The 144,179-nt window shown below is 45.6% G+C and overlaps 1 protein-coding gene across 1 annotated transcript; it reads left to right on the top strand.

Annotated features, from left to right (window-relative positions):
- Positions 1-28,711: 28,711 nt before the first annotated feature.
- On the top strand, positions 28,712-126,764 carry PMP22 (peripheral myelin protein 22). The gene is made up of 5 exons (XM_069654551.1): positions 28,712-28,901; positions 38,498-38,598; positions 40,974-41,067; positions 107,188-107,328; positions 124,735-126,764. Exons 2-5 carry the CDS (start codon positions 38,521-38,523, stop codon positions 124,902-124,904), a joined length of 483 nt encoding a protein of 160 aa, XP_069510652.1. The 5' UTR covers positions 28,712-28,901; positions 38,498-38,520; the 3' UTR covers positions 124,905-126,764.
- Positions 126,765-144,179: the final 17,415 nt, after the last annotated feature.

Here is a 144,179-nt window from a genome sequence, read left to right as displayed (position 1 = left end):
ACGTTCAACATGACCTAGGGTTTAGCTTAGGCTCAGAAGATAGCCGCCTTCTGCCGGAAGATAGAGAAGAACCACCTACATTTTCATTTAAACAGGTCACTAATTCTGAGATCAAAAGTATGTTGTACTCCATGCACCCTACCTCATGCCAGGAGAACATCATCCCAGACAAACTAATCATGGATAATAAAAATATCTTCCTTCCATTTCTCACCAGACTTGTTAATGCATCTTTTGACTCTGGCTCAGTTCTAAAAGTTATTAAAGTAGTTACTATTACCCCATTAGCGAGGGAAGCAGGCTCAGACCCTTAGCCAATTACCAACTCCAACTTTTTGCTGAAAGTTCCAGGTAAACTTGCCACTCTCCAATTACAGTCCCACTTAGAATCCTCCTCCCTTGTAAACGATCTGGCTTTAGAGATGCACATAGCATGGAAACTGTGTTGATTGACTTGCATACCAATATGGCAGAGTTGGTAGACCAGGTGAAGTTGGGCCTCCTGGTCCTCCTCGGCCTATGTGCAGAATTTGACTTGCTGGACCACAAGTGTCTGATCCATTCACTTTCTGAGTTGGGATATTGTGCTCACCAATCCACCAGTTGGATTAGATCATTTCTTTTGGATAGACAATCTTTGATTTGTTCGGAGAGTGCCTCATCCACAGGGATGGTGTTCCACAGGGAGCCTTCATTTCACCCACTCTTTTCAAAGTATATGCCAGACCTCTCTGCGACCTGCTAGGGACCCTTGGGTTCTCTTTTACCAACTATGCAGATGACACCCAATCAGAGAGGATTATAACACTGACACAATGAACCTGAATTCCATCTATGGGATCCATTTCAAGATAGCTTTGTTGGGTCACAAATGACTTTACGGGAAGGCACTGGCTTACTGGGAGTGAATATCTCACTGTATGTACCCCATCAACTCGATAAAAACTTCCAAGTATAAAAGGATTAAGGGCCTAGGAAGTGCTTTTCCGATACTTGCAGCTGAGGTCTGGAACTCACTGCCAAGTACTCTACGATTGGGCCAAAACTTGAGGAGTTTTTCGCATAGCCCTGAAAAATTGACTCTTTTTGTAGGCTCTCTGTTAGATGGACTTCTCTGATCTTCTCTCTGGCTTTCGATCTCTTAACTCCCAAATCCCATTGGTAATGCCCCTGCTCTTGTCCTGTTGTATAGGTTATGTCCTTTGTGTTTTTGTGCACCCAGATGCCTGAGGGTTAATAGCATATTACAAATAAATAAATATAAAACTCTCGTACTCGGTTGAAAGTTGTTCTAGTCTAGCCCACTGTGCAACAATCAAGAACTCAGTCTTGGCTCTGTAAAGGACAAGCGAGTTGGAGGCCATCCAGGCCTGAATGACATTAATGGCAAGGTCCCTGACAACTCAAGGACTACCTGAGTGTCATCGGTGTAGTTGGTATATTGGACACCCAGGTTGTCCAAGAGAGTGAACAGGGGAGTGATGTAGAGGTTGAATAAGGACAGAGTGATGCATGAACCCTGGGGCATGCCACAGGTTATGGCAGCTGTGGCAGAGCAGGTGTCATCAGTAGCTACTCTAGCATTCGGGGCCCCAGAAAGGAAGAGATCCACGTTGCTGCCAGGCTGGAGCATGTGGCCTCGACCCTTAATCTAGTCACCAGCAGGGAGTGGTCGAGCAGATCAAAGGCCGCTGAGAGTTCGAGAAGCATGAGTAGAGCTGGTTGACCTCTTTCTACGATGCTGGTGAGGTTGGACTTGTGATCCAGCATGGCAGTCTCAGTGCCATGCCTCACACTAAAATCTTCCACAAGCCAAGGATGTTAAATTCCTTGAGCTGGATATAAGCCATGCAATCCATGATCTTGAGCAGGAAGGACATGTTAGTTATAGGTCACGTGTTTCGGGCAATTGAAGGGTCTAGGTTACTTTTTTTAAGTAAAGGCGTGATCCAAGCTTCCTTTACTAAGAGTGGGACACTACCATCGCTGGATGAGAGATTGACCATTTTGGTGGCCCATGGGATCAGTACATCAAGACAGCATTTGAGAATACTGGATGGACAGCTGTCACCCAGACAGAAGGTGGGCTTCATGTCAGATATTATTTTCCAAATTTCAGATTTAGAGCACTGTTTGAATTCAAATTCTGTGGACACAAGTTGGTCATGGGAGCCGGTGGGGATGTACCCCTGTATTAGAGAGGGTCCCTTGTCGGACACAGATGGCCTGCTAATGTCCTTTGATCTTTAAGTAGAATTTGTCATGAATTTAATGCACCACTCCTAGGGCCCGATTCATGGAATATTCTGCAGGGAACATCGGGGAACTGCGCATCGAAAGCAATGCAAGGGGCTTGACTGGAATCTGCACTGGTCTGCCAGATCACTGAAACTCAACGAAAACGTGAAAAAACATGCAGAAATCCCGGAACACCTACGCCACGTAATAGCAAGAGTAAATGTCAACACCCATTTTAACAATGCATATAAATCACGTGAGCGCAACAAATGCACCGATACAGCCACAATGAATGCACTATTTGTTGCAGCAATCATTCAGGGACTCCGCAGGAGGAGGAGGATGGCCAGGGCCTGGATCTTCCACCCACTGACCAGGTCTATGGCAAGTATAGGTCCCCCTATATCATCCTAGACCTGACCAGGCAGTGGTAAAATGACCTTGCATAACCACCATGTGCTCCCAAGCACTGAGCCCTTGGCAAAAGGTGCTCAGTGCTCTGCATTTTTTGACCACTGGGTCATTCCAGCAGACCACCGCCATAGTAGGAGGCATCTCCCACGCCATGCATTCTTGCTGCCTGCACCAGGTGTTGGCTATCATAACTGCACAACCTTCTGTCCGCCGGCATATCTATATGCCCAGAACACCGGCAGAAAGGCAAGCAGTGGTCCAGGATTTTTATGGGGTGGTGTACTTTCCAAAAGTGCTAGGTGCTATTGCTTGCACCCATGTTGCTCTACGTCCACCTGGAGCAAAAGACCACCTGAGCACATAGATGATGTTGCCCATATACCACCCCAACACACCTGCCGAGGTAAGTTACAACACTGCACATATTGCGACTCAGGGCATAGTGGAGTATACATTCTGAGTGTTCAAGTCACGTTTCCACACCCTGGACAACTATATGCACCACCTGTAGTCTTCAGGATCATTGTGGCAGCATGTGTCCTGCACAATGTTGCAACACAGTGTGGTGTCCGGGTGGATATGTGGTGGCACACCATCCACACCTACAGGCACACTGCTTGTGTATGGCTGGGCAAAGGGAACGTGGAGAGGCTGCACATAAACAGCTTTTTGTTCAATCTTTTTTCACCCGAAATCCTTCCCATGTGAAGTGCACACGCTGCACACATGTCAGGAATGTAAATGTTATGCACAAACCCTATGTCCCTATTGTGGTGCATGGAAAAGCAGTTCAGTAAGGATCCACATATGACATAGATTCTGGCAACATGACCACAATGCACCCCATCCAACACATACCACTGAACAAGAGGTAATTGACAATTGTGATAACGAGGGTGACACACCAGGATGCCCACATCCACACATGCAGCAACTAATGTAGCCATTCCACGTGGATCAAGATAAATGCACATCTTACCTGTCCCCTACCAATGCAGTCGACAGTCAACACACCTTCCATTAAATATACATCATTCCCTAACGCAAAGATCTACAGTCAATGGAAAAAATCAAACTGAGTGCAGCCAACACATCCATGCACCCGAAAGGCACAGACACGCGTGCCCCCCTCAGTGACATGCAACACATGCAAACAACTCATAAGAGAATAACATGTGTCCCAGTGAACATGCAGTAACACCTGCACACTGCATGCCATTTAAAACACATAACACTCACACTGACACAAAACCAGAACCCCAACACTGCCTGACCCCCTGAATGACATGCAGCAAATATGCATGTCACATATCCCCATTTCCAAGCCAATGGCACATGCACAACACACACATCAGTCAACATGTTGCTTGAAAATGAGAAGATATCAGAAATGCAGATAAATGAGCCTCCAAAAAAGCAGGGACCCACCATGGAAGACACGCAATGACATGACAAGGCATGCCATCACCAGCTTAGTAGTGGGACAGTGCAGTGAACAAACTCATGGGAGACCATGATGCAAAGCACAAGAAGGCCAGTAAACGAATACTCACCTCTTACACTCCATACAGGACCATGTTGGTGGCAGCATTTCACAGAGGCCAATTTCAGACTGGAAGGCTGGCCACCGAGGCACCTGCCATGGAAGACATAAGCAGACATGACAAAGCAATGTGCAACTGTCAACAAGAATAAATGCATGCAAAAGGTAGTATGTAAGGGAAAGGTGCAAGGTCAATGCAGTCTCCATTGTGACAGCATACAATTGATTCAATTGTGCATTCAATTGAATGCATCAGCACCATGCACCGAGCTGCAGTCAACTTGAAGCTGCAACCACCATGGTGCAGTATGCATGAGACATGCATGTGAAAACACCAACATCGCACAACATAGTGTACCTGTTCACAACATAGCATCCCAAAAATGTGCATCAATGGTTCCATGTTTGTGGATTGTAACTGGGGCTGCACACCATCAAAGTGGAACCCTGAGCAAGAGAGGCCAAATGTGACATAGAACCATCACCCCACAAACATTGTATGGGATGCAAAGTGTCACTTAGTACACATGTGCAAAATGCAATGAAACACACACCAGCACAACCATCAACACCTTTCACAAGCCACCAGCAGCTGGCCCAGCCACCCAATCCCAACCACCCAAGAAAGGCCCACACAGTTGGAACTCCCACAATTTGGAATCTGCAACCCATTAATCAATAGAAACCACACCATGCCCAGACCTATGACCAGAACCATACCATGTGACACATGCACCTATGAAGTAGTACCGGTGCCCCACAAGACAAGTCAATCCAAAGTGATCACAAACAGTGCGGGACTGCCAGCCAAACACCACACAAGTGTCTGCAAACGCCCTTCACTTACCTGAACAGGGTACCCACCTGCCTTGAATATGATGCAACCCACCAAGAGACACACCAAGAGACACATTCCCCTAAATGCAATGACATGCATAGTAACAACAGAAAAAAACTGCACATCCATGCCAACACATGAATGGAGCATGAAAATGTGCTGAGACCACCCACTGCAGAAGGACCACAGGACCACAGGGTGCAAGAGGGTAACAGGAGGGTAACAGGACATAGATTGTGATCTGCCAATGAGTGCAGCGTAATTAACAGAGGGAGAGAGTGACAGTGAGGGAACGCCAAGTGGAAAACGCCAAGTGGAAAACACATCAACGAGTACACTGTCTAGATTGTAGATGGCCAAGGACATACACTACACCACAGTAGGTGCAGGCATAGCTAAGTTGACAGAAGGAGGAAGACAGTGACATGAGTACCACTTGAAAAACCATCCTGGCATGCTAGCATGCAAAGCACATATAAGGAAACTTCAACATGCAGCAAACACGGGAAACAATAATGCATGCTCAACATGCAAGACAGTGATCATGCTTACCTGCTGACTGGGTCAGCATGTCGTGAATCCCACATCACCTTCACTGGGTACTGTGCCTCCAAATAAGTGACAGGAGGGCCAGTGCCTGGTGGAGTGCATGCAGAGCATGGACGTCAAAGGGTGCAGGGTGTCTTCCTCGGGACAGCAGTCACCGCCTCATTACGGATTACTGAAACAGCATGGGACAAGACATTACAATCGGCAAAGTTAAGTACCATTCAAACCGCACACATATGTCAGGCTACACTGAGCCCATAGTTACCTGCACATGCCATCCTGTGCACCACCATGCAAACATGCAAGCTGACCTCACTCTGCATGCCTGCATGCCCACCACTGCACACGTCATGGCCTTGAGAGGGCAAATGCACAACTCAGGTAAGAAATAAATACCCCCAGTAAAGAATAAACCTGGAAAGGGCAACTAAAAAATAACATGCCAAGATCTGAGCCTGGGGCCTACAAAAGGGGCAGAAATAACAAAATAAATAAAAGATATCTATCATGGACCGGGGGCTCCACCCAGGAGTGGGCAGGGGTGAGATGCACATCAACGTCCACATGGGTGAACGTCCAATTAAATAAAAAGAAAGAAAATAAAAGCCCTGTGGGCTCATGGACTCACGGCTACAGTGAACCCGGAGGCATGTCTCTGCTGGTACCCCCATCCTGTGTTGAATCTGCAGATGGAAGTGGTACTGGAGGCTGACCATGCAGTGCCTTGGTCTGGTCCTCAATGGCAGCCGCCATGCATGACACTGATGAATGCATCAGCAGACTGAGGGCTGTGAGGTCATTATGCATAACCTCACGGGTTGCATGGAGTTCCTCCGAGATTGTCTGCCTCAATGCTAACACATCCTGGTGGAACGGTCTTCTGGTGGCTGCATGTTCCTCATGGATTGCAGCCCTGTGGACCAGTGGGAGAGAGGGGTGATCTCTAAATATTCTGTATCGTCTTTTTATAAATATCAACCAACAATTCTTGTCATTTGTTAAATGAATTAAATTTAATTATATCAAACACATTATAAAATACATTAAAAATACATTTTTACATTCATTACCAATGCCCTATATTCATTCCAGGATTGGTTACAAGACAGACACCAAAGCTCACCTTTCCAATCTTCTACTATTCATTCACTTTCATTCTCCATTATAGTCATACTCCTCATTTCATCTTACTCTAACCACTTTTGTTTAGATGCTACTATTGCACTGTGATAATTGTTGAAGGGGTTCTGATCTATTGCTCAATAAACCAATCTATGTGGATTTTAGTCCCACAAAGTTTAAACGTCTACACATGTTTCGTTTGTCTCTGGACCTCTATTCGGTCCCTTGATGCAGCAACCTTCTTCAGGACGAAAAAGACAACAACCCATCTATGTCCTGTCCCTTTTGGTAGAGTGAGCCAGGATCCCTAGAAAAAATAATTAAAAAACAATCTCAGTGTCTATGTCATCCCTCTCATCATTTCATTATTAAATTAATGTAGTCATGATCTTGCTCACCTCCACTTTTTGCTTGGCGAAGGTGGTTCAGATATAAGGATCAATCCACATTTCGACATAGGTCCTAATGCCCTAAGATGGTCCAACCTGTAGAGTCAAGATACCGATATTATAATTACCAACAGGACATCTTGATCGAAAAAGTTACCCATCAGTGGTAAAATTTGTATTTTTATTTTTGTATATTTACTTACATCGACATTTATGATAATCTATATTCAATTTGTAGCCTCTGTTATCATGTATAACTCACACTGGAAGTTTACTTATGTTTTCGCAGGTTAGTATTTGTTGTTTTCGATCCTTGATGGATCGCGTCCATGGCCCTATGGAAAGATCCAACAGTGTCAGGTCAATAACCTATGTTCAGTGTCCTCATTGCTAATTCTGTATAACTTCTCTTAGGTAGTGCCCAACCAATCTATCTCGCTCGTTACATAGCGTTGAGTAAAGAACCCTTAACCCGATTTGGGATATATTTCAACTGTATTTCTCAGCGTGTTGTCAAGCGGTTATTGCGCGTGTTTACAAGTAACGTTTTCCTTTACAGTTCCGGCATTTATATTCTTTCTTTTTTTGTACCTCAGTCTATTTTGTTTATCGTTTGGATTGTCCGGGGCTCCACCCCTTCGACTCGCTTTTTGTTGGATATTGTATTCTAGACAGATTTTACAGTGGTCTTCCATATGCCTCTATTTCATTTGTTACCAATCATTTAGACAAGACTTGTATTCCTATCTACATGTATGTAGGAGATCACCTGAAATCTCCTTTCCTCTGTGGTTAACGCTCATTCCTTCTTTCCTCTCCCAGTGGCTGAGTTTGACACCCACACTTCCGGATTGATGTATTCATTAGCCCTAACATGGACATAGAGAGGGGACTGCTTAGTATGACGCCTCTATCGTAGGCTTGGTCTGTTCAGAACCACAGATATGGTAATAGAAAGAGGACTACGTGTATTCTCTCCAGCCTTATGTGTCCCTTCTGCGTCATTCTACTCCCGGATTGTCGTATTTACTAGTCCTCCTATGGACATAGAGAGGGAACTAGTTGGAACTTTGCCTCTATCATCAGCTCAACTATAGTCATAGAAAGAGGACTAAATGTGCTCTCTCTGGCCTCATGTGTCCCTTGTGTGTCGATCTCCATTACAGTCAATGCCATAAGTTCACTCTAATTAATTCATTACCTACAATAAGATTGTGAAAATCACAATGCATTCTTTCAATCTTCCACCTTCATTGCGCAACCGCAATTGAATGTGAATCGTATGATAGTATTCGCACGTCCTGTTTCGGTTTAATATCTTTCACTGACGGGCCTGATAAGGTGTGAAAATTCTCCAAATCCTGATGTTTACTAAAACTGTTTATGTGTATGAAATCAAATAATACCGCTCAACTAAGTACCATGCCAACACTATGCTGCACTCTCGGCACGGTCGCACCTGGCCACCCTGTGTCCTTCGGGGCCAGTTATCTGCTCACCCTGCTACCCTCTTGCACTGCCTCCTTGCCACTCCTTGCACATACAGCCCCCCATTCTTCTTCTGCAGTTATCAGATACACCCTATCTGACTAACCTTGCACTTTGCCACTGACAGTCTGCACTACCATTGTTCTTGATCTTATCTTGCAAATAGGATTGGGCAGTTACCCTTTTCTCTCTCCTCCCAGCAACCGCCCATCTCTAAGGATTGGTTTAGGAGTCTGGGCCAGACATACAGCAAATCTCATGTGTAATCGCCATTTGTTTTCATGTCAAATTCTTACCATACATTAATTATGTACCCGCAACTTTGTTATTTACTAGTAACTTCCTTAATATATATATTTGCCAATTCAGCTAACCATGGGGAATTTAATAAAATAGCAGGGTCTGCACCATGTTCCAAAAGGCATTACAGTTAGGAACATGTAATGTATTATCCATATTCCAAATTTTACTCCACCGATTCACCAACTCTCAAATTTGGAACATTTCCAGATCACCCAGAAACCAATTTTAGATGGCCATTACAGTTCCTGAGTCAAGATGGATGAATTTATATCATCAAAATCACCTGGGAATTACCTAAACAATGAAACATACATGTAATCAGTATGATTTATGGTTGCTGAGAAAAGGCCTAAGTTATAATAGTTCTTTTAAATTAATAGTAAATCTTCATGTTGGACCCATGGTAGCTCGCCTGCAGGCCATTTGTTCTCACTGGGCCAGTTTTTTATATTAGTCTCTTTGAAGTTGGTCGTCTGAAGTTGAGTTCAGCTCGTAAATACCTGGGATGCTCCAGCTAGAACATTTGGCCTTCTCAGAACTGTCCTATCAATGACAGCAAGTCTAGAGAAAGTGTGTTTTCAACAACTCTTAGCAGCCACAATTTACTGCAGTTGTAAACAACTGAGGGATGTAAAAGCCAGGTTTACAGTTGGGGTGTTCTTTGAGAAGTTTGCCCGGAGCCCCACCCTTTCTTCTTGGCTGAAATGGAAGTCATGGATTGCAATTTCCAACCTTAGCCTTTATTCTTTGCATTCAGTGTGTTTTACTGCTCAGGGTTCTCTTTGCTTTTGCACTGAAAATGCAGGGCTGTTTCTTTCAATCATTAATAAAATATATGTTTTACTATTTGCTGTTCATTTTTCTTCTGAAAAGTGGGTCTGAGTTGTCACAGTGTACCCCTTTTGCTGGGTGACAGTTTCATTGAAAAATTATGGATTTATTTCTCAGAACACGATGTGGTGTGCTTTTCCAATCTGCACTCGGATTACATTTTTGTTTTTGCTTTCCCTGGATTTCCCTTGCAGAAAGACACCCGGATAGTTTGCCTAAATAGGCTGCCAGGAACTTTTCATGGCAACCAAGCAGGATTTCTTTCCAGATGTTCGCCTGTATTTTGCATGTGATGCATAACATACATTACTTTTTGTCAACACACACACCATCTCTTTTCTCCGACATCTTTATGTTGGCAGGGGAAACTTTTTCTCGTGACTTCCTTTAACTTGCAAACATATATGCAAAGCTGTTTTTGTGTCAGTTTTTAAACATCTTTTTTTTCATGTGAAAGGGACCTTTGAATTTCTTCTTCCTTTGTGAATTACAATTCTGCTTTTCCTTTGGTAATGACAGGTGGGCCTTTTTCACATGGCCCTTCAGTTCCGTTTGGGGCCTTTGATTGCACCGCACACGGGGTGTGAAGGTCCTGGTGATTTAATTTGAATGAATTACATGTTCTATCAGATACATTCTGTAAAATGAAAGATAATGCACTACGTTAGACTAAAACACAAGACTGCTTATATTCTCAAGACACAACACCCTAAATGTAACAATGGACTATATATTTTTGGAGACAGTTTGGAGCAACTGAGATGCATGCAGATGAAATGCAGGTTGAAAACTGATCACAATTGTTTCGTGTATGTCTTTAGTATCTATGTCCCTGCTGCGACATTACTGGAGGGGGAATACACCATTTTCTCTAACAACAGTTTTTTTTCATGTTTTGGTTTCTGTCGGCTGAGGGAGAGGAAACATTGTATTTATTGTTGTATGTAGTCCCCTCATGTGTCCATTCTACTCTCCTTACAAAACTGGTCTATATGGGTGGCTAAAGAGAGCGAGGGGTCAGAAACAGACTATGGCTCATTTCGAGTCTTGCAGTAGCCGTGCCAGTAAAACCGTCAGACTCCCGCCGGCCTCCTAGTGAATTACCGGTGCCGGACTTGCCAGAATTACCAGGGCATTACAGCCCTGGAGGTCTGGTCGATCCGGCAGCAGCAATTCCTTAAATCCCCATTCCCATGAAGTCCCATTGGATTCCATGGGAATGCGGATCGCAGAAACACTGGCACCATGTCATAATGGTGCCGGTGTTTCCATGCATTTGTGCGGGCGGGTGCCATTCCGTCTGCCAGATCAGACCTGGTGGGTGGGACGGCACCCACCCGCAGAACTCTTACTACGGTTCTACTGACACCTTTAATTCCGGACCGGCAAACTTGTAATGAGGACCTATAACTCTAGATTAGTAGCTTTCAACCATGGGTTGTAATCCACCTGAGAGTTCTGAAAGACAGCAATGACATCCCAAGCTGCACTCTCACTGTCACTCAGAAAACTTGAAAGCTCCAAATCTGAATAGGACTAAAGACAGACACAGTGGGCCGGATTCACAACGTGTTTTTAAATTGGAAAATTTCATTGAAAGCGTTTTGGGAATTTGGCGCAGGAAGGCATAATGACTGCTTTTCGAAAATGTGTTGTGTGGAATGCCGACACATATTGTGGAATTAATTAAGTTAATACATATGAGTCGTTTAGCAAACTGAATAGCGTCTAGATCATTGGTTTTCAAATTGTGGGGCTGTTCCTCAAAGGGGGCCGAAGGATGGGGTCGTGGGCAGGGGGCGGAAGCAAGGCTCTACAAAACGGCAGGGACGTCATTTCACCAAAATGCCTGGGGTAGCGGAAGTGACATCACACAACCCTTGACCCCCTGATGACATCACAGGAAGTGATGTCATTTGAACCCACCCCAAAGTGATATCGCGGGAAGCGATGGAACACAACTTTTCACCCATTGACAAAACAGGAAGTGACATTACATAGCATTGCACACTACGCAAAATATAGTTACGATATCACTATAATGTGATGTAAATTTCATGCACGAATGGATCGCCATATTGTAAGAGGATTCAATTCAACACTACAGCTAAGTCAATGCCTAGTCTGGGATACTGAATGGAAACCCTTATGGAAATATCTTTATGTCCAGTTCATGCGTTCTGGATGACTACCCCTATATAACACCCCCCTCTTGGAAGTTTTCCCTGACCCCACTGAGCCAAGGAGTAGTTCTGTTTTGCAAGTTTAAAGGTTTATTTGATAATTTAAACAATATATATATATATATCACGCTTTATAATAAATTAATAATTGAATATCACACTGAATCTGAGCAGTAATCAATAATGGATAGTCTGGCACTAGCACACTTGTGGATAGGAACAGAAGAATAAGGTGGTAGAGAATACTTTATATAAGTTCAGATGGATGTAATGTTGAATGAAAAATGCAATACAGAAAATACTCAATATGATTTCAACAAAACAATGTAATCACTTTTCGCTGGCAATTCACCCCCCTTTATGCAATGCAAGGAAATGGAAGGAAAGCACACAGTTCTCAGAAATGCAATCAAATGTAATTCAGTTCACCCCAGCAAGCTTAGACTACAGAAGTTGGAAACACAGGCCCAAAATGCTTTTATATGTGCTGGCAATGAAGTGAAAAATATGCTAAAATGCTTTTAATTCCCTCTAGAGGTTCAGGGTGAGTGGTATCTAGTTAATATTAGTCCAGGCTCACTCTAGCAATGATACAGGGATGGTTCTTAAGAGGCAAACGAATTTTTAGCAAGGAAAGCAAAGAATCTTCTGTTTTCACACGTGGAGAAATTTGCAAATCGCGGCAAAATTCGCGAGTGCGTTTTTCGCGATTACAGAGGAACACTAGCACTATTGTTTTGGGGTCCTAAAACAGCCTAGGATCTCAGCTTCCAGATGAAAGTTACTGCAAGTCTCTAGGACAAACGGTCACGGAGATATGAGCGATATGGTAAAGGTCGTTTTTCAGATTTGAAATTTTAAAGTTCAAAAAGACAAGTGACAGCTAGCAACTAGAAAATGACAGGTGACAGTTAGGAGGCAGTTCTACTTAGATTAAAATAGATTTAATTATATTATTTTAACTAAGAGATTGGTTCTACACAGTTCTGCTAGGTACTCACAATATATTTTTGAAATAAATGGGCCTCGCCACGGATCTGGTCAGGTTTTAGACTGGACTCTGGTCTGGTCTCGGCACTTCACAGTGATCTGGGTCAGCTCTCTGGTTCTGCTAACAATGGTATGGGGGTCCGGATACAGCGGTCTGGGTCAGCTCTGCTCTGCCTCTGGTTTTGGATACTGCTCTGCTTTCTCTGGACCCAGCGCTGATCTGCACGCTGTTAGGTTTGCTGGATGCTGAGGCCCACTGAGAAGAGTTCTCAGTTTGTGGGTTTAGGCCCTTGCTTTGAGTTCTGAATCAAGTTCTTTGGAATTTTAAAGTCTAAGTGTTGAATCTAGTATCTTCTGGATGTTGTGTGGTCCGGCAGAGCGCGTTGCAGCAAATGGAACTGAATGTCCCTATCTGTCCTGACTGTCTGCTTTTATGTGCTTTGAAAATGGGTGTGTGTGCAGCATCTCTAGGCTCTACCCTTCTCCACTTGTCATTGGCCACTTCAACCTCTTCCACTTGTTTGGGGGAATGAAATGAAGTGTCATCATGATGAGGTCTGTTTATGGTACAGAGAACCCACCCCTGTCAAATTACACACAATCTATATTTTGACCCAAAAGACATATTTGCACAGGTACACATTTGTTTAAAATTACATGCACCCATCACATATCACAGGAGGTATACCCTGTCCAAATCTGCTCTTCCTGGGAGCTTGCATTCAGAAATGGCGACATTTGCACTTTTTAACTGATTTCGCAATATCGGACATTACCCCAAATTTACACACATGTGCGCAAGGAGTATGGACATTAATTGATGAAGTGTCAGATTTTTAAAATGCATACATTTTAAGTAATATCCTCTTAACTGCTAGTTTGCCCCGAGATCATGCCACCGGTTCTAAAAACCTCTTAAAATGTGGGGGGAAAAATCACAAGAATTATGGTATCATTTAAATAATTTTCACAAGTCCGCTCTATGAGTTATTCATCTTTTTCTAAAACTATATTCTGGCTACAGGGGTGTGGTTTCCCCCCAGCACAAGGTTGAATTTCTGGTTTTTCCAGTTCTGCCAAGCCAGCTTGCTCTCACAGGCAGTGCTCCTCCCCTTTTATTCCAGGAGGAAGCCACTTTTTACGGCCCCCATAATAAAACATTTGCCTGAGTCAGGACAGGGCTTTGTTCAATTTCCTGCAGAGCCCAGGTAATTCAATCAGGGAAGTGTCATATCCCTTTTGGTGGGAGTAGCAAAAGGCAGATAGGCCTGGGAACACAGCTGTTGTGCAAGTCTCAACTCCTGTCGGGGGTAGCTGGTGGGCAGAATTCAGGTCCTTAAGCCAGGCCCCAGCTAATGTCACTTTTGTTCCCCAGTTTTCTGCATTCAAATAAAATTAACCATTTTTACATATGCAGCTAGAATGCTGATTCTAAGTTTAAAACTATGACATTTAACAATTGCAACCTATGTGACACTCAAAAGTAGGTCACTCCTTTCTTTTAAACATTTAGGTTTTTAGTGTCTTTCAGTCCAAATTTACTTAAACTGCTGAAATCCACAGCTCAGCCAGTCTTGTTATAAACCTTCAAGTCACTTCAGAATATAACTTTAGATTGTATCCACCTCTCAGTAAGTCTTTCTTTGGCTTGCCTTGGGTTCATTTATTCAGTTTTAAACAAAATCTGGTGGTTTTAAAATGCCGGCTTTCTGTTAGTGGTGAGTACTGGTACTGCACCCCTTTTTGGGATTTAAGAAAATGAATTCCCCACAATTCTAGGTTGCTTTTGGCAGTCAGCATTGCCATTCCCAATGGTTTCAGACTACTGTGTGGGTAGTCCAATGGTGGTTTTAGGCAGTGCCCTTCTCTGCCCATAACATCGGCAAAATGGGTGGCTGCCTATTCTTCATGCACTTCCCTGGGCATTTTCTGGGAAGCTCTGGCCATCATGATGTTTTCAATGCCAGTACTGCACAGTTTTTGAGGTAGGACTTGGATGCATGGGTAAAAACATCCCACAAGCCCCCCTCTTGCGATTGCCATTCTGTTTCAATGATGGAACTCGCAAGACCTGGGATGTTTCCTCATCTTCTTCCAATAGATTGCACAGTTCAGCATCTTTTCCTCCATCCGGTACTGATCGATCGGTTCTCCTCGCCGGTCCAGATGGGAATATTGGGCGGTACCCCGGGCCCCTCGCATCTCTGCTCCCGGTCTCCAGATCGTCCTCCTTGGCCCGTCTCCAGGTTTTCTTTCTCCTAGGACGACAAAGGAAGAGCGGCAATACCTATTCATAGACATTTTTCCCCCACCATTGATATAGTGGGGTGGCATATAAATTTATAGTCAAAACATATGAACATGCACATTCTTTTTGCATTCAAAAACGAAAACACCCACATTGAGAAACTCAGAATTTGATAGGCGATATGTAGGATATTTTAAGTTAGAACTGAATTAATCTGAGACAGTACCCTCTAGGATTCCAGAGGATTCCTCCAGTTGTTGCAGAGTGTGCCTGGGATGGCAACACTTCAACTGGTTTATGTGGACCCACTTGTCTTCCCCCTCTGCCAAACCGCCTTTGGGGATGCGGATCTTGTAGGCCACAGGGGAGATTTTGTCTATAATCTCAAAGGGTCCCTTCCATGTAGGCAAGAATTTTCGTTTTTTGGCCTGGTTCCTTTGGAAATTGTATAGATAGACCCGGTCCCCCACCTGATATTCCTTCCTGGAAGTCTTCAGGTCATAGTGGGTCTTCATGCTATCAGCTGATCTTTCTAGATTCCGCTGAGCATAAGCAAAAGCATGTTGAAGGTGTTTCCTTAAATTCTCCACATACTCATGAGTTGTGGAGGCATTTATCAGTGTCTGCTCTTGGGTCCTGTAGAGCAAATGCTGAGGAAGCACCATCTTGCGCCCAGTCATCAACTCAAATGGTGACATTTTGGTTGCAGATGAAGGGGTAGATCTGATGGCCATTAGGACCAGAGGTAATCGGATATCCCAACTTGGCCCAGAATCTGCCACAAACTTCTTTAATATGCTCACAATGGTTCGGTCATATCTCTCTACTGCCCCAGAAGAAGCTGGCCGGTAAGCAATATGCAACTTCCTTTTGACCCCCAGTATCTACCACATCTTTGTCATTACTTCACTGGTGAAGTGGCTACCCCTGTCTGACTCAATCCTTTGAGGTAGACCGAAACGGGAAAAGATGTGGTTAATCATCAGGGCAGCTGCGGTTTCTGCCTTGCAATTTGGGGCTGGGAGACATTCCACCCACTTGGTAAACAAGCATGTCACAGTCAACATGTACTTATTGCCCCTAGCAGAGCGAATCATGGGGCCTACAAAGTCAATTTGCAAATCTGACCATGGCAGTGTCATCCCCCTCTTTTGGAGAGGCGCACGGTGCGTGAGGGATGATGGCTGAAATTGTGCACACACAAGACACCCCTTCAAGTATTGGTCGAGGTCCTGCCCCATGTGTGGCCAGTATGCAACCTCTCTTAAGATTTCCAATGTTGTGTGAAACCCCCGATGACCGGCGGTGGCCGCATCATGGGCGTGACTTAACATCAGGCTTCGGAATGAGGTAGGAACCACCCACTGATCGTGGCCAGCTTTGGATTTCCTTACCAGCAAACCGTCTTGGATCCGGAACATTTTTGGACATTTCATCAACACCCTTAGGTCCTCTTTCCCAATGTAATCGGTATCCGTCAGGGGAAAGTTCTCAGGGTGCTCAAGGTGCTGGTAAAATTTACCAATTATTGGATCCCCCTTCTGAGCGGTAATCAAATCAGCATCAGGGGTCTCCTTACTCCATTGTGCAATTGAAAGGTCGTTGTGAGCATTTGACTGGGACCTAGTGATAGCAGTGACCTGGATTTCCCCCAACAGGGACTCAATCTCAATTAGATCCCCTTGGATGGCCCCGGTTTTGGCCAGCTGATCAGCTGGATTTCCAGTTTTGTCTGGTCCCTCTACTTTGGAATGACCCTTGATCTTTTTCCAATAGATGGTCATCTCATTCGAGGTGACCAGATCATCAATGTTTTGGATCAACTTCCCATGTTTCAAGGGTTTGTTGTTAGCACATAACATGCCTCTGGTTTTCCAATTAACCAGGTGCTCCACGACCCTGTTCCGTACATAATCCGAATCTGTGATTATGACCAGTTCGCGGAGTTGATGCTGGACAGCAGTGAGGATGGCCTGATGCACAGCCATCAATTCTGCCACCTGACTACTTCGGGGACCAATTTTGTATCCAGCGGAGGGTTCTGGGGACTCATTCACCCATGCATTCCCTACGCCGGCCACCAGTTCTTTCTCCCCGTCGTTGTCAACATGGTAAGAGCATCCATCCACATAGACAGTGGGCATTCCCTCACACTTGTCTTCTTCAAAGACTTTGTGTGGGGAATTAAGGTATGCCTCTGTGTTGTCCTTGATTTTTAGACTTTCGTCCTCGAGACAGTTTTCTCTGGCACAATCATGCAAGTCAGCCAGACCTTGCGCGAGGGGACTCTTCTTGTTTTGGCCATATCTGACCTCCACAGGAAAGCCTTGCATTGACAGAATCCAGGAAGTAATTCGGGAATTACTCACATTTCCGGCCCGGATTCTATCACTTTGGAGATATTGCAAAGGCTGGTGTGGAGTCTCCACTATGATGTGTTCCCCATGGATAAACGGGCGGTAATTCTTCAATGCCCACACCGTTGCCAGGAGTGCCTTCTCACAATCGTTGAATTTTTCCTCCACAGAGGATAAAGTTTTGCTCGCATAGGAGATTACTTTATTGACCTTGTCATGCTTTTGGTATAATACTGCCGTCAAGCACGTATTAGAGAACCCCGTCTCCAGGAAGAACTCCTTGTTTCTGACAGGGTAAGCTAGGCAGGGCGCTTGTGAGAGGCTTCTTTTGAGTTGTCTTACTGCCTCGGCTTGTTCTGGACCCCATTCCCACTTGACCCCCCCCTTCAGGAGATGAATCAAGGGTCTGGTGATCTCTGCGTAGCCCTCAATGAACTTTCTGCTGTAATTAGTCAGTCCAAGGAGGCTCCTTAGTTCCCGCAGAGTTGTGGGGTCTTTCAGTTTCTGAAGTGCTTCCACTTTCTTTTCCTGGGGACAGAGACCCTGAGGAGTAATCTCATGCCCCAAGAAATTAACACAGGTTCTACACCACTGTGCTTTCTTGAAAGGAAAGTTTTGCTCCGGCGGCCCTCAACTGCGTCAGAACATAACGGATCTCCGCTATGTGTTCCCCCACAGATGAACTTTTGATGAGGACATCATCTACATAAGCCAGGTTACCCCTCGCACCCAGGTCGGGCATGGCCTTATGTAGGAAAATGTTGAATTCATTGCCGGAGTTAAGGTATCCGAAGGGAGTCCGGGTCCATGTGTATTGCTGGCCCCCAAAGGTAAAAGCCAGCTTGTATTGGTCCTCCCTACTGACAGGCACAGTCCAGTATCCATTGGTCAGGTCTATTGCAGTGAATACCTGTGACCCCTGGATCTGGGCCAGCCCTTGGTCAATGTAGGGCAGAGGCCATTGGGAAGTATGGACCCGTTTGTTGAGCTCCCTGAGGTCGGCGCAGAGTCTCCACTGGCCGTTTGGCTTCAATATTCCCAGCACCGGATTATTGAAGGTGCTGTGGACTGGGCGGATTATTCCCCGGGACTCCAGGTTCTTAATTATTTCAGTAAGGGACTCCATGGATGCGAGAGGCAAGCGATATTGCTTCACAAACACAGGAGTCATGCCAGGGTCCGTGGGGATTGTTGTTGTGTGGATGTCAGTGCGACCACAGTCATATGAGTCTACCGCAAAGAGATCTTGGAAATCCAAGAAAAATTGTTTCAACTTTTGCTTCTGTTCCAGAGTCACACAGGCGTCAGCTAGGTTGACTCTCTCTTCCACCATCTGCCTGAAGCCTGGAAAGAATTCTGGTTTGGCTATTTCAGCGGCCTCCTCCAGCTGGGTGGATAGGTCCCTGGTCAGAGTGCTGATTTGGACTGGGGGCTTCAGGTGGGAAAGGCAGCCCTCATGGACTTGGAAAATCACCTCATCCATCCTGAAGTCACAAGTCACATCTTCCTTACCATAGGGGCAAGAAGTGTACACCAGGAAGTTCCCCCCATGCCGGGTAATAATCCTGTCTGGTGTTGTATTGTCGTCACTGTCACTGTCAAAGCAGTCCTTGGGGATTGGCCCTAACAGTTCATTACCTAAATCTATGGAAAAATGTCGGTCATCAACCGCCATTCCAATAATGGTGCCTGCGGCTAGAGTAATACTCTTTAAGTCGCTGTTATCCACCTCTATTGGAATGGTGTCATGTTCTATGTTGACTAATGGTGTTGGGTTTACCCCTAACCCTTGCTGTTGGAGAGAAGTGTTTAGATGTATGTAAGCATCAGGGTTTTGCAAATATTGTCCTCTTTTAACTTTCACTTCCAGGGAGAATTGTCGGGTCCTTTCTGGGATGGTGACTTCCTCTTTGATCTGAATTTCAACTGCATAAGGTAGCAATTGAGCTGACCTAAATGCTTTTTCTGGATCCTCAAAGCCCATGGGATTATCGGCTAATCGGGACCAAGCTTTGAAGTTTATTAGGTCCAAACTAATGGCAAAGCGATTGAGAATGTCACTGCCTAAGTAAAAGGTGGCAGTGACGTCTCGCACGACCCAACAATTATGAACTATGCTCTTGTTGCCAATGGAGATTTTGAGCATACACCTGCTTGGCAGGAGATGTTTGGAATTGGGTGCTTCCAGGTCCATTTCCCATTTGTCTATCAGTTTGAATGTGGGAATGGCTGGATCTTTTGGGAGTTGGCGGAACATGGCTTCGCTGATGAAGCTCTTACCGTTGTTCACACACACTCGAGCGAGAACAGAGTCCTTCCCACCATTTAACTGAACAGGGATGAACAACTGCTCTCCAATTTGCTGAATATCAGCCAGGCTCTGAGCTGATTTCACATCTTTCTGGACTATAGGAGTGGGAGTTTCTGATTGTGGATTAGTAAAGAATTTCAGGGTGTTTCCTTCCAGCGTGGAGTACCACCTTAAACTGGAAGGAAGGTTGATTTTCAGAAATAGAGAGGACCCCCCATCACCAGTCTGTTGTCCTACTGCTATTACTGTCACATCTGGAATTTGGTTGTTCTGGAAGTGAAATTCTACTTGGTCAGGTTTTTGTTCAACCATGTGGCAGGTACCGTTTAAACTAACATGGTTGACACTCTGTTTTAATTTTATTGGTCGGCTAGTCTGGGTCCAGAGGACCTTGTTTACACAATCTATTAGGGGTGACAATCTTCTCAGGAGGTCATTCCCCAGTAAAGAAGGGGTGCCCTCTGGAGTCACTACTATGACCGGGTGTTTCACCTTGTGTCGCCCGATCTTAATGTCCAAGACTGCAGTCCCCTCAACGGGAATTTCCTTCCCGTCAAAGTTCTGCAGTTGTCCAGGAAGAGGGGTGAGAGGAATTTGGTAATTCCCTCCCCTTCCTGCATTCAGTTCGTCAAAGGCCCTTCTGGATAGAAGGGTAGCTTGAGATCCAGTGTCCACCAGTGCCAAAATTGTACCCTGCCCCTGTACTTGTACCGGGGCATAATATCTTCCCTCCTTCTCCTCAAGGGGGCACAGATAATGCACATTTTTGGACAACTGGTGGGCTAACTTTCTGGTTTTGGACATCGCTAGCGAAGAGATTTGGGCAGAATTCTGTGGAGAGCCTTGGGAATCCGAAAGAAAAAGTTGGCAACTGGAGATCAGAGCCATTGTGGGTTCCCCTGGCTCCGGTTCTGGGCCGCCCCCCCCTTTTTGGAGGCAGTCATCAGGATGGGTTTGAACCAGGGGATTTTCTTGCTGTTGGTTCTGGGATGAGATGGTGGGCGGCGGTAGCTCAGTCTCCACATCTCCCCAGTCTGGATTTACATCCCTAGGGACCCATTTTTCTTTGGGAGGAGTTCCCCCCTCTCTGAAGGAGAAGATCCTTTTCCCAGGATCCTCTGAGGATCCCTCTCCCTCAAATTGGAAAATCTGTACCTCCTCCTCAAACTGAGTCTGTTTGGGTCTTTTGTTTCTCCTACCCCCCCTCTGCTCCTTAGGAGGCAGACTTTCAGGGGCAAGAGATTTTGTTTCCGGTTCCTGGGTTTCCAGGGGCTGTTTACAAGTGAGGAAGGAAGCTGCCTCCAAGGCTTTACACCCCCCTTCCCTTTGTGCCTCCTCCCTGGGAACCGGTGTGTTATCGGGCTGCTGCCCGCGTCATTGTTCTGGAGTACCAGGTCCAGAGTTTGGGGCATTCTGTGCCGGCATGTCCATCTGAGGGTTCTGCTGTGCCCTCAGTATTTGACCCAGATCCCGTGCCATATTTTGGACCTGGCGCTCTAACTGGGAAACCCTCTCAGGCTGATACGGGGCTCTATTTTCTCCCCTGGGCTGATCCCGGGAAGGGTAGCTATCCCTTCTTTGGTAGTACCCCTGGTTGGGAAGATTTGGATACCCCTCCACCCTTGGCCTCCCCTCTCCCGGATTCGGTTGTCTAGGCTCAGGGAATTGGGGAAAGAAGGGTGGAGGATTTTGGGGCTGGAAATTTGGTGGATACCTGGGGAAAAAGTTCTGCCCAGGATTTGGAGAATTTCTGCCCTCCTGTGGGAAGTTAGGAGGGAGGTTCCCTGGGTTAGGTGCTTGGCTGGAACCCCCCCCTTGGGCTGGAGGAGTCCACACATAACCCAGGATGGGTCTGTTTCCCTTGTAACAGGGGCTTACATAATCAGGAGAGCGAGGGACCCCATTTGTGGGGCTGCCTCCCTGGCTCCCTGTCTGTGACTGGCCCGAGGACCTTCTGGGCCTAGCATTATTAGGTGCAGGTAGGTTTTTAGGCCCCCCCATCTCCAAATCTAAGACGGGGGTGACATTTACTTCTGCCACCTTGGCAGCAGCAGGGGTGCTGTTGGTTTTGGGGTTTTTAGGCTGGTTTTTGTTTTCCACCGGTTTCTGCACCTCGTAGATGCGGATGGCTTGTTCAATGACCCATTCTAAAGATCTTTTCTCATAAAAATCTCTCACGAGCTGGGTCATCATGTATTTGGGCAAGGCATGGAAAAACGTATTAATAAATTCTCTGCTATCCGTGCGCACCCTTCTGGTGGTCTGCGCAAAGGCACGCTTTAACTCCTGCACAAATTCTTGTGGGGCCTGATCCTCCCCACATTGTAAATTGTAGGCTGCCTTGCGAGCCTCTTGAGGATTTCTATGAGTAGAAAAATGTTTCAAGATGGCCGCCTTATAGGTGGACCATCTTAAATGATTTTGGTCTTCCAGCCCCGCAAAGAAACTGGAGTATTCCGGGGAGAAGGTCCACTTTACATATTGAATACAGCTTTGGCTGTCTTTCAAATGGAAAGTCTCCATCATTTGCTCAAACAACTCTAAGTGCTCCCAAACAGAATACTTGGCGTTCTTATGATAAGGCGTGATGACGCTCCTGATTACCTTAATCTGCTTTAAGGGGTCCTTAAGCAAGGCCCTTTTTGTCTTATTGGCCCTTTTGGTCCGGGTAACCCTGGTCCATTCATCTTCTGACTCAGAGGCACTGCTCCCAGAGGTTCCTGTCTGATCTTCCAGGCTTTCCCGGATTCTGCGAGCCTGGGAATGGCTGGCAGAATGTGGTGACCTGGTCTCCTGTGTCCTGTACCGTTCAGAGGAGTCTTCAGATTCCTCTTTGCTGCCAGGATTTGATGGGTACCCCCCCACTGACCTAACTGGGCAGAGGTTTTCAGGATGCCCTTAATGGGCCTACTCTCCTGGGGTTCCCCATTAAATTGCCCTGTGCTTGGGTGCCCATACCCGGATGCCCGCCCCTCCATTCCTGGTTGGTACTGGCCTATGAGCCCCATGCTTCTGGCTGGATAGTAATCTGCCATCCATGTGGCCCTGTGCTCATGTGCGCCAGGGGACATGGGGGTGGCAGAGTCCAGGGACTGAGAGAGATAAAGGCCTCTGGTACTAGGGCTCCTGAGGTTATGCTCAGGAGTTTCCCTTTCCCAGCGAACTTGGTCTCTATCCGCCCCTGCTCCCTGTTGCAATGCAAGAGCCTGCACCTTCAGTTCCTCAGTTAAGGCCTTACTAGACTCTATCAGTCTCTCCTGCATCGCTACCTGTTGTTGGAGCCTATCATTGTGCTGGCAGAGAGCCTCATTCTCTCTCTGCGTTTCCTGATTGGTCCTGGAGCACTGGACCAGTCTTTGCTGCAGGAGGGTTACCTTCTGAGCTGTGTCCCTATTGGCCTGCTCCTTTCTTGCCAGAGCATCCTCCACCTTCCTGGTGTGCTCTAACAAGTTCTGGTGTTCTTTTTGGAGGTCACCCAGTCCCTGGTGGGCCAGGTGATTTTCTTCCATTTTTCTTTTTAAGTGGCAGACTTCCTGGCCTAAGGTGTCACTTTCCTGACTAAGAGTCTGCATCTGTACCTCCAGGTCGTCCCTTTGCCTTTGGAAGGCACCAGCTTTCTGGCGCTCCTGGTCAAACTCTGCCTGGGTATCCAGGTCTTTCAAAATCAGTTTATTGCTCTCTGCCTTCTCCCTATCTAGGTGGCTTTGCAGGGTGACTACCTGCTCAGCACATACCCTATTGAAGTCTAACTGTTGCTCCAGCTTTTTCTGGCTCTGCAGTAGGGAGTCCAAACCTTCTTGGTACTCCTTCTGCAAGGCCAGAAATCTGGTATCCTGGTCAGCCTTTTCCTGTTGCAGGATGTCCATATCCTTCTTTATTTTAATGATGTGCTGTCTACTCTCATTTTCTGACTCCTGGCTCCCCTGCAGCCTCTGCTCAGAAGAGACCAGGTCAGATTGGACCTTCTCTAACGCCATCTGTCGCTTATTCACCAGATCTTGGCTTTCAGTACATTTATCCTGCATGTCTCCCATATATAGGTACAGGTATGCCGCTATCCTAACCATCTTGTCTTGTTCATCCTTAGCTTTAGAGGACATATATAATTCACTCAGGGCCACATGTAAGGGACCCTGGTCTCTCCATGTATCTGACCCTGTTTCCGTGATCTGGGGTGCGATTCCTTGCAACCAGACCGTCTGGTCCTGGTGAGTCCACTCACCTCTCACAAATAACTTATGTAAGAAGTACTCTCTGGCTATTGTCATGTCTACTAAGGTCGTCATTCTGGAATTTGAGTTCCTTCCTGACTTACAGAAGTTTGTATTTTATTTTTGCAAAACAGACCTTTTCCTTAGAGCGTTCCTTTGAGGAGTGCTTTACATCGTAACACAGCGTGGTGATCCGACCGGATATGTGTATCTGGTCAGCTGGCACACTGTATTAATCTGCACAAGTGATAGATCTAACCCAAACGTCCGGCCCGAGCCCCCCAATTTGTAAGAGGATTCAATTCAACACTACAGCTAAGTCAATGCCTAGTCTGGGATACTGAATGGAAACCCTTATGGAAATATCTTTATGTCCAGTTCATGCGTTCTGGATGACTACCCCTATATAACACCCCCCTCTTGGAAGTTTTCCCTGACCCCACTGAGCCAAGGAGTAGTTCTGTTTTGCAAGTTTAAAGGTTTATTTGATAATTTAAACAATATATATATATATCACGCTTTATAATAAATTAATAATTGAATATCACACTGAATCTGAGCAGTAATCAATAATGGATAGTCTGGCACTAGCACACTTGTGGATAGGAACAGAAGAATAAGGTGGTAGAGAATACTTTATATAAGTTCAGATGGATGTAATGTTGAATGAAAAATGCAATACAGAAAATACTCAATATGATTTCAACAAAACAATGTAATCACTTTTCTCTGGCAATTCACCCCCCTTTATGCAATGCAAGGAAATGGAAGGAAAGCACACAGTTCTCAGAAATGCAATCAAATGTAATTCAGTTCACCCCAGCAAGCTTAGACTACAGAAGTTGGAAACACAGGCCCAAAATGCTTTTATATGTGCTGGCAATGAAGTGAAAAATATGCTAAAATGCTTGTAATTCCCTCTAGAGGTTCAGGGTGAGTGGTATCTAGTTAATATTAGTCCAGGCTCACTCTAGCAATGATACAGGGATGGTTCTTAAGAGGCAAACGAATTTTTAGCAAGGAAAGCAAAGAATCTTCTGTTTTCACACGTGGAGAAATTTGCAAATCGCGGCAAAATTCGCGAGTGCGTTTTTCGCGATTACAGAGGAACTACAAGGACTAGCACTATCGTTTTGGGGTCCTAGGACAGCCTAGGATCTCAGCTTCCAGATGAAAGTTACTGCAAGTCTCTAGGACAAACAGTCACGGAGATATGAGTGATATGGTAAAGGTCGTTTTTCAGATTTGAAATTTTAACGTTCAAAAAGACAAGTGACAGCTAGCAACTAGAAAATGACAGGTGACAGTTAGGAGGCAGTTCTACTTAGATTAAAATAGATTGAATTATATTATTTTAACTAAGAGATTGGTTCTACACAGTTCTGCTAGGTACTCACAATATATTTTTGAAATAAATGGGCCTCGCCACGGATCTGGTCAGGTTTTAGACTGGACTCTGGTCTCGGCACTTCACAGTGATCTGGGTCAGCTCTCTGGTTCTGCTAACAGTGGTCTGGGGGTCCGGATACAGCGGTCTGGGTCAGCTCTGCTCTGCCTCTGGTTTTGGATACTGCTCTGCTTTCTCTGGACCCAGCGCTGATCTGCACGCTGTTAGGTTTGCTGGATGCTGAGGCCCACTGAGAAGAGTTCTCAGTTTGTGGGTTTAGGCCCTTGCTTTGAGTTCTGAATCAAGTTCTTTGGAGTTTTAAAGTCTAAGTGTTTAATCTAGTATCTTCTGGATGTTGTGTGGTCCGGCAGAGCGCGTTGCAGCAAATGGAATTGAATGTCCCTATCTGTCCTGACTGTCTGCTTTTATGTGTTTTGAAAATGGGTGTGTGTGCAGCATCACTAGGCTCTACCTCTCTCCACTTGTCATTGGCCACTTCATCCTCTTCCACTTGATTGGGGGAATGAAATGAAGTGTCATCATGATGAGGTCTGTTTATGGTACAGAGAACCCACCCCTGTCAAATTACACACAATCTATATTTTGACCCAAAAGACATATTTGCACAGGTACACATTTGTTTAAAATTACATGCACCCATCACATATCACAGGAGGTATACCCTGTCCAAATCTGCTCTTCCTGGGAGCTTGCATTCAGAAATGGCGACATTTGCACTTTTTAACTGATTTCGCAATATCGGACATTACCCCAAATTTACACACATGTGCGCAAGGAGTATGGACATTAATTGATGAAGTGTCAGATTTTTAACATGCATACATTTTAAGTAATACCCTCTTAACTGCTAGTTTGCCCCCAGATCATGCCACCGGTTCTAAAAACCTCTTAAAATGTGGGCAGAAAAATCACAAGAATTATGGTATCATTTAAATAATTTTCACAAGTCCGCTCTATGAGTTATTCATCTTTTTCTAAAACCATATTCTGGCTACAGGGGTGTGGTTTCCCCCCAGCACAAGGTTGAATTTCTGGTTTTTCCAGTTCTGCCAAGCCACCTTGCTCTCACAGGCAGTGCTCCTCCCCTTTACTTCCAGGAGGAAGCCACTTTTTACGGCCCCCATAATAAAACATTTGCCTGAGTCAGGACAGGGCTTTGTTCAATTTCCTGCAGAGCCCAGGTAATTCAATCAGGGAAGTGTCATATCCCTTTTGGTGGGAGCAGCAAAAGGCAGATAGGCCTGGGAACACAGCTGTTGTGCAAGTCTCAACTCCTGTCGGGGGTAGCTGGTGGGCAGAATTCAGTTCCTTAAGCCAGGCCCCAGCTAATGTCACTTTTGTTCCCCAGTTTTCTGCATTCAAATAAAATTAACCATTTTTACATATGCAGCTAGAATGCTGATTCTAAGTTTAAAACTATGACATTTAACAATTGCAACCTATGTGACACTCAAAAGTAGGTCACTCCTTTCTTTTAAACATTTAGGTTTTTATTGTCTTTCAGTCCAAATGTACTTAAACTGCTGAAATCCACAGCTCAGCCAGTCTTGTTATAAACCTTCAAGTCACTTCAGAATATAACTTTAGATTATATCCACCTCTCAGTAAGTCTTTCTTTGGCTTGCCTTGGGTTCATTTATTCAGTTTTAAACAAAATCTGGTGGTTTTAAAACGCCGGCTTTCTGATAGTGGTGAGTACTGGTACTGCACCCCTTTTAGGGATTTAAGAAAATGAATTCCCCACAATTCTAGGTTGCTTTTGGCAGTCAGCATTGCCATTCCCAATGGTTTCAGACTACTGTGTGGGTAGTCCAATGGTGGTTTTAGGCAGTGCCCTTCTGTGCCCATAACATCGGCAAAATGGGTGGCAGCCTATTCTTCATGCACTTCCCTGGGCATTTTCTGGGAAGCTCTGGCCATCATGATGTTTTCAATGCCAGTACTGCACAGTTTTTGAGGTAGGGCTTGGATGCATGGGTAAAAACATCCCACAATATGTAGCGTTAAGATCAGTGTGTATAGGCCCATATTATCAAATTAATGTGAATGCATGCAGACGTCCATGACCAAATGGTAATGATGTGGTATTATATAGCACTTACGCTTAAGCGCTTTATATAGAAAAAATATACACCCTATATTGTCCAACCTGTGTCGGTACTCATTTATCGACCTCAGAAGGATGAAAGGCTGTGTTGAGGCGTTGTAAGAACAGACTAAATCAGTGACTCACCCCCTGAAGTGTGCCTGAAATAAACCTTTAATGAGTCTAGCAATTATTGTATGGAATTTCAGAAAGACACATTATTTGGTATTCCTATTCTTTCTCATTTAGTGTCAGTGCTGAAAGTGCTAGACTTGTGGCACTCCTCTTCTTATTTTTCTTCTTCTTTTTTAAAGGGCCTGAACATGAAAGCCCGCCACTCCAGGAGCTTGCATTACAAAAAACGAAGAAAAAAAAAGAAAGTTTTTTTTTTTGTTTACAGAAGTCGCAAGGGAGACCACAGAGGTCACAAGGGAGACCTCAGAAGTCGCAGTTGTGACCTCTGGCGCCCCCCAAATGACGTCCCTGCAAAAAGGGAGTATGTTGAATATTTTTAATAGGAAACATAAGCAATTTCGCATTTGGTGGGGCCTAGCAATAATAGTTTTATCCAGGACGGGGCTCCGCATACTTCTCGAACGCCTTTCATTTGTTTTTCTAGTTCTTTCCATAAGCTAACCAAGTACAGCCGCAGTGCGTCCGCACAATCGCTGTGCGTGATCTCGAGGAGTTGTCGTGTACTGTTTGTATCATACGAATGATTGTGTGGCGCGCGTGCGAGAAGTGGACCCGGAATGGTTTGGGCAGGACACTGGTGAGTGCGACAAGGCATCGTGGGAGGATGTGAACCCAGGGCAGTCCCGCAGTTAGATGTCCGCGAACACAGTGTACAGTTTGCAAGCAGCATGGGTCACACCCACGTGGGCCGGGATGGAAACACACCACCACTACCGTCCACACTGTTTGTGTGTGTCACCTTCTGGTTGCCATGCACGCAGCCTGGCAGGGATTGGGCTCAAGGAGGCACATTCCAGCCCGTGAGTTCATGCGGCTAGTGAGTCAAACAGAAGAGTGAGGAATAAGCCGCTGCGGGCTGCTCTGCGCTGAGTGCTTTTTTTTCCCTGCGGTTATTTATAGCAGCCTAGTGTGTCCCCGGGCCTCCCCTCTTATACAGGCGACACACCCAGCTGGAGCCGGCGTCATCTGGGCGTTGGTTCGCCTCTCTCATAGGGAAACCTTATAACTCTGCCGTCTGCGCACAGCCCCAGGGAGCTCACTTTTGGATTGGCCACGGGACAGCGCGCAGCTTGCTTGGATCTAGCGACATTTTGGGGTTCATCTCTTCTGCTTTCAGAGTCTCGGTGTGATCTGCTGCACATTTTTGGGTGGAATAGGAGGACACTGGTCGTCTTTGGAGGAATCTTGAAGTGCACAGTAAGTCGTGTTTTTCGCCGTCTCCTCCTCCTTTCTTGGGGTAGTCAGTTTCAGGGCAGAGGAAATGTCAAGGGCTTGCATCTGAAAATGAACAGCTCTGTTCTACTTATTGGCATGTACTGTCAGGCTCCAGGTACTAGCATGGCACTCAATAAAGGGACGGCGTGTGCACTCCTCATCCGGACTTTAGCGCAATGGCACTTCTTAGCAGAGCTGCGGGGTCCGGGCTTATCAGCAGCACTGCAGGGCTGTTAATGGGAGAGTGCTTGGCTGACACTGCTCGCCAGGACAAGAGAGCTTGCAACGGTGCAGCACCTCACTTCAGTAGGACTTCTCAGCAGGACTGCAATGCTATTAACGAAACGGCACTGCACAGCGAATTCTATGGCACTTCTTAGCGGCGATGCAGTACTATTAACATGGCCGTAATTTGCTGGCATATTTTAGCAATGCTGCAGAACTACCAACAGAACAGTACTAAGCTGGCACTTCTCGCCGCAGTGCTGCGGTACTACTAGGGGACACTCTTTCACTGGTATGCACTGGCACTTTTCAACAAGATTGCCGTGCTATCAATGGGACAATACTTGGCTGGCACTTCTCATCGGTGTCAGAGTAATTCTAAAGGACAGCACTTCACTGACGCTCCCCAGTGGAACAGCAGTCGTATTAATGGGGCAGCACTTGCCGGGCACTTCTCACCAGGTGACAGTACTTGGCTGGCACGCCTGATCAGTGTAAGAGTAATTCTAAAGGACAGCACATCACTGACGCTTCCCAGTGGAACAGCAGTCATATTTTGGGGCAGCGCTTGCCTCACACGTCGGAGCAGGACCGAAGTACTCTTAATGGAGCAGTGCTTGCCTGACACTTCTCAGCAGAAACAAAGTACTCTTCATGGGGCAGCACTTGGCACTTCTCAGCAGGACTGAAGTACTATTAAAGCAGCAGTACTTGGTTGGCTTTTCTCTGCAGGACTGAAGTACTATAAATGGGGCAGCACTTGCTTGGCACTTTTTCGCAGTATTGCAGTACAATTAATGGAGTAGTACTTGGCTAGCTTTTCTCAGCAGGACGGAAGTACTATGAATGGGGTAGCACTTAGCTCGCACTTCTCAGCAGGACGGAAGTACTATTAATGTAACAATACTTGGCTGGCATTCAGCAGGGCTACAGTGCACTTAGTACTTCACTGGCACTTCTCATGAGGCTTGAAGTGCTATACATGAGGCAGTATTGCCTAGTACCTCTTTGCAGGGCACAGTGGTCCTCGCGGAACAGCACTTTGTCATCCCCTCTTAAGAGCACGTGAGCAATTGCGATGGGCCACTGCACTGGCACTTCTGAGCGGGGATGCAGTGCTTTGAAAGGATGCCTCCTCTCAGCAGGCTACACTGTCAGGCAGTGCTTTCCTGGCAGGCCATACGGTCTCTCGTGGCAGACGGCGCTATACATTGCTTTAGAATACATTGCATTCCTTGCAATGGCAGATCAGTTGGCCGGAGTGTTGCAGGCCCACAGTACCTTTACTTGGAGAGAACTGGCTCTCCGCGGCAGGGCTGAGCTGCTTTTACTTTCCCCCCACTAGCACTTTTTCCAAAGTTCAGTTCATCTGGACATGGAAGACATTTCTTAGGGAAATACTGCACTTGTATATGACCAGTACTGTTTCTCTTTAGCAATGACTTACTCGTTTCTTTTGGGCAAACCGGGCACTTTCAAGCAGGACCGCAGTGTTTTCCTTTGGTTGGCAGTGCATGAACCATTCTCTCTAGTACTCGGGTACTTTGGTCAGACATTCCGGGCATCCCTTGCCATAAATGCACCGGACATAATATGACAGTACCCGGACTCCCACCGAAAAGGCATTTCTTGGAGCCCCAGTGACTCCATGTCACCGAGACATCACTTTCCCAAAGCATTGCTTTAATGTAATCAATCAGTGTGCATTCTGGGAGATATAGTTTTGCTTCCCTTTAATGGAATGCATTGGTTGCAATCACCAGCCAGGATTGATTTTCAAACATTTAGTAAAGCACTTGGGGAAAGTTAGGTTGGGGACAGGAGGCGTATGGTCACCCTACAATGGGTAGGCCTCCTGCAGCAAGACTACTGTGCTTTCGCAAGACCTGCTTTGTGAAGCATGGACATTTCAGAGTAGGGGCGCAGTTACTTCAGCGGGTCATTACAGCTGGGCTCTCTTTCAATGGACGTTCAGACACAGTCCATCCTTCGGGGACACAGCCGCGTATGGGGCTTACCGATTACTATGCACGGTAGACAAACGTGTCGTTAATTGCAAAAGCGCTGGAATATAGGTCACCTTGCAGCACCCTTTGCTTTATCCATTCGTCAAAATAAGAAGATTTGTAATTGACAATATACACTGCGAATCGGGTTTTCAGTACCGTTTTGCTAATCAGAAAACGTTTGCCATGTTACTCGGTTAACGCAAACTCTGTTTACTGGGCATTGTAAGGTTGTGTCTGGTTGTTTGAAGGTGTCAGTTTCATGTTGGCCCACTTAGCGTGGCTTTTGACTCGGTGTCTAGAGTCATAGAGAACAAAGCAGCGGCAACCTGCCATCGTTGCTCACATATACACGACGAGCAGCGCCCCTCCCGGCCAAAGCCTCTTACTGCACGGGAGTATTGGGTGTGGTTATGACTTCTCCTCGCAGCTCCTACGCCACAGCGGGAAGAGTTTCTCTTGGAAAGAGGGAAGTTCATGTTGACCCTCACAAAATGTATTAACCCTTTGAGAGGACCGGGGAGGCTGATGATCGCTAGAAAGGTCCACCCAGTGGACAGCTCCACAACGTAGATTTGCTCCGCCCTAACCGTGCAAAAACATCGACATACACCGGAGATTCTGGTGATTAATTCGAAGTCTTCCAGGGACCCATTAAAGGGACACCGACTTCTGGTTTCCCCAGGGCGGGCGTTTGAGGGGGCGGCCCCACCCCCACATAAAAGTCCCATTGAAAGTATAGAGACTCTTATGGAGATGGCCTTCCCGTAGGCAGATGGCCTTTCCTGGAGCTGAGTTTTGGGGCATGGGGGGCAGAGCACCATTGTACTCGGCGCCGCTGGGACCCACCAGTCACTGCATTGCCACGGCCTCCATGTGGGGTACATGGAAAATAAAAACAGGAGGCAGGCAGCCATCACATGCCACCCCTCCTCAGAAGCCTGGCATCACAGGGATTCCAATGCGAAGGATGGTTCCTGCAGTCACCAAACCACAGAGGGATGCCCTGTCCGCCCACTAACATTCTGAGCCCATGGAGTGATCACGCGGATCCACTGGATTACCAGGACATGTTGTTCTTGCATGAGGTCAAACGGGGTTAAATGCATGACACAAGACGAGTGTTGCTTGTCCCACAGGGAAACAAATACAATAATAGTGTTACATGAAATGGGATGTCGGATTCGCCCCACAACACAGTGTTAAACTCAATTATATTAAGCAGGACACGTATCCCCAAAAAGAACCACACGCCCCCGGTGAGTACAGGGCGGTGGAAATATTGGCCTTACAGAAGTTGTTGCAAAGAGCATCCAATGAGCATCAACACAGATCACATGGACCCAGCTTTGGAGGAGTTGTGATCTACGTTTTCCAGATGTGGGAACTTAAGTCCCGGATCATCTAACCAACCTCCCCACTTGAGCAAATTGTGTGATCCGTGGCAGGTAACATAAGCAGCTGACCGTCCCCTTGACTCTACTTCCATACCAGAGAACATGGCAGTGCTTGGAAATGAACAGAGTCAAGTTTCAAGTGCAGATGTGTTGAACGCCCAAGTGTCCAGTGCATGCCAACATTCCAATGCGGTCGGCGCCCTTTGATAGTGAATGCCATTCTGTGAGAGGGACTCCAAGTAGGAGTGCCACCCTAGAGAGATCAGGCTGTCTGCCAAAAGTCCTGATCTACCACCGGGACATCAGTGCATTGCTTCAGGGGAACCTCTTAGTGAAGAACCTGGCAGGTCACGTGTCATCTACATTTCTAAATTCCTATTGTGTCATGTTTTCGATCTCCTATTCATGCGTTTAGTTACTACGTGTTTGATTAAGGCCCTCAACAGCAGAATTTTTCAAATAACACTTAAACCACTTCATTGCAGATGTTTCTGTTGCAAATAGTCTTTTTGACTCGGTATGCTTTGGCACATTTTTGTGCGGGGGGGTTATTACATGAACACAATGCTTTTTTAGGGTATTTTTTTTACTTGACTGAGATGAAATAAAGTAATCCCCCGATGCTCCTATAGAGTAGGTTCAGACCTCAGTGGTAACTAGGGGAACCATGCAAGGTTGTGGACAAATAGAGCTGCCAGGTAAACAAGCTGTTTGGGTGCGCTGGCTGGTCCTTATTTGCAGTCCGATGCTCCTACAGGTCAGCCTTCATTGACTTGAGATGGTTTCTGGCCTTATAAAGTCTCTGTTACCAGTTGCCTTCTACACTCTCTCCAGCTGTTCACTCTGGTGAGGCCAGCTCGTCATCATATCGTGTTGGCATTATATCTTGTTGGCTGCCTGGTCTGTCTTAAATGAGATCCTCCAACCTCCTGAAGCTCGTGTCTTCTATGCACTCTTCCTTGTCTACGGATTCCCTTTGCTAGTTTTTTTTTCTCCTCAACCCACTGGGCCACACACCCAACACACCATCCGCTTTGCGCATTTGAGTGGCGGATTTCCACTTCGAATGCCAGACTCAAATGTGATTAATTTGGCCCTGGACTTTCAGCCAACTGTAGCAGCCCAGCACGAGTAGGCCAATTTATTCTTGCACGGAAGATCCCTGGTCTTGCTATAATTAGGCCCTGCCCAGTGTTTGAGGACTGTTGTTGGAATATACTGTACACTGATTGAGAGAAAGAAATCAAGGGCAACTGTATGAAGGAACATCTATCGCTCGGGTCCTGTCATAGCAACAGGCTTTGTGTCTAAATACCCAGGATCTCCAAATGTACTCATTGATTTCAAGCTGTGTTGTTCCTGCAGAAAGTCACCCTGGCTTACTTAATCACTGTCGCCTGGAGACTCTTCGCAGAAGACCAATAGTGATTCAATGGGGATCTCCGTGAAAATATATGATGAGCTACAAGCCGCATGGTCTGCATCGGGGCACCATGAGCGTGGATGCAAGGGGGCGGACCATGAAAGAAGCTCACTTGGTGCTCAAGGGCCATAGGCTGCTGGAACACAGGAGCATCTTCAGAACGTTCCTCAAGCACAAGTGATCAGAGTCGAGGTGGAATGCAGATATATGGGGAAAAAGCCTTGATGGCTTAGTGGATTGATCCACCCGCAAACAGTGTGATCCTTGGCTGACTCCAGATCTGTCGGTGTTGGGATGCTGACCTTAGGCAATCGGTGGTCTGATAGAGGGGAAATAATGTTGTGAGGTTAGTTGGTGCCCAGTCATAGGATGTTTTTCATACTAGCCATAAAGTTTTGAAGTAAAGTGACTGTTTCACCTATAGTGAGTGCAGGGGCTCCAAAGACTGAGTGACCTGACCCCAGCATTTCAGGCTTAAGATGAGCCGGGCGCTCAATATCTCTGCATCACCTGTAGGGAATGAAGGGGCTCTAGAGACTGAGTGACTTGACCCCAGAATTTCAGGCTAAAGATGAGCCTGGCGCTCAATATCTCTGCATCACCTGTAGCCAACGAAGGGGCTCCAGAGACTAGGTGACCTGACTCCAGCATTTCAGGCTAAAGATGAGCCGGGCGCTCAATATCTCTGCGTCACCTGTAGGGAATGAAGGGGCTCCAGAGACTGAGTGACCTGACCCCAGCATTTCAGGCTAAAGATGAGCCGGGCGCTCAATATCTCTGCACCACCTGTAGGGAATGAAGGGGCTCCAGAGACTGAGTGACCGGACCCCAGCATTTCAGGCTAAAGACGAGCCTGGCGCTCAAGATCTCTGCATCACCTGTAGCCAATGAAGGGGCTCCAGAGACTGAGTGACCTGACCCCAGCATTTCAGGCTAAAGATGAGTCTGGCGCTGTGTTCTGTGCCTCGTTGGAAGAACCGCTTTTTTTCTGGAATTTCCACCGAGATAATGTTAGAGTTATCAACCTGGGGCATGACTGCTTCTAAAATAACCCCATTTCTGTAAGAACACTTGCAACCTGGACAAACCGGATGCAGCCAACGCCCCTCAAGACCACTATTTGTCCCGCTGAAAAATGCCTCCAAAGAGCCTCTGAAGACCAGGCACAGGCCATAGCAGTACTAGCTGATGGGCGCACCTGCTGCTCTTGGGATGTTGCACATGCATGAGCTGTCTGGGTCCCTAGACATGATTGTCCCACTTCAGAACAATGACCCACTCGTTAGGCGTGCATGACGCTCCTTGGAGCACAGGCTCACACGCTGGAGCGCTGTCTCGTTCAGTAGTTGCACTTACCACACGCACAGGCTCACGCGCTAGGCGTGAGTCAGTCATGTGTTTTGCACCTCAAAGCATGGGCGCCATGCCACACCCTGGAGTAGAGTCCAACACGGCGATTGCACATCTCACAGCTCGGTGGCAAACCTCACATCTTCAGCAGAATCGTACTCATGTGGTGCGCGCCCTCTACCACGGGCACGGTGGACAGCCACAATGGGTGCGCGAGTCCCGCCCCTGGGTGCACAGTCACGCCTGGTGGATGCAATTTGCACACTTTGGAGGAGCACAGCCCGGCGGGAATATTGGCCATTAACAGTGGTCTCGGCGACTTTGTGTCTGACATGTGGAAACGCATCACACGACCTTTGAACCTTCGAACGGGGCACTCGGGGCCGAGATGGGTGTGTTTGGCGCGAGGCAGTGGAACGGAAGCAGAGCAGCAGGTCTAGGGACTGAGCGCCGCGATCTGTGCGTTTGGCTGCGTGATGCGTGTGCACGAGTGTGTACCCCGCCTGCAGCTCTGATGCAGGCTCTGCTGAATCACCCACTCGGGCTTACCATGCCACTCGGGGCACTGCCACCCGCTCCTGTTTTTCTTTGCATTCCTAATAGTTTTTATTTTCCAATTAATTCAGGACTGCACTTCCCATAATTCGATGAAAACAATTCGGACCAGGCTGTGTTTTCCCACAGGACACGGGCATGCTGGCATGTGTGTGGGTATGGCCACATGTATGTAGTACGGGCCGTTGCCTTGTGGCGATGCGAGTAGCGGTGCTTAGACTTACAGTGCAGTCAGTGGGTGGCCTGTGCGTGCAGATACACCTCGTGTTGTGCTCTGCATTGCGGTGCTTTAGGCCCTTGCTCTTAATGTCCTATACAGGCGCGCCCCGCCCTGTGGCCCCATGGTGTTGTGGGCAGGGTCCGAGGGGTGGTGAGCAGGCCCCCCGCCCCCCTCCACGCCCCACCCGCCCCTTCCGCGCATGTGAAACCAGCCGCCTCAGCTGCCTAATGTAAACCAAATGTGGCGGGCTGATTAGATCTGCGGTTGTGAAGGGGGTGGGGAGTGGCAGGGGGAGGGGCAGAGGCTCGAGCCGCGCCCGGTTTCTCTTCTGCTCTGTGGACAGAAGACATACCTGCGCTGTTGCTCATCTTCACATGATGTGTTTTTAGTTGGCATGTTGGATGCAGGGCACCGCTTCCTAACTGTTAGAGGCGAGCCCAGGCGGATGACAACTCTGGCAAAGAGAGAGATTCAGCAACAACTCTCGCCACCTAATACAGTTATTATTATTGTATAGAGCGCTTCATGCGGGATTCCTCTCGCTTCTAAGCTCTAGAAGAAAAGTGCTCTGTGTATTTGCCCTTGGTTGGTGGTGTGAGTAAAACATATTTTCTAAAACCCGTATTTTAGGAAAGGTGCCAACCAGGGGCGTTGCTGGGGGGGGGGCTAAGGGGGTTATAGCCCCTGATCTTTTGGTTGTAGCCCTGGATAGAATCTCAGGAGCTACAACCAAAAGGCCAGCTAGCCCCCAGTCCCGACAGTTTCAACATCAGCGTAGCCCCGGGTCTTTTCCAGACCTACCAACTCCCCTGGTGCCAACTGTAATCACAATAATCAAAGCAGGCATCAAGGGCAATCAATACAAGCGTTGCACAGCATGTACAAAGCAGTGCGCCCCTACATATCTGATCCTATAGATGCATTTTTGTGTGGTATTTCCAGCTGGTTGGGGTCTATTTCACCTAAAACATTTGACCTAATCACATTTGATCTAATTTATTTGACCTTTTGTCTGACTAAAATGAAGGGGGAGACCCCCGCATCACCCCCCACACTTCCCCTCAACCTAATATATACCCTTATCCACCCTATATATATATTTAATTCAATTTAACCAAAAAAAAGGTCAAACATATGTGATCAAATGTTTTAGGTCACATGTGTTTAGGTCAATTATGCTAATATCATGAAAATGACACTAATGACACAGGGCAAGTGCGGAGTCTGAATGGAGAACTCGCATGGCAAATGCCCTTAGCTAACAGTGAAAGAGGTGTCACACGCAAACAACTTTCTGGATGTCTGTATTGTGTTTATTTGTGTAGTTTAGACCTGCATTCCGGTAAACAGTGGCCGGCAATGCTGAACTAGGGGGTTCGGGGAGGGGGGCAGGACGGACACAGTGCATCTAGATGAAATGCGGAGTAATTGGACTGGGGTAGGGATGGGGTCTGGGCTGTGAGTTTGATCGGACGCCACAGATCAGGGGAGCCCAGCCCACGTGTCCTTGGGTATATGCACCTTGAGTTGATTACATATGTCTGCATTACTCTATTAAATGCAACAAAAGACCAGGGGTGTGATTCAGCATTCTACAGTGATGCTGCCCCCCACCCCCGCCCGTGATCCTGCTTGCCAGGTCTCTAGGTCATTGGGGGACGGGGGGTGGTAATGTGTCCAGAATCACAACTTTTGATCCAGTGGTGAAGCTGGGATTAGAGCCTAGGTTTTATTTAATATTAGGTCCTATTGCATTGCAATCCCCACACCTGGGTCTCTCAAAAGACATGTCCGAAACACACTTGGATAAGAATGACAGGTAAAAAAGAGGGCCTGATGCATGACATTTTTTGCGCGGTGCAAAGTGACTTTGCACTGCCAACAAGCACCCTGAGTCACAGAGCGGTGCAAAGAGTACTTTTGCAATGCAAAGTACTCTTTTCACTGCTCTAAATGGGCCTAATTCACAGTGCAAAGTGTACTTTTGCAGTGCAGAGTGACTTTGCACCACTCTATGAATCAGGGTGATTGTTGGCAGTGCAAAGTCACTTTGCACTGTGCTAAACATTCCAAAGTCAGGCCAAGGATCCCTTTTTCAGAAGTGCGCCTGATCCACTGGGCGTTTTTCAATGGGATTCTCCCATCGGAACCTCTGTGAATCAGGCCCAATGTGAAATCCAGTGGGATGAACGTGTCTGCAGTTCTGTTCTGCATTCCTCTTCGTGTCTGCCTACACAGCGCCCTCTGGTGTCCATGTGACTTATGACAGCCAGAGTCCTTAGACACACCCCACTGTTAATAGGACCCAGCCCAGCACTCCCTGTTCTAGTTACTCCACTGCCGGGACTGCTGCGGAAAGTGTCTGCCTTTTTACCCACCTTTCTGCGTCTGCTTGTTCGTAGATCGTCGCAAATCCTCGCCGAAGATGCTGTTCCTGCTGTTGGGCATCGTCGTCCTGCACGTGGCGGTCCTGGTGCTGCTGTTCGTCTCCACGATAGTCAGTGTAAGTATAGAACAGCCCTCGTTCGGGGTTCTCCTCTCCTGGGGTCGGGGTGCGGGTACAGGACGCGCGGGAGGTGGTCCATGGGCACGCTCTCTGAGTGTCGCAGCTTTCCTATAAAGCGCTTGTTACTGGTGTGTGTCTGAGTCTAAATAAGGCGCTCCAGTTGATACTGGGGCATCGGGAGATGGAGGGAGCTGCCAAGGACCACACAGTGTAGAAAAGTGAATAGAACGCACGTGTGGGGGTACCCATCACCCCATTCCCCCCCTTCGGGGCCCCAGTCCTTCCCTGCTGGGGTGAAAGCTCCTCGCTGTGACGGGAGAGAGGCGCTGTGACGGGGGAGAGGCGGATTAGGCGGAATGCGCCGTCGCCCTAAGTGTCCGATGCAATAATGTAGTCATTAGACCACATGCAGGCTATGGCAAGTCACTGCAAAGCCTAAAATAAACCCGGGAGCGATTTGACTGGTTTCAGACACGATGAATTCAGAGTTTTACTTTTTAAAAAAATGTTATTTAATTTGTTGTGTATTAGGCATGTGTGTGATATAAAGATGTTATGTAGCGCCAACATATACGCCTTCGCGGCATTTTAAGAGCTGCTTATACGGGCTCTAATGTGGGCGTGGCCGCCACAGCATTCCTCGTGTTGCTATGAATTGTATCCGCTCGGGCCAGGCCCATCTCCCTGCAAGGTCCCTAGAGGGAGGGTGGCACAGGGGGCATAATATACCTCCTTTGGTCCCCGTGTGCTTCCATGTTCCCAGTTCTGCTTCCAGCATTAACGTGTTGCACTGCAGGATATAAGCGATCAGTGTACTTCTGCACCCAATGCATTTCAGTCATGGCCGCCTGGCTGCGTGCTGTTCAAATCACCAATACAATCATTAATGGGTCCGATTCATGGAACGTTTTCCTATGGGATTGCGCCATTATGAACCACTTCCATGAATCAGGCCTATAATGTATCTGTCTTACTCATCAATTCACGAACACTAGTCCACAAAAAGAGAATCAGGCAACATTAGGCGCATTGCAGGAACTCCCCTCCCCACACTCACATATATGTATATTCTCGTGGGTAGTCAGTGGAACACACAGATACATTCGAGTAGAGAACGCCTACAGAGAGCTAGAAAGCCAGGTATATGCATGTGTTTATACGGGGAAGGGTCACTAGCATAGCTGCCAAGTTTCCCTGTCCCATGTGGATTCTTTGAGCCAGTCCTGTTTTGTTTCCACATTGCATTCTGGGATTTGTAGGCCCACCCTGGCAATGGGAAAAACAAAACGTCAAGTCCCAGGATGCAATTGGAAGCAAAGAAATGGATGTATACTAATTGACCTTTTCACAACTGACCTCGGAAGAACTGACCCAACTTAAAAGTTCAATTAGGACATCTATGCCTGAAAAACCCCTGCAACACCCCTCTCAATCCAAAAACCCCCACAACCCACCACCCAATCCCCTTATATTATTTATAATCCAAAACCAACCCAATACATATATAAAATAACTAAAATGATATGAAGGTCAATTGTGCACAAGGTCATTTAGGACCACTATAATTAGGTCAATTAGGACAAAAGGTCAATTGTGAAAGGTCAATTTGGGTAATACCAAAATAACAGGACTGGCTCGTGGTATATCGCACATAGTGGAACTTGACAGGGAGATACTGGATACACTCGGGCACATATGTTGATCCGCGCGTGCTGTAGGCACAATCATACACAACCAGATTGGAAGACACATGTGATATGATGTGGCTTTTATTTACATATAGGTACGTTTCCGGGCAACTCAAAACACAGCTGCACACGCATCCTTGCACACATGCGGTTGGAATACTACATGCTTACATAGATATGCACATCCACTCAACCCCACATGCAAATATCTCGGACTGTGCACATGCTGGTTTGCGAGGATGCAGAAGGGGCGTGGTCAGCTACCGGTCCAAAAGGACATCCGCAATCTGTTTTTGCTAGCATTATTGACTTCAGGTTAGACGCGGCCCAGGCCGCGCGCTGTGCATTCTTCCCTTAATGAAAGATCTGAATGCAGGCTTTGTTCTGCCTGCTTAGACTGGGCAGAGGGGGCTCCGGTGCACGAGGCTGCCTTTCCCGGCAGAAGGAGATGTCCTAACATGGTGCACACTGGGTCTGATTGCTCCCTCAGTTAATTAAAGGTCTCGAGAGAAGAACAAGCGGGAGCCTGCAGCCGGGGTCCAGTGTGCCTGGCTTCAGTCTCCCGAGTGCTGTCTCTCTCCAGCTGCAGGATTGGCCTCGCTTTCCCAGACCACCACCGCCCCCCCTTACTCGGGTCTTCTTGGGCCTCTGCTTACTTGTTCCTTTTCTCCCCCCCCCCCACAGAAATGGCTAGTCAACGACACGTTTTCGGCAGACCTTTGGCAGAACTGCAGCAACGCCGACGCCTCCTTGATATGCCAGCACTCCTCGACCAATGGTGAGATTCCCTGCCCGGCCCGGGCATAGAAAGACATGTAACTGTGTGTTCCTTTATCAAGCTTCCAAAGAACTTCCCCGCGTGTATCGCGATGCACATGGGGTCACAGATGTCACTATCTGGGCTGGGGGCCACGCCCACGCCCATGATGGCGGCAGACAGGGCACGTGTTGACGGCATTGCTAGAGCGCCTGCGACAGGAAGAGAACGAGGTGCCTGTTCTTGTAGATTAGGAGATGTGTATCTCAAAGATACGATGGTTATGGGCGCAGCAGGGTACTTTTGTAAACACCATATGGGGTACACGGACAGTTTACAGGTGTAGCACACATGTTAACAATGTGAGGTTGACGTGATCAGGTTACAGACGGCTCCTAGCGCAGGTTTGCTCATCTGTTAACAATGGAAGGTTTACAGGAGCTCTTTGCCAGCGTGTAGCACAGAGTATGTTTGGTAAACGTCTCAAGTTGACAGAGCTCGTTTGAAACACATAGCAGTCGGTTTATTCGTGAGAGCTCAGGCGTGTAGGAGAACTTAGCAGGCTGGTAGTGCAAGGTGCTTTTGTTAACAAAAGGGGATTTCCAATAGGGGTGCACAGACAACTTGAGTAGTGTTAACAATAATAACCTTACAGCCCCCCTCAATGCACAGTGCATGCCAGGGAGCTTACAGAATCACTTGGCGTGCCTTTGGCAACAGTAGATGGCTTGAAGGAACACTTGGCAGTGTGTATAAAACGGTGCATTTCAAGAGGGGCGTGGGATGCTTCACATGCATGACATGACAGATACCTGGTTTGATAGCAGTCCGAGGTTTACACTTTACAGGTGCCCGTTGCAGACATGTGACCTACAGTAAACAGGAAGTTTACAGGAGCCTATTCGAGACATGAGCTGTACAGAACATTAGAGGGGGCTTGCGGGCACTGTTTACATACATGTTCATTTTGGTAACAGTCACTCTTTTATAGATGCTCGTTGTGGACACTTACCAGGCAATACACTTGTTAACAGTTATTTACAGACATAGGGCCTGATTTACAAGGCATCGTTCAATGGGACTTTCCTATTGAAAAACTCGTTTCTAAATCGTGCCCATAAAGTGCAGCGTGCCTTTCAAGGGGGCTCGCAGAAGCGCTTTACAGACCTGAGAGATGTGCTTAAAGTATTTTCTTTACAGGAGCGATTTACAGCCGGAGTGCAGAACACGTTTGTTAACAGCAGGGCGTTTACAGGCCTGCTTTACAAACATCGTATGCAAAGTACATTTTCTAACAACATGCGGTTTCCAGGACGGGTTTGTGAACGTGCAAATACATACCAGCAGGAGGTTTACGCCTTGCAAACATGTATTGACCAATCTATTTTTAAACAGTAACACGTTTGCAGAAACACTTGGCACGAACATATTTACAAGCCCGGCAAAGGGCCTGATTTACACACATGTTTGTAAATCAGGACACACGTGTATTTCTAATCCCAAGACGGGCGAATTTTCCTCAGCATTGCCTATTGAGCAATAGTAAAAAGCAGAGGGGGAGGGCAACCACAGTTTTTGTCTTTTTACAAACCTCGAGTAAACACAGCTGTTAAATTCTGATTGGCCGCTCAGTAGCCTCTGGTGGCTATTTCGGATGCACGCTCGGCGGGTCACATCATGCCCCCTTTTAGTGGCCACCAGTTGCCATTGTAACTAACGACGTTAAAAATAGTGGTCAAGACCCCTCTCTTCACTGGCAGGGTCTCGGGTTTCTACGAGGGCCCGCTCGATGTTCCCTAAGGGCACGATTGACTCTCCACTGCCACCTATTGGCCACTCGCTGCCCCGCATCCCTCCCCTCACGGTTGCGTTACAGCGATTTACCCCCCACACGAGAGTCTGATGCACGCAGCGTTTCGTGAATCATGTCCGAGTCTCTGTACTGGCGTGTGCCATGACGCATTCTGGGCAAAGCATTGCAACTTCCCTTGTGGGCAGAGAGCACAGATCAGTAATACCCCTGCCTTTGCTCTGAATTCTTTAGTCACTCCCATCTGCCCCTCACAGGCCTATGTCCCCAGGACGCCTGCATTCACCATTCAGCCGGCGCGTGCTAACCCGCTAGTCGGTGCCCGGTTCATGGCTTAGTATGTGCGATGCAATTGGCTCTTTTGACCAATGTTTACCAGCACAGTGTGCTTTGAAATACACCATTTGCAATTTGAAGGGCCCCAAAATGCACCCACGGGTTCTACTCAGTTTGTCACAGTAGAAAGGAATGTGTGATTTGTGAACGTGGGCCAGGTTTTGTTGGCGACGAACCCTATTGTATGTCCCATTCTGACCCTGCCACTCTTGGTGTGAAGAAGAGGTCCTATGTTAGTTTTCATTACCCGGCCCCACGCCCCTAACGTCAAGTCCTAACCAACCATCAACATTCTGCCCATCTCCCCCCTACCCGTCACCCACGATGCTTGATGGCTCCCCTCTAAGGAAGGGGCAGCTGCACTGTGTGTCATAATAAACACGCGCCAGCCCGCTGGCAGCATCCAAGGGGACCGAGCGACAGTCACAGCCAGGGGAAACCGTATTGAGGATGCGGAATAGACATAGTAGTTTGGATAAACTTGGCTGTCAATGGTAAAACACAAACAAAAAAGTGTAAGGGCTGGGAAAAGCGCAAACCAGCAGCTGGGATCACGAGAAGGAGAATGTCGTATTAATTGGCGCAGGTCCATATTTCATATTTTAACGCTTCGCGCAGATACGGATGTTATTTTACCGATGTTTTTTTAACGATTACTTTGAACTGGGGATAGTGCTTGCGTTTTTTTTAATATATGACAGCCTCGCAGGGTATTGAGGGATCCAATACCACCTGTAAAACCAATGAAATGAGAAACTTGGAAGGCCTCTTTGCCCCCAACCCGATGACTCACCTCTGGGAAGAAAGTTGTAAAGAAGGACCCTTTTATATATCTTAGGAGACCCTGTTATATATGCTTCCCACCAGAGGAGTGTCCAACATTACAAGAGTGGGGAGGGTGAGCCACGAAAAAAGTCCTGCTACTCCCCCCCCCAAACACAGTGCACACAATTCCATACAGTCTCATATGCGCCCCCAAACCGCCCACCCCCGCCCCAATCTACGTTTTTGGTAACATTAGCAGCAGGTGGCATTTTAACACATACAAAATCAAATAAAACTGCAGCATCATTACAGATGCAGGAAACCCATCTATGAGAACTCTGCCCAGGCGCTCTGGGGCAAAATACATGAAAATCTCCTAATTTGCATATGGATTGCACCAATAGCAATGACTTCACAGAAAAGGACATCCCAAGGAGCATCATCATTCTTTGATACTTGGAGGCTCCATGGCAGTGTCTTGAGAATACGTTGCTATAAGTAAGTCAAGTGGCAAATAACGGGCTGGTGCAAAATACCTACATTGCACTATTATTATATATGCAGCAACTCTATAGTGATTAGGCTTTAAAAAAAAAATAACAGCATGATATATTAACACAAGCTATGAAGTGAATCACTTCCACCTGCAGAAGATAAGACACAGCTCTATTCAATGATTTGCCCAGGATTTTATAAAGCATGCAGAATTATGCACCCTTCTGACTTCAGATCACTCCCGCCCATTCATATTTCTAAAGGGACAAAAGCCCCTGCTAATAGTCCCCCCCCTACATCCCATCAGTGCCTCATGGCTCAAATTGAAATGCTCTGTTGACACAGAGAAAAGCGAGAGCCCGTCTGATGCCCGGAGCTCCTTGGGACATTGTCTTGGCAGCAGAACACCTCTACCCTTCACGAAGAATAAGGTGTCCTGCGACCAGGATAATGAGGGTGCAGAGCAGGAATTGCTCCTCACATATTGTCCTGCCAGCAGGAGATTTTTCCTGTTGGGCACCCTCACTGAGGTGACCAAACTGGGGAGGTGTCCAACTGACAATTGGCCCGGTCTGTCTCTCAAAAGAGCCTCGGGGGGAAGCTTGCCTCCTCTGCTCACCTGCTCAGTACGCCACTGCTCCCCACAGTTAGACGTTCCCTTTAAATGACGGCTCGTTATTCAATTTTAACCCCTGCATTGTTTGAGTGGGAGGTGCGGGCAGGTGTTATGAATAAACATACACTTCTTGGGAGTAACTGCAGTCTTTATTCTTTGCACAGAGCACTATATACAGGAATTGCTCCTTACACATTTTCCTGCCCGCGGGAGACCTTTGCCGTTGGGCACCCTCATTGAGGTGACCGAACCAAAGAGGTGTCCAACTGACAAATGTCCCGGTCTGGCTCTCCAAAGAGCCTCTAGAGGGCACAGCTTGCCTCCTCTGCTCCCCCGCTCAGTATGCCACTGCTCCCCACAGTTAAAATTTCCCTTAAATGATGGCTTGTTATTCCATTTTAACCCCTGCATTGTTTAAGTGGGAGGTGGGGGTGGGTGTTATGGATAAACATACACTTCTTGGGGAGATCCTGCAGTCTTTAATCTTTGCACACAGCAACTATATACAATTAGCAAGTTGACACACTGCTGCTTCAAGCTAAAATGTCTCTTAATGTTGAACATAGGATCTCTTGTGCTGGTGGGACGAAGTTCCACTTTAACGGGAGGTGTGCCTGGAGATGACTGCTCTCCTTGACGCGTGCATCACATTGTGCTTTCCCGTTCATCCCCTTAATCTCATCCTCTCGTGAGAGCTCTGTGCTCGCGGGTGTCATGATCTTTGGCTCTACATACCTCGTTTGATGATCAAATAAGCATTAGCCCATCACAAAGTCAGTATACTTCACCGGTCTTCTCCACTCTCTCCGAGGCCGGGGTAACCTTGTCTTCCTCATCTGCTGCCCTGCTTTCCCCTTCGTGTCCTTGGTTGAACTGCTCTCTCTCAATACTGGGTACTGGGAATGGTACAGGGGCGGGTTCTCTTGCGGTAGCCTGTTCGAACTCCTCCGCTGTGGTGGTATAAGGTCTGGTATGGACACGCAGTTCCTGTCCCGAATACTGAGTCTCTGCTGGATCGTCTCTCGAACATGGCCACTCTTTCCATGTTCCATTTGTGGCCATCTTGTGTGCACACGTGGTAGGTACCTCTTGGTACTACCTTGATAGGTTAACTGAATGTGGACCCTGTGAATTGCTCTTTGTGTGGCAACAAGATTTTGACCCAATCGGCTTCATTGACTTTTTGGATCTGAGCTGCCCTGTGTCAGTCATTCCATATCTTCATCTGATTCTTGCAATTTTTGATTCTCCACAGCATATCCTCCATATCTACATCATCGTCTTTCCTTACCTTTGACACCCATAAAGGTACTAATGCGTACTCTGCTCTTCTTCACCATAGCATATGCAATGACAACATGTTGGTGATGCCGTTAGGGGTCAAGCGGTGTACGGCAGTTGCCTCCTTGTCAGTCTTGAATGGGTTCATGCCCGATGCAGTGGCCAGTTGGAGTACCTCTTTGATAAATATGTTAAACCTTTCAACTAGCTCATTGGCTTGTGGGTGATAAAATGCTGCTTTGATCTGTCAAATGTTGTTTCTTTTCATAAAGCTCTCCATTTCACGGGACATCAATTGAACCCTGTTGTTCATCATTTCTTTTGGCAACCCCTCTCTTTGGAACACAGCTGTTATAACCTTGAAAACTTTTGCTTTGGTGATGTTCGGTACAAACTCAGCCTCCACCCACTTTGATAGTCAACCATGACCACTCTGTATCGATGTTCTGGCAACATTGCTTCCAGTTGGCCTATAAAGTCCAAGCCTAGTTTTTGCCACACTCCCTCCGGGACCTCCGTGGGTACCAGCTGTGCCTTCCTTGTTTTCAATCTTTTTTCACTGTGTAAGCATTTGTGGCATCTTTCTATCATCTCACAGATATCCTGATCCATTTCAGGCTACCAGTATGCTTCTCTCACACGGTGCCTTGTCATGGTGCCTCCTACATATCCCGAACGGCCCAGCACAATATTATTGTTCTCCTGCCTAGTGGTGGAATTACTTGATCACCCTTATTTAATAGGCTTCCTGCCTCGAAAACGTCTTCAGCCACCTTCTAGTACAGCCTCATTCTTCCAGGGATGGACCTTTCCTCTGGCCACCCTCTCTTGACCCACTCAATGAGCCTCACCATGTTGGATCCTTGGAGGTTTCTTCATCCCACCAGGGGCCCTCACTAATTTCTAAGAAGTCCTTGCTCTTTAGATCCTGTATGGATGCTACCACACACTTGACCTTGAGGAAAGTGTTGGCATTCTCTCTGTTTGAGAATCTTTTGACAATTCTCCCTGCCGCTTTTTTATACATGTCATCTGTGTCATCCGCAATCACCTCGGCTGTCAAACTGGTGAATACCCGATGGCCTTCTACTCCCAATGCATTGAAGAGCATTGCTCTCTTCCTCGCAGCCGTAAAGTCCACACTGCGCACTGCTTCAACATACGTGATGAGCAGGAACTCCCACCAAGGCTATGGTATTGTGGGCCTACCTGGACATTGCAAGAACGGTGGGGGTGAGGTCGCACCTTGCATCTTATCTGTCATGGGTTCTTGTCTACTTCCTCATCGCCATTTATGATATGAATAAACACATACTTCTTGGGAGTAACTGCTGCTTTTTTCTTTGCACACAGCAACTATATACAATTAGCAAGTCGGCACACTGCTGCTTCAAGCTAAAGAGTCTTTTAATGTTGAGCACAGGATCTCTTGTGCAGGTGGGACGTAATTCCACTTTAACGGGAGGAGCGCCGGGACATGACTTCTCTCATTGGTGTGCGCTTTCCTTCTCGTTTCGCGTTTTCCTGTTCGTCCCCTTGGCTGCCTCCTCTTGCGAGAGCTCCGCGCTCTTGGGTGTCGCAAGCTATTGCTCTGCAGTGGGGAAGGGCAAAGGGCCTGCAATGCAATTCTCTATGTATTTAGTTTTGGAGATGTTGCGCAATAACTCCAGTATGCAGAGGACACCAAACATATGAAGGGCCGTACCAGCTGCAGATCATTCGGTCTGCTGTAGTATGTACTGGATAGGAACATTCAAAGATGACCTAGCCAGCACTGCAGGGGGCCCTTTATTGCTGCATGGTACCTCAGAATCATGCAATCTATCGTGGAACGCTATCGTGGATCGCTATGTTTTTGTTTTCAACGAATCCAAGAAGAAACAAAATGATGCCAGAGTCTGAAAGTAACGTAACCTTATTTGAGACTTTCTCAGCCAAACACTGAAGTTCTCAGAGACAGTGAACAATCACAGACATGCATTGCCCTGTTATTGCAACATAGCGCCTGATTTATTAAAATGTGTAACAATGGCCCCATCCCATTGGAAAACATTTTGTAAATCAGGCCCATAGTGTTCTAGCCTCAGCAGAAAGAACCCATTTTGCTAGAAATGCGTAGAATAATTCAGTTGCCTAAAGGTAATAATTTCAAAGCTTTTTGAATTGTTTTTAAGAAACACAAGGAATCGTTAATTTTCCCGACAAAAGTCACTTAGTTTCTGAAGTGTCTAATGCGAAATAAACAGCCTCTTTCAATATTACACAAAGCCCGGCCGGAGTGTGATGAAAAAATGAGAACGCCCCATGTCTGTATGTTTCCCACAGAAGTTATGCGGAGTCATGAACTGTGCAAGGGAAACATGCACAGTTTCATGTCTCCAGAGTGAACGTGCAGAATGCAGCAACGTTCCTGGCAAAGCTGCACGGAAACCGGACCCCATATATGTGCACTAGTCCTTGCTAAGAGCACACAGCATTCTCACAGGGGCGATTAGAGTCAGAGTCCATGCTGTCACATAGGCCAAGGGTCGAGGGCCGCATCCCCAGAGTACCCATTTCGGATGATGTGGACATGCTTGAACAATGGGGCGGTGTAACTCACGACACGAACTCAAGCACATTCTTTAATTGAGAAAAGTACTTTTAAGGGCAATTGCAACCTCAACAAGGTGGTATTAAGACCACTACCCGAACCATGAGGATATACTTTACTCGATACCATGAACCACCATCTTGAGCAATGTGCGAAGAGGGGAGGGGGGGCTCTATGTAAGGTAGCCCCAGGTGAAATAGGTTGCTGGGTGCCAATCCTGACTGGAGTAGAATTAATGGTGAATATGGGGGCACATGGGTGGCAAGCAAAGACCATGGGCCTCATTACGAGTCCGGCGGTAACCGTGCCTGAAATTCCGGCAGGTTACCGCCGGACTCGTATTACCATTCCGCCTCTGTGATTCCCGGAATTACTGGGGCATTACAACCCCAGTGACCCGGGAATTCCGGAGGCGGAATTTGGTAAATCCCCATTCCCATTGAGTCCCATGGGACTCAATGGGAATGGGGAAGTGGAAACACCGGCACCATCTCGTGATAGTGCCGGTGTTTCCACGTCCGCCTGCAGGCGGGTGGTGTTAAACCTGCCAGGTCAGACTTGGCGGGAATGACACCTCCGCCTGCAGGACTCGAGATCACCCGGCATGGAAACAACGGTGGCGGTGGATTTACCGCCACCGTTATTTCCATACCGGGTGACTCATAATGAGGTCCTATGTCATACAAGAGGTTTCAGATGAGAAATATGGCACAGACCACAAAGGGCTTACTTCATGTGTCTGTATATCACTGATGGCAGCACCAGGATGGGAAGAACACCCCAAGATGTTTAGCTGAGGCTTTGACAGTCATTTATATCTGCTCAAGATAGTGACACCCTGGACAGGTAGACTGAATCCAATAACCCACCAAAGCTGAAATATATGGGATTTGCTGATCCCTGCCTGGCTAGCCGACTCTATGACACACCGGAAGTCACATCTGCTAAAAAGAGTTGGAGAAGGACCGCGACACTTAGGATGGCGGATTCCTAAATAGCAAGTTGAGGCCAAATCATACAGGAAGTCAGAGGTACCCACGCCAGTAAAGATGACAGGCTGGCAAGCAAATGCTATGGCAGCAAATCCCATCTCCCTAATATGTTGGCATCTAGTATGGCAGGGGGCAAGTTTCAAGCTACTTACCAGTCATTAAAAGCTACTTTCCACCTCAGTTCTCCACATATACACAGCACACCATTTCCTGCTCTCCAATAATCTATTATCACTAGCCAATGGTTAATGGTTAGTGCATATTTTGAGACCTGCAATGTGGGCAGATGGTCCTGCTCTGTTAAACTGGGGATACGTTGTATAGCCAATGTGGGGGCAGTCATTACAAGGGGCAACATACTCATCTTGGAAACAAGACCGCGCCGGGTACGATACCTGGTACCGCGCTTAGACTCTGGTGTTCGGAATTCCCACTTGGCTACGGCAGTGGCATCTGGGATATCATGAATCCTGGTGGGTGCCTATTATGCATGATACTCAACGTCTTGGAGTAGTTACACAGAACATTTGAAGTGCTTTTTAAGCCTTCACAGACTTGCAAAAAGAAAGCTCCCACCCTTGCCCCAGGGAAACTATGTTATTTTAGGTTTTATCTTTTGTAAAGAATGTGTCTACATGGCTTATAACTTTATGGAACTACCTACGTCTCCGACAATTAGGGAGGAAGAGAAACTAAGAGAAGAACCGGATTTAAAGTGCTTCTTGACGCAAACAATAAGACGTGACCTCGATCAGGAATGGTGGACAGATGGAAACAGCCCCGTCCAGGCTGTGAGAGATATGTGTCCATATTCCAGCAGGACTCAGCACTTAGGCACCCGCATGCTTGTTGACTTTCTGTTTCGGAATAAAGGAAAAAAGCGCCAAGAAGCGACTGTGTTCGCAGTTGTATTCTTACAGAACTCCAGTAAAAAAGTGGACGTGACCAAGCACAAACTGTTCCCAGATACATTTCGGCCTCCACCCTGGTGTCAACAACAGAGAGTTTGTGGGCAGGAAAGGTAAGGGGGTGGGAGTTTCTTTCACACATTCAGCGGAAATCAGCAGGGGTGAGATGCTGATTGCTCGTGTCCTTAGGATGATTAGGCAGTGTGTCAGGTCAGAATCAGAGACGGGCACAGAGGCATGCTTTTAACTCTTTTATTCTTTACAAAAGGCCTTCTCTCCTTATTCCTGGGGGACTCTAAACCCGATTCTAATCAGAAACAGAATAAAGGGTACTTGCCAGGGTGTCAGGAGGTCTTCACATAAATACAGGCCTCTGTCCAGAAATCCAATTCTAGCCGAGTTTCTTTCCCTATCTCTAGAAAGGAAAAAAAACAACACTAAAAACAACTAATACGTATTTTGGGGAATTTCCCAATGTGATCGATGGCGGATCGGTACTAAACCCCGCCCCTTTTTGAAATCGTTACCATAGGCTCTTGCATAGGTTCACAGTTCTAGTTTGTACAGTTCAAGTACTGGTTAAATGCTATCCCAGGCGCCAGCCAGATATGCCTCTTGATTGTCAAAAGTATAACTCTCATATTATTTCCCCCTTTAGGGAGAGGGGGAAGGAGACTGTCGCCTTTTCTTGCTTCCACAGTCTGTGGTTCTCTCAAACTCTTCCTCCCCATGGTGGTGTTCTCCTCCTTCTTGTACACCACTCTGCGGTTCTTTCCTATTTTACCCACTCTATGGCTCTCCTCTTTCCCACTACTCACTGAGGGTTTTCGTTTTTCTTTCCCCACTCTGGGGCTTATTTTTTCTCCTCCTCCACACGGGCGTTCTCTATTGTTCCTTCACTCCACGGCAGGTTTCCTTCACTCTTGCCTCTCTTGGGCTTCTGACTGTTCTCCCCTCTCTGGGGTCAGTCTCTTTCTCTCTCTCCACTCTAGCACTTCTCTGCTATATCCTCTTCCTTTTTTTACCACCCACCTTCTGGTTCCCTGGAGCAGGTATGCTTCTGTCGTGCAGTGCTCCTCGGAGGGGCATCGAGCCGGTCTTGCACGGAGCTGCTTCCGCGACTCATCAGCTGGGTTTGCGTCAGTCGCTATCGCTTCTTGTCTGTCGCCTGCTTCACACAGAAATACTACCATGGCTTCCCCTTGGGCCTGTGCCTCAGCCCTCGTTTACTTCCACTTCGTCAAGCTGGACCCTTCTGGTCACTCGTTCGGTATGCGCTGCTGCCTTCCTGCAGCGCAGCCCGCAGGATCTCTCTCTGCCCGGCCACACCTCCTCCAGGCCTTTTAGCTGATTGGACCTCCGTGGGTTCTCCCAGCAGCGCTTATTATTGGTACTTTAAAGGAGGATTCACCAGGGGCTGGTCTACTCGCCACTTCACTGTCTCCCGGGTGGACTGACGAAAGTTAAAGCTAGAAGCTAAATCAGCCATTACAAAAGGGGATTTAGGATTATCGTACATCTCAATTCCCACGGATCCACCAAAGGTTTTATTGGTTGTGGGAAGGGATGGTGACTTGTGCCCCTCTCAGGGATTTCCCTGTCACCTAAGCCTAAGGGGGTACTAGGGGGAGTCACCTTTAAAGGAATCCCGCTTTCCCTGGCCCCTAGGGCTCACCTCCCTAGTATTAAAGGTGGTTGCTCCACCCTGGGAAGAGGTGAGGATCCCAGGGTTTCTGACAGCCGACATGGATCTAGGGCATAGTCTAAAATTCTCTTGGCAGTTTTTCTGGGAAAAGTACTCCCCATCATCCCCCAAAATATGGCCCTGGGTCTTAGAGAGGTTCAATTTAAGCCATTGCCACCGTATCCTTTCCCCGGTAATCATGAGTAAGGAATTGAACCGGCGCCCATGGTTTGGGTGTGTTTGACCAAATTGTTTTTGACTGCGGCAAACTGACCGCAATTAATCTGCTCACGGCCCAATTTAAACGCACAATTAATTTTTGTCCCCAACTCCAATTTTAAGGAAGAAGGGGACACCCTCACACTCACGAGATTGCAAAATATCAATAATGGGGACCAGGGGACAACCCCACAACCCTCGCTCTCCAGGGTTGGTATTTTGCAGTATATGCAACCAAATTGCCCAGGAAGCCAAATCACCCAATCAAAATTCTATTAAATAGGTCATTAGGTCAATTGTTTTAGGTCAAATAGGCTAATGCCAGCGCCCATGGAACAGAATATGTTTGTCATCGGACTGAGATTACAGTAAGAATTCAAAAAATGAATAATGCAGCAAGAGGTTGTAGATGAATACTAAAGACTACTCAGAGGTCCTCATTATGAAGTTGGCTTTTAAAGCAGTGGTAAATTTGCTGATTCACTGCCAAACTCATTTATTGTTACCACCACTCTGTCCCATGGCTTTACCACAGGATTACGAGTGGTGGTCTGACAGTGTAGAGCCCCATTTTTGGAGTCGATAGGACACCATGGGGATTTTGGGTGGGTTTATCGTGAGCGGCAATACTGTGCTGTAAATCTTCCAAGTTTTGGAGGACAAATGGTGTCTTTTGTCCATTATTTTACTGGCGGGTAATCCTCCACTTTAACTCCAAACTCGGAATTTGGCAGTGCAGTGAACGCGGCAGAAATTCTGTAAGCACCAAAAAATGGAGAGATAACAGAATGACCACCACTTTTATACTGCACCGTTAAACTCGTAATGAGGCGCTAAGAGTAAAAATGAGAGGGAAGGGATATGGGTTCAAGGCCCCACAGATGGTGGAGTTAGGCTTAGAATAATACACAGGACTCCTGTGTGTAAAACAAGATAACACTCATTTGAAGGCCCAGTCGCCCAAGTTAATCCTCAACCACCATCTGTCTTCATGCAAAGATCCTCCTAAAGAGAAACCAGCATGTAATTGGTGCCTCTGAGTGGTGAAAAACGGACTTGAATTGAATCCAGAAACTTCCTAGACTCCCCATGGCTTTGCACCTGTTCAGTCAACCCTTTCCAGCAGTTTAGAAACCTATGCAATTTAGGAATTTTGGCAGTAAATAGCTGTAACACTTACAGTCAGAGATCTCATATTGAATAGTGGTCACATGACTGACTGTTTAAATTGTTCAGGGAACGAAAGTGAACGTTACAAATAAAAAATAAAAAAATCATAACGTCACGCACATAGGCTCTGACTGTAGTTGCCAGAACATAAGAAAGTCTCAGTGGGTAAGCCATCATTCAGTGGGTGCGAGTCCCTCATCTGCTAGTCCTAAGCAGGTCTACCAGTTGTGCAATAGGCCGTATGTACCATCATAGGAATTGCGGTAACCCCTTTTGAGGCTACCACCTCAAGGCTTCCACTTGGAGATGGCGTTTTCATATTGGCCTTACTCATGCTGATTAAGTTTGCAACTACAGAGCTATCATATGTGATGTCTTCAAGCTTCAGTACTGTGACGCAAGCAAAGGATCAAAACACACAAGGCTGGCCCAGCACCAGTGCAAAGATTTGCTCTTAAGGGTTGTATCGCATGCAGATTTACTCTGCCATCAGTACATCTTGTCCAAGCACCTACATTTCACCCATCACATCTCAGGCAGCACATCCCCTCTCATCCTGCTACCCCACCAGCCTGAGGGGCATGTGGTGGTAGCTAGCACTAGCGTTCACAAACCATATGATGCGATTTGTAACCACATTGTTCTCCCAAATCCACCAGCCATTGTCTTTTTCTGTCAAATTGAAAGCCACACGTCTAAGTACTTGAGGGCTCAGATGTTTAGGAAAAATCCTGCTCTCTTCCGCCAAACTAAATCTTCCAGTGAAAAGATAACACCTGTGGTAAGAGGCTGATTTCTCACTTCCACAAATCTTGCAAAGGAAGGATAGCAGTGAGCCAATATGTCATCCATGCCATCCCTGGAAGTTCCCAGCTATTTCACTTAAAAAGGGGAAATGATTTGGGAGCATATTCGCAATGCTGCAGATTCCCACTAAACCCCTAAAACCTTTATTGCCACTAGACCTTTCAATGTCGCTGCCCGACGGTGACTCCTACCATGCTGTATTTTTTGAACTATTTGACCTAGTTCCCGCCAACTATTTCTACTCCAAGACCAATATCCATATACCCCCTCATTTAGTTTAGGAAATCCACCACCTGATCAGCCTTGCCCTTCAAAACCTGTCAATGTCCTTTCTCTCCTGTGGTCATATGTACAGCCCTTAAATGCCCAGTTGTTCAATTATTAATAATTATTGAATTATTGAAAATGTCTCTTCTGGACCCATTTCACTTGGCCAACTACGTCCCTACATCACAGTTACCTTTTCCAAGGTAACTGATTGGCACCATGTAGCTGCAAACTTCCATCAAGACAAGTCACTTAGTTGCCAGTGCCCAGAAGGGCTTCCGATATTGTAGTGGAACCGATTGTGATCAAATCACTTGTCTTTGAGATCTTGCTCACATCAGATGGAGGCAGCGTTGGGATGCTAATCCTCGAAGATTTTGATATAGCATTACCCTCCTTTCAGCTGCACAGGCTGATACACCACTTCTGCACCGCGGGCAAAGATTTAGATAGGATCTTTCATTCCTTGTCAACAGAGGCCAACGCATGTGCCTCTTCTATATATTTATGATGTTTCTATACAGCCTGCAGCTACACTTAGGCATAACCATTGCTATTGTTTTTGGTTTCTGTGCGCGGTCACCCTGTTCCGGCGCTGACTATGACTTAAGATGGGTAAACCAGCTAGAGCACTGACTCATCCAAATTAAACATTGGAGGTCAGCCAGCGTTTTTCAGCTTCGCTTCATCAAGAAAGGGATTCTTATCCGATACTCATCAGACAGAACAATAATAGTATCTGGATTGCTGCTTTCTGGCTGAAGAATCTATGGCCCTGCCCATCCTATGTGTAAGTTAGAATCGCCATAAACCCTCATTTGTATAATCAAATTAGTTCAGTTCCTATCTTCTGCTTGTTCCAGTTGAAGGCACTCTATCACTGGCTCCACAACTGCCAGTGCCCACACTAGTTAAAAATGGTTGAAGCCTGCATCCTCAACTTTATAGCCAGACTCCAGAAAGTCCATAATGCAGCTGCAGCACTCAGATTCAGAGAGTTTAAATATGTCTCCCCGGCACTGTGTTTCCATTGTTGGCTTTGGGCGAAGCATCAATTTTCATCCAAGGATCTTTGTTTGCCAAAAACGGCTTTCTACCTGCCAGGTCCATAGTTCATTGCAGGAAAATTCTCTCGCTAATGCCCTTGAGCATTGTTTCCATGCCACGAGCCAATGCCTTCTTCAAATGTTTCTTATGTGTAGGTCAGCCTCAGAGGTCAAGCCTTACCCATGATGGCTGCCAGTCTCTGGAAGTCACGTCCAATCACCCAACACAAAAACACCAGGCAGATTCCACTCTGCACACATTTAAAGTCATGGCCCTTCACCCAGCAATAAACGCTAACAAAACTCTCCTATGCCTGTTCTACTCAAACAGCACCAAGATATCCATCACAGGGTGAAGGTTGCATTTTGTAAATCATTTAGTACAGGGGAATTTTAAGATATTGTCGGGCACAGAAACATGGTTTCCCCACATGCCTGACACCAAAGAAATTATGAGATCCAACATCTCTGTTGCTACCCTCCTCCCTTGTCATAATCACAGCACAATGCTTGATATGCTGGTCTAGTAGAAATCAGTAACGCTATAGCCAGTTAAACCACAAGTGAGGCTTTTTAAACTAAAGCACTCTCAGGGGCTAATTAATACTCACTAATTCACTTCAACATTTCAGTTCCTATTCTCCCCACCACCTGTTCTACCTCTAAACATATATTCTAACCTGTCATTTTTTGACTCCTTTTTGGTCTGTGGTCAGATCTTCCTTTATAGCTCTGTCTTCTCTCCAGGCCTCTTAGATCCCCATTTGTGAACCACTAACCTGCTTCTTCCTTTATTCCCCGTACCCCACACACCCTACATGTTTTGCCCTGGGATCTCATCATTCTAGAGCAACATGCAAGTTCACCTTCATCATTGGCGCACATCCCATATCCCTCCTCTCTGTACGTAACAAATAAAGGCTGTATGCCAACTAGAATGGCTCTGGATGGCACCAAGTCCAACTACTTCGCAAACCTCATTTCCTCTCACCCTGCTCACTCCTGTGAGCCCTCTTTACCCTCCAAACCACTCTCCTCCCTGCAATATATTTCCTCCTCCATATCAGCTATCCCTACTTCTCATCCAGTATCTTTAAGATCTGCAACACCCTGAACAAACTCTTCTCCTTCCCACCTCTAAATGCCTGTGTCTCACCCTTCTGGTAGGTAACCTAGCCTGTCTTTGTCCCTTCTCCCCTATCTCACTCACTGTGATGACACCTATCTTTTGGACAACCAACCATCATGACACCTGGTGGACCCCGTTGCTCCACAAAGTACCCAAGAGCTACTGTACTACCATTAACCCCTTCTAACTCACAACCCTCTTCAACCGCTACCTCTGTAGTGGGATCTTCCCACGAAAAACATCAAAGCAATTACTGTTCTACCTATTATCAGAAAGGCATTGACCAAAACAGCCCTGCCAACTAATACAAAATTAGACAGATTGTCATCTTCAATAGGAACACAAGCAACATTGAAAATAAAAATACATTCTGACCCTCTTCTATCATGAATTTGCAGTCATCACTTAACAAGAAAGTCTCTGATGCATGTCTCAAATGTTCTTACCTCTGCTAATGACCATTAACACACCTTCATCCTGATCCTTCTTGTACTCTCCTTTGCTTCATGCACTATATATCACCCTTCTCTACTTCCGATACTCTCCAAGATTGGGATGCAAGACAACACACCGGCCTGCATCACTGCCTAATCCTCTGATCACTAAAGAAAACCTCTAATCTCACAATTCTCCGCAGGGAGTCCCCAAAGCTTTCTTCTTGGCACTCTACTTTTTACCGTCTACACCTCCTCCCTGGGCAAGTTCCTCTCATCCTTTTGAGTTTCCTATCACCTATTTGCTGACAAAATTCACATTTCTTCTCTTGCCTTGACCCTAATCTGTTCCCTGCCGATCACCAAATGCCCATGAGCCATCCATCACAGGATGGCTCTTCTCTGTCGTATACTCAACTCCTCTAAGATCGAGCCCATACATCTTTCTGCCCATCAGCCAACTTAACCTCCCCATACCAATATCCTGTGCCTCCGACTGCATCAACTCCTCCTCAAGACTCAAAATCAGGGACCCTCTTTGAAAGCAATTTGAAGATCTAGCATTTCATCAACTCTCTGCTCCAGCTCCAGCATTTTATCCCCTCTCTGGCGACTGCTACAACGGTGACATTATTTAACATCAGGGAAATCGGTTTGCTGCTCACTCCTCTAAATCTTTCATCTCCGCTCTGCTACTGAGCCGTTTCTGACTACCTCTCTTGCCTCCTTTTGGCTGCATTGTTTGCTCATTTTCCCCACTAGAAAGCATTCTTAACTTTGACACCATTCCTAGTTCAATCTCATCTCCTCTCCTCTCCTCTCCTCTCCTCTCCTCTCCTCTCCTCTGCTCTCCTCTCCTCTCCTCTCCTCTCCTCTCCTCTCCTCTCCTCTCCTCTCCTCTCCTCTCCTGTCCTCTCCTCTCCTCTCCTCTCCTCTCCTCTCCTCTGCTCTCCTCTCCTCTCCTCTCCTCTCCTGTCCTCTCCTCTCCTCTCCTGTCCTCTCTTTTCCTCTTCTCTCCTCTCCTCTCCTTTTTTCTCCTCTCCTCTCCTCTCTTCTCCTCTCCTCTCCCTGCTCCAACCCTGCCCTATGAGCCATAAACGTACAGTGCTCTTTGGAAGCCATCTTAAGCTCCAGTATTTCATCATCACCATGGCTACAACTGCAAAGATCAACCTATTAAACACCAGAAACATCCATGCTTTCTTTGCCACTCACTCCTCTGAAACTCGCATCTCCACTCTGGTATTCAGTCACTTGTGCTACTGCTCCAGACTCCTCTTAGGCCACCCACTTTACTCCCTTTCCACGCTCGAATCGTACTCTACATAACCTACCTCGCTCATCACCCATCACCCCTAAATGACCACATTGAAGACATCTCGCCATGTGCAACCAGTCCCTTTTCAAATTCCTGCCACTAGTAATTACAACTACTCTTGGACTTTCCCCCACTCTCTACATGGCTTTTTCTATTGCCCACCACTCTCTTCTCTGCATCCTTTGTTCTTGTGCCATTCTCAATTCCTCTACCCTTAACCACCCGCTCTGTGCTTTCTCTCGCTCACACTCCTCCCCTCTCCTCGCCCCCTCCACTGTAACCCTCTGCCACTTGTCATGAAAAACTCAACCAGCATTCATCCTTTCAAGTCAGTCCTCTAGCTCCATCCCCTATATTTTTAAGAGATTCCCACAATGGCTGGCACATTCTTGCACTCCATGAACTCCTCTCCACTAACATCGCCACATATATGCTGAAAAATGCCTGTATATACTTCTCTCTTTTCACGTGTCTGTCTGCTTTTGTCCGCATTACTTGTCCAACCCTAAACCTTTCATTAACTCGTTCATTTGTCCTTTGTTCATAATTCTATAGTAAATCATCCATTTGTGGGTCTGCTTGGGCCACAGAATCTATCTCTGTACATATTTCTCGCACAAATACGTCACAAATAAATATAAAAATACATACTATACGTAGTTTACAATATTCACCTAACGCACCTACTCGTCAAGTTAGTCTCTCTCCATCGGACACTCCTGAAACTCTCAGCCTCTCAAATTCTCCAATGTTGTCATGCAGAACAGATACTCCTCAGTGTTTTTTCGATTTGACCTAATTTCATTAAAACACACATTTCTTCTAAAATACTAATAATTTAGAGATTCCTGGAAACAAATAAAGTGTGTGTACATTACTGTCTGCTTTGAGCAACCTGCAAGAGACGAGGTGTTAGTGGACCTGATGCAGGAGGGAGTATTTATGCAACTTCCTGACCACATGCAACCAACCCATTCACCTCCATAGACTGAAATGACCGCCATCTGTTCAGTGGCCATTTTGATAGCAGTTTGCGGTCTCAATCAATTCGTGATGGCTTGTTTCTAATGACCATAAAGGTAACCAGCTGCAGCCACACATGGAACCCTTTGTCAGCAGTCTAACAGAGAGACTACGGACTTAATGAATCTGGATCACCCACAGGCATCTGGCGTAGGAGGTACAATGTGCTAACGGGTGTGCCTTACTGGCGATTAGCTGCTCACAGGGCTGCCCTACTCATCCTACCCATCGTCTGCATTTCATGCGGCTCATCTAATCATTCCCATTTGGTCTTCTTACCCAAAAGCCAGTCCCCAAACTGGAAATTAGATGAACAACATGAAAGTTTTAACATTGCTAATCCAACTCTTTGATCAAAGGTATTATTCGGTGTGACTCACTAGAAGTTTGTGACTGAAGACACTTCAATTACATGTTACAGACATTATACTAGGCGTCGTTCTAAAGATTCTTAAAAGTCGGCAACTGTGAGTGGTTTCTTTTTTGGATTAGTTAGTAATTTGAATCGCTGATTTACTGGGCCTTTGTGTTCACCCCTCTTCATGTTCCTAGTTTGAAGGACACTACAAGGCTTTCCAGCTCTCTGTCCTTTCAGCAGAAGGCATTGCTGTTGTTCAGCATGCGTGTATTCCCAATCATCTCTTGCTCGTCTGTTGCCATGTATTTGAAGGAATATTGTCTTGGGCTTGTGAATGAAGTTGTGAAGGGCTGCACTCTCAGAATGGGCCTCGTGCACTCCGCCTTTGTTTGGTGAACAGACGTCAGTCTTTTACTCTAGTAGTTAGTTCGTTTCGTTGCATGAGTGCTACTCTTTTTGCATCTTTTTTCACTACTATGCCATGTGCATAAACGTGCCTAGGGTAGCATTCCACTTCACTGTCTCCTGCATCCACTGAAGGGAGTGCTTTAAATATATTATTTAGACATTCTCTGGGGCTCTTCCCTTTACCTGCATGTTAGATTATTATAGTAGGTAAGAGCTCAGATCAGAAATCGTGCCCACTCTGTGTTGCAACGGCTCTCATTCAAATTTTCCCAAAAACTTTTTTCCCCCGCCTTTTGTCCGCCATGGTAAAAGCATATGTTTTACCACGTCTTTTTTCCATTTCCTTTTCGTATTTTACACACGTGTGTGTTTTCTCTCCATGCTGAATCGTGAGATATCGATAAGGGCGTGACACAGGTGTGTTCCGCTTCTGTTTCTCGTTTGTTTTTGGTGTTTTTTTTTTGCATGTGTTGAACACATGCCCCTTGCTATATGCCTTTGCGTGTTTGTGCATGGGTTTTCTATTTGCGTCTGTGTGATTTCCTGCTTCATTGCTCATGGCAGACAATGTAGATACATTTTGAAATCAGGAAAAACAAATAACTCAAAATTCCGATTTCGGACTTGCGAAATTCCTCTTTTGTGTACTGGTTTCACTAAGATCTAGGTGCGTGCCGAAACTCTTGATAATCGAAGCAGACAGGAGGTATTTCCCTTGATTTAAAAAACGAGTTTTACAATGGCTCAATTTCATTGAAAAATGTATTGTAAATTGTGCCTGTTTGTCATGAAAGTATGTTGTTTTGCATCTAACCCCGTGCAAAAAAAAAAAACACTTATTCAATCACATTCGTTTTCAACATAAAAACAATCTTCACATTTAGCAAATTAGACAAGTCTGTTGTGAAGTTGGAAAAAGTTTTTTTGTGTCAATTTCATGGCAACATTCAAAAGGGTTTTCCAATATACAGAGCCATGTAACGTTAACTGTGGTATCGCTACATAGAGTAGATAAGGAAAGTGGTTCTTGGGCAAGGAATTATTGAGGCGCTATGCCCTGAGGTGCGTAACCGCGTTATGCCCACACTATGGGTAATAGCCCACTGCCAAAGTTAAGGGCCTGAGCAAAGTGACAGTCCCTTATAGAGGGAGGTGGGCTGTTTGCCCACAGCATGGGCCCTGCCACCGAGGGTCATATCCCCATTAGCACCCATGTAGGCCACTGCACAGGTGCTAATGGTTTTATTTTATTTTGAAATAATGAAAGAAAAACATACCTTATCCTTGCCGCGCTACACCACGCTGCCTTCAAACCAGGATATCCATCTTCAATGTTGATGACTGATGTCATCAACAGTGAAGAGGGTACTGCCTGGCTCCAGGCAGCGCACCGTAGGGTAGCGAGGAAAAGGTACATTTTTCTTTATTTTTAAAACTTTTATTTTATGGGCATGTAAACAGACATGGGCCTCATTACAAGGGTGGCAGCCACGGTATGACCGGTGCCGGGAAGGCACCGGCACCATTCATAGCGGGCCGCCACATTCCGAGTTCTGCTCGTGGCACCTGAGCAGAACTTGTGATTGCACCGGCACCGGCACCGTTATCAACCATACTCCCCACTCCCATTGGGGGATGCATTCAATTTGGGGTGTTCCCTCACCCCGCTCGGTATACTCCTACCGGGAGCCCACAGGTAGTCCCTGATCTTCAGCGGGGGCACCACTACATCTTCCTGGTAAGACCAATTTGTTCTCTGCTCCTACCTAGAGAGTTCCAAAAGCACCCTTATTTGGGTGACTTTTTAATACAGGAATGGGTCAGGGAAGCCAAAACCCCCCTGTTCTTGTGGGAGTGCGAGAGTGGCCTATTTCACCCTTGGCCTCTTGTTCTGCCATACGAATTTCGATAGCACTCCCAAATCCCTGAAAAAGGAAGTTGGGAGCTTCGTCGGGAGGGCTGAAAATAGGTAGAGCAGGCGGGGGAAGATGTTCATATTTACTGATGTAAAGATGTCATGCTTCCGTACCAAGACAAAGTCAGGGACTGCCACCTCTCAGCATCCTCTTTGATCTTTGCCAGCATTGGATCGAAGTTGGCCTCGGCCAACCCTGCAAGGCCTCTCGGGATGATCACACCTAAGTATTATGTCTGTGTCCGTTCAACCTTCAGCCCTAAGCATTGGGCTTGTGTGGTCAGGGCAGAGTTCTTTGGGCTCATAGGCATAATGCTGGATTTGTCTTTATTCATTTTCAGACCTGACAGGTGTACATAGCTCTCAATTGGTTCCAGGAGTTTGAGGAGAGAGGCATCCACCTCGGACAGGTACCCCAAGATGTCATCAGCAAAGAGGGATAACTTGAACACCACCTTGCCTCTCCTGATGCCCTTAATTTCCCGATTTGCCCTGATAGCTATCGCAAGTAACTCCATGGTAAGGGCATACAATAGTGGTGACAACGGGCAATCCTGCCTTGTGCCCCTCGTCAGGCAGAACAAACCCGACAGGGCATTTTTGACCCAGACTCGTGTCATGGGTTGCATATACAGGGCATCTACCCACTTCAGGAAGTCTGCCCCCAAGCCCATTTTCCATAGCACCTTCTTCATAAATGGCCATTCCACCCTGTCAAATGATTTTTCCGATTCCACCGCGATTAGGCAGGCATTGCTCCCCTGCGTACATCCCTGATACATCAGATTCATGTTCTTCTGAATATCGATGGAGCCTTGTCTCCCTTGGAGGAAACCAACCTGATCCCCATGAACCAGTGACAGGAGCCCAGTATCTTGGCCAGGATTTGAACATCACTGTTTAGCAGTGAGAATGGGTGGTATGACTCGCATCTCGTAGGGTCTCTACTCTCCTTGTGTATTGTCATGACCGTGGACTCGAGCATTGCCTTTGGGAGGAGCCCCCCCCCCACTAGGACCTCATTGAACACTTTGGCTAGGTACGAGGCCAGTGTGGACCTAAACATTTTGTAGACTAGGACAGAGAACCCATCGCTCCTAGGTGCTGTCCCTGTCTTCATCCCCTTAATTGTCTGTGTTATTTCTTCAACAGACATGGGAGCCCCCAACCATTCTGCCTCCACTCGCAGCACGCCTGGTAGGGGCAGGGGATTCAGGAAGGCTGACAGCTGGTCATCCTCTCTCAAGTATTCTGACCTGTAAAGATTTTCATAGAATTTAGCAAATTCCTTCCCTATCTCCACAGGGTCTTGCACCACTGTGTTCCCCTCCCCCTGATGACCCCTATTGCCTTTCTTTTCCTTTCCTCTCTTAGCTTCCAAGCCAGAATCTTTCCACCCTTTTCCCTTTGCTCATGGTATTTCTGTTTTAGGAATAGTAGCTGTTTCTCCGTGACCTGAACCAGCAATACCTTAAGCTTTGCCGTACATAACCACAATTTGGCTGCCCTATTCAGTGTCTGGCTGCAGATCCCTAATCCTCCCCCTTAGTTCCTCTTCTTGGGCCCTACGTTCTTTTTCTGGGATCCTATCCTAATGAGGACCCACCTCAGTGTGGCCATGAAATCTGCACCCCAACCTCCCGGTTGTCATTGAACTCAAAGTAATCTTTGATCTCTGTCAATATCGACAGGGTGATCGCCTCATCCCTCAGCAGGAAGTAATAGCATCGCCACCCACCCAAGGGCCCCTTGTTGAGGACATTCCCCATCACCACTTTGCCCATGTTGTAGTCCGACCAGAGGACCGATGTGACGCTGGAGGACCTGACATGAACGTTTGCCTCAGTATCCACCAGGATCAAGTCGATCCTTGAGAAGGAGTTATGGACCACAGAGAAGAAGGTGAAGGGGCTGTCCCTCCCCTCTCTTTCCCCTAGGGTATCTGTAAGGCCCATATCCTGGTTGATTTCCCTGAACCCTCTGGAGGTTGCCTTGCCGGGAATGCCATCTCTCCCCTCCCCTAATCTCTTGTGATCTCTAGCCAGGTCTAGCACCACCAGTCTGACCTCCACGAAGAGCTTGAATTCATTCTTAACCCCCTTCCAAAATTGCACCTGACCGACATTGGGAGCCCTTAATGAACAGAAACCATCCCCTTGTTCCCTCTGTGTCACATCCATCACCAGACCTAACCGGGGCAAGAGAACTATTGCCACCCCTCCCTTTTACCCTCGCCTGATCCAGCATAGACCACACCTCCCCATCCCTCGCCCATCCGTGGTTCCTTGCCTCTCTGCCAGTGTGTCTCCTGAACCATCAGGAGTTTCAAATTGGCCCTTCTAAACTCCTGCATGGTCACTGAGCTCTTGGCAGGAGAGTTTAGTACCCTCACATTGAGGGAGCCAATCACTAGGTCACTCCTCGAAGCCATGATCTTGTTGCCATTTCTCACTTTGTCTCCATCCCACCCCAATACAGTCTGAACCGTATCGCAGCACACGCACACGTAAAATCTGTTGAAAAACCTTCCCCCCCAGAACCCTGTAACTACACTGGGGGGGCCTTACCCCAACTACCCCCCCTCCACGTCCTCCCTTTGGCACCTAATCACAGTCCACTCCCCACCTACATTCAGGATAGGATCACCAACAGTGTTCAGAGTCAACAGAACTCACATCAGACCAGACTCCTACATCTTCTTGAGCCCCCCCCCTTTGCAATACTCTTCAAAACCACCTCTCCTTCCACCCCTGCACTCAGCAGAAACTTCTCCCTGCCCCCTCCCCCTCATGGAAACCAGGTCATGGGCCTGAGGGGCCTCTCAGTGGCATATTGAGCTTTTTGTATTTACGGGCAACTGCCATCTTGCATCTATTTCTGGCACTAGCAGGCTGAGGTCTTGATCCATTGGTCTCTCCCGGGGCCGTGGCCCAGAACCATAAGTCCCCCATGAATTTGTCCAAAACCCTTCTCATGTCACTATCCATGACCAGTCGGTAGTCCTGGCCTGCATATTCAAAGATGAGGGAAAAGGAGAAGCCCCATCAATATCGCACACCTTATCTGCCGGCCATTTGGTGAGCGTGCCGCACATCCTTCTCTTCACAAGGGTAAATTGTAATTGTTTATTTGTACTAATAAATGCAGAGAGGTCTTGGAAAATATTCACTTGGGCCTCACTGTAGTTGATGGGGCCTGCCCTCCAGGCACGTTCAAAGATCCTTGTCCTTTGTTCGTAGTAGTGGAAGCGTGCTAGCACTGAGCGCAGGCCCCTTCTGCCTCCCCCCACTCTATGGGCCCAGTCAATGGTAGTTCATCCATGGTCTCATCTCCGAAGAGCGTGCAATTCACTTTGCTGATGGGTCTCCTGATGTCGCTCTCCATCTCCCCCACTTTCTCTGGCAAGCCAAAGAAGCGCACGCTGTTGCGGTGCTCCCTTTTTCTATGTCGTCCAGTTTAAGCATGGTCTCCTCTTCCCTCCTCTCCAGTTCTGCCAACCTCACCCTCATCTGTAGCTCAATGGTGTCCAAGGAAGTTTGATTTGCCTCCAAGCCCAGGATTCTGTCTTGCACTAATGCCCCTAATTTCCTCCATAAGAGCAGCCACATCGGACTTCGTGGCAACCAGTCCCCTTCCATGTTGGCACCTGGGGCGGCCAGGCCTTCTCCCCCTCTGTCCCCGCCGTCAAATTGAAACCTCTGTAGGGTGTCTCTCCAGTTCATGGGCTGATGGGGACGACCTGATGGCCAAGGCCTCGTGGGGAGTCACAGGACAATCTCAGGCTCCTTGGTCCTGGGACTCAGGCTGGGCCTCTCCCTGAGCCCGAAGGGCTCCGATGGAGTTGGAGTCTTCCTCCCTCTCATTCTGTTTTATCCCCGTCACAGGGGCAGGGGTTCACACCTCTGGCACGAGCTGGCTTCCTGGGTCCCCTGTTCGGGTCTTCAGGAGGGGGGCCACCGCCCAACACTCTGGGGTAAGCTCTCCTGCCTCCTAATCCCGGTGGCAGGGTACCTCCTAGTGGGCCATGTGTGCTGCTCATTCTCCTATATAGCTAGGGCTGTGTGTCCCTGTGGCCAATGTTCAAGCGGATGACTGGTGAGTGGGGACAGTCAATCATGTAGGACCCCCCGGGACTCCGCTGCAAGCCCGCAGTAACCTCTGCTCCTCCTCTGTGGCCCCTCTTTGGTGTGGAACTAGCCTCTCTCCAGGGCTGGATGACCTTTGGTTGAGGTGGGTTCCCCCTCAGGGCCTCTCCTCAGTTCCCCTGTGGCAGGGCCCAGTCTTCCTGCTTCAGTGCTACAGTTTTTCTGTGAGGGGGGGGTTAAGAATCATGGGTCCCTGCAAATCCTCACTGCCTCTCCTGGGGGGTGGGGGTGGCTCACTGCTCTCCCGGGCCACTCCTCAGGGTTATTCTCATGTCCTTGTGTCCGGGGCACCAAGGCCCGCTTCTTGCACTGGAATCCTAATAGTGATCTGGGGGCTGGCCTGTGGCTGACAACTCTGCTCCTGGCACTCTGCTTTACTTGTGAGCACCGCTGTGGAGCTCTACTCTCCTACTGCTTTAGCCTGGTGGCATTCGAGGTCTCCATGGGTCCCAGCAGGCGGGCCTGACCGCTGCTGGGTACCTTTAAGACTACCCCGGTCTCCTGCCTCAAAGTCCCTCGTGGGGCTGGGACTTGCATATCTTCTCTCCCGGCTCCGTTGTGGCCCGGGATCCTCTGCCTCTACCGACTCTGCTTCCCACTCGGCTATCTCAGCCATTAATGGGTGGATTTACTTCAGACTTGGAGCGAGTGTGCTCGACGAGCTCCACCACCGGGGGAGACTGCCTGTTCCGCTGTTCGGGAAGCAAAGGGTGGGCCCAAGGCCTCTTTACTCCAGTTGAACTCGGAACGCACAGAGAGATCAGCTTTCCTCTATGCACCCCCTGATGGACCCAAAAAGGTATCTGTTTCTTTCATTATTTCGAAAGAAAACAAAACCATTAGCCCCCTTGCAGTGATCTACATGGGTGCTAATGGGAGGGGGAGTGGGGAGCAGGGAAGGGAAGGTCCTGACACTAATGACATTGATCGGAACACTGGCTCACCTTTGTGAATATAGCCTGCGTTCCCAGCATTTTCATTGGCTCCGGGCACCTCCCAGGGTGCTAATGGATAATTCATAATGGGAATGGGGCTGAAGTGTGACATCAGAAATTTCTGGAAAAGCCGGGTTGCAAGTTTATAGAACTACGTTCCTGCTGGATTCCTGAAGTCCAGGGTAACATTAATACCAAAACACCCGGGAAAGACATTAGGGTTTAACCCTAATGTGGCTGCAATGATAATCTTGGCGTCTATGCTATTAAACCTGTCAGTGAACTGGATAGATTGGGTGGGTCCATGGTCATTATCTCTTGCCAATATCTACGCATCGCTGTCTCTTGATCGACTTCTTCCTTTCAGTATTATTGCTGGAGCCCTGTTCCTCTGGATCCTACTTGCAGACATCTACATTATGTATTCATACTCCACATAAAAGGCAGGAAAGAGATGACAGATGAGTCATAGTTGGCTGCACAAATGGCCTGGCAAGAAATGAAAACCAAACAGATGCACAGGAGGCAGAATAATAACCCTGGTAATGTGCGTGCATGCTGGGCTCCAATGTACCTGGCCTTGAAGAAAAGACTGCAAAATGGAGATAGTTCTTACCTTTAATCATACCTGGCTCTGTGCATCCCGTAGTGCAGAAATATTCAGCAAGCAGTCCCTAGACCTGCTCTACTTCCCTTGGAATAGCCCGTCTGATACTTTGAACTGTGGGCAAGCTGATCCCACGCCATTTTGAATGCGTTTCAAGCACTGCACGGTCGTAATGCTTGTTCGAAACCCAGAGTACCGTTCGTTCAACAAATGTGTAGAGTGATTTCCATAAAGCATACCCCCATAAATGGAGTGAGTTCATTTGGACACACCATTTCCAAGTTAGTGTACTACAAGAGATAGTGTAAGGCAATCTAACTGCAACAAAGGTATGTAATGTATTCGTGCACATTTAGCAATTGTCCCAAGTCAGCAGAAAGCAATGACTTCATATAATACACATTTAGACAAGTCATCAGAATCCAACAATGTCCCATATTCGCATAACTCATATTTCATTAAACTGTGAGGCCATCAAAATAAAGCTTTGCCATATGGACGGTAGCATTCCATCCCTCAGAAATAAGGCTCTGTGTCAATCTCATCAGAATCCGTAAGGCTGTAATATACCCACCAAAATGCTGTAAGCTACTTGAAATATAACAATGTGACATTAGTATGCACCCACAAATAATACAGGGATCAACAAATCCAGCTATGCCACAAAATACTAACACAGAAACTCTGCAAGGACGCCATGAAGCGCACACCCAGAAATCTTCAAGATCATAAGAGCCCATCCATTCCATCTAATAAACACCTAGAAATATATGAGGTTTTCGATATCCAAAGATTCTGCATGATAGGTAATCCATTCATATGGTGAGGCCATTAGAATCCAACTACTGCAGGTAACTCGTACATGTACCGTGAGGTTATCTGAATCCAACAGAGCAGCATGCAACGCACACACGCATCCCGTGAGGTCATCAGAACCAGGGATTTCATATAGCTCATACTAAAATGTATCAATGTCCATGCTTGGGACGGAGGCAGCTTTTCTGTGCTGTTGTTAGACTTGATGGTTGCTAGGTTCGTCTCAGACTCAGGTCGGGTTACAGTAATCAGTCTGCAGACAGCCTCACTTACCCAATTTGCTTCAGCGCAGTCATGCCAGCAGACTGTATTCATGTTGCTTCCTTGCATCTGGGCCCAGGCTGAATTAGGGATCACTTTTTTTTCATTACTAACTTTTTTACAGTCAAGAAGTATAACGCTGAATATTTAAAAAAGAAAAGAAAACGAGGAAAGGAGGGGAAAAGGAGAGACAATAAAGACAAAAAAACACAGACGTTAAATATAGAGGATTGGGGGAAAAGGAAGGGATTAAGAAGATACATGACTCCATTTACCAGTTTGGTGAAGGTCAGGATGATATCACAGCTGGTCATTAGGCTTGCATATATGATGATATATGACCAGCTTCTGGACCATCAGTTATGATGATCCAAAAGCTGGCCGCTGTATTAAAGTTGGTGTTTGCTGTGACATCATGGAGCGCAATATTTCTCTGTGTTTACACTGGATGGCGATCATGTGTTCTCATGCCCTCAGCGCATGTTCTTTGCTGAGCAAAACTGCATGCTTTTGTTTCTGTGCTCTGCCCCGCAGTCTTCCTGAATCCACCATATTGACTTTTAATTGCACATTATGGTCTTTACTCCCTGAGGTGGCGGGCTGACTCTGTAAGTAAGGGTCCTCTGCCAAAGTTAAGAGCCCAAGCGCAGTGAGGGTCTTTTAACGAGGATGGTGGTGGTATTATCAGACCGACCTGTGGGCCATATCACCATTAGCATCCATGTAGTTCCCTACACAGGTGCACATTCTTTTTGGGTTGGGGGACAAAAAATGAAGAAATCTACCTTTCCTGAGCGACTGAGGCGCGCAGTGCTGCTGAAAGCCTCCCTCCATTTTCCATGTACTTGAAGCTTCCCCATTTCTGTCTTTACGGGCTGTGCATCCCCACTACCCTTCACTCGCCTTCTCAAATGCCCCACCACACAAACCCCTCCCCCTACCATCATGGTGCTTCTTTCCAGCTGGCAGGTCTGCAGCTGCACTTTAGAAAGCGACATGGATGCCATGACAACTTGCTCACCAACAACACTAGGCCAGACAGCTTCCAGATTGGAAAACTGTCCCTTTCTGGCTGTTCGTTATAATGCCTCCTTTAGAATGGGATTCTGCTTTTTTTGTGGGGGTTCTGCATTCTCCAGGCGTAGAACATATTCCTCTATTTAGGGAAAGTTATTGGGAAGTCCATCAAGATATGAGGCGTTTTCCTCCATATTTCAGACAGCTATTTAAGTTTACAGCTTGAGTTTGATGTGAAAGGAATATTGTGGGTATCCTATAACTTTGGCTCCCGTTTGTACAATACACACAAAACGTGTTATAGTTGTTAAGAAATCTTTGGGACTGTTCTGTGATATTTGTATGTATAAATGAATAGATAAGTGTCCATCCATGTCACATGGGTAGTGTGGACACAAGGTGAAACCATTTTTAAACACTGACAATTACCTTACTTTCATTAATCATCTCTTTGATCAACCATTTTGACTGGATCAAAATCAGAGAACTTCTATCGGTTCAACCAGTTCCTATAAGCATAACCAGATTCATGTATCTCATGGATTTCAAAATCAGAGAATGATTGGTTCCTTGAGCACATTTGGATAATGGATTTTAAAGTATCAACGGATTTGTATTGGTTATGAGACTGGTGGATGGCTATCTTATAACACAGCCAAGATAGTTAACATTTGGCACACACACTACTGAGATCCACACTTTCGGTGCCCCCAAAGTAGACTTGCAGACTAGTTCCAAGCTTTACCTTTTACAGTTTTGCCTAACGATGAAAATCAACCTGAATGGCATTCATGCACTTAGGAGCAGTTTTTCAAAAAAATGTTCTTGCAGAGAAAAAATAAGCCTTTGTGTGTTACACATGTTTTTTTGTGACTCAGGGTCACACTTTTGCGAGTCCTGTGTGGAGAGAGTGTGTGACAGGCACACTTTAAAGCACATCAAGATCCTCATCAGGATGTTATTTGATGTGTGTTAAGTGGTGTACACCACTTTCTCCTCTGACCATGATCCCTTGCCAGAGTGCAGGTGCAGGGCTAAGGGTGGTGGTGCCAGAGATCTGCACCTGATGACTGACACAGCGTTACCCCACCGCCTGAACTCGCGAGTGGAACGCGGAAGGGGAAACCTGCATGTGGGGTGATGGGCCCTTCGCAGTGAACGGGGCTGGAGTCAGGCGAGCAGCGGATTGGTACTTGCATCACTACACCCATGTCAGCAATTAATCATTGATGGCCACGCACCTGTCACTAAAGTATTGAAACATATTCAATGTGGTCCACCAATAATTATCTTCTGTAGAAATCCAACTTGCAAATGAATGGTTGAGTGCAGAGATAAAGGCTTATTTTCTAACTTTCAGCCATCTCTATATGCGCCTGAAAGAAATGCGAACACAGTATTTGTTTCACTAAAGCTTTGGTAAGGTTGTACCAATATCCCTGATGTGTGGTACACATTTTAGGGGGTAAACCCCCTTTCTCTATACACTTCAAGAAGGCGTGCTGTTGAAGAGAAAGCTTTCTAGTCCTCATAACCGGTTTTGACTTGCAACTTTGACAAGTGAACAAGTCTGAAAAAATGTGTTTCACACCCAATTTGAGACACGTTCTTTTAATATGTTAAAAACATTGGCGAGTTTAATTAAGAGTTATGTATGGTCTATGTTTGAGTTAATCTGTATGCTCTATGTATGATTGAAAAGTGCAAAAAACGTGAATTCCCCGTCTGAGCTCCAGAGGCGTAGAGGGGATAGCTCCTGAGCGGGCGAGGCCTACCCTAAATCTGTAAATGCCCACTCAGCGGCACTGTGTGGGCATTTACCGATGAAACTGTCACTGCGGCGGGCCCAACTACTTTAGCTTCAGGCGCCACTTGCAAGACAATCGTGGCTACGCCTCTGCTGAGCGCCATGTTTCACTAAGTGACGTTCTCCAGAGGATTATTTGCGTTTTTAATGGTCACCATCCATGTGCTTAGTTGCAAGTCTAGCCTCTGTGTTATGCTGATGTGGGGGTGTAGGTAGGTAGCTTAGTAGCTCTGGACACACGGCCAGAGAAGGGTCTAAATGGTATCCTATTGTTTAACATTGATAACTTTTATTATTATGGTTTACACGACGATATGAAACCGCTGATTGGCCCAGTCCAATGTGTGTTGCACCTGATCGTGGTGTTTGCCATGTGCATGATTGTGTGGGGGCGGTACCATGAAGGTTTGCCTTTTTTTTGCTGATTGGCATTTTCATCTAATTGCTTTTCGCCAAATTTTCCTTTTTATTTTACCACAAATATCAGGGGGAAACCCCTTTGTATCTCCCACCCTTCAAGCCCCCACTCCTCCCCGTACTATATACCTTACCGAAACTTACATCTGCAATGCTTGGTTAAAAAAAGTGGGGGGACAATGTGGCGAACATGTATTCGTTGACAGTGCCATTGGGCAAAAGTGTGGAATAGCGGTGGGCAGTGCAGCTGAAGAAAGTAGTTAATAAGTGAGCACATGTGGAGATAACGTTGTTCTCCCAGACCCATCTTTCACGCTGGCTGGACGGAGCGTGCCGTGGTTATTTGGATGGCATAACATCATGGAGCGATAATAACCTGGCTATTTATGTGCTCTGACATTGTTCTGCGAAATCACACTGGGAGAAAAAGTTGACAGGAATTTGACAGCCGTCGCCTATTGCATCCCCTGCAATTCAGCATCCATCCAATGGGCGTGCCCGTTAATATCAACTATTTCTCAATTTCAAAGTGATGATGATGGTGGAGTTGATATCGGTGATAGCAGCGATGAGGATAGTGATGATAACTGACTCAAACCTCCATGCTGTGGGATATTTAGGTTGCATAAAACTCCTATTAAAACACATTATCTGGTAGGACAAAAAGTAACTTTATACGCCTGTCACATTGATTTGAGGGCACTGCTATGAAGAGAATTAGGATATCCTGAATGGTGCAAACTTGACTGGTAAGTGGGTGGCATTCTGCCAATTCACATCCAATCAAATGGGATTCTTCAGACTGCTGTCTAGCCTCCAAGGCATGAGTATGTAATCTGCATGTCCGCGAGGCATACGTGAATGAAATGCGACACTGAGGCGTGGTCACGTAATCCAGGCCTCCTGCTCAGTAACATGTCTCTGCCCAGAATCCAGTGTGGAGGAATTCCGAGTTACTTTTCAACCATTTGTGGCATTTGTGAAAGGAGCGCTCCCGGGGAGGCTATGTTAGCCAGATCATGGTTCCTTTATTCTAAATGTGTTTGGTTGGCGTTCTCCTACAATATGACAATGTGAACAAGGGATACCTGCTGCACTGATTTATTGTGCAGATATGAGGTGAAGCTGGCTCATACGCTGCCTCCTTCAGAATACTTGGGGGTGAGTTCATATTCATAGACTCCAATTTATGGATGTTGGGGAATGAGTTCATGTTCTTAGACGTTCCCGTTCAGAAAGCTAGGGGATGAGGTCATGTTCTTAGACTTCAACCTTCAGAATTATGGGGTTATTCATGTTCTTATACTAGGTATTTGTTCATGTTCTTAGGCTGACACCTTCATTAAACAGGTGCTAGGTTCATGTTATTCAATTGCCACCTACAGAGTACATACTACTGAGGGATGGGCTGATGTTCCTAGAGTGCAGCCTTAAGTATTCTCTGGAGGGATGGTCATGTTCTAAGGCTGCTGCCTTCACACTAACGGGGGATGAGTTCATCTTCTTAGGCTGCCACCTTCTGAATAATGGTGGTGTTCATCTTCTTAGGCTGCCACCTTTAGAACACTGGCAGATGAGCTCATGCTCTTGGACCTCCACCTTCAGAATCCCGGGGCATGTGGCCATGGCTCTTAGACTGCTACCTTCAAAATACTAAGGGATGAGTTCATGTTCAAAGGCTGCTTCTTCCATAATACTGGGGCTGTGTTCTTGTTCTTAGACTTCCACCTTCAGGATGTTGGGTCTGTGTTCATATTCTTAGACTGCAACCTTCAGAATACTGAGATGAGGTAATGTTCGTAGCCGGCCACCTTCAGGATGCTGGCGCTGTGTTCATGTTTTTAGGTTCACAATCTACTAACTTCAGAATAATGAGGGGAGGGGGCATTCATGTTCTTAGGCTGCCACCATCACTATAATGGGCCACCATCACTATGCTGGGGGGAAGTGATCATGTTCTTAGGCTGCCACCATCACTATACTGGGGGGAAGTGATCATGTTCTTAGGCTGCCACCATCACTATACTGGGGGGAAGTGATCATGTTCTTAGGCTGCCACCATCACTATACTGGGGGGAAGTGATCATGTTCTTAGGCTGCCACCATCACTATACTGGGGGGAAGTGATCATGTTCTTAGGCTGCCACCTTCAGAGTATAGGGGATGCTCCTATTCCTACGCCATCACCTTCAGAATACGTTCATGTTCTTAGGCTGCCACCTTCAGAATACATGGAATGGGTTCATGTTATTCAATTTCCACCTACAGACTACATACTACTGAGGGATGAGTTGATGTTCTTAGAGTGCAGTCTTAAGTATACTCAGAGAGTTGTTAATGTTCCAAGGCTTTCACCTTCAGAATACTGGGAGATATGTTTATGTTCTTAAGCTGCCACCTTCTGACTATTGGGGAATGAGTTCATGTTGTTAGACTGCCACCTTCAGAATACTGGGAACTGAGGTCATGCTCTTAGACTGCCACCTTCAGAGTACTGGCAGATGAGTTCATGCTCTTATGCTGGCAACCTCAGAATACTAGGGGATTAATCAATGGTGTTAGACTGCCACTTTTTGAATACTGAGGCTTTGTTCATGTTTCCATGTTCAAAGTCTGGCATCTTCAGAATAATAGGGGATTCGTTCATGTTCATGGACTTCCACCTTCAGAATACTGGCGGATGAGGTAATGTTATTAGACTACCACCTACAGAATACTAGTGGATGAGCTCTTGCTCTTAGGCTGCCTCCTTCATAATACTGGGAATGTTTGATGTTCTTAGACTGCCACCTTCAGAGTACTGGCAGATGAGTTCATGCTCTTATGCTGGCAACCTCAGAATACTAGGGGATTAATCAATGGTGTTAGACTGCCACTTTTTGAATACTGAGGCTTTGTTCATGTTTCCATGTTCAAAGTCTGCCATCTTCAGAATAATAGGGGATTCGTTCATGTTCGTGGACTTCCACCTTCAGAATACTGGCGGATGAGATAATGTTATTAGACTACCACCTACAGAATACTAGTGGATGAGCTCTTGCTCTTAGGCTGCCTCCTTCATAATACTGGGAATGTTTCATGTTCTTAGACTGCCACCTTCAGAGTACTGGCAGATGGGTTCATTCTCTTATGATGCCAACCTCAGAACACTGGGGGATTAATCAATGGTGTTAGACTGCCATTTTTAGAATACTGGGGCTTTGTTCATGTATCCATGTTCAAAGTCTGCCATCTTCAGAACAATGGGGAATGTGTTCATGTTCATGGACTTCCACCTTCAGAATACTGGTGGATGAGCTCTGCTCTTAGGCTGCCTCCTTCATAATACTGGAATGCTTCATGTTCTTAGCCTGCCATCTTTAGAACACAGGGGTTCTGTTCATGTTATTAGGCTGCCACCTTCAGTATATTGGGGCTGCGTTCATGTTATTAGATTGCTACCTTGAGAATACTGGAGGATGAGTTGATGTTCTTGGACTGACACCTTCACAATATTAGGAGATGAGATAATGTTTTTAGGCTGCAACATTCAGAATGCTGTGGGAGGTGTTTGTATACTGTGGAGTCCCAAAGTGAAAATGTCCTTAGTCCAAACCTGACACTACCTGACCTACCACTAATATAACTAATTTACGTTCAGCCAAGAGAAGGCCTTTCTTCTCCTGGTCTTCTCTGTGTGGAAGTTGCTCTCTCTCTTGTACTTGAGTTTCTCAATACAATCTTCTTTAGTAAACTCTAGGTATCTGCTCCATGAACTACTGTAGCTCTTGAAACACACATCTGGGTTTGATGCTCTCCTTAGGGATACACATTTTACAACCTGTTTGAAATAATCTTTCACACTCTTTTCTTCTCTTATGATCCTTTCAGAGTCTCTCAATTCATCTTTGACTCTTTTGCATGGGACCTGATCCCTTTTTAGTTCCCCCCATTCCCGGGTTCTTAGTTTTATGCTCTTCCTTCTGTAATCTGTTTCGCTTGATAGTCCTATGTCATATTCCTCAAAAAGCTGTGCTTGGGCCATGCTTTAGCCACTCTTTGCTTCTCTGTTCATAAGATCTGTTCCCTTCTTCCAAGGGTACGTGTCTTCAGTCTCTATTTATTCCCCTCTCCTGGTTATTTGTTACTTGCTTTGAGTCTTTCACATTGGCATTCAAACAACATGATTCCTCGTATCTCAACTGTGTGACTGGGACGAGTTGCACTCTTCATGTACTCTTGCACGGATTGCCTTCCGCTTTTCCCCTTCTCCCCGGTACATAGCATAGGGGAACGTTGCAGGGCTCGGCACACCCTCAAGGTCTTCTTCTCCAGTGCTGGCTTTCCCATTGTGGACTTTTGCCAGCATCCCCTCAGGCTATTGCTGCTTAAGGATGCAGGCGGGAGGGAGCTCCTCATGATCCCAGCTGCAATGGCTGCAATGGAGCAATCACATCAGTGGGCATCCGCTGTGTATCATACTCTCTCCTCCACTTTCCTCCACTCCTCTCCGTTAAATACATGTCCCTTCTTAAAGAGACACCCTATTTTCTTTTGTCTGAAAAATTTGCTTCAGAATTGCCTGCAGCCAAATATAAACATGTTACACTCTTCTTCCCAGCAGGCAGTTCCATGTATGCCGCTCTGTTGGCCAATCCATGGAATTTCTTTTAGGAATAGGAATAGGACAAGGGCTCCCAAGGGACAAGGGCTCCCACTGTAGTCCGATTGCCAACGGAGCACTTTACAGAGGTATACACCAATACAGATACATAACGTAGCGCTTACAGAGGTGTACAGCATTACAGATGCATAATGTAGCACTTTTCATTGGTAGCAACAGAGCAGAAATACAGCGGGGGGTAGGATTCAGAGGGGGACAGAGGAGAGGCACAGCTGTACCGGGTGGCAGGGAGGAGAGTGGCAGGTGGCATCTAGCGGGTCAGGTGGCACCACGAGCGACGTGATGGCCTAGGTGTTGAGGACGAGAGACTCATTGAAGAGGTGGGTCTTAAGTTCTTTTCTGAATTGTCAGAGCATTAGGCGAGTCTGATGCCGATGGAGATGAGGTTCCATAGTCTTGGGGCATAGACAGAGAAGGCTTGTTTTCTGGTCCTTTCCTTTTTGCTGCGGGAGATTTCCAGTCTGCACATGTCTTGGCTTCTGGTGGTGCATTGTCCACCCAAGATGCAGAGGTTCTACGAGAGGTAGCTGGGTGACTTGAGGGCGACTGCCTTATAGATGATGATGCAAGACGAAGGTGATTCATGCATGCAATGGGAGCTAGCGAAGGTTGTTTAGGGCCGGGGTGTTGTGGTCATATCTGCGTAGACCCTTAATGACACGTGCAGCTGCATGTAGAACACTTCTCAGGGGCACAAGTGAGGATGACAGGAGGCCTTCGAGAAGTGCATTGCCTCCATTCATATGGGATAGGACCAGTGCTTGAACAATGGATCTTAAACTGTCTGGAGGGAGGGCTTGACATTTCGCAGGTGGGAGAGCTGATACCAAGCTGTCTCAGTTTTCTTAGCTATGTGTGTCTTCAAGGAGAGGTGTTTGTTGATGTGGAACCTGAGGGACTTGGTGCAGGAGGTTAGCTCGCATGTGAAGCCCTCATAGTTCATGGTTGATAGCAAGGGTGGACTGGGAACCAAAAGAGGCCCTGCTAATAACATTTAAAGTGGCCCATATTACACATTTTCAGTAAGCCCAAACCATTTCCTATGAGAACATTTGGAAATCAAATAGGTTACCACACAAAAGAGGCCAAGAGTGCAGAGGCCTACTAGCAAATCTCCAGAGTTCCCTATAGTCCATTTCACCCCTGGTTGATAGCCAGGTCTGTATGTCTGGGTGTTCAGTGTTGTTGGTGAGGAGTAGGAATTCAGTTTTGGAGGGATTGAGCATCAAGTATGCACTGGACATCCAAGACTGGATCAGCGAGAGTCAGATTCTGAGCCTATGGATGTCCTGAATGGGGCCAATCTTGAAGTATAGCTATCTGTGATCAGCATATTGGTGGATGTGGATGTTGTGTGTGGCTAGGAGGACTCCCAGCGGTTCCATGTGTAGATTGAAGATAACTAGGGAGAGGATGGAACCCTGCAGGACTCCACAGGTGATGGGTAGCACTTGTGATCAGAGGAGTCCATCTGAACAAACTGCTTGCAGTTGGCGAGGTAGTACTTGAACCAGCGTAGGACAAGTTTGCTGATCCCAATGCACTGATGATGGGTGTCCGTAAGTGCTTGGTGGTCTACTGTGCCAAAAGCGGCCGAGAGATCAAGTAGAAATAGGAGGCAGGGGTGCCCATTGCCAAGGATGTTGAGGGCATCATCGACCACCTGTATGGTTGCTGTCTCCATTCTACATCTGGTCTGAATCCGGATTGGTAGGTTTGGAGAGATTGTTGGTGTCAATGAGTTGCTGCAGTTGTGCAGCTATCGCAGCTTTTATTTATTTTTTTATTTGCATTTGTAAAGCGCACTGTAGCCCTCAGGTATTGAGACGCTATGAGAAGGCTTAAGGAGGCTTGATTCAGGGTTACAAGAATGCGGCCCAAGCAGAGGCTTGAAAACAGAAATGAGTTACGGTTAACAAAGGACATTTTCATGACAGTTAGGCAAGGAAGCAGTACATTGTCAGAATCATGTTACAGTATGCATAGCAAAGGTTGTTTAGACAAAGAGTTTAGTTTTGATGGCCTTCCTGAAGATTGCATGGGAGTCAGTCCCCCTGATGGAGAGGAGAAGGAAGTTCCACAGCGTGGCTGCTATGTTGGGGAAGCTTGTACCGCCCGCTTTCACTCTGCAGGTGGAAGGTACAAGGATTCTGTTGGTATAGGCCACTCTGGTGGGCCTAGTAGGAGTGTGCAAGCTGATTCTTTGAGTTAGGTAGGGTGGAGCACGACCGTGCAGCTTAGTTATCTAGGTTGTTGGGATCCATAGTGGCTTTCTTTGGTATAGGTAGGATTTGTCCTGTTTGTAGGGTTGATGGGAAGGTGCCTTGAGTTAGGGAGCTGTTGATTATCTCCAGATAGGGAAGGCAAACCTCTGCAGGGAGGGTCTTGAGGATGGAGGCTGGGAGGATGTCATCTGTATACGATGTGGCTTTGTGGGTGGTGAGGGTTTCTACCAGGTTCTCTGTTGAGAGTGTCTTGAATGTTGTCCAGGGTCTGTAGATTTTGCGAGGAGGGACCTGAGGTGGGTCTGTGGATGCAGAGGATGTGCTGGCGAATCTTGCGGATATTGTCGATGACGAAGGTGTTGATGGCGGTGGATTTTTCGATGGAGTGACAGGGTTGAGTTGCAGGTTGACACACTGCTTGACCGCTTTGTAGAAGAATACTTTTAGGATGAGTTCATGTTCTTAGGCGCCAGCCCTCAGAATACTGAGGATGGCTTAATGGTCTTAGGCTGCCACCTTCAGAACACTGGGGGAAGTGTTGATGCTGTTAAGCTGCTACCATCAGAATAATGGATGTGTCCATGTTCCTAGGCTGTCACCTTCAGAATGATTGAAGGACATGCTCAAGTTCTTAGTTCCTCCGTCAGAGCACTGGGGGATGAGTTCATATTCTTAGGCTGCAAACTTCAGAATACTGGAGGATGAGTTCATGTTCTCAGGGTGCAACCTTCAGCATACTGGTGGGTGTTTTCATATTTGTAGGCTGCAACCTTCAGAGTACTGGGGGATGAGTTCATTTTCTTAGACTGCAAACTTCAGAATACTGGAGGGCGAGTTCATGTTCTCAGAGTGAAAACTTCTGAGTACTGGGGGGTGAGTTCATTTTCTTAGGCTGAGAATACTGGGCATTCGTTTTTGTCTTAGGATGCCACCTTCAGGATACAGACATTGCATTCATGGTATTTGATTGTCACCGTTAGACTACTAGGATTGAGTTGATGATCTTAGAGTTCAGCCTTCAGTGTATTATGTAGAGGTGTTCCTATTCTAAGGCTGCCACCTTCAGAATACGTGGGGTTTGTTCCTCTTTTTAGATCCTGGAAGATCCAGACACAGATCCTCGAAAGATAATTTATGCGAACATCACTGTAGTTACTTTATACATGGAAATGTACTGAAGTATGAATGCAGGAATGGTTATTTCCCATTTTAAATATTTGTTTAAAAGTCAAAAGGATACCAACTGTTGCTCTCACATCTTTTCTGTGCCAGACTGCTCATAAAAATACCGTTCTGCCCAATTTTATCAAACCTATTTCTGCGCCATGCCGGCTTCACTGAATGGAGGGCTGTCAGGAAAAAGTGCATATGCTTACTGAGCATATGCTAGGAAGAGACCCGGAAGTGGCAGAACATGTGTGCACGAGGTATGGAGGGGTTAGGGGATGGGCGGTCTGTGTGTGGGGGGGGTGTGGGTGTGGGTGTGTGTGTGTGCATGGGGTGGGGAGAAGGGCAGTGGAGAGAGTGGTGGTTACAGGGGTGTCCCCCACATAGAAAGTGGGTTGGGAGGGGTCCCGCAGAGACAATATTCTTTTCCTGTAACACCAAAACCAGGCTCAGGGAAGCGCACTTCGGTAAAAGCGGCCTGTGCAGAAACATCATACCAAAAATACCACCCCCATCTATCAAGCAGTGGCAGTTTAGCAATCCTTTCTGGCTCTGTTTGGACGATTTTCCATTTTGAAGTGTAATTCCATTCATAATAAGTAAAGTCGGGAAACTAATTAGTGTCAGGTGTGATTAAAACATGGCTCGGCAAGATGGAAATGTGTAGGTTTACCCAATCATATCTTACTTTCCGTCCCAAGTGAGTGGGTTATTGAGTTCAATTTGCTAGAGACAACTTTAGAGGATACGCTAGATGACAAAAGTTTCAACGATTTTAGAAATCGGGCACATCATTCAAATGAACTGCTAACAATACCATACTGAAATTACAGAATATGCATCCGACTTGAGGATCTACCCATGTACCTCTTGGGAGCAAACTGCATGCGTGGGGATAAGCAAAACAAATATTTCCATCATCCTGCAAGACCAGTCTCGTGTGTTTAGACTGGGTGAATGCTCCGTTCATGATAGGAAACAAAATGGACGCCCACAGTGTTTCTTTACATTTAGTCCATGCTGTCAATTGGTCTCTCTCGACTATGATGCCATTTCCAGTGTGTCGCTCACAAACTGGGGGACTTATGGATCGGAAGGGCCTGACATTTACAGTCGGGGAGGGAATATTTTTGATTTTCACAAGATGGATGGACGGGAGCACAAATGACCCATCACGAGAAAGTCCCAGAAGCGCTCAAGCTGCTTGCCCTCTAAATGTATTCATGAACTTAGTCTGGAGACCGAGTTAGCACTTGATTGCCAGCCGACAGCAAGGGAGGGAAAGCAGACGCTCTCGAGCCCTCCTCGCCTGGGAGAAGCATTGGTTTTCAGACACTTTGAGCTGAGACCCAAAATAGCCTGGGAAAATGATTTCCTGACCCACAAAATATGTAAATATGTGGAAATGTGCTTCGCATAATTGTTTACATGTGCCTTTTGTTTTTTCGATCTTTTTTGTTTGGTTAATGGCTGCCAACAGTTGTTTTGCACTGGTCCTTTTAGTCCACCCGCATTCTCTCATGTGTTTCTCGCTGCCCATGCCTTTTTCTTCCGTCTTGTGATGTAGCCAGTTGCCACAAGGTCAACTGTTATTAAGAATATCGAATATGCTTCAAGTTGGTCATGTTTTTTATACTGAGCATACACAAAGTTCCTCCTCGCCTGAGTCCAAAGTGCTGTTTATAAAATCCTCACAATGTACACCAATATTGTTTTGTGTATTTGACTTTGTCTCACTGGAGTCAACGTTTGAAAATATGGCGGTCTGGGGTAGTATATATTCAACACCGCCTTCAATAACAGAAAGAACACAATATAACATATTCGCAGTGAAAGATACAGGAGGTAAATCTCACAAGTTATATGGTTTTTAAAATGCTGATATTAGTTGAAATGTTTGAATACGTTCATGCACTATAGAAAGCTGACATTTTCATTTAAAAGAGGTAGACATTTTTTGCCAATGAACAGGGACATCACATGGGAGCATGACCTCTCATAGAACCGAAAACAGGGAAGACGCCTTCCCTTGCAGGCTGATTTTGTAAGCGTACTTACATTGAAATGTCTCCATTGACTCCCAGTGGATGCAGGATTAAATTCAAAACCCTCTGCATTGTCCACAAGGCTTTCTGGGGCTTTGGCTCAAAATACCTCCCCCTCTCCCATGCACGTGCACGTTCCCAATGTCACTGGGCCTAGTAAGATCGTTGTTTTGTTCTCCCCCTGTTCCCCTCCCTTGCCTTGTCACGCTCTGAAACACTTGTGCACGAGCGCGATAGAAATAAAATATCAATATCAATTTGACAGAGTGGACCATCCTCAAGGCCATATTCAGCTCCATGGTCTGATCTTTCAGGCTTTGTGATCATATCCCGGTCGGTGTTAAAAAAAAAAACACGGACATCTGGGCGGTTACTGGGTTCCCGTCCCTTGAAACGCCTTGAGCAGTAATGACAGTCGCCATGTACAAACATAGTGGCTGTGATTACAATGAATCCCTGTGGCCTCTGCCTGCTTTCGCCAGTTGTAAAAAGCCTGTGAAAATCCATAGTGACATCAGCTTTCCTCTACCCCATCACTCTAGGTTTGCCGCCACGAAGTGTCGGATCCATTGCAAAATGTCACTTACAGATTAGAAATAAACACACAGAGAGCTTGTCCCTGTGCGATTTTCCCAGTTCGTACCATTTTAACTGCAATCATTGTGGGACCATAAAAGGGTAAAAAAAGAGAGAGAAACACAGTGTTTTTTTTCCTTCTGCTAAAAAAATCCTTTTGGAAAACAGAAACTTAACTTTATGTCCTGAATTCTTGATGGGAGGAAATTAGTCATCCCGCCCACTCATTACTGCCTTCTTAGCAGTGATCTTAAACTATAAAGTATTGTTATTCCACACCATGCCTGCTAGCACTGCTCTTGCTCCTTCCGCCCTGTCAGCTTCTTGCATGAGGCACCCTACGTCTGGGGTATCTTTACTGATCGAGTTCCCCATTGAACGCTGAGATCCGAACACTCTCACATCCTCGGTATCCAGCGGCACGTGACATTATTTGTCGACCATTCTTTGCATAATTATCTCCTGAAAACCTTGAAGCTCATCAGGCCAGCGCCTTACACATGCACACGCCTGCTCATACAACTGGTCAGAATGCATCAACACGGTTTGATTGTAAGGCTTTCTCAGAGTCGAGACAAGAATATACACGAGAAAGTCAATGCGTCTCTCACTTGAGTCGTAATGAAAGGCTTCTTCAGGACTTTCAATTATACACATTTCTCTTTCCAAGAGCAATTGTCATTGTGACATTCATCATAGTCCCCAATACATGTCACAGGCCTTATAATATCATATTTAAATAGGCCATGATTGAAATATAGGTTATATATAAGTATTCGTTATGTGCCCGCCCTAATTATGCAGTGCAGTATGAAGAGCAGGAGGAAGGGGTGGTTCATACCACCACAAACTCAAAAGAGGGGTGCAAGACTGTCAAGGACCTAAAGCGTAAGAACAGGCGCATGAGCAACTCCAATGGGCGAGACAACAAGCTAACCATTGACCTAAAAGAAAAGTACAGGATCCCCAAGGACCTACAAAAGGAGTCTGCAACCTTTGGTTCTCCAGATGTTTTGGACTATAATTCCCATCATCCCTAGCAGGAATAGTCAATAGCAAGGGATCATTGGAATTGTAGTTCATAACATCTAGAGAGACAAAGCTTGCAGACCCCTGACCTAGAAGGTACATGAATGACGCTGAAAACAATGGGACGTGCGGAGCAAAATCACCCAAATGAAAGGCACAAGGGTTACATGGCCTAAAGTGGAGTGATGTAAATGGCAGGGAGGAAAAAAAAGCACCTTGAACCTAAAAAAAAGGGTCAGGCCCAGCATGGACCTTAGTGGTGCGCTTGCACAAGGATGTATCTCGCACCAACCAGTTTCACTTGTCTGCCCACCCTCACTTACTGTGCATCCAGATTCAATGGTTTAGTGTGAAAATGTCACCGAGACATGCCTCTCTGCTACTAGCGACCTAGGCAGCCATCTTCAAATACTGTATTGTAGCACAAGGGCTACTTGGACCTAAAAAAGCAAACAAGGGTGCCCTAGATCAAGGAAAAAGATGCATGAACATACAATGGATCGACCTAAGGGGGTTGCTAGTGGAATATCGTAATCCCGAAGAGAAGGTGTAGAAGTACCATGAAGATGCAAGGAGGTACAGAAGGTCCATGGACCTAAAGGAATTGTACAGGAGCACAAGAGACCTAAGAGGGATGTAAAGAAAGGGATGTGAGCTCCCACGCCTAATGAGGGATTCCCTGAGTGCCCAGGGCCGCAAGGTACCCAGTGAACCTAAATGGAGGGAAAGGAGTACTGTGGACTTAAAAGGGAGTTACATGAGAACTTTGGAACTACCAGGTGTACCATAGACATAAAGGGAACTGTGGGTGGGGGGAGGTGCGATGCAAAAATGTACCGAGGGTCCAATGACCTGAAAGGGAGGTGCAGGATTACCATGGACCTACGAGAAAGGGACCGCCAGGAATCGGCTGGGGATGTACCATGTGTCGCGGACGGATGTGGGAGGTAACGTTTTGGACCTCTGTGATAAATATCCACATTTTGTTAGACATTGCTCAGATATAAAGCTTCAAAAACGAAGGAAATTTCAGGACGTCACTTTCTCAGACTTTCAAATCTAACATCCTGTATAAGAAACCCTGACCGTCAGTGTAAACATCGATTCATGACGCGGTGCACGCAACGTGCAGAAACTTTCCATTGCAGTTCAGTCTCTAACCTTCAATTAAAAAAAGAAAAAAAAAGAATCTCAACATTTCTTGACTTTCAAAACCGGTTCGTGATTTTGGCTCGCATAAGGTGCTCTCCTCGAGGAGGGAATTGCAGCGAGCGTGTGGTTTCTTCGCCCAGCAGACCTCAGACTTGGCAGAGGAATGGCACTTGCGCTGCAGGAACGTGAGCCCCGTCCACGCTGGCATGCAGGTAATGAATGGGTGCTTTCTGAGGCGATGTCTGGCTCATGCAAGACTAGGCCCAGGGCTGTCCCACACCATGCAGACATGCAGAATTGAAATTGACTTGCCTGACCAGAAACGTGCTCCTCTGTGTACACAGCTGTGTGCAGGCGGCCAAACAGGTGGCCAACTCTGCCAGCGAACCCCTGTTAACATCCAATGGCCTGTAACCAATAGTGGTGTACATATTTACTCCACACACAATATAAACATATCCACACGGTATTGTAGGATACTAAATTACTTCTCTATAGTTTCAGACAGCAAGCATCCAACATGTTCTAACAAACTCTCTCCTTTAAAAGACTTTTGTATTCGTCAGAAGATATGCAATGTTTTTCGACATTCTCCCATTAAAAACAGTAAGAAAACAGATTCAGAAGTCCCTCTATTATCCCAACAACTTCCATTGTGTTACTTTCAAATGTTGTACAAGCTACATCTGACTCCAGCTTCATTCACTTACAGGGATTCTCACAACGTGGAGCCCTATGCATGGACTCGGCGTGCACCTCACTCCTTGGAGGGTAACCTCATTTGGAGGGGGCAAGTCTCTCACTTTGAACCACAGTTTAACGCATTGTTTGAGACGGTCACATTCAGGAGAACAAGCTCACTCATTGCATTTGCGTCTCACTCCTTGGAGAACACTCTCAGTGATAGGATTGTTATATATTGTGTGTGATTTCCACACCTTGGAGAAGTCTTACTCTTTGGGCGCAAGTATCACACCCTGTAGCAAGCCCTCATCAATTGGACTTCACTATCATACTTTGTAGCATAGAGTCTGTGCCAATCGTTGCATATGAGTGTCAGTCCTTGAAGCAGACTTTCACACATTGGGCGAAAGTCTTACTCCCTGAGACAATGACAGTCATTAATTGTGAGATTTGGGTTTTATTTCACTTACTCAGCGGGCGCCTGATTCCTTGGAGTGCAGTCTCACTCAGTGGTTATGGACCTCTGTGCATGATTGTCAAACCGCGAATCACAATTTCACTAATTGGATGTGAGAAGCACAGGCTCTTTCACTGGGTTGTGGGGGGGTCACACTCCTTGGACCATTATACTCCCATAGCAGTGCTCCTGCAGGCTGTACCAAGGGCTTTAAGTGGGCTGGAGCTGGCCTGGGCAGTGCCTCAGCAGTCTCCAAAATGTATGTCTGGCCTGGGTCTCTGCCTGGCCCCTTCGACACTAGCGCCAAGCCGCGCAGGCAGCCCTTTCACCATGCACACATTGAAAGGGTGCCCACAGCAGTCGGTGTCACAAACTAAGAAACAAATTGTGAGGCGGGTGCAACAAAATTAATGCTAGCAAATCGCCCACCGCTCCGACCGACCTCTTACACAGATAGGACAAGAGGTGTGGGCGCCTTTTTGTGGATACGAGGGTGCATATCTTGCATTCCTTTTACTGCACCGCCTCTCCTTTTGTTTCTTAATCTGCTGCATCGAGCTCTGCAGGCAGCCCTTTCACGACTGCTGAAAGTGCTGCCTAAAGGTGTCGACGCAGCACATTAAGAAACAAAAGTAAAGGCAGGGGCATCAAAATGAATATTAACAATGGACCAGCCTCTCCTTCTGACCTGCTAACATAAAACCCTGCCCCCTCCAGTCAATTACTTAGGCCCCGCCCTGTCAGCCCCCCTCGATTTCTAATCCCTCTTCCCACTTAAAGCACTGGCTTCACCTCTGATCTCTCTGCCTAGGACCTGGTCGGGCGCCTGCATGGCTTCGAAGTTCCCTTCAGCAAAGCTAACACTGTTAGTTCTGTGAATGCTTACTGCTTATGATGTGCAAGCAGTCACATGAGGAGAATGTAGTGGAAAGGGGAGCTCCCCCTTGTCACATTGATAAATGGCGATCAGAAGGGGAACGTCACACCCTACTGGATCTATGACATTTCTCTGCTTGGGACATTTCCCCACATAATATGCCGCATTTGTATCCAAGAGGTTCCCCGTCTCTCTTTCTATTGCACCCTTAACCCTTAACTCTTTTTTTGCCTATTCACTGACAGCACAGCCCCTAAAAACCCTGCAAAACAATGAGGTGCAGCGTAACTTCACCAAATGCGCTGAACAGGCTTCGGGGCGATGGGGGAATTCCACTTTAATCATGTTTCTTCATGACTGATGCCATTCTGGTCATGCAATCTCCATAAGGCTGTCTGGTTTGGAGACCCCCCTCCACCTCACAGGAATGCATGCACAAAACTCTACTACCTCAGAGCTGAGGCAGAACTTTCTGTAAAGACCTTCGGTTATTATGTGGGAAGACAATGGAAGTGCAGTCTTGCACAGAACCTGCCTGCCCCGCCCATCGTGCACACAATGTGAGACACAGGCATATGTGGGTTACATCTGCACAGGCATGTCATTGCACGGAAAGTACAGTCTCCTTAAGGGAAACCTCACTTCAAGAAACATGGTGGTCCCCGGAGCCACGTTTGAGGAGTTTTCCGCAGTAAGTAAGCCCGGCGGATGGATTTGTGGCAGACTCGAATCTTACGTTTGCCCAGTGCACTCACTCTGCTAATTATTTCCTCAGAGCCATGTTCCCTGCTTCGTTCACTTTTTGGTTCATTCCCAGAGGACTCCAGCCAAGTCACACATGGGCGGGTGCTCCACTTTCAATTCCCTCTCTATATGGAATCTGCCCATCTGCCATCGAACAGCGAAAAGAAATAGGACTCAAGAACTGGGGTCAGGGGTCTGATGAGGACTCAAGTGGTTTTTAAACCAGTTGATGCGAATCCAAATATGTTCCTGTATATATATCCTTTACATCCATTACCGGTAGGACTTGGCAGTTCAATGGACCCAGGCCTTATAAAGACATAGCAAAACACAGCTAGAAGAGAGTGATTCCACTGTCTCGTAGGGGAATACCCCGATCATATCTCCTCAGATCTGCCCCGACGAAGCTCCTTGAGGGAATGTCACAGCGACCACTCCATCACACAGTAGTGCTTGTACACAGTGTGGCATTGTTATGTTTGTGATTGTTAATAATAGTAATACTTCCATGGAACCAAGGGCTGCTCAACCTCAGTGTCCCACACCCATGTCTTAAGTGCACTTGGACCGCAACCTGTAAACATTTACTCATTTACTCCTTTCTTTCCGGCCTTTGTCGCATATCAGCCAATTCTGAGCTGTAACCTTGCCAGGAAAATACCCAGGTTGTATGTTCTGTTTACCTAAACAGCATGTTTTTGCCAGGGTTGTGACTCAACAGAAGGAAACTGTGAAGAAAACACTATTAATCAACGCATTGGTGTTAGCTTGGTACAATAGGTCATCACAGGCCACTCAGACCTATCATATGGATTCTTAGAACCCAAATTAAACATGTTATAAGTACTCACAAGATAATGGTGTTCAGACATATCCTCTCTGTTAGCTTTTATTTTAGATCCAAACTAAGGCCAAGATAGAGAGGAAACAGTGTTTTCTATTTTGGACCAACATGCCTGTTGGGAGCATCCAAAATAACCTGGACATTAGGCAAAACACCAATGTATGGACCCCCGCCTCCCATGGCTTATAAGCATACAAGCAAAGATGACTTGCTTATGGGCATTCTTATATCCCAGGCACCTCAGTCACACAATGGGGACATCCTCCCATGCAAGAGTGTCCGGGCTGGTGGCCTGGCCCTAGCAAAGGGCTGAGCATGAAATCAGGGGTGGCCTAGGAACCAAAAGAGGCCCTGGAAATAATTTGCAAAGTGGCCCCATATGACACATTTTCAACTAGGTCAACCATTTTCCTATGAGAAAATTTGAAAATAAAATAGGTTACCAGACACAAGTGGGCCGGGCGCCGAGGCCTACTGGGACATCTCCAGAGTTCTCTATAGGCCAGTCCAGCCCTGCATGAAATCTATGCTCACTGTCAGGCCATTATTTCGGAACAGGTACTCTTTGGACAATCTATTGGCCTCCATTGCAGAAGACATACATTGATTGTGTCAACCTGCACCAAAGATAAGCACGTATAAACTTAACACCTTAGCAACTGGTGCCTACTAAAGACAATGATGTTCTTCATTCGTCGGCTTTGTACTACTTTCGCAAGTCATCCTATATGTCTTGAATATCACACCAGCCCAGCTAAAAATCAATAAAGGGCTTTTGGCCAAATGAAGATTATCACAGTCACCCCTGAAGCCGTAGAAGCTCCATTTGCGAGCAGTTGGGATACCTCATAGTCATGTAATGGTTTGACAATAGCAACACAGAAAATATTCATGGACCATCTGACGAGACAGCCATTCACGTTGACCGTCTCTATAGCTTTAGACCAATGGGATCATATTAAACTTCGCGAGCATGGATATCAAGCACAAGTGGAAGGTAGTTTGATTCCTACTTGGAAGGCGTTATTTGTGGGGTAACCCATAGGTTAATCTTTCCAACAATGACACACCTTAGCTGACTATTCCCGGGTTCACTCTCCCTACAGGTGCGAATCAATATTCATGCGTGGCCATGGATTAAATCCTTACAGTGGTGGCATGCAAATTTACTTGTATCTCACTAGTAAACTAACTCAATCCAAGTGCCTAAATGTCTGGAATATTAGATACAATAGCCCATAATTCAATCTTTAATGATTATAAAAACGGAAGCAAGGGCTGTAGACTTGCAACACACACAAACCTTCCATGCTTGCAGTTTCACTTTCTCCCGTCACAAGAATATTAACTCAGGTACAGAGACTTGTTGCTAATTCCAGCAAGACTTCAAAGACAATCTCAATTTTCCAGTAAACTTAGCTTTAGATCACCTCCTACAGGGGCTTCCAACCCCAGATCTCATCACCTGCTGCTAAAATGCACCTACAGTGTTGTTTTCTCAAATTATGTTTTTGAGTTGTCCAAGATGTCTGTTCTCAATTAGGAATGTACTCTACTCTACTCCGTATGGTACCTACTCTACTCCGTATGGTACCTGGATTGGTACCTGATCTTCTTTCCCCCTTGCGATGTGAAACAGTTTCTGTTGTGACTTGGTGCTAATTAAACTCTCCACTGACGTGCCATTTTCTCGTGACGGGGCCACATCACAGTGAACTCACAGGGCGATCATGACTTGATTTTTTGGCCCTTCCACAAAAAGCATGAATGCTCTTCAGTAGATCTGTATTTTATATAGATTTATGTTTATTTTTAGTTTCGGGGATGCATTTTGATGGACGGTTAGGACCTTCTAGTAAGCACGTGTGCCTGTCTTTTGCTTTGTTGTTGACTCCAGCTCTGTCATTGCTATCACCCTAACTTTATTCTGTGTGTCTGTCCCAGTTCCATTTAAATTCTGTTGCTTTGACAGTAATCTTCGCGGTCTCAGGCTGTACTGGGTAATAGCAGCTATAAACCCGATTTTCAATGCCCAAACACAGCAAAGGCCTTTAACATGGGTTCAATATGGTAAGCACCCATGAGAGTGTACGGTTGTTGGACTACAGCCGTTAGCATGCCAGAATAAAGTTTGAGGTTTGGCTTATAACAGAACAAATAGCTCACATGGAGAGCATAAGCAACTTCTCTTGGTAAAAAGGATATAGCTACATGCAAGACAGCTGCCATGGAAATAGCAATGGGTGTCGTATGTGCCCCTTTTCCATTTCCACAGTTGCACTGGAGAGGCGACAGAGACAGGGATCAGTATGTTAGGGCCAGTTAAGTTAAATATTAATTTGTGGCATGATGGTGACATGAGAAAGAGTGCCTGCGGGGGAGAGGAGGGTGCAGTGATGGGGAGATGTGGTAGGTTCTGAGTGCGATCAGAGACCAGCGGAGAAAGAGACCGGACAACATCTGGCCAGAATGCAGGTCTTTAGCACACGATTCGGCCTGCCATCTGAGCTCTACATGATGGTTGGTTCCCTACTCCAGGGAATTAATAACATTCTTTTGCATTTTCGTTTTATTTAACAATTTGTGCCAACTCTTTGGTACATATTGTGATTAGAGCTGGATCTTTCAATAGCAGCACTGCTCATTTCTCCCCAGGGACGAAATAAGAACGCATGCAGACAACAGGGAGGTGTTCGTTTGCTTTGCACTGACATCTAAATTATTGAAAAGGGCGTTTTCAGTGGAGCCATCATTCCAGGAGCAAGATCTCAATTTACCACAAGCAACGGTTCTTTTGGTTTTGAAACTGGGCTATCCGGCCACAAGTTTTTATCAGTCGGAAGCACGTTTGCTGGACACTTGTTTTCATTTCCTGGAACCATAAGTCTGAAGATCGGAAAGACCTCAATGGGAGCCCTTAGAGCTGCGTGCAGGGTGTGGCGCGAGCGTTTCCTTTGCTTAATCCACCTCTGTTTAGAGTTGACAACGAAAGGTGACAGAGCAAGAGCTTAAGAAGAGCTCCAGTCAAATCCTTTTTGGCGCGGAACGGAGCCCCTCCCTATCCAATACCTACAAGGGCATTCCTTTTTCAGGCCCAGCGAGGAGGTAACTTGAATTTAAAAGCTTCTGTCACCGGTCGTCCTATTTATTTAGTCACTACTTCCTGGTGCCAGGTGAACTGTAGCTATTACATAAGAGAACATTCATTTTCATCAGTGGCCTCCAACCAGCCCTCCTCTCTCCTGGAGGTTTGTTGTTAGCCCTGAATCATGAAGGCAAGTGGGTCTGTGCTCTGAACCCTTTCAGATGTATTTCCTTTGCGAGAGAAACAAAAAAGGAGAGCGAAGGCAAATCTAACTTTAACACACGAAATATTAACACAATTTGGGGTTTATAACTAAACTCAGACCCAGCAGAGACACTATCTTTCCACTGTCTCACTAATGTACTTACCAAAGCGTATTAAGTATTTCGAATGTAAAAAGAATGCAGATGACTTGGCTATTCAATCGGTGGCCTCTCAGAAGATTGTACTTTATTTGGAGGCGGTTTTTCAAGTTGTAGGTTAAGAAAGGACTGTTGATAGATATAGGATGCGTTTTGCGGCCGCTCAGTGTCTCCTCGGCTTCACAGACAGAATAAGTAGTGAGTCTAGGTTCAGACATCCTTCATTCAAGGTCACCCTTGCAGGCATCGTCAATCTCTGAGGAGTGGAGAGCTCAGTCTCAGTGCACAGCCATTCCTGACCCTCTCTGAGAGATGACTCTTCAATTGAGCACTTTGCTACAAGCACTGCATGGACTATGGGCTCTGGATGAGTTCTGTGGGCTCCCTGTGTTCCCAAGTGGCCTTTCGGCTGCATTCCTTTCGTACCAAGTGAGCTGCTGGCCTATATAAAAAAATAGGTTTATTCCATATGTTTCTAACTTGCTTGATGTATCCTACATCCTCTGCGCTCATTGCTAGTGGGACACATAGTTGTAGAACAATGAGGTACATTATAGAAAGGTGAACGGAGGACTCACCTACTGTGTCTGGTTGGGCGGTCCCAGACTCGCAAGGGTTTCTGGGTAAGCCAAATATTCCACTACCACAGCACTGGGCATGCTTTCTTCCAAGGCATGGCAATGACTCACAACCTCGGTAAGGGGTATCCAGCATAGCTATAAGGTGGTGCAGTGCAGTCGTAGTGAACCTGTTTTTGCAGTCATAGTGTACCTTTTTTAATTATACTTTGTTTTGCAGGAACATATTTCAAACAGAAGTAAGAAGATTTCAGGAATACCCCTGTGTACTGCCTCTAGGACATGCACCTAAATTCTAAAGTAGCACTGCCTCTCAGGGGACAGATTATCAAAGCTTGGCACTTTTGCGAAAAAGTGGAGCAAACGTATTTAGCACCAATTTTTCTGTTTAGATAATACAGAATGGAGCAAACAGGTTTTGGCGCCAATCAGTATTATCAAAAAATCTTTTCACCAGGGCAAAATTGAAGCAGGTTTTTTTTATTAACTGCATTTGCTGCATAGCATGAAGAAAAATGTAGCTCAAGACAACGTATCCCTCTGTTTCTGCTAGCGGGAGTCATTTAATTAATTACCAATTTTTTGTTTTTTGTTGCGCAACACACCTTGTACAAAAAAACAGTCTGATTCATTTTTGGCCTCATACAAACGTTTGTTAGATAACATGAATTGTGACAGAACCGGTTTGCTCCAGTTTGTATTATCAAAGCATTTGCTCACTTTTTCACACTGGTGCACATGTTAGATCATATTGCCAGAGTTGGAGATTGTCCTCTTCTGTGAGGAGGATGATCACCATAGTCTAGACACATAGGCTGAGATGGCACATGTGACAGCACAGCTATTTTCTGTCTTCTTTGGCTGAAGTTAAGGGCTCCATGCCGCTCCATACATGCACCTCCATCCCTCAGTATAATTTCATGACCCACAGTTGGAGAGTAACCTCTTCTGGTGTATGATCATGGTAGGCTAGACACATAGGCCTGCATAGCACTTCATTTTCTATCTCCTTTTGGTCTCATTTAATTTGCACTGGAAGACGGCCTTCCAGAGAAGGCAAGTTATAATATGTGTCCTCTCTCCTCCATTCCTTCCCAGCTATTGCTCTCCTCCTGGGAATTATCTCTCTCTCTATCTTTGTGCTCTCCCTCTCTTCCCCTGTGCTTGCTCTCTCTCTCGTTCCCCCTCTCTCTCTATGCACCCATTCTCTTTTTCTCACTCATAAGCAACCTCACAATACTATCCTTGATCTGGTGATACCTCACTCTCGCGCGCAATTGTAGTAAAAGCCTGTGAGTGTGGTTGGGTAAGCTGCACGAAAGAAATGCATACAGGGAAGCTATCTTGTACAGTCAGCACATCGCTCACAAACTATAGATTGGTCCACATTTGTATATATCACTCATAGTTTGCCATCACTTTACTGGTCGGGTGCTTTTATAAATTAAATAGGCAGAAAGACCATTGTGCATTATGTGCTCAGAAGGGTTGTACGCTTGGCTCACTGCCACAGGTATGTCATATATTAAAATGTCGGTTTGTTCTTATGTTTCCAAAATGCTACTTGATTTCGTGCACAGCACCAATCGATTATCATTTGTGGTATTTGTCTTCCTCCCCATTTTTGAGGGTGTTCTCCCCGGTGACTGCAAAGCAGCTGAAAATGTCAACGATAAGATAATACCATGAGGCCTGTCTGCAGCCAGCATAAGCACCTGTTAAACGGCACACTCTTTAGCTTGTACATACTATTATCCCCTCCTTGAAGGGTATTAATAGCTACAGGTTATCAGAGGACAGGCAGACAACAGTGGTGATGAAACCCTAAATGAGCATTTAAGAGCTATTATATCACAGGGGAGTGATGTGGCCAATTTCCAGGGTATACCAGCTGGTATGGCTCAAAAAGCGTAATAGCCCAGAAATCGGCCAATGGCAAAGCACACAATTCCACTGGGGACATTGGCGGCAAGGCTGTCAGCATGGAGCTCCCTACAATCATGGGAGTGCCATGCTGACAGACATGCAGCCAGCGCTGCATGACTCTCAGCATGGCGCTCCCAAGATGAGAGTGAGCACTGAGCTGACAGCCATGCTGCCAGCGCCGCATGTCTATCCGTGCAGTGCTCCTTCACATCATGGGAACGCCACCGGGCCGCACCTGAAATGATGTGGCCTGGGTAAAAATGATTGGCCACATCCATGTACTCCTTACCTTGTTAGTTTGGGGGGCATATGCCCTCCACCCAGCACCACTTTCATCTTGCCCAGGTCAACCTCACAGACATGGCTTGAGCATAGGAAATCATCCACCCCTTACCTTATTTGTGTGATGCTTGTTGCCTGCAGTTTTCACTGGGCCTCACTTGGCAGATACAGCCCAGCTGCTGATTGTTTGGACCGTTTTTCTGAAGTCCAACTAAGGGCTTAGTAAAACCATACAACTGAGACAGTACAAACCTCCACTCTTAGTATAAGGCTCTACCACCTGAGTATTTGGTTGCATAGACAGAGCAGCCAGGCTTACCTTAGGAGAGAGAGAGGGCTGCAGGAAATTACAAAGAACCTGCAGCATACAAATGATTCCACAGAAACACTTGTACACAGAAGTATTATCCAAAATAAAGGTTTATTATAGATACAAATAGGCCAAGGTAAGTCTTGGTGGGTAAGTACGTTATCATAGAATCATAAACACATTATAAAAACACAACACAATGCTTAAGGTACACAGACCAAAGCATAGACCTTGTTCATAATTACTAACGGTATTTCTAGGCAAGTCAGACCTAATCATACACATTTAGAATAGAACACACCTATTCAGTGGAAGTAAAATCACAAGTCACATTTAGATCACTTTACAGTAAGTCAAGGGTAGATGACCTGTCAGTCAGGCAGTGACACTCGGTCAAGAAATCAATTAGGTAACCAACCCTTTTACCAGGATACTTTTTTTGAATAGTGGAACACAAATTCATGGAACAGTATACCTCTATAACTACATTTAGGATAACCCTCAGTTATACTAGGTAAGACCCAATGGTGTAATAACATATTAAAGTCGTGTTTCAGATCAGTGGAACACAGACTAAGGTAAGCAATAACTCTTTACACTATTTTTAGGATTGCACACAGCAGACCAAGGTCAGCTAAACAAATTTGGTAAACTATACACTTATTCTCTGAAAGAAATAGTTATGGGAATTCAACATTACTTTTGGGAAGTGGGGGAACCAATTCACTGGTGAGTGAAAATAACCTTATACATACTTTTCAAAATGGCAAAACACATTAAAAGGATAGTAAGAACGTTTGTAACTGCTCAAATTTCAGAGGGTCAGTTACCAAACCAACTCTGTAACAAGTAACCTTTTAACACGTGTTATACTTTTCAATGCAGAATCCTTTTCTTATTCAGTCCTTCCCTAGACTATTGCATGAGTTCTCTCAGAGGCAGAAGAGGGGCCCTAGTGGTCTAGGTGCCAGCTGTAGGCAGGGTGAGATAGGGTTCTGTTGCAGGAAATGTCAGAGTTCCTGAGGGAGTCTCTTTAAAACAAGTAAGTAGTTCACTTTGGAGTTACTTAGGGTCCAGCGACTTCAGAGAAGACATCCTAGATAGATTCCCCCAAAGTGTCACAGGAATCACAAAAGGCTAAATAATACCCCAGCCAACACATTACCTCAGCACAGAAGAAGAGCTTGCAGCCAAAAACCCCAGATGAGGAATTCCTTGTCGTGAAGACGAAAGACAGGACCCTGGAAGAGAATTTGCAGCAGGGATCATTAGGGAAGACTCCAGGCAAGGGTTTCTTCATGCCTGGATCTGTTTCTGTGGTTTTGGTGCCCTTTTCAGGAGCCAGGAGAAGACGTAATATTGCTGGTCGGATTATCTTCACAAATCTGGACCAGCACTCTGGTGAGGGGGACTTCAAGGGCTCACTTCATGTCTCTGGAAAGCCAGGACGAGACCACCAAAGTTTCAGATGGATTAGGAATTTGGAAGACCATGCACCACACGATGGCTGGAGGTCCCAGGGTATTACAGTATTGCAGCCGAAAAGGTTTCAGCACAACAAGGGAAGAACTCACTAGGCTCTGCATCAAGGGCATCATTTTCGGGACCCCCAGGTTGATTGGAAGGAAGGGTTGTAGCAGGCTTTGAGTACACAGCAGGCTCTGAGGTCACTGAAAATCACCATGGCCGTTGTTTCTTCATCTTCCCCTTCAGTCTCAGCTCCAGTGGTTGACTTGTCAGGACCTCCCAGGTTCAGAGTTTTTATCAGGAACTACAGCACAACTTCTGCATTCTCACCCTGCATTTTATAGCAAGGGGTGGTCTGGCTGTCCAATCTGGACAGCCAGTCCCCCACTTAGAGTTGGTTCCTTTCAGGAAAGGTGGAAGACAATGGACTGCTGAATTTTGGACTCCTCTCTCGCACTCTTCTTTCTCAGACACTGGGGAGCCTGGCTGGGAAATCCAAATATTTCCCCCAAAGACAAAATGTACACTGAGGTCATTACCACCTAGAATGGCAAGGGAAGACCTCAGAAACAGTGAGCATTCAAGAAATGACGAAAGAAGAAGGAGCCACCATTTTAGAAACATGGTGGCCCTTCTGTGCATTACCGGGGCTAAATTAACAGCCCACCATTAATACAGGCTAAAGGTCATAAAAGTAAAACCACTGACACCAGCCATTCATGTAAACTCACAATTGTAACAAAGTGTCACCAGGTAAGTAAGAAAGGGGATACATTGTATTCCCCAGCACTCTACATAAGGTGGGGGCTGCTGGCTCACCTATACAAAATGTACATGAAAGAGTAATTAACAGGGGAGCCCAAAAGGGGCAACCCAGCCCAGGCTCAAAAGTTACAGGAAACTATAACTCTAAAAATACACTATGGAGAGACATATAAAGGTCACCCATACAATGAGTAATATACTAGGTAAGAGTGGAAAAAGATTTCCACTCACCTAGGGACAAGGTCAAATAGTTACCAAGTCCAAGCAAAACGTTCTGGGGTTGACACAGGTCAGGAAGAGTTATAATAAATATGAAAATCTTGCCTAACACTGATTAAGCCATGCCCCTTACTACTTCTCACATTTGGGCGTGGTTGCTGCAAACTAGTTTGTTTTGATTTTGCAGAATGAAGGGGTTTTCCTCAAGTATTGAATTCATCAGACAGGGAATTATTTACAGACAGCAGTTTATTTGGAAGCTGAACCAGAGGGAGTTTTATTTACAGCATGCAGATGGGATGCAAGTAAGAACACCTCAGGCCATTCTGGGTGGTCCAAAGCAGGGCTCAAGTCGAGGGTACACGCAGGTGGACGGAGTCCCCCCACTTTGTTTTTTAGATGGCACCTTTATATGCTAATTTCTGGTGACACCACATTCAATTGGTATGTTAATGAGTCCCCCCACTTTTATTTTTAAGGACTTGACACCTGGCCCAAAGTACATGTTTGCAGGGTCCCATGATGTTATGCTTTTCTGGGGCAGGATGCCCTTGCCTAAGTCACACGCCTCCGTTAGACATGCCATGCACAATTTGGCTCTGCCATCTAACAGAGCACACCATCGATTTTATTATCCTGCTTAAAGCACTGCCATACCTAGTGTGCATCACTCTTGGGTTCTGGAAATTACAAATGCATTTTAAAAACACTTCACTGTAAAGAACTTGTGCTCTTCAAAAGTTTTTTTTGTTGTGTAATTTCTGTGGGATTCTAGTTGATAATACAGAGAAGTGTTGTTAGTTAACAATAACAGCAGGAAAGTGACACGGCTGCGCTACCACTACTGGCCTCTGAGTAATGCCAAGGGATGCGCCAGGAATCAGTCTGTTTTAGTTGTTATTTGTGGACACCATCAGCTGATTCTTTTTTTTTAATGTACATTTGTCTTCTCCTGTCGCGAGGCACCAGTAGATCTCAAAGCAGTTCTGATACTAAAATAAATATTCGCGCGTGAACACTCTGCTCCGAGCAGTTACTAACACATACACCCGACAATAAAGGATTCACAAATGCAACATTAAACACGACTTGGAGAATTAAAAGTGAGGATTAAGTGTTCAGCCTCTCGCTTGTCCTTAAGTGAAACCGTTCGCAGCTGCCCGGTCCTCCTGCCAGGAGCCCAACAGCTGGATGGCTTCACATCTGCTGAGAAAGGCCCCCTTCCTAACCTGATCCTAGACCCCAAACTAGAAGCTCCCTGTGGCCTGCCTTACACCATACGAGCACCGGATGAAGGTGCGCCTATCAGAATAATGTTTTAGGCGCTGAGCAGGCATGTATACTCGACTTGCCACTTTTGTGTGTGGGTTTCTCATCAGTGACCACCCTCCTGTCCACCACACAGGCCGTTGACACCCATACCTGTTGAATATTTGGAGGCATTTTCCAGTGCAAATTGTTTTAAAACGTCTTCCTGCTGCTAAATTAAAGTTCCTAAAGAGAAGAAGGACTGAGAGGAAAGAAATGCGAGGTTCTTATTGCTGTCCCTTAGCGCAGACGCCTTGTTTTTGAGGTTGCCAAAAGTACATCTGAGCATTCAAATGTTGATCCACCCATGAGAACCCGAGACAGTGACCCCATTGAAGTACCAGAGCAAATGTCTCCACCGACGGGGTCACATCCCCTTTTCATTAGGGCCTTTGGTCCAGCCTGTTATAGGGTTAGATTTAGATTCTCTTATCCCCACCACCTCATGTTCCTTTTGAATAACCGCAGAGTCACATTGAAGGACTGATGGCAAATTGGACAGCAAAGGTAAAACATTGGTATTTTAGAATACTGGATGTTTTACCACTTTGCCAAACTTCATCGGTGAAACTCATTTTTGCACCTGCTTTTCTGTAGTGGTAACTAACACCACAAAAAAGCAATACCACATGTAGGAATTACCGATCCCATGGAGTTCTATTGGACACCAACATTGTTAATAACAGAAGGTCAAAATGACTTGGAATCATGCAGCCCTTCTAGTTATCAGAAAATTACCACATGCAGTAACAGTAATTGAGTTTGCTGGTAATGCCGCCAAGCACATTAGCAGGCCCTCTGTCTTTTCCTTTCGTGTTTGATCGCAGTTCATAATCCCCACAAATGAAGCTGTTACAGCGGAAATTGACCATCTAATCAACCATTGACAGCCCAAATCTTAAACTGCACGAATGTACAGGAAGCTACATGTGAAAACATTGCATTTGCTGATCATCATCTTGCACCTGAGTAGTATGACTGCATTTCCAGGGCATGGCTTGCCAAAGCATTTATGCAACACACTATTGGATCATATACCTTTGCAGTCCTCTATGACTACTATGGTGATGATTTGGCGCAGTGCAAAAACGTAACCTGGGATAACACAGGTGTGATCATTATGCACTATGCATTCTCCGGGATTAACCAGGTATGCTCGCCTGCCACGTGAGTGGCACTGTCCTAGACTTACTTGTTTAATAAATGCACCAACTTGTCAGAAAAACTCATGATGTACATCTGGGATGTGCCTCATTACGAGTTTGGCAGTAATTTGGTGTAAAATCTGCCGAATTACCACCACACATGCTTACTGTTACCACCACTTGGTCCCATGGATTTACCACAGGATAACAAACTGTGGTTAATACCCATTTTTGGAGTCCATGTGGATTTCGTTGGAATTACCATAAGCAGTAATTCCTCCACTGTAATTCCGACAATATCTTTTCTTAAATTGGCGGATTTACCTACAGCATGATGATGGAGGAAAATCCAACACTTCAAGGTCAAAATTGTAGTTCAGCAGTGTGTGAAAAACAGCAGTAATTCAGTTACCGGCCAAAAAACTGCCAGAAACAGAATCAGCACCCATTTATTTCCCAGACCGTTGAACTTGACATGAGGCCTTTAAAAATGTGAAGAAAACAGTCACCGATCCAGCCACTATTGCCACATTTCTAAGAAATGTTTCTGGGTTGGCCTACAGCTCGGGGCACTGGAGCAATCTATAGTTATGTGTGTTTTGGTGCTTTATTTGTCTGCTACTGAAACTCAACTTGAGAGTATCCCATATCCTGCCATACGAGGACAGTGTCACAACATCCTCCTTTATTTATGATACTGATATCGCTGTCTTTTGTGCAAGTACGTGGGCGCTGTGCCCTGCTCTTATGCCAACCGCTGCTCAGTCTGTCAGTGTCTCCCAGGATCGCAAATGTTTTCCTCCAGGCTGCAGCCACCATTTTAGGATCAGTAACCAGCCTGTAATCAGATTTAATTTAAAGAACCCTGGTCACTGAGTGAACTTGGGTATATAAACCGACATAAAAACTATAAAATAAAAGGGTAACTAGGTCCCGAAAGGAGCAGGCTGATTAGGTGCTTTGGGTGTTCTGTGTTTGTACGGAACTACATCTGAAAATAACATGTGTGCTTGGTCCTGGATTGCCCATTTTCAGTACAGTAGTTGATTTCAAATGTAGAGCTCACTGCATCCAGGATTTCCAGTATCTCCATGGTAACCTGCATTTTATCGTAAAGTAGACCAGCCATTGAGTGTCATCATTTGAATCATCTTGCTTTCCTTTAGACCACAGTAAAACATGCATTTGTGGATGTGTTGTGTTTGCTCCAGTGATCTTGGTCGGTTGAAAGCAGTTGCCCTTTTCCCGGGTCTCCCAGATTGCTGAACCCCCAGCACCAACGTCCAGGCCCTCAAAGTTCCTTTTGAAAGGAGTCTGCATAGATGTCAAGGAACAGGCACCGTCTCTCCTAGCAATACAAGAGGGGCAAACACAATGGCCCTCATTAGGACCCTGGCGGTAAGGGGTTTACGCCAGCGTTAGCTGCGCCGACCCCTTACCGCCAACTACGAGTTCCCAAAGCGCCATGGTCACTTTTACGCCCGCTTTTTGCGGGCGTAAAAATCCATGGCGCTATGGGACCTTGGTGTTAATTACGCCACCGTAATGTACGGTGGCGTAATTAACGCCTTCCCCACTCCCATTGAGCCCTATGGGGCCGAAATGGGAATGGGGAAGGGTAAATGGGTCAATGGGGACTTACCGCCCCGCCAACCTCGGAATGGGGCGGTAAGTCCGCCATCCGCCATGGCGTAAACGGACCTTACGCCATGGCGGAAAAGTCCGTCGATGGCGGAAAAAATCCGCCAGGGTCGTAATGAGGGCCAATGACTGTCTTCTGATATGTTATGCTGCAGCTTCCTGAGGTGAGCTGCACTTCTGCCTTCGCTTCAGTGCCCAGACGTGAGCTGCACTTCTTCCTTCGCTTCAGTGACCAGGCCTAGAGAGTCATGATTAAGGTGCTGACAGTGCCACCTAGCATTAAAGTGCAATGCAGTGGTATTTTCCAAAGTGTTCTGGCATTAAGGGAATCCTCCATTGACCAACTGAAGGGCCGTCGCGGTGATGTGGTCGGTGAACACATTTCGGACAGCTTTCCACTTGGCCACTCTAATTCTTGTACACACTGCTCAGTGCTCCTAAGAATGATGCACCTTAAAGGGTTCTTATGAACCTGTTCTTGCGACATTTCAGTTCGTTTATCCATTTTATATATGTTCGTTGCAATATCTGGATAGTGATTTGAAAAACATCACTCTTAAGTCTCCACTTTTGAAGCACTCTCATGCATTGGCATAATCTCCCTCTTCAACTCTATCTAGCTTTAGGGAAATACTTTGTGGTGCAGACATGTAATTTCTTTAATTAGTGATAGTTTTTATTTTAGTTAGCCCAAAGTAACTGGCACACCAGTATCACCTTTTCCTCTGGTTCGTTCCCTACCAAGATATCTAGTTCTTTCGTGTGAGCCTAAGTGCAGGGTTTTAGGTCATCTACTGTATCAGTCCCTTAATTCCCTAATGGCAGCTTTTGTAAATAAAACACAGCCCCCAAAGATATCTATTTTGGTTTTGACCTTTAGGTGGCGTTCAAAGCACACCTATAAGTCAAAACTATGATGATATGAAAAGTCATTAATAACGCACCTGTACACAAGCGTTTCTAGGCGCGTCAATACAAGGGAGGGGAAACATAGGGAGGACAAAACAACGATCTATCTAAGCCTTGTGTCATTCAGATCGTGCAAGTGCGAAAACACAAAGTGCAGGGGGGCCAAGGGGGAAGGACCAGGTAGAGGGAAGGGAAAGTGCAATGGGGGCAGAAATGCTCCGTGTAAGCACAGCCAGGGCAGTGCGGCTCTGGGGAAGTGCAAGGAGGCAGGGGACTGGAGTGTTACAGTTACATCCCCTAAGTGCGTGGTAGGCCCAGAGGCAGTGCAGTGGAGACTGGTCGTGGGGGAGCCCGGTACCTGGTGAGACTCCGAGGGGGTTCACTCAAACTCAGTGCTGAGCTTCCAGTTTAAAAATCTTTAATTCTCACCTACTGTGTTTGCTGTCTTTTGTGGAATATCAGGAGCTTGTCATGCACCACAATTCCACCCAAACTGCCAATTTCACCAGCAAATACAAACAAGGCCAACGTTAAATAACTGACGACAATCATCCAGAGTCTACTTCCATCTTTGCAATCTAGATAGCTGTAAACTATTTTAGAGTGATGGGAAGTTGAGCGGCACACAGGGTACAGTGTGCGCTGTCCTGGGGTATTGTATGACATGTTTTCACCGTGTGTATGGCCATAGCACATAAAGCAGGTCTTGCTTTCTGGGAATCCGTGATCTGAATCCTGAGGAGAATCCCCTTGCAATAGCCTGACTCTAGGAGCTGGAAGTAGTCATGCTTTCACCAAAGTAAATCACTTCAAAATCGTAAATGAGTGTGATGGTGTAAAGCTACTCTGATGCCCACGTTGCTGCACCCCCCACATACACATGTTCTATGTCATTGATATTGACGTCTGCAGCCTGTGAGAAAGCCTTGGTTGTGGTTCTCATCAGTCCCTTTCTTTTTTTAAATAATCTTATTTCACAGGAGGTCTTTTATCAAAGCTATTCAACATTACATTTACATTATATAGCCTGTTTTACAACATCTCACCTAGTAACAGTATAGACCGAGGCATGAGCCGAGGTGAAGCTGAGGGCCATAAATTGGAAAAGGGTATTTGGCACAAGTGATAATGGCCCCTCCTGAATCCTTAAGACTATTAGCACATAGTGCTAGTAGCAATTAAAGGTTTTGGGGCTTTGCTGGTGAAGGAAAACATGTTAGTTTAATAATGAATAAAGAACACAAACTGGGCCAGTACATTCAATTTGTTTACATGTTGTAATATTTAAATAACGGGTTCTTTATAAGGTGAGCATTCTAGTTGTAACTTGGGTGTATCTAGAACGGTTTTAGCATGAGCTTGAAATGGGTGCAAAGTTACATTGAACATATTTTCTTTACAAAAGTGAAAGAATTGCTCCATGTTTGAGCTTTCCCTTTGCTGTGTTAAATGAGGCTGGGGTGTCTTGCTGAAAGAAGTCTTGCTGGGGAACTGGAGTTCTGTTTCTTGAATGCAGAGAAATGCTTTATGTTTTTCCTTGGCTGCGTCAGAAGTCAGAATGTATGGAATGCTGTCAATACCAGCATTCATGACTGCTTTGCAAACCTTCTGATTGGCTGACAATAGGTCAAGAAAGATGTCCATGTGCCAATAGCTCATATTAAATATCACAATATTTTACACCTTGTTGACAAGACATTCGCGGTCAATGGGAAGGTAATTCACTCTTCCCTGGCAGTGGTTCTAATGAGGTGATATAACCTGAGGGGGTGGGTCTACCCTGCCTGTAATGGCCCGTCCCCCAAGTGAACCACCACACCGAAGAGGGTGCCCTTAACACAGGTGGCGAGGTCTTACCAGCGCTGGTCAGCCAGCCCCCCTAGGATTTATCTGGTTAACAATTGGGGTCTGTTCTGACATGTAACTTTGAGGGGGGGCTACTTATTGATTGTAGTAGGCCTTGTTAAATTCTATTGTGTCCCAGAGAATACAAAAACGCATTAAATGTGAAGATGTACAATGAGAAATTCAGACAAGAATAGATATAATTCAGACAGCTTTTAAATTTATTTTGCTGCTGGGTGCATTTAGTAGTCATGCATCAATAGTATTCAAAAAGAGGTATTTGTAAAGATAACAAGCAAAAATGCAAATAAATTCTTCACAAATGCTAGGTGTGAGGGGAGGTTAATTCTCAGTCTTAGCCTTACCCTTACACAATTATTTACAAGGTAAGTTGCAAAAAAACAAAATCAATGATAAAACTAGATAATGCTATAAAGAGCACTGTGTAACCACCACCTTTTGTGACAAGTGATTAAATTGTGACCTAGGATTTATCGCCATTAGCCATTAGCACTTGTGTAGTTTGTACACGGTCTTACCTTGAGCTTTGTTAGTTGTGCTGTATTTCCGAAGTCCATTTTCTGCGTTGATGACCTAAACAGACTCCGCAAAGGGAGTGCGGCACCCGATCACTAGGTAGAGAGATATGCACACCAAACATACCCCCGTCAGTGTTTTCTCCATTCATTTAAAAAAAAGGAAGGACTCGTTGTGACTTTGTAATAGCATGATCCCGGCCAACTTCTTTTGTGTGACGGCAGCTACTTAGCTAATAGGTTGGAGCCCCTTTTAGCATCGTTTGCAGTGGGTCGATGCTTGACAGTAATGCTTAATAGCGGATGCTTTCTGTAATGGTGAAACTTATAATATTACTTTACTAACAGCGTCTTCAACATAGAACACGTTTACACACAGGCTGATGTTTCTAATGGGAGAACTTTCTGCAGACTGCACCGCTGTAAAATTTACATCATAGACAGAATGCCACTCAAACATTTACTATACAATTTTTTCAGGAATTATTTTCATTCTTTAATTCAAATCAGTGTTTGTCGTGATAACACCATGATTTTAACCCAAGTTTCAAGATTGAAACTAAGGTGCTTAACATCGTAGGGCCGCAGTTTGCTTCTATTTTATGTTCAAAAGCTTGTCTTAAAAAGCAGAACTTTGTAAGGGTTGTTTTCACTTTGCCTTGATTACTTTAATTTAGTCACACAAAAAATGCAATTAAAGAAAGAGGTAGTTTCCTCTTCTGTAAATTCTTTTTTTATTCACAGAAGATTGAGCATCTGCACGATTCATTTTTACTAATGTTTTCCTTTGCCCTTACTTTTTTAGTTGTAGCTATTGGGTGTCGCTTGTGACATCTATAAGTTGAAAGTCTTGCTTTAGAGTACATGTAGGGAGACATGCTATATGTGGATGAACACAAAGTTTGTAGGCGTATTTGGTTATTTGCCCATCCATTGACTGCCCATGGCCATGCTAAACCCTATGGCCATTCCCACCCAGATCCTGCCCCTCCCCACCCAAAACACCTCCTCATGCGAACTCTTTGAGCTTGCTTTATTCAAGCCTTGCCATCAAACTCTCAACTCAAAGTGCCTTTCTGTGTGTTTTCAAAACAATCTTCTGAGAGCTAATGAGTTCATTGGAGTTGTAAACCTCGTACTGGTGTAATTAGAATGTCTTAACCAGGTCTGCTTTCAGCCTCACTCTGCGTGTCCTTCACTGAAGTTCTGTTAAAAACAAGCATTGGCAAAGCCAACAGTTTGGGCTTCTTTATACGTATTACATATTTGCAAGGACTGCTATTAGATGCCCAGGTACTCACACATTTTGCTTCCATCAATGTCCAGTCAATACCACTTTGGCTGTGCCTGGCAAGTGCCTTTCCCATGCCTAAACAAAAGCCCAAACTATTGGCATTGCCTATGCTCGTTTTATATTCTATTCTTCATTCTCCTCATGCATGAAGTGAACACACTTCAGTCTCATATTCTCTAGATATGTTACATTACTGAGCCAATCTTTACCGAATTTGGGGGCAAGCAAAGATGCAGACACAATTGACCTGCAGCCTAACGTTCATGAATATTTTAGAAATGGCGCCTTCTGTTAAAGAGTGGACTTGACATAGTAACGGTATGCTAAACTCGGCAGCGTTGCTACAGCAACCATGCAATATGTATCAGTGTGGAAGTCTGATGATTGTCTATGTTTCCTAATGCTTTTTTGGTGCCTTTCTTCCCAGAATGGTTGCAGTCAGTCCAGGCTATGATGGTCCTCTCCATCATCTTCAGCGTTCTAGCACTGTTCATATTTTTCTGCCAGCTGTTTACGCTGACGAAGGGAGGAAGATTTTACCTCACTGGTTTCTTCCAGATCCTTGCCGGTAAGATGAACAGCCTGATGTATTTGGCTCTGAGTTTGCCAGAGTTTTGTGTGAAGTCTGTTTTTGTTGTTGTTCTCAGTAATATGTTTACGTGAGCGGGTTGCCAGGGAAATGGCCTGCATGCTTGGAGGCGCTGAACACTAGCCAGCAGTTTGCTCTGAAGTTCGGATCCTGTCTGCTGCTCCCTTGCAGATGCCCATGTGGCTGCTTAATGAACTGGGTGGGATATGAAGATGTGTTGACAGAATAGACAAGGTTGCAACGATCCAATATGAACATTGTGTGGAGTATTAAAAAGGGGGTGGGGCAGAGTGGACATAGGAACTCATGCAAGGAGAAAGAACATTGGTAAATTGAAAGAAGGAATTTTGAGTGGAGTGTATTAGGTCATTGCAGAGAAGAATTCTCATTTAAACCTATGAGCTTATATTAGTGGGTACGAGGATATTAGTGTGAGGCAAGAGTGGGAGAATACTCATGTGTTGTTTTGGGGGTTTCTGATATGAGAGAGGTGTTTGCAAAAAACTTAAACGCATGGACAATCAATATATCATTTGGAAGACAACCACAGCTAGCACACAGCAATTATGTTTGAACGTCTGTGTTACTTGCTGAAGCAAGCTTCTGCCTCTGAATTATTTCAAGGTGTTAATGTAATGACAATGTAAGTCTCCCAATACTAGGGCATGTCCCACCTTGGAGGACTCGTCTGTCACTGCTGATCTCATTTTCTATATGCACAATGTATGAAAGTAATGTATCTGTAGCTTAGGAATTTGTGTGTGTGACAACAGAATGAACATGGTCTTCGTAGGGTCATAGAACAAGCCACTCTGGGTTACATATTATTGTTGCCTCAATTTAGAATGCAAGCAGGCTCACCCTGCTTAGCCCACAACCGAAAAATCGAAAGCCAACAGACTGCCTACAAAGTTGAATGTGTAACCGATAGTTGTTAATGCTCTGTTCAGCACTTTGACAAAAAACACACTATACATTCAAATAAATAAATAAATAAATAACTAAATACATTAAAATGAACCTCTGAAAGGAGGAGCGGGTCAGTCATCTAAGATTGACTTGCAGCTCCATGGATAGTCACTCTGCCCACTGAGGATGCTGTATTCTATCGCTGCCGTGATGCGTACGGTCTGGGTCATTAAGTATAAGGGGTAAAGGTGTTCCGCTAGGCTTGCTATTGGTGGGCGTAATCCATTTGTTTTAAAACAGATAGATGAAGTACCTGTTCTTCACTACTGTGATATTACACCAAAGGATAATACTGGCTTTTATGTACCAGACATCCGTTGGCATACTTACAGGATTATGCAGAATGGGTTGAGTGCTATGCATTGTATGCACAACTTTGCATGCTAAAATGTATTTGCATCCGTTGCTTCCCAATCATAAATGAGACCTCATGGAAGTGTCAAAAGGTTCAGGAGGCCATGCCATGTGAGCAACCTAGGAACTGATGCTTGTTATAATGTGTCTCACGCTGGGGCTTTAACCAAATAGCACAGACTGTGGTTAAGATTAAATAATGAACGTCAATACGTCACATTTTTTGGCTATACATTTAATGAAATAGACAGTGAGCTTTTTAGATGGAGTAGAATTGCATGATCCGTATATGATTGATTTGAAATTAGCAGAGGGCAATCCACTCTAGGACAGTGCGCTAGAGAGCAGACTAAATCCAGTAGTGGCTTTAAGAACTACCATTCAAGGCATTCATTTGTCAAATAGTTGAAGCCCAAACTAAATCACAGTGTTTGATTTGATCATTTATATTTCACATATCCCAAAAAGAGCAGGCAGAGCCTGCAACTGGGCCCAGGTGTTACAATCAAGAGGCAAAGAGCTGAAATTAAATGATAAGCAGCTATTGAAAGAGATAGGTTTATAACCTTTTCCTAAACTGGGGTAAGGAGTTCATTTCCCAAAGATTGGCCAGTAACAGATTCCCATCTCGCGGGCTCATGATGGATAAATATCTGTCACCCCGGTGAACAAAGTTAGATGAAGGAACAATCAGAAGGTTGCGACATGCAGACTGAAGTACGAGGTGTGACTGATAAATAGACATTTTAGGCTAAAGATGATGTGGATCCAAATCATGCAGACACTTAGAACCAAACAGAGGATCTTGAAATGGACCCTCTGCTGTACTGGCAGTCAGTGAAGACTCCTGTGGAACTGAGGGATAGGAGTGACTCTAGGAAGGTTGAAAAGAATACTAATAGCTGCAATCTGCGTGACTTGAAGATGATGCATTTGATTAATTAGAAGCATGCAAAGAGGGCATTACAGTAGTCTAATTTCGAGATAACCAGGGCTCCAACAACAGCTGGGCAATCTTTTACAGAGATAAGAGACAGTGGGGGTTTCAAAAGTCTGATTTGCAAATAGATGGATTTTATCATATCACCCACCCATAACATTGCAACCTAGGTTTGCCTGCCAGATGTTAGGACAGTTTTTCTGAAGTCCAACTAATGGCTTAGTTTAGTTTAGTTTAGTTTAGTTTATCTATCTGTATAGCGCTCCAAGTCCTTGGGCATCTGGGCACATTTCTTGAATACAGGTTACATAGGGTATAGTGAACATGAATACAAAATTACACATAATGCAGGAGATGCATTAAGATTGAAGAGGAGATTTACAGAATTACAGGAGAGCATTACATAGAAGCAGAAATATATTACTTACAAGTTAGATGATATACATTTGACTAGGGTCATGTAAAGAATGTACAGAGTTAACAGGCCTGGTGCATGATTAATGGAGTATGTATCCTGATTGCTTACATATCTCTCATTATCTATCTAGGATTCTTGATCAAGGGGGCATGCTTTGGCGTTCCTCCTAAATGGGAAGTAGGCCTGTTCAGTTCTTAGAGGTAATAGTTGGGTGTTCCATAATTTGGCTGCAAGGACACATAAACTGCTCCCTCCTGCCTTTTCTAGCTTGAAGCCTGGCACTTTGAGGCAGTGTGTGTGCACCAGTCGCAGAGGGTGGTCTGCAGTGTTGCGTGTGAGGGTTTCAGTCAAGTATTTTGGTGCTAGGTTAGCAATACATTTGTGGGTAAGTGAAAGGGTTTAAAGGCGATCCTTTGCTTGACTGATAACCAGTTCAGGTTACGTCTTACCTCTGAAATATGTTGAGATTTAGGGATATTCAGCACAGCCCTGATGGCATTATTTTGCAGAACTTTAATCTTTTTCAGGTTCTGTTGGCTAGTTCCAAGGTAAAGTGTGTTGCAGTAATCTAGCTTGGAAAGTACTAGAGCTCTAGCTAAGGAGATACGGTTGGGTGTGGTGAGATAGAGTCTGCAGGCCGTAATTAGCTGGCTGGTGTATGCTGATGAGGATGCTGATGCATTAACCTGTCTAGTTAGGCTTAGGGATGAGTCTATGTAAATGCCAAGGGTTTTCACAACCTTGGAGACCTTGATGGTGTTACTGTCAATATTGAATGCGTTACATTTTTCATCAAGACTGTTGAGCTTGAGCCTGGAACCTAAGAGAAGAAGCTCCGTCTTCTCGCCATTTAGACAGAGTCCATGTTTAGCCATCCAAGCTTAAATGATACCATAGATGGCGTTAAGTACTTTGGCGTCCGTGTCATAGTCACCAGTGAGGGGCATGAGTATCTAGGTGTCATCTGCATAGTTAGTGTAGGTGACACCCAGATGGTCAAGGTCATCGAACAAGGGCTTTGTAAATACATTGTAGAGGTTGGGAGACATGCAAGTGCCTAGGGGACACTGCATTTAATTGGTGCAGGGTTGGCCGAATCTGATGGAGAGAAAACTCTCATTGATCTATTATCGAGAAAGGACTTGATCCATGTTGTGGCATTATCTGAAAAGAGTGCTGCTGACGTTAAGTGAGAGAAGAGAATCTTATGGTCTACTAAGTCGAAGGCAGCCGAGAGGTCTAATAGTAGGAGGAGGGCAAGTTTGCCTTTGTCTTTTAACTTTTAAGTTGTGTCTTTAAATCAATTAAGGCTGTTTCGGTACCGTGCCTCAGCCTGAAGCCTGATTGCCTAAGGCCAAGGAGGTTGTTTGTTTCTAAATGCTCTTGTATCTGCAGATAAGCTGCTCTGTCAATGGTTTTCAGGAGGGAAAGGGACTGCAGTGATGGGTCTGGAGTTAGTGGTGATATTCGGATCAAGGGTTGGTTTTTTAATTACCGGAAGGACCCAATCGTCTTTCAGGTTGTTGGGTACTATTCCTGTTTCGAATTACATGTTAATTCAGGAGGTAATGAAAGGTGCCAGTTCTTTGGCTGCCTCCTTTATGATGGGTGCCGACAGATGTCTCTCTGGCATCTTGAGGATTTTAACTTAGTGATTATGTCTTCTACCTTCTTTGTAGTAAGGGGAGAGACGTTGAAGAGTTTCATGGTTTTTTGGGTTAGGCGTAAAGGTGGTAGGTTTGGGGGCAGTATCTAAGATCAGAAGTGTTTTGGACTCAATTTTATTTTGTAACTTGGATATTTTGTTTAGTAGTGCTGTCTGTATGTTGGTGCACCAAGTGCTATCTTTAGTGCAAGTAACAGGCGGTGGAGCCAGGGATTCCAACTCTCTAAGTACCTTAAAGATTTCCTTGGTATTGGATTTAGCTTGAATGATATGGTATTGTAACTTTCTTTTTTAATTTGAAGGATTGCCTCTTTATAGTTAGCGGAGGCCAATAGGAAGTTGTCTTTTTTAGTGGATGTTGGATGACTCTTCCAGTGTGTCTTTTAGCTTTGCGCAGATATCTAATATGTGCGGTGAACCACACATTGGCTTTGCATAAATCAAGTGGGGCGATGGTGTTTATGGCGTTTTCTACAGTTTGGTTAAACAAGTCTACTAGGACCGTGGGGTCTGAATGTTTAGTATTTGTGGCATTGATGATTGGTTTTAATAGTGGAAGTATCTTCTCCACCGTTATATTGCAAGTGTTCCTCGTTAAAAGGGGGGGGCTAGATTGGGGTGGTTGTTTCGATTACCTTCATCCTTGATTGTGAATGATATCAGATGATGGTCTGACCAGGCACATGGTGAGTTATATAGAATATTTCTGTTGCAATTGAGGTCAGCTAGACAGTGTAGAGTCATAACTTTATTATGAGTTGGATCTGAGATTTGAGCCTAGTTCAGTGATTGAGCTAACAAGGGATGAGGCCTTAGTGGCTTTTCCTTCTTGGAACCTAAGGATAAGGTCTCCAAGTAATATCAATTGTGAACTGGGCTTTGTGTTGTTATAGAGGAGAAGAGTAAACCATTCAAATGAGGCAGTACATGACTCCACTCATTGTATAAGGCTGTACCACCTGAGTTCAGAGTAGCATAGACAGAGCAGCCGGACTTATTTTAGGAGGGAGCGAGGGCTGTAGAATCAGTACAAACAAATTGTAATACACATGGTCCAAAGGAAACACTGAAAGACTATGTATTGTGAAACTAAATGTTTTATTTAAATACAAGTAGACCCAGATAAATCTTGGTGGAAATAAGTACTATCACAAATCATGTAAACATTATAGAAAAACATAACACTATGCTTTAATGTACACAAATGTAGACCAAAGCATATAACCTTATTTGGAACACCTAACAGGAGTTCTAGGGAAGTCAAAACCAATAGTTACTTTTAGATTACTTTCAGTAATACCAGGGTAGTAGACACTATCAGTTGTACCGTGACGCTCAGCAAGAAATCACATAGTAATATCAACTGGACAATATACTTTTCTGATCTAGTGAAATGCAGATTCTAGGAACAGTATAAACCTATAACTCTGATTCAGGATAACACAGTTATTCTAGGGAAGTTGGACCTCGGGGTGTAATATTCAATTACAGTTGCTTTTCAGTTCACCGACTAAGGGAAGCAATAACTCATTTTAGGATAACACAGTTATACTCAAGGTAAGTAAAGCCTGTACACTTTTTACAGGAGCTACAGGCTACTTAAAGGCAGGTGTAATACCTAAGACTGTATTTCTGTCTTTCTACAATAGACCATGGAAAGCAAAACACATTGTTACACTTTATGACGGACTCAAAGTTATTCTAGGTAGGTAACATCTAATGCCAACTTATTCTGGACAGGCTAACAGCAAGTAAGTGGAAGCATGGCCCTGTTGGGTACACTCATACATTTATCTTAACATGAATAGTGAAGTGAAACCAACAGCATTACTTTTGGGAAGAGGCACAACCAAATCACAGGTGAGTAATATAACCTTCTGTTGGAATGGTGAAACAGTTTCTAAGGATAGAAAGATCTTACATATACTTTTCATAATGGCAAAACTTTTCTAAGCTAAGTAAAACAACCTTATATATACATTTTGGAATGGCAGAGAATTTCTAAGGTAAGTAATAACCTTACATATACTTTTCAGAATGGCAGGTAAGTAATATATTATGCAACTGTTTGCTCTCAGAGTTACAGTTACCAACCAACTTATTTAGCAAGTAAGTAACTTTTAAACACATATCTTTTCTAGGCAAAATGCCCAACCCTTAGAAGTCTTTCCCTTATTCTTGGAACATGAGTGTTCTCAGTGGCATAAGGGGGGCTCACTAGGGTCTAGTGTCCAACAGGCAGGTCAGGATAGGTTCTTAAGTCACAAAAGTCAGAGTTCCTAAGGAAGACTGTTAGAACAAGTAAGTACTTTACTCTTGGAGTTAGTTGACAGTCCAGGGGCTTCACAAAGACACCATATGAGGATTCCAGCAGGGGCCTGGGTGCACTGGATGAGAGGATTCCCAATCACAGAAAACACCCCTAAACTACACAGGAATCACAAGAGACTTAAGGTAAGTAAATACCCAAGTCAGCACAGTACCTCAGCACAGAAGAAGATGTTGCAGCAAGAGGACTTCAGGATCTGCAGCCAAAAACCTGGTCATTGAGTTCCTTCATTAAGAAGACAGAAGACAGGACACTGGAAACACTTTTGCAGCAAGGACCACGGGAAAGGCTCTAGGCAAGGTTTTTCTCATGGCTGGATGTGGCTCTGCGGATTTGGCGCCTTTTTCAGGAGCACAGAAGGAGACAGAACATTGCTGGTCGGATTCCCGTTGTTTGCAAGGTCCAGCACTCTGGTGAGGGGACTTTTTGGACTGGGATCATGCCTCTGGAATTTCAGCAGGATGGCCAGGAAGTTTCAGTGAGATTCAGAATTTGTAAGACCGTGTTTCGCACAATAGCTTGAGGTCCCAGGGTATTAGGGTATTGCATCCCTGCAAGGGTACAGCATGGCGTGGAATTTCTCAAAATGCAGGTCTTCCTGAGCCTAGTGGGTCTCAATAGTCCCAGGGCATGGTCATCATTTTCAGAGTTCCCAGGTCGATTGGAAGGAAGGGCTATAGCAGGCTCTGGTTAAACAGCAGGCTCTCTGGTCACTGGAAATCGTTCCAGCCGCAAATTCTTCATTGCCCTCTTTGGTTTTGGTTCCGGTGGTTGACTACCTCTTCAGCTTCCAGGCTCGGATTCTATGCAGGAACCCAGCCATGCAGGAACCCAGCCAATCAAACAGCCTTGCAACATTAAAACTTGAGGGGTTGGCAATCCTTTCAGGACAGCCAGCCTCCCAGTGTGAACTGGAATCTTGCACTCAGTCTCGAAGACAAAGGGCTGCAGAGTTGTGGACTCCTCCCTTGCTTACCGCCTTCACAGACACTCTAGAGCCTGGGTAGGGAGTACACAGGAGTCTCGCAAACGCTAAAACGCTAAAAATTACACAAAGCAATTTCCCACCATGTCAGGGGAAGGTTCAAGAAAGGACAATGAACACTAAAATAGCGAAAAAAACCAAGACAGGGGCCATTTTGGTTAAATGGGCACCTGTGGGTGCCTTTAACAGCCTGCGGTAAAGGTGCACCGAATTAATAAAAAGGTTCACTGCCACCAGTCATTAAAGGTAAGTTTGTCCTTGTACCATAAATGTTACATTTAAAATGAGGAATGGGATACTCAGTATCTCACCAGCACTCCACATACGGTGCGGGGTGCTGATCTCACCTAATAAAATGTAAAAGGGATCCAAAGACCATTTCTACCCTTGGGAAATGTAGATCTCACAGGGTTAGCCGAGAAAGTTTAAAGGGGAGCCCCTCGGCCAGCCCAGCAACAATAGGCCCTTAATGCCAAAAAGTTATCAAAGAGGACAACTTTTAAAAGACACTATGGAGAGTCTTAGAAATTACACCCAAAAAAAGAGTAAAAGATTCTGTGAGTGTGGACAAATGTTTCCACTCACAGTGGTTTAAGGCAAAATAATCCACCAGTAAAAGCAAAAAGTTCTGGGGTTGTCACAGGTCAAGAAGATTTATCATTGCTATTAAAATCTTACATAACACCAGACACAACCAAGGTTATTTTACTTTGATGGAGAAAACAGTCAGGACTTCAAAAAGAGCTGGACAAAAGACACAGGTGCATGTCAGCGAGTTGTGTTTTTTAGATCCAAACTCAATGACCTTCGTTTTGGAAGGATTTAATTGGAGCTTGTTCTCTAGCATCCAGCTTTGTATCTTAGGTGCGCAAGCAAGCCCTCAATCTATTGCTTCCAGAGGTTTTTTAACTCTGACATAAATTTGAGTTCATCTGCATAGGAATGATAACAAGCCAAACTGGGAGAAAATATTCAATAAGGGTCGAAAATACATGTTGAATAGTAATGGAAAAAGAGAGGATCCCAGTGGCACACAACCCCTGACTGGTAGTGAGTCGGAGTAGTTGGATCCCATTTTAGCTTGTTGAATATGATTGAACAAAAATAAAATGAACCATTTCAAAGATTCCTCAGAGACCTGCGCCACTTTAGTCAGTCTAAAAAGTCGAAGTTTGCGCACTCTGATCCAAGGGATCTGATGCAAACGCTACAAAACAGGCCCGCCAAAACATGGTTCAAATTTCCTATGCATAAATACTTTTTAAAAAGGCTCATTGTCATGGAATTGTGGTTTATTCTGAAGCATGAAGCAAAGCCGCCCATGCTGTTCCAATAAGAATGCCATTCCTATTATTGTGTCTGCCACTGGCATTCAAGTAGGAGGACTGGTCTCCCTACAAACTCACACATTCTGGTAGCTTAAGCACATTCCTACTCAAGACATCTTAGGAAAACAAAAGGAACCTCTGTCAAATAATGAGCCCGCAAAATGTCAGACTGGTCGATATGTAGGTGGCCTGTTCGGGCAGTGATTGAGTATTCAAACACCCTCTAAAATCCTTTTGGATTGTGTATGGGAAGAATGTATCCAGCCTACTGCTGTTGTTGGTACAATGTTCGGTTTGTGGTTTCAGTTTTGTGGGCAGCGAAAAATGTTCTTATACAACTAACATGCAACCATTTCCACTGTAGGCATTTCCACTGTAGGCATTTCCACTGTAGGCATTTCCACTGTAGGCAGTTTTATAGAACCTGAAATCTGATGGTTTTTTAGCCATCAGCACATAAATCACAAGTGGCCTCACAAGGAATTCAGACTCCCTCAGACACTAAGCAAGTTGCGCAATGTTAGGAGTGGTTATTGACAATAGTCCTAAACTACTGCTCATGTGACCAATCTCCGACGTGGCATTTATCATTGGCAATAACACGGGGTGCATGATGACAGATTTTAGCTGAAGCTCGGAGGTAATCACACAAACAGCTTCAACAATCATGTGCCTCCATGTACCTCCATGGCTGATGGTGAACTGAGTGTAAGACACCATTTCGCCTGTAGAACTGAAAGGCAAAAGAGATATGTCAAAAGTTAGAATGTATGATTTACCAGACTCAGGGCCTGATTTACAAAAGCCCTTTTCAATGGCGTAATAATCCCATTGAACAAGGCTCTCTAAATCAGGCCCTCAGTGTGTAGTTTAGAAGAGGTTTGGCATCTCTGTGAGTCATTTAACTACGCGCATGATCATTATTTGACTACATGTGAGAAAACACGCCACTGTATTATTTTATGCCAAAATTAAAATGCATACAATTTGATAGCATCTGAGCAATCAGGCTTGCTTAGGTAAACTTAGAGAGACGATTTGGGGTTTGAGAGCGATCTACTTTTAGGAAGACGTGACCTTTAGGAATTAGTGAATTTAAGGTGACTTACTGGAACGCATGGCAACATTTATATCTAGTGACATGGTTCTCATGGAAGACACCTGGGTCTATAGTTGGGGTTCTTTATGAATAGTTTATATCAGCTACTTGTTTATTCATTTAGCAACCTTACCAAGAAGTAGAGAGAGTGCTGTAGAAAACAACAATCGAAACAACCCATATTAACACCTATATAAACAAGGTTATACAGTCTAAATGGAGTAAATTCCATGTATAGGGGAACCACTGGGAACAGGTTGAATACAATGTTGAACTGGTATACTTCTGACTTAAGGTTTCTACTCCTCTGGAGAAACACGGATGCGTTGCTCTCCCCAGAGCCTGGCACTGCTAGATGAAGTATCTAGTTTGGGTCCCTTTAAAAAGTAAACCAAAGGACTCATTACTATTTCACCATGAAGACCTTGGTCTCGGAATATGGAGTTGGTCTTTAAACCTGTTTAGAAGAGGCCATTCTATAAACTAGCATTTTTGAAATGTGTAGATAAATAGTAACGCTTTTTACATAAAGCCGTTAATGTGCAAGGAGACCTATCTGCAGAACGATCAGTGATTCCTGCATCTTTTTGTAAAGAGAAGGCGTATTCTTCCCAAAGCACACATTCTCTACATAAACACTGGAAAACGTGGGATACTGCTGGGTAGAAGGTATTACAGAATCGAGACCTGGATCTTAGCCAGGTTAATGTATCCACTTTTATGTCAAGTTACTCAATTTGTTTGTTTGTTTGTTTTATTATTTATAATGCGCAAACGTACCCGGGGGCATCGGGGCGCAGCCTTTACAAGAATTTTCTAAGCTTAGTTACAGTACACAGGGAAAATAAACAATACAATACTAAAGTACATCAAAATTATATACATAGCAGCAATGAAGTAAACAGGCTGTTATATACATATAGGTAGGAAGGCGCACGAGTTAGCAGATTGTGCGTGTAGAGTTAGGCACTTTGTTGTCTTAGAGGGCCCCCAATTTCAGCAAAGTGATTACATTGGAGCGGAAATTCAGAAAGGGGAGGTCCGCTCTGAGGTTTGGAGGCAGAGAGTTCCATAATGTGGCTGCTTTTACCTGAAAGCTGTTACCCCCTATTGAGGTGCATTTGTAGTGGGGAACAACTAATCAGTCTTTATAAGCTATTCTGGCGGGTCTTGATGAAGCATGTCTGTGGAATCTGTTAATCAGGTAGGTTGGTGCAGCATTATTAAGGGACTTATGGGTGTGGGATGCTGTTTTTAAGAGAATTTTATCTCTGGCGGAGAGCCAGTTGTTCTGTTGGCTGAGTTTTGTGATGTGTTGTCTTCTGGATGTGCCCAGAGCAGCTCTGAGAGTGTTGTTCTGGAGGGTTTGCAGTTTTGTGGTGGTGGCCTTGGAGGATCCCAAGTAGAGGGCATTACAGTAACCAAGGCGAGACAGTATGAGGACTCTGGCAAGTGTCAGGCAGCTAAAGTCTGATAGGAAAGGTTTGGCTGGGCGGATTAGTTTACACGTGTAGGCCGTGGAAGATGCAAGGGAGTTCACTTGTTTTTTGAAAGAGAAGCTGGTATCCAGGTAGAAACCCAGTGTTTTGACCTCCTGACCGACTTTGATTTTGTTCCCGTCGATCATGAAGGAATTGTAGAGCGGGCCAAGTTTCTTCAGGCTAAAAGTGGTACCTAAAATGATAAATTCTGTTTTATCATCATTCAGGCATAGTCCATGCTTGGCCATCCATGCCTGGATGATGATGTACACCCTATTTAGCAAGGCCAAATCCTTTCCATAATCTCCAGAATGCAGAAGGAGGATCTGGGTATCATCTGCGTAATTGGTGTAGATGATACCGAGATGATCCAAATCATCGAAAAGGGGCTTGGTAAATATGTTGTAGAGTGTGGGGGAGACACAGGAGCCCCGAGGTACACCGCAGGTGATGGGTAGGGGGTCAGCAGCCGCCGTGGGGGAGAAGACCCTCATGGTTCTACCGTTAAGGAAGGATCTGATCCACGTGATGGCCTCGGGGGAGAAGTGAGCTGACGTGTGGAGGTGTGAGCATAGTACAGAATGATCGACCAAATCAAAAGCTGCAGATAAGTCGAGGAGGAGGAGTAGGGCAGCCTGACCATCATCTCTAAGTGTGTCGATCTGTGCTTTCAAGTGAATGAGTGCAGTTTTGGTCCCGTGTTGGGGGCGGAACCCAGATTGTCTGGATCCTAGGAGGTTATTTTCTTCTAGGTGCTTCTGTATTTGTAAGTAGGCGACTTTGTCCAAAATTTTAAGTAAGAAGGGAACAGTCGTTATGGGTCGGTAATTAGTGGGTATGGCTGGGTCGAGTGTAGGTTTTTTCAGTAATGGAAGTACCCAAGATTGTTTTAAGTTGATGGGGATGGAGCCAGTAGTGAAGGAGGCATTAATCAGTTTAGTAATGAAAGGGGGGGGGGTCGCGGGCTGCCTCTTTAATGAGCTGTGCAGGGCACAGATCTCCTTGGCAGTTAGAAGGTTTCAAGGACAGGATAATTTTTTCGACTTCGAGTGTGTTGACTTTGGAGAACTGGAAGCGTGTCAGATCAGTGGGCATGTGCTTGTCCGGAGTTTTGGTTTGGAGGTTGTCATTCAGGGAGGCTCTTATGCTGGAGATTTTGCTTTGAAGAGTCGTGATCTTGTGCGCTAAGGCGTTTTGAATTTCAGAGCACCAGTTTTTGTCTTTAGTGCAGGTGTCAATAGGGACTATAGGGGTTTCTATTTGTTTAAGGATGGTGAAGAGTTCTTTCGTGTTAGATTTGGCTTTGGATATGCGGGAGTCAAAGGAGGCTTGTTTGGCTAGGTAGATTTCTTTTTTGTAAAGTGCAGCAAGTTTGGAGATACATTTACTGAGCTGCTCACACGCGATATGGCACACTAGATTTCTTTTATGCTTAATTTGGACAGTGAGGCTGGTTTCCAACAGATTTCCATTGACACACACCTGACTGACAACATCGACATTTCAATGTCATACGTATTTGTGTTGAGTTATTAAGAGTTTCATGGAGCTTCCTTATGATTAGAAAAGCTTGTTTGCTCCCAAGACAGATGAGGTGTTGATAACGAGATTTGCTCAGATTTAGATCCTTGATTACCCTAAATTCGGTTGTGCCTAAATAGTCCTGTAGATGGAAGAAAAATTTGAACATTAAACAAAAGAGATTATGATCAAAAGGGAAACAGATGATAGTAGTTTCGGGGGAACACACCTATTAAGGTTTTTGGGCACCCCTTAGTGGTTCATAGCCAATCCTCCTATTATTGTAAGAGCTCCTATTCATCCACTTGGATCAGTCATTTTTTTGTTTGATGGTGATAAATGACCAACTGATGAATGTTGAACACCACAACAGAGGGTTATTTATGCACTATTCTAATCTTATTCATCGCCCCTTTGCCATCAAAAATGAACCCGGAATATGGATCGGCGATGTTAGTTCTGAAGGCTAACACAAATGTTCTTTGAGAGGTCAGGGACTTTACTACTGATATTTCACAAGCCCGAAACATTTATGGGTCTAAGACCAATTCTGTACTTGTAATTTCTAATTATTTTCCTCATTTTGAAACCTTTCACATGGTGGAGAATCTGAACACCTTCTTAGAGTGCTTGATATGATATGGCATTTATATCGTGCCTATATACAAGTGTTTCAAGACGCGATGAGTCAATGGAGGGGGGATACAGAGGGAAGACAAAGACAGCGATCCTACCAGGACAGGTGACATTGAGATTGCTCAAGTGAAGGGGAGAGGCAAGGGGAAAAGGTGCAGGGTGAATGGGGAGGGGGCAGTGCAATACATTTGATAGCAGTAAAATAAATAAAGACAACAATTAGAAGTGCAGCCAGCTGGTGGAAAGTACAAGCGTAAGTGCAGACATCAGGTGTCGAGTGCTAGTAGGGGCTGTAGGGATGCAGAAACAGTCACTGAGTGCAGGGTAGCCAGGGAAACAGTGCAGGTGTGGAACTGGCAGGGTGGGGCCTGGTCCCAAGAAGATCAGAGGGTAGCCAGGTAGCCGGTGTAGTTTCAGATTCAGTCAGAAGAACAGCAGGGGAGAGGGGGAGAGAAAGCAGAACCAAAGAGGAAGGTCTTGAGGTGCTTCTGGAACTGGAAATGGCTCTTCTCAAGTTTCAGAGAGGCAGGGAGGCTGTTCCAGAGGGAGGTCCCAGCAGAAGAAATAGATCTACCACCAACTCGCTGCTTGGAGAAGCGACTGACATTGAGGGAGTTGGACGCGGATGAGCGAAGGGCTCGAGAAGGAAGATATTTAGGAAGAGAGAGTTGAAGGTATTTAGGTCCCAAGCCCCAGAAGACCTTGTGGACAATGCAGAGGGTTTTGAACGTAATCCTCGCAGCCAGTGGGAGGCAGTGCAGAGATTTCAGTCCTGGAGAGATACGATCCTTTGGCTTGAGGCCAAGAACAAGCGTCGCAGTCCTGTTTTTGATGAGGGCGGAGAGTAGAGGCTGGCAGATTTAGAAACAGGCTGTTGCAGTAGTCCAGCCTACAGAGAACCAGAGCTCTGGAGACAGTGAGCTTCTGGGGGAAGGAGAATAAAGGAAGAATACCTCAGAGGAGGTGAAGCTGGTAGTGCGACTTCTTAGAGACGTCAGAGATGTGAGTAGAGAAGAAAAGTGTGGAGTCAAAGATGACACCAAGGTTTTTAGACTCACAGGTGGGAACAGGAAGCGGGCCAAGAGAGGCTGGCCAGAGAGTGACAGGAAAGGAGGGAGCAGGTGTGCCGATGAGGAGAAACTTGGTCTTACTGGCATTAAGGCAGAGATCATTGGTGGCACACTACTTCTGGATGGCAGATAGACAGTCAGAGGTGAGAGGAGAAGAGGTAGCAGAAGGGAGCCTGAAAATGAGCTGAGTGTCATCTGCATAGAACTGAAAGTTGGGACAGAGAGCGGCAATGCGGTGGGCAAGAAGTGGCAGGTATTGGTTGAATAGCCAGGGAGAGAGGTTAGACCCCCTGGGGGAAACCACAGGTAGAGATAAAGATAGAGGAGAGGAAGGATCCAAGTTAGACCTGGGAGGTTCGATCGGAGAGGAAGGAGGTCAGCCAAGCCAGGGCATGATTGGTGATACCCAGGTTTCCAGGAAGTACACTCACATGCAGAAAGGAAATGAGAAATTCTTGAGTATTAGCACGTGCGAGTGACACTTTTAGTGCAGTCAAGGTGCCATGGGTTCAGGGGATTTATGTGTATCCCCATCTAAACAATTTGTTAATGAGATCCCTCTATAAATCATTTATTCTGGAGAATATGTTAATCAGAGCCTTCTCTAAATCACTTATTCTGGAGAATGATTAAAGAGCATGGGACGGTATTTTTAATGTGGGTCTTTGGAAAACCACTATAAAGAATATATGTGAATATTAACCTCCATATGAGGTTGAGAGGCAATGGCTTGAGTGATGAAAACAGTATTAAAGACTAATGGAGAAATATGTTATAACATTTGTTGTTGAAGATGATTGAACTGGTGGGCTTGCAAATGATTTGTTGTTAATTATAAAGCGGGCATTTATAAATTGTGTTGTGATATAACACAATGTCTAAATGATTACCTTAAAAGTGTTGCATCAAGTTTAAGATTAAATTGGTTGAAACATTGAGAAAAATGTGGGCTGCAGAATTATGTATGTCATCTATAAGAAAATGAAAATCCCCTAAGAGTAAAATAGGCCCAGTAGAAGTGAGAAGCTCAGAATTTTCAATTTACAGAATCATGCATTTACGTGCCACTTTAATGGGCTTCCTCACGTGTATTCCTTTATTAACAATCCTCCTCCAAATGGAGGGAGCCTGTACCTTTGTCTGGTAATGAACTATTTACAGAATTTTATGCAAATAAGTTAATCTTAAGGCAAGTTATTTCATTCATCCTTAAAGTTGTATTGGATTTGATGCAGAAAATCTTAAACGCAGGAAGCGCTACAGAACTTGGATGTGGCTAGGACATTTGCATTTGGATCTATGTCCGATGCTGTTTACAAAAGGCAGAACCTTTGGTTTCTAGATCAAAAGGCTGGATTTCGTAGGTTTGGCCTTTCTCCCTTTGGCCTTTCTCCCCACCTCCCCGACTTACCTGCGGCAGTCTACAGCCTCCCGCCGCCTTTCATTTGCCGACTGGATACCGGAATCCCGACACACAGCATGTCACGCTTTTGTGTGCATCCTTCTGTGCCTCGGGCCTCTGGAGCCATGGCATCTAGACCGCCATTGTTTTATTTAGACAAAACAAGATCTTTCGGCAAGTCTGATAACCATTTTCTTTTGCTTATGTTGGTGTTTCACCTTGGGATTAAGTTGCTAAAGCAACTATTGCCAAAAAGCTTGGATCCTTTATTTTTGAGGCATGCAGATTGCATGGCATTCTGTTCCTACCAGTCAAAACACACATTCCACTAGAGATAAGTTAGCATCTGTCACTTTTCAAAGGCATTTGCCCATGCAGGGAAATGAATAACTCACTGGACGTATATGCCAGACTGGATGCTTTTTTGGCAAGGTGGTTCTGCATAACTTCTTCACTTGAAGTCTGATGTCATATGCTGTCTCTCAGTAATGAAAGTCTTAGTAGTATGCCACAACAAATTGTTAAGGAGGGAGAGTGCAGGAGATAAGAGTAATGGAATAGTGCCTTCATAGTGAGCGTCCGCAGACAATCCTGGAAGTTTGGTGGCTTATTTACCCAGACATCTCTATACGTTGTAACAGAGTCGCACTTCAGAATGTTAATTATGTGACTGCCAAGCATGAGCTAAGAGTGCTGTAGTCATGAAAAGACTGTGCATGAATGTGATTAGTTTTGGTACAGAAGGTAAGGGAATGGAGTGGTCAAAATAGAATGTTAGAATTGTTAAAATAGTTGATGAATTATTTCTGATTTTTCAAAGGCCCTCCCTCTGCACTTACAGAAACATTACTGTAGGCAGGTATAGTAAGGGTTGAATTCATGCATTCATCTTAAAATAGAATTATCTACTTCCAGCAATGTCCTGTGTCCTATAGAATTATTTGCTTCCAGCCATGTCCTGTGTCCTAACCAATCACACCAGGCTTTCCATACTATACAGGACATTGGCTGTGGAGCAGACAAGGAAGGAACTCCTGTGTATCTATTTTAACCAAATTCCATTTCCATTGAGGGTTCTGCACCCACAAGGCAATTAATGTGTATCTATCAATGATATTTGATGTAATTGCATATATCTGGCTTAGCTGAAACCTAACTTTTCTTTCTCCATCATCTGTCTTTTTCAGGACTATGTGTGATGACGGGAGCTGCAATATTTACCGTGAGGCACACGGAGTGGGCACCGGAAAACAACACAAATGCCTCGTTTGGCTTTGCCTATGTTTTGGCGTGGGTGGCATTTCCCCTGGCCGTCATCAGCGGGGTCATCTACGTCATCTTACGGAAGCGAGAATAGAGATTTTCTGAGGAGAGACATCAGATATCTAATTATAAGACGTCCATGGAAGGAATTGGAGAAAACCAGTGGGGGTGGGAAGACATTGGAGCCCACGCCCACCAAAAAAAACAAAAAAGAGTTACTGTGTTAAATGAAGATGTATATAGTATCTATGGTTTAAAAACCTATTTATAACACATTTTTACATATATGTACATAGTATTGTTTGCTTTTTTGACCTCAAGCTTTGACAGCTAAACAAGTGCCTAAGGAACGTTTTACTTACAACAGTTTAACATATCGTATATGTGTATATAGCTACCTATATCTATATGTACATATACATATACAAAAGGAAACGAATATATATATTTAAATATATATATATATATACACACACCCACACACAGATTTATGTATGTATAGTCAAAATAGGTGGATTTGCAAATGCCATTATATAACACCATGACTGACTTTTTTCTTATTACGAAAAATATGTCGATTTGTTTCTATGCCATAGAACAGTGGAAAGTTATTTGACTCACACTGTAAAAATTCAGTGTTTTCCTTCGGTAAAACACAGGAAGGACTCGTCTCCATTTCTCCCCTGCTCCACGCCCTCTGTCCAAGGAGCAGTACTTGACGGTGCGAGTGTGAATTTTTACAGTGTTCACTTTTTATCTGTGCAATGGAACAAAAGAAGGTGTGTATGTTTGTATCTGTGGTTGCCCATTGTCCTGTGTCATCCAGGAACATAAGCCTAATACATGCATTAACAGATTTGATATGCTCTACTGACTTTAATATGCATATGTATATATAAATACATATAAGTATAAACAATGTGTATACATACCAACACACATATATGTATATGTAATGATATATGAATATATGTGGGTGTATGCATACATCTGATGTATGCATATACCCACATATATACGTTCATACTGTATATATCTGTGTATTTTTATGTACACATATTGTTCATATATATTTACATATGTGTATATGTGTATACAAATACATAGATATTTGATATCTTTGCCTTGAACTCAAATGACAGCCAAAGGGTTTCAAACGTACGTATTCACACTGTTAATCAACTCTTGCATGTATGTATTTACAGCAGTCGCCAACCACCTTGTTTATTGTTTTTATCTTTTCTATGTAAAATAAACAAGCTAAACACCAACACGGGGGTTAAGTAGTGGGGCTAGGGGGTGGGAAGGATGAAGGAGAGGGTGGGGAGTGGGTGAAAAAGATAATATATCAGGATGTATGGCATGGTGATTGGCGTGTCATTTCTTGAAGCATAGATTCGTATGAACACCCCAAAAAAGAAAGGAACAATGTAGAAAATGGAAAAAATGACAAATAAAAAAACAAAAAAACAAATACCACATATGTGAAATGGTGCTATCTATCTACCATTCCTTCTATTGATAACTGTTTAACCCTCTCACTGGAAAACGTGCATTAACAGTTTTGCGAGCTATAGAAAAGTATAGGTGTGTGTCATATGAACGGTTGAGCTGCTTTTCTCCCCACTGTTGACATGTCACTAACATCTTATTTGACCTTTTAAAAAAAGAAATGTATAACTAAGATTGTTCTATTTAGTTTATTTTTTTCATGGTCAAACACCTGTAAGAACAAAACCTCTGGATGCCCGGGCGGATCAGCTCATCTTCTTCAGAGTTTACGCATCAAGAGATGTGTATCTGGCATTGACTTGTGTTGGCAGCCGACCGGGAGGAGCAAGCACTTGGCGCTGCTCTGATGCCAAAACTCGAGGCCTTTTCTTTGCTTTTCTGATTTTGTACCAATTGAGTGGACTAAGAAGCTATGAAATAAAAGTCAGAATAACTCGCTGGATTCAGTCTTCTTCTTTTAAATGTCCTGGCCAGTAAGACTATGGCATCGCACCTCCGCTGCAATACGTAGCTGGAGAAAGGGTCCTGGGTTTCGCACCATTCCTGTATTATTCTCACGTGGGTTCATTTCTTGTGGTTGTGTTCAAGGCTAAGGTCCCAGATGCAACAAGAAATTTCCATATTCTGCAAACATGGATCTGATTTCTGCATATTACATCTTCATCTGGCACATCTTCATCTGGCACATCTTCATCTGGCAAGAGCATTGATAAGGAGATACAGACATGAAATAGGTCAAATATTGCACAGCAACCTTTTTAGAAAAGAACAATAATCCACATAATTCCCTACACAGAGGACAGAGTGGCACAGCACACATGCATGTGGGCAGGGTGTAGCTAGCAGCCATTGTTCGGTGAAATCAACAGGACAATGTATACAGTGTTCCAAGTGATCACCCAGTGCACCCAAGAGTGTCCAAAAACGTCATCTTAATATTTACATTCAGTGCTTTCATTTACTAATGTTATAGATTCCCATGTGCCAACACCTTTGCCTTAATAAGCCCAGTCAACACATAGACCAAGAATGCCTTTCCATGACCAGATTCAGCCTTGTGTTCCAATGCGCATTCCTCATATACCAGAAACACCTTCTTGTGACGAAATTCTCTTCAATAATAGCAACTTGTTTTTGCCTACTGCTGGCTACCACAGTTTTGCTACTTTAGAGCAATGCAAATTAAAGATGTTACAAATAACCAATTTAGGGGCTCATTATAATTTTGGATGGTAAAGATTATTCTGGCAAACCCCTCCAAAAATAAAAAAAATAAACATTTAATGAGCTTTTTCATTATAATATCCACGGGAAAAAAACGTGAATTTTCATCCTGCGATGAAATGACATGGAACTGAAGAAATTACCCATTTGGACTATGCAACATTATCCATTGTCACCAGCAATATGATATTGGAAATTGACTTTAAAAAATCCTGAAAAACCACATCTTCTAGGGGTGGTGAATTGGGCAGATTTTCTGAACTACCACTAGCAAGATGCAGTCATTTCCACCGATGGCATTTTGCCCAGAAAATCTGTCCAACTCATTATGAGGCCCAGTTTTACTTATTTTAACAACAGTGAAAGGATAAAATCAGAGACGTATACTTGCAGGTTGCACATAGATCTCTTCATGTCTCCAGAGATCTCTGGAGATCTACATATATGTAAAACCTGAACCTATGGAATGAACCCACTTTATTGTTGGTAGTAAATATCCTTTTTTTGTTGTCCAACACAATCTGCATGTGAAGTATCATTACTTATGGGCATAAGAGTTCACAATTCCACAAAAGTTAGAAATGCCGACAAATCTACTATCCCCACCCTAGATCACTAGTGAGAAGCAGTAATGACGAAACAGCGTGCAGTAACGTTTGCAAGTCATATTGTGCAGTCAGCTTTTTTAGCACGTCATTTTGCGTTCTTGGACTGCATTTGCATATTTTTCACATTATAAATGTTGGGCTACAAGTACCAGAATGCAATATGAAGGCAGCACAAAAGCCCGGAGTGATGGACTTTTTTCACACCCGCTTGAAATTGCTGTAAACATCTGGGCTGGACAACCTTTAAGCTATAAAACCAAATCCCAGTAGATCATTAATGACAGTCACCTGCTCTTAGTTATTATGTGGGACAGGCTTGCAGTTAGATGGCACAGATTGAAATGCCAACTAGGAGAATTGAAATGCAAATGCGTCATCACAGTGCTAATGATCAAACTTTAAAACTTAGAGAAGATGCAACTGGTCACAAAGAATAGGGTCTCTACCACATGTAATTCTTTATTAATTGAAGTTCCTGCTGCAGCTCATATAACAAAAACATTGCTTAAAATGTAAGGTCTGTATGAAAAGACAAAGCAATTGTTGCCAGTGTAACGGCTGCTGCGGGAGCGGCTTGCGACGACTTGTGGAGCGGCTTGCGACGACTTGTGGTGGCTCTCTCTGGGGATGGTTTACCTGCCTTTTGGCTTCAGAGGTCCTCTCCACAACCTTCGATCAGCGCTGCCCCTGGAGGGAATTTCCCTGCAAAATCTGAGCAGGTCCCCTCCAATTGCTGCCACCCAGAGGCATAAGAGGGCGGCGGCCAAATGAATGCCCTGGAGCAGTGGTTGCCAACTCTAATACAGCTCCCAGCAGAAGCTTAGAATAATGCCTTGAACCAGAGACAGAATCACTTTGACAACAACAAAAACAAACGGTGGACACGTCATGGAGAAGTAAATAACACGTGTGTTTCACCATGCTTGCAGCATTAAGTTTAATAATAACTTTTGGCTTGATGAGACCATCAGTTAATGGAACACTATCATGGGGCTGGGATGATAGCTCAGAGGCAATGCGCTTGTCTTGGAAGCAAGACAACCCAGAGCAACATAGGTTAGAATGGTCCTGCTTAGAGGGCAGTCTCCGGTAATATAGTGCATGATAAAAACATAGTTAATTATCATAGCAAATATACACATTCCATAAGTAATTGAAGATCGTTTTAGCACCATTTCATTTTGACAGGTCTAAACCCACCAGAGAATCAACCTCTTATTGAGTTATCATAGTAATCCACTCCTCTTCCCCCAGTACAGCTTGTAATGTTTGATACACCAACATGTTTAAGCTAAAGCACTGTTTAAATCGTATCTAGGGTCTATAAACAAGGTACAAACGTGAATAGAGAAATCCCATAATGCAGTGTGCCATCAGCCAGTCTCGATGTTTTCAAATTGTTTTCTTCTGCATGTGAGGGCTTGAATCGTTCTTTTCAAGTAAGATGAGTTGTCACATAAACACCTTTTCTTGCTCTTGTCTTCTGGAAGCACCATTCAGCCCTCTCAAGTACTACTTTTGCTGTAGTGGTAACACTTCCATTTTCACTTCTGCCCACTGCTTATTTAGTAAAACACTGACAAGTATTTGCAAAGTTATGCCACAAACAGCTTCTGGTACAGGGAGGAGGGTTCTCCACGTTTGACACAGCAGGTTGAGGTTGGCCTACAAACCTGTCTCTTTCTCTTTCTTGCGCACACCTTTCTCCTCCGTAGGTTTATGGGGTGGGGGGGCCCATGTTGGGGGGCCCTATGCAGCCAGTCAACTTCTATTCCAGAAGGATATGTTTCTGTGTTCCCTCACAAATGAATGATGCCTAAACCTTCCTTTTCACCCTTCTTAGTAATATTGTGTTTTTACACGGTACTTCATACCATATTCCTGCTTCTTCCAAGAGCTATAATAATATAGGTGCTCAATTTAATGACCCCCGCATGATGACAGACTGGTCGACCCTGCCAGGATTCGAATTTGTGGATACAGGGCTCAAGCGCTCAAGCAGGCCCTTAACATGGATCTTGTTGGGTGTCCTGACCCACGTTTAAGCCATCATGCCACAACATTTGGTGCTGTGGGCTTAGAAAATGCAAGATGGCGGAAAACCCACATGTGCGCCGAAATCCAGGAAAGCTGCGCAGTTTGTGCGCACACTAAAATGGTTGCCTCACTTGCCACCCACCAGTGCGAGAATGAAAGGCCGGGTTGCCATGAGGGAAATGGGTTGCCAAAGGAAAAACAGTAGCGCCGGTTAGCTTCAAAGCGCTTTAAAACCACCATTGGACTACCCACACAGTAGTCTGAAACCATTGGGAATGGCAATGCTGATTGCCAAATGCAACCTAGAATTGTTGGGAATTCATTTTCTTAAATCCCAAAAATGGGTGCAGTACCAGTACTCACCACTATCCAAAAGCCGGCAGTTTAAAACCACCCTGTGTTTCTCTGAAGGCAAGCCAAAGTGCCTATTTCAAACATTGCAATATGTGCAAAATATTCACTGAACACCAGCAGACATTTGGTAGAATGGAGTTTTGTGTGCCTACAAAATCTGGGAAATGAAGAGCCCAGAACAATGCTTATAACAAAACTGGCTGAGCTATGGAGTCAGCAGTTTAAGTTGCACTGGATTTAAAGACACTAAAATCGAAAATGTTAGATTAAATGAGTGACCTATGTTTGGTGTCACATGCCTTTGTAACTGTTTAAATGTCATAGTTTTAAACTTAGAATCAGCCTTCTAGCTGCATATGTGAAAATGTTTAGTTTTATTTGAATGCAGGAACTGGGGAACAAAAAGTAACATTTTATCTGAAACCTGGCTTAAGGAACTGAATTCTGCCTGGCAACTACCCCCATCAGGAGTGAAACTTGAGTCACCACTGTGTTCCCAGGCCAACCTTCCTTTTGCTGCCCACACTAAGGATATGCCATCTATCTGATAATTGAATTACCTGTGCTCTGCAGGAAAGTGAACAAAGCCCTGTCTTGGCTCAGGCAAAGGTTTTATTGGCAGGAGTCGTAAATGGTCGTAAAAAGTGGCTTCCTCCTGAGGAAAGGGGAGGAGCACTGCCTGTGAGAGCAAGCTGGCTTGGCAGAACTGGAAAAACCAGAAATGCAACCTTGTGCTGAGGGTAAACCACACCCCTTTGGAGCCAGAACATAACTTTAAAAAGATGAATAACTCATAGAGCGGACATGTGAAAATGTTATATATGATACCATAATTCTTGTGATTTTTCTGCCCACATTTTAAGAGGTTTTTCGACCCGGTGGCGTGTTCAGGGGGGTTTTAGCGGAAAAGTGGGGATAACTCTAAATGTATGCATGTTAAAAATCTGAAACTTCATCAGTGAATGTCCGTACTCCCTGCGCACATGTATGTAAAGTTGGGTCAATGTCAGAAATTGCAAAATCAGTTAAAAAGTGAAATATGTGCCATTTCTGAATGCAAGCTCCCAGGAAGAGCAGAGTTTGAACAGGGGATACCTCCTGTAATGCATGATGGGTGCATATGATTTTAAAACAATATGTACCTCTGCAAACATGTATTTGTTTCAAATCTAGATTTGTGTGTAAGTTGACAGGAGGAGTGGACTTTCTGCAGGCTGTAAAATGACATCCCTCTGACTCACAGTTCATTCCCCAATCAAATGATAAATGGAAGTTTGACCAATTAGAAGCTGAGAGAGAGGTAGGGTCAGTGATGCTAGAACACACCCACATTCTAAACACATAAAAGCAGACAGACAGGACAGATAGGGACCTTCAATTCCATTTGCTGCAACGCACTCTGCCGGACCATACAACATCCAGAAATCCATACTTTACCTCCATCAAACCTCCAGAGAGCCAAACTAGAGACTTCAATCTATCCAGAACTAAGAGACCAGACCAGAGAGAAAGCAGTGCTGTACCCAGAGAGACCCAGACCAGCAGAGAGAGCTGACCCAGATCACTGTGAAGTGCAGAGGCCAGACCAGACCAGACCAGAGTCCAGTTTAAAACCCTGACCAGATCCGTGACGAGGCCCATTTAATTCAAGAATATAGTGTGAGTACCCAGCAGAACTGTGTAGAACCAATCTCTTAGTTTAAATTCATCTAATTCAATCTATTTAACCTAAGTAGAACTGTAGCTTAGAAATTGTGTTATCCTGCCATCATTTTTAAAGCTGAAAAAGTGTGCGTTTAAAATTTGCAAAAAACCAAAAACGACCTCTAGTAAATCGGTCATATCTCCGCAACCGTTTGGGTTAGAGACTTGCAATAACTTTCATTTGGAAGCTGAGATCCTAGGCTTTCCTAGGACCCCAAAACGATAGAGATAGTCCTTGCGGTTCCTCTGTAATAGCGCTCGGCGCATCCGCGAATTTTGCCGCGATTTGCAAATTTCTTCACGTGTAAAAAGACAGCAGTTTTGCTTTCCATTTGCCAGAAATTCGTTTAACCTGCTAACTATCCCTGCATCATTGCTAGTGTGAGCCTGGACTAATATTAACTAGATACCACTCACCCTGAACCTCTGAAAGGGAATTAAAAGCATTTCCAGCATATTTCTCATCCATTGCTAGCACATATCAAAGCATTTGGGCCTGTGTTTTCAAAACTCCTATCTGTTTTCTGTAAGCTTGCTGGGATTGAACTGAATCACATTTGATTGCATTTCTGAGAACTGTGTGCTTCCTTCCATTTCCTTGCATTGCATCAAGGGGGGGAGGGGATTGCCAGAGAAAAGTGATTACCTTGTTTGTTGAAATCATATTGAGTATTTGCTGTATTGCATTTTCATTCAACATTACATCCATTTGAACTCTATAAGGCATTCTCTACCACATTATACTTTTGTTCCTATTTACCAGTGTGCTACCTTATCCATTTCATGTCAACTCCTTATTGATTATAGAGAAGCGTGTTAGTGCCAGATTCTCCGTTATTAATCTTTATCATATCAGATTAAGTGTGCTATTCAATTATTAATTTATTATAAAGTGTGATCTATATATCTCTTGTTTAAATTATCAAATAAACCTTTTAACTTGTAAAACAGAACTACTTCTTGGCTCAGTGGGGTCAGGGGGATTCCAAGAGAGGGGTGTTATATAGGGGTAGTCATCCAGAACGCATGAACTGGACATAAAAATATATCAATAAGGGTTTTCATTCAGTATTATAGACTAGGCGTTGACTTAGCTGTAGTGTTGAATTGAATCCTCTTACAAATTGGGGGCTCGAGCCGAGACGTTGGGTTAGATTTACCACTTGTGCAGCTTAATACAGTGTGCTAACTGACGGGATACATACATCCGGTCGGATCACCACGCTGCATTACGCTGTGAAGCATTCCTCAAAAGGGACACTCCAAGAAAAGTTCTGTTCTGCAAAAATAAAATACAAACTTCTGTAAGTCAGGACAGAGACCAATCTCTAGAATGACGACCTTAGTAGACATGAAAATAGCCAGAGAGCACCTCTTGCATAAGCTATTTGTGAGAGGTGAATGGACCGAACAGGGCCAGGATGTGTGGTTGCAGGCCATCACACAACAGGTCACTGAAACAGGGTCAGATATATATAGAGATCAGGGTCCCTTACATGTGGCCCTGAGTGAACTATATATGGCTCCTAAAGCCAAAGAGGAACACAATAAGATTGCCAGGATAGCAGCATACCTGTACCTATATATGGGAGACATGCAGGATAGATGTGCTGAAAGCCAAAATCTGGCAAATAGGCAACAGATGGCATTACAGAAGGCCCAATCTGACCTGGTCTCTTCTGAGCAGAGGCTGCAGAGGAGCCAGGAGTCAGAAGATGATAGTAGGCAGCACATCATTAAAATAAAGAAGGATATGGATGTGCTGCAACAGGAAAAGGTAGAACAGGATACCAGATTTCTGGCCTTGCAGAAGGAATACCAAGAAGGTTTGGACTCCCTACTGCAAAACCAGAAAATGCTGGAGCAACAACTGGACTTCAACAGGGTATGTGCTGAGCAGGTAGTCACCCTGCAAGGCCACCTAGATAGAGTGAAGGCGGAGAGCAACAAACTAATTCTGAAAGACCTGGATACCCAGGCAGAGTTTGATCAGGAGCGCCAGAATGCTGGTGCCTTCCAAAGGCAAAGGGACGACCTGGCGGCACAGATGCAGGCTCTCAGTCAGGAAAGGGATACCTTAGGCCAGGAAGTCTGCCATTTAAAAAGAAAAATGGAAGAAAATCACCTGGCCCACCAGGGACTGGGTGACCTCCAAAAAGAACACCAGAACTTGCTAGAGCACACCAGGAGGGTGGAGGATGCTCTAGCAAGAAAGGAGCAGGCCAATAGGGACACAGCTCAGGAGGTAACCCTCCTGCAGCAAAGACTGGCCCAGTTCTCCAGGACCAACCAGGAAGCACAGAGGGAAAATGAGGCCCTCTGTCAACACAATGATAGGCTCCAACAACAGGTAGCGATGCAGGAGAGACTGATAGAGTCGAGTAAGGCCTTAACAGAGGAACTGAAAGCACAAATGCAGGCTCTTGCATTGCAACAGGGAGCAGGGGCGGATAGAGATGAGGTCCGCTGGGAAAGAGAGACTCCTGACCATAACCGCAGGAGCCCTAACACCAGGGGCCTTCATCTCCCCCAGTCCCTGGACTCTACCACCCCCATGTCCCCTGGCGCACATGAGCACAGGGCCACAGGGATGGCAGATTACTATCCAGCTAAGAGTATGGGGCTCATAGGCCAGTACCACTCAGGAATGGAGGGGTGGGCATCCGGGTATGGGCACCCAAGTACAGTACAGTTCAATGGGGAACCCCAGGAGAGTAGGCCCATTAAGGGCATCCTGAAAACCTCTGCCCAGTTAGGTCAGTGGAGGGGGTACCCATCAAATCCTGGCAGCAAGGAGGAATCTGAAGACTCCTCTGAACTGCGCAGGACACAGGAGACCAGGTCCCCACATTCTGCCAGCCATTCCCAGGCTCGCAGAATCCGGGAAAACCTGGAAGAACAGACGGGAACCTCTGGGAGCAGTGCCCCTGAGTCCGAGGAAGAATGGACAAGGGTTACCCGAACCAAAAAGGCCAATAAGGCAAAAAGGGCCTTGCTTAAGGACCCCTTAAAGCAGATTAAGGCGATCAGGAGCGTCATCACGCCTTACCATAAGAACGCTAAGTATTCTGTTTGGGAGCACTTAGAGTTGTTTGAACAAATGATGGAGACTTTCCATTTGAAGGACAGCCAAAGCTGTATTCAATATGTAAAGTGGACCTTCTCCCCGGAATACTCCAGTTTCTTTGCGGGGCTGGAGGACCAAAATCATTTAAGATGGTCCACCTATAAGGCGGCCATCTTGAAACATTTTTCTGTTCACAGAAATCCTCAAGAGGCTCGCAAGGCAGCCTACAATTTGCAATGTGGGGAGGATCAGGCCCCACAAGAATTTGTGCAGGAGTTAAAGCGTGCTTTTGCACAGACCACAAGAAGGGTGCGCACGGATAGCAGGGAATTTATTAATACGTTTTTCCATGCCTTGCCCAAATATATCATGACCCAGCTCGTGAGGGATTTTCACGAGAAAAGATCTTTAGACTGGGTCATTGAACAGGCTACCCGGATCTATGAGGTGCAGAAACCGGTAGATAGCAAAAGTAATGCCCAGAAAAACCCCAAAGCCAACAGCACCCCTGCTGCTGCCAAGGTGGCAGAGGTAAAGGTCACCCCCGTTTTGGATTTGGAGATGGGGGGGCCTAAAAACCTGCCTGCACCTAATAATGCTAGGCCCAGGAGGTCCTCGGGTCAGTCACAGACAGGGAGCCAAGGAGGCAGCCCCACAAATGGGGTCCCTCGCTCTCCTGATTATGTAAGTCCCCGTTACAAGGGAAATCGACCCATCCTGGGTTATGTGTGGACTCCTCCAGCCCAAGGGGGGGGATCCAGACAAGCACCTAACCCAGGGAACTTCCCTCCAAACTTTCCACAGGAGGGCAGAAATTTACCAAACCCTGGGCAGAACTTTTTCCCCAGATATCCACCCGACTTTCAGCCCCAAAACCATCCATCCTTCTTTCCCCAATTCCCTGAGCCCAGACCACTGAATCCGGGAGAGGGGAGGCCAAGGGTGGAGGGGTACCCAAATCTTCCCAACCCGGGGTATTACCAGAGGAGGGACAGCTACCCTTCCCGGGATCAGCCCAGGGGAGAAAACAGGGCCCCGTATCAGCCTGAGCGGGTTTCCCAGTTAGAGCGCCAGGTTCAAAACATGGCGCGGGATCTGGGTCACATACTGAGGGCTCAGCAGAACCCTCAGATGGGCGTGCCGGCGCAGAACGCACCCAACTCTGCACCTGGTGCTCCAGAACAATGACGGGGGCAGCACCCCGATAACTCACCGGTTCCCAGGGAGGAGGCACAAGGGGAAGGGGGGTGTAAAGCCTTGGAGGAAGCTTCCTGCCTCACTTGTAAACAGCCCATGGAAACCCAGGAACCGGAAACAAAATCTCTTGCCCCTGAAAGTCTGCCTCCTAAGGAGCAGAGGGGGGGTAGGAGAAACAAAAGACCCAAACAGACTCAGTTTGAGGAGGAGGTACAGATCTTCCAATTTGAGGGAGAGGGATCCTCAGAGGATCCTGGGGAAAGGATCTTCTCCTTCAGAGAGGGGGGAACTCCTCCCAAAGAAAAATGGGTCCCTAGGGATGCAAATCCAGACTGGGGAGATGTGGAGACTGAGCTACCGCCGCCCACCATCTCATCCCAGAACCAACAGCAAGAAAATCCCCTGGTTCAAACCCATCCTGGTGACTGCCTCCAAAAAGGGGGGGGCGGCCCAGAACCGGAGCCAGGGGAACCCACAATGGCTCTGATCTCCAGTTGCCAAATTTTTCTTTGAGATTCCCAAGACTCTCCACAGAATTCTGCCCAAAATTCTTCTCTCGCGATGTCCAAAACCAGAAAGTTAGCCCACCAGTTGTCCAAAAATGTGCATTATCTGTGCCCCCTTGAGGAGAAGGAGGGAAGATATTATGCCCCGGTACAAGTACAGGGGCAGGGTACAATCTCGGCACTGGTGGACACTGGATCTCAAGCTACCCTTCTGTCCAGAAGGGCCTTTGACGAACTGAATGCAGGAAGGGGAGAGAATTACCAAATTCCTCTCACCTCTCTTCCGGGACAACTACAGAACTTTGACGGGAAGGAAATTCCCGTTGAGGGGACTGCAGACTTGGACATTAAAATTGGGCGACACAAGTTGAAACACCCGGTCATAGTTGTGACCCAAGAGGGCACCCCTTGTTTACTAGGGAATGACCTCCTGAGAAGGTTGTCACCCCTAATAGATTGTGTAAACAAGGTCCTCTGGACCCAGACTAGCCGACCAATAAAATTAAAACAGAGTGTCAACCATGTTAGTTTAAACGGCACCTGCCACATGGTTGAACAAAAATCTGACCAAGTAGAATTTCACTTCCAGAACAACCAAATTCCAGACGTGACAGTCATAGCAGTAGGACAACAGACTGGTGATGGGGGGTCCTCTCTATTTCTGAAAATCAACCTTCCTTCCAGTCTAAAGTGGTATTCCACGCTGGAAGGAAACACTTTGAAATTCTATACCAATCCACAATCTGAAACTCCCACTCCTATAGTCCAGAAAGATGTGAAATCAGCTCAGAGCCTGGCTGATATTCAGCAAAATGGAGAGCAGCTGTTCATCCCTGTTCAGTTAAATGATGGGAAGGACTCTGTTCTCGCTCGAGTGTGTGTGAACAACGGTAAGAGCTTCATCAGCGAAGCCATGTTTCGCCAACTCCCAAAAGATCCAGCCATTCCCACCTTCAAACTGATAGACAAATGGGAAATGGACCTGGAAGCACCTAATTCCAAACATCTCCTGCCAAGCAGGTGTATGCTCAAAATCTCCATTGGCAACAAGAGCATAGTCCACAGTTGTTGGGTCGTGCGAGACGTCCCTGCCGCCTTTTACTTAGGCAGTGACATTCTCAATCGCTTTGCCATTAGTTTGGACCTAATAAACTTCAAAGCTTGGTCCCGATTAGCGGATAATCCCATGGGCTTTGATGATCCAGAAAAAGCATTTAGGTCAGCTCAATTGCTACCTTATGCAGTTGAAATTCAGGTTAAAGAGGAAGTCACCATCCCAGAAAGGACCCGACAATTCTCCCTGGAAGTGAAAGTTAAAAGGGGACAAGAGTTGAAAAACCCTGATGCTTACATACATCTAAATGCTTCTCTCCAACAGCAAGGGTTGGGGGTAAACCCAACTCCATTAGTCAACATAGAACATGACACCATTCCAATAGAGGTGGACAACAGCGACTTAAAGAGTATTACTCTAGCCGCAGGCACCATTATTGGAATGGCGGTTGATGACCGACATTTTTCCATCGACTTAGTAAATGAACTGTTAGGACCAATCCCCAAGGACTGTTTTGACAGTGACAGTGATGACAATACAACACCAGACAGGATTTTTACCCGGCATGGGGGGAACTTCCTGGTGTACACTTCTTGCCCTTATGGTAAGGAAGATGTGACTTGTGACTTCAGGAGGGATGAGGTGATTTTCCAGGTCCATGAGGGCTGCCTTTCCCACCTGAAGCCTCCAGTCCAAATCAGCACTCTGACCAGGGACTTCTCCACCCAGCTGGAGGAGGCCGCTGAAATAGCCAAACCAGAAGTCTTTCCAGGCTTCAGGCAGATGGTGGAAAAGAGAGTCAACCTAGCTGATGCCTGTGTGACTCTGGAACAAAAGCAAAAGTTGAGACAAGTTTTCTTGGATTTCCAAGATCTCTTTGCGGTAGACTCATATGACTGTGGTCGCACTGACATCCACACGACCACAATCCCCACAGACCCTGGCATGACTCCTGTGTTTGTGAAGCAATATCGCTTGCCTCTCGCATCAATGGAGTCCCTTACTGAAATAATTAAGAACCTTGAGTCCCGGGGAAAAATCCGTCCAGTCCACAGCACCTTCAATAATCCGGTGCTGGGAATATTGAAGCCAAACGGCCAGTGGAGACTCTGCGCCGACCTTAGGGAGCTCAACAAACGGGTCCATACTTCCCGATGGCCTCTGCCCTACATTGACCAAGGTCTGGCCCAGATTCAGGGGTCACAGGTATTCACTGCAATAGACCTGACCAATGGATACTGGACAGTGCCTGTCAGTAGGGAGGACCAATACAAGCTGGCTTTTACCTTTGGGGGCCAGCAGTACACATGGACCCGGACTCCCTTCGGATACCTCAACTCCGGCAATGAATTCAACATTTTTCTACACAAGGCCATGCCCGACTTGGGTGCAAGGGGTAACCTGGCTTATGTAGATGATGTCCTCATCAAAAGCTCAACTGTTGAGGAACACATAGCGGAGATCCGTTATGTTCTGACACAGTTGAGGGCCGCCGGAGCAAAACTTTCCTTTCAGAAAGCACAGTGGTGTAGAACCCGTGTTAACTTCTTGGGGCATGAGATTACTCCTCAGGGTCTTTGTCCCCAGGAAAAGAAAGTGGAAGCACTTCAGAAACTGAAAGACCCCACAACTCTGCGGGAACTAAGGAGCCTCCTTGGACTGACTAATTACAGCAGAAAGTTCATTGAGGGCTACGCAGAGATCACCAGACCCCTGATTCATCTCCTGAAGGGGGGGGTCAAGTGGGAATGGGGTCCAGAACAAGCCGAAGCAGTAAAACAACTCAAAAGAAGCCTCTCACAAGCGCCCTGCCTAGCTTACCCTGTCAGAAACAAGGAGTTCTTCCTGGAGACGGGGTTCTCTAATACGTGCTTGACGGCAGTATTATATCAAAAGCATGACAAGGTCAATAAAGTAATCTCCTATGCGAGCAAAACTTTATCCTCTGTGGAGGAAAAATTCAACGATTGTGAGAAGGCACTCCTGGCAACGGTGTGGGCATTGAAGAATTACCGCCCGTTTATCCAGGGGGAACACATCATAGTGGAGACTCCACACCAGCCTCTGCAATATCTCCAAAGTGACAGAATCCGGGCCGGAAATGTGAGTAATTCCCGAATTACTTCCTGGATTCTGTCAATGCAAGGCTTTCCTGTGGAGGTCAGATATGGCCAAAACAAGAAGAGTCCCCTCGCGCAAGGTCTGGCTGACTTGCATGATTGTGCCAGAGAAAACTGTCTCGAGGACGAAAGTCTAAAAATAAAGGACAACATGGAGGCATACCTTAATTCCCCCCACAAAGTCTTTGAAGAAGACAAGTGTGAGGGAATGCCCACTGTGTATGTGGATGGATGCTCTTACCATGTGGACAACAACGGGGAGAAAGAACTGGTGGCCGGCGTAGGGAATGCATGGGTGAATGAGTTCCCAGAACCCTCCGCTGGATACAAAATTGGTCCCCGAAGTAGTCAGGTGGCAGAATTGATGGCTGTGCATCATGCCATCCTCACTGCTGTCCAGCATCAACTCCACAAACTGGTCATAATCACAGATTCGGATTATGTACGGAACGGGTTCGTGGAGCACCTGGTTAATTGGAAAACCAGAGGCATGTTATGTGCTAACAACAAACCCTTGAAACATGGGAAGTTGATCCAAAACATTGATGATCTGGTCACCTCGAATGGGATGACCATCTATTGGAAAAAGATCAAGGGTCATTCCAAAGTAGAGGGACCAGACAAAACTGGAAATGACTTAGCTGATCAGCTGGCCAAAACCGGAGCCATCCCAGGGGATCTAATTGAGATTGAGTCCCTGTTGGGGGAAATCCAGGTCACTGCCATCACTAGGTCCCAGACAAATGCTCACAACGACCTTTCAATTGCACAATGGAGTAAGGAGACCCCTGATGCTGATTTGATTACTGCTCAGAAGGGGGATCCAATAATTGGTAAATTTTACCAGCACCTTGAGGACCCTGAGAACTTTCCCCTGACGGATACCGATTACATTGGGAAAGAGGACCTAAGAGTGTTGATGAAATGTCCAAAAATGTTCCGGATCCAAGACGGTTTGTTGGTAAGGAAATCCAAAGCTGGCCACGACAAGTGGGTGGTTCCTACCTCATTCCGAAGCCTGATGTTAAGTCACGCCCATGATGCGGCCACCGCCGGTCATAGGGGGTTTCACACAACATTGGAAATCTTAAGAGAGGTTGCATACTGGCCACACATGGGCCAGGACCTCAACCAATACTTGAAGGGGTGTCTTGTGTGTGCACAGTTTCAGCCATCATCCCTCACGCACCGGGCACCTTTACAAAAGCGGGGGATGACACTGCCATGGTCAGATTTACAAATCGACTTTGTAGGCCCTGTGATTCGCTCGGCTAGGGGGAATAAGTACATGTTGACTGTGACATGCTTGTTTACCAAGTGGGTGGAATGTCTCCCAGCCCCAAACTGCAAGGCAGAAACTGCAGCTGCCTTGATGATTAACCACATCTTTTCCCGTTTTGGTCTACCTCAAAGGATTGAGTCAGACAGAGGTAGCCACTTCACCAGTGAAGTAATGACAAAGATGTGGGAGATACTGGGGGTCAAGAGAAAGCTGCATATTGCTTATAGACCAGCTTCTTCTGGGGCAGTAGAGAGATATAACCGGACAATTGTGAGCATATTAAAGAAGTTTGTGGCAGATTCTGGGCCAAGTTGGGATATCCGATTACCTCTGGTCCTAATGGCTATCAGATCTACCCCTTCATCTGCAACCAAAATGTCACCATTTGAGTTGATGACTGGGCGCAAGATGGTGCTTCCGCAGCATTTGCTCTACAGGACCCAAGAGCAGACACTGATAAATGCCTCCACTACTCATGAGTATGTGGAGAATTTAAGGAAACACCTTCAACATGCTTTTGCTTATGCTCAGCGGAATCTAGAAAGATCAGCTGATAGCATGAAGACCCACTATGACCTGAAAACTTCCAGGAAGGAATATCAGGTGGGGGACCGGGTCTATCTATACAACTTCCAAAGGAACCAGGCCAAGCAGCGCAAATTTTTGCCTACATGGAAGGGACCCTTTGAGATCGTCGATAAGATCTCCCCTGTGGCCTACAAGATCCGCATCCCCAAAGGCGGTTCGGCAGAGGGGGAAGACAAGTGGGTACACATAAACCAGTTGAAGTGTTGCCATCCCAGGCACACTCTGCAACAACTGGAGGAATCCTCTGGAATCCTAGCGGGTACTGTCTCAGACTAATTCATTTCCAACCATAAAACATACCACATCTAGTCTCTAAAATATTGTGATTTGCATGAAACTGTCTCTTAGTTATACTGTTTTTTATCAAAATAAGAATGTAATGTTTCGTCATGATGAAATGCATATGCTGTCCCACCATCTCAACAGTGGTGGAAAAACGTCTATGAGTAGGTATTGCCGCTCTTCCTTTGTCGTCCTAGGAGAAAGAAAACCTGAAGACGGGCCGAGGAGGGCGATCCGGAGACCGGGAACGAAGATTCAATGGGCCCAGTGGACCGCCCAATATTCCCATCAGGACCGGCGAGGAGAACCATCGATCAGTACCGGATGGAGAAGAAGATGCTGAACTGTGCCATCTACAGAAGAGGAAGAAGATTATGCGGACAGACCGGTGCATGGGTCAAAACCCTTGTGCACGCGACTCCCCATCGACTCAAATTCAAGGGGCAGTCACGTGGGGGGGGCTTGTTGGGTGTCCTGACCCACGTTTAAGCCATCATGCCACAACATTTGGTGCTGTGGGCTTAGAAAATGCAAGATGGCGGAAAACCCACATGTGCGCCGAAATCCAGGAAAGCTGCGCAGTTTGTGCGCACACTAAAATGGTTGCCTCACTTGCCACCCACCAGTGCGAGAATGAAAGGCCGGGTTGCCATGAGGGAAATGGGTTGCCAAAGGAAAAACAGTAGCGCCGGTTAGCTTCAAAGCGCTTTAAAACCACCATTGGACTACCCACACAGTAGTCTGAAACCATTGGGAATGGCAATGCTGATTGCCAAATGCAACCTAGAATTGTTGGGAATTCATTTTCCTAAATCCCAAAAATGGGTGCAGTACCAGTACTCACCACTATCCAAAAGCCGGCAGTTTAAAACCACCCTGTGTTTCTCTGAAGGCAAGCCAAAGTGCCTATTTCAAACATTGCAATATGTGCAAAATATTCACTGAACACCAGCAGACATTTGGTAGAATGGAGTTTTGTGTGCCTACAAAATCTGGGAAATGAAGAGCCCAGAACAATGCTTATAACAAAACTGGCTGAGCTATGGAGTCAGCAGTTTAAGTTGCACTGGATTTAAAGACACTAAAATCGAAAATGTTAGATTAAATGAGTGACCTATGTTTGGTGTCACATGCCTTTGTAACTGTTTAAATGTCATAGTTTTAAACTTAGAATCAGCCTTCTAGCTGCATATGTGAAAATGTTTAGTTTTATCTGAATGCAGGAACTGGGGAACAAAAAGTAACATTTTATCTGAAACCTGGCTTAAGGAACTGAATTCTGCCTGGCAACTACCCCCATCAGGAGTGAAACTTGAGTCACCACTGTGTTCCCAGGCCAACCTTCCTTTTGCTGCCCACACTAAGGATATGCCATCTATCTGATAATTGAATTACCTGTGCTCTGCAGGAAAGTGAACAAAGCCCTGTCTTGGCTCAGGCAAAGGTTTTATTGGCAGGAGTCGTAAATGGTCGTAAAAAGTGGCTTCCTCCTGAGGAAAGGGGAGGAGCACTGCCTGTGAGAGCAAGCTGGCTTGGCAGAACTGGAAAAACCAGAAATGCAACCTTGTGCTGAGGGTAAACCACACCCCTTTGGAGCCAGAACATAACTTTAAAAAGATGAATAACTCATAGAGCGGACATGTGAAAATGTTATAAATGATACCATAATTCTTGTGATTTTTCTGCCCACATTTTAAGAGGTTTTTCGACCCGGTGGCGTGTTCAGGGGGGTTTTAGCGGAAAAGTGGGGATAACTCTAAATGTATGCATGTTAAAAATCTGAAACTTCATCAGTGAATGTCCGCACTCCCTGCGCACATGTATGTAAAGTTGG

This window comes from Ambystoma mexicanum, chromosome 3q (genome assembly GCF_040938575.1).
Source record: "Ambystoma mexicanum isolate Mex_15411 chromosome 3q, UKY_AmexF1_1, whole genome shotgun sequence".
NCBI classification, from domain to species: Eukaryota; Metazoa; Chordata; class Amphibia; order Caudata; family Ambystomatidae; genus Ambystoma; species Ambystoma mexicanum.
Note: the sequence above shows the minus strand (reverse complement) of the source record. Positions and strands in the feature narration are given on the sequence as shown.

Excerpts from the sequence above, each read along its gene's own strand:
- PMP22 (XM_069654551.1), top strand. The coding sequence starts at position 38,521 with ATGCTGTTCCTGCTGTTGGGCATCGTCGTCCTGCACGTGGCGGTCCTG. Across the intron at positions 38,599-40,973 it reads TCGTCTCCACGATAGTCAGT|AAATGGCTAGTCAACGACAC; the intron begins GTAAGTATAGAA and ends CCCCCCCCACAG. Across the intron at positions 107,329-124,734 it reads TTTCTTCCAGATCCTTGCCG|GACTATGTGTGATGACGGGA; the intron begins GTAAGATGAACA and ends TGTCTTTTTCAG.